Source organism: Eptesicus fuscus, chromosome 7, assembly GCF_027574615.1.
Source record: "Eptesicus fuscus isolate TK198812 chromosome 7, DD_ASM_mEF_20220401, whole genome shotgun sequence".
NCBI lineage: Eukaryota > Metazoa > Chordata > Mammalia > Chiroptera > Vespertilionidae > Eptesicus > Eptesicus fuscus.
In genome coordinates this window covers 10,412-147,248 of record NC_072479.1, presented here as the reverse complement: position 1 = coordinate 147,248, position 136,837 = coordinate 10,412, and the positions used below count along the sequence as shown (strand labels likewise).

Below are 136,837 nucleotides of genomic sequence, written 5' to 3'. Positions count from 1 at the left end.
GGCTCACCGGGCGCCTCGCCATCTTGCAAGGAAAGGAGGATTTTATTGGAAACCTGACTTTCCGCGACAACTGCAAATACAGAACAGCTGCAAGCACCAGAACACCGGTCCCCTATCAGCGCAAACATTCGGATTCAAAGGAACTCTTCACTGCACCACGGAAAGGTCAGATTTCGCCTGAAATAAGGTGTGGTTTCTAATACCCGCGGTGGGTGAGGGAAGCGCTGGGTGAGGGAAGCGCGAGCCACAGGACCGGCAGGAACAGGGAGGTGTGTGCCTAGAAAAATCGGCGGCAGTTGGAACTGCCGTGATCCGTGAATGTGGAAGGGGGTCCTCTGAGCTGCTAACAGAAGTGACCTCTTGAAAGCAACTCATTTTAATCTGACGAGGAGGGTCAGACTAAGAATTTTCAAAGGAGTGCAGGATCCTTAGTCTGGCGCACAGACCCACTGTCCGCACACTTGGGCTCTTTCCGACCCTGATTACTAAGCCCAATCCATAGGAAAACCCAGGTGGAAAAACCCTGAAAGACTGCAGGGGGGAGTTGTTTTTTCGGAACCTGGGGAGCAGAGCTGGGTGTGACCATCGGAGAGGCAGCTCTGAGGCACACACCTCCACAAACCGGTAGTGAGTGCCATAGAGGGGAAAAAAAAAGAAAGAAAAAAAAAAAGCTAGAGGCCCGGAAGTCAATTCAGAAACACTGCCACGCAGGGGCTGAAATGCTAATTGTCTCTGGTGTAATCAAAAATAAATACGAGAAATTAAGACACGGCCGGCTTAAAAAGCAGGACTGGCTTACAACACTGAGGAGCTGTGGAACGAAGCTGAACTGAAATACCGCCCAGACTGGGAAACAGGCGTACCAAACAGAATAATAGAGGGAGTGAATGACAGCCGCTACTGCACATTTTAGTCTCCCTATTTTTTAATTTTAAATTCTTTTTTCAATTTTTTTAAATTTTTTTATTCTCATTTTTTTATTTTCATTTTTTGCATCTTTTACTTTAGAAACTAAATTTTTTCTTTTTCCTCACTCGATTTTCACCTTTTCAATTATTACATTTTTATTTTCAATCAGCATTATCATTACTATTATTTTACTTTTTTTTTTAATGTCATTTGATTTTCTCTTTCTTTTATTTTGGGATTAGTGTCCTACATTCTATTTGCATCTTTCCCTTACAATCGTTTTACCCTATCTGAAAGCTAACATTATGCCATCACTCTCCTTTCCCCTTTTGGTCTCCTGTTTATCTTAACCCTTTCTGGCTTTAGATTCTCCCTACTTTCTCAGTTTACCCTCTGCTAAAAGTTCACCCTACTTATATATCTAATTCCCAACTCCCTGCTCCAAATCCATACAAACCTCTCTCTACGCTACCTTAAAAAAATTATTTTTCTCTCTGGCCTTTTGTTGTTGTTTGCTTGAATGTTGATTAGATTGAATTTTTATGCTTTTTTTATGAGATTGTTTTGATTATTCTTTTTGTTTGTTTGGTTGGTTCTTTTGTTTGCTTTGTTTTTGTTTGTTTTTTACTTTTGTTTTCCCTTGCCTCACTTGATATTAGCTGGTGTTGCAGTTTGTATTAATCTCCAGGCTCGTGTTGCTGGAATTTGCTTGGAATAGTGGTTGTTCTAGTGGAGTTTACTCCCCATGTATATAGTTTGTTCCCCTTTTCTCTCTTAGTATTGTTCTTGTCTCTCTTATTATTTTTCTTTTCTTTTTTTTTCCTTCTTTCTGCTCTTTTCCCAAGTTCAGATTCACACTCTTTTTGTTGTTGTTGTTGTTCTTTCTTTTCACTCTCCCTCTTCCACTCCTATTCCCTAACTTGTCTTTCTCTGGTGGTTACCTTTATTGGAGGTTATTAATATCGTGAATACAATTCTGTTCAGTGCCTTGTCTGTTGTGCCTGGTTGTGTTGTATTTTGTACCTTTAAATCAACGCCGGAGAGAGAGATCTATATAACCAGACATCCGGAGAAGAGAGACCATGAGGAGACAAAGAAATAGCCCCACAGGAAAGAGAAGCAGGCATCACCAGAAAAGGAAGTAAACGATTTAGAGGCAAACAACCTATCAGAGAAAGAATTCAGAGAAATGGTCATAAAGTGGCTGAAAAGGATGGAAGACAAATTCGACAATATGAGTAAGAACCAAGAGGAAATGAAGAAGAACCAAGAAGAAATGAAAAATGACATCGCTGCTGTAAAGAACTCAATAGAAAGCATCAAGAGTAGACTAGAAGAAGCAGAGGACCGCATAAGTGAGCTAGAAGACAAGATGGAAAAAAATACCCAAATAGAACAGCTTCTAGAAAAACAAATTAGAAAGCATAAGGAGAGCCTAAGGGAACTTCGGGACAACACAAACAAAACAACATCTGAATAATAGGGGTAACAGAAGGAATGGAAACTGAGCAAGGAATAGAAAACCTGTTTGAAGAAATAATAACAGAAAACTTCCCTGATATAGGGAAGAAAAATCCCACACAAATCCAAGAAGCTCACAGAGTTCCAAGCAAAATGAACCCCAAAAGACCAACGCCAAGGCACATTATAATTAAGTTGGCAAACACCAACAACAAAGTAAGAATCTTAAAAGCGGCCAGAGAGAGACAGACAGTTACATACAAAGGAACCCCCATCAGACTAGCAACTGATTTCTCAACAGAAACTCATCTGTCCAGAAGGGAATGGAATGAAATATACAAAGTCATGCAAAGGAAGGGTCTAAATCCAAGAATACTATACCCAGCAAGGCTATTAATCAAAATGGAAGGTGAAATCAGGAGCTTCACAGACAAAAAAGGACTAAGGGAGTTTATCACCACCAAACCAGCAATGAAAGAAATGCTAAAGGGTCTGCTGTAAAAAAAAAAGAAAGAAAGAAAGAAAGAAATAGGAAGCAAAGAAGGAACACAGGGGTATAGAATAAAAATGGCGACAAATAAGTACCTATCAATAATAACTTTAAATGTAAATGGATTGAATGCCCCAATCAAAAGACACAGGGTAACAGATTGGATAAGAAAACAAAACCCATATATCTGCTGTCTACAGGAAACCCACCTCAAAAAAAAGGACGCATACAGACTGAGAGTAAAGGGCTGGAAAAAGGTTTTCCAGGCGAATGGAAATGAAAAAAAAGCTGGGGTAGCAATACTTATATCTGACAAATTAGATCTCAAAGTGAAGGACATAACTAGAGATAATGCAGGCCACTTCATAATACTAAAGGGAGAAATCCAACAAGAAGAAATAACTCTGGTAAACATATATGCACCCAATACAGGAGCACCAAGATACATTAAAAAACTCCTGGAAGATATCAAAGGAGAGATTGACAGCGATACAATCATAGTAGGAGACTTCAATACCCCACTATCACCATTGGACAAATCCTCTAAACAAAAAATCAGCAAAGAAACTCACTAGAACAGATGGAATTAATCGACATCTTCAGAACATTTCACCCCAAAGCCACAGAATATACATTCTTCTCAAGTGCACATGGGTCATTTTCAAAGATAGACCATATGTTGGGACATAGGCAAAGTCTCTCCAAATTCAAGAAGATAGAAATCATATCAAGTATCTTCTCAGATCACAGTGGCATAAAACTGGAAATCAACTACAATAAAAACAACCCAAAGAAATCAAACACTTGGAGACTAAACAGCATGCTATTAAACCATGACTGGGTTACCAAAGACATCAAGGAAGAAATAAAAAAACATCATGGCAACAAATGACAATGAAAACACAACAATCCAAAATCTATGGGACACAGCGAAAGCAGTCCTGAGAGGGAAGTTCATAGCTCTACAAGCCTACTGCAAAAAACAAGAAACAATGGTAATAAATTACCTAACCCAACAACTCAAAGAGTTAGAAAGAGAGCAACAAGAAAAGCCCAGTGTAAGCAGAAGGAAGGAAATAATAAAGATCAGAGCAGAGATAAACGACATAGAGACCAAAGAAACAATACAGAAGATCAACAAAACCAAGAGCTGGTTCTTTGAAAGGATAAACAAGATTGATGAACCTCTAGCCAGGCTCACCAAGAAGCAAAGAGAGAGGACCCAAATAAACAAAATCAGAAATGAAAGAGGTGAAATAACAACAGACCCCGACGAAATACAAAGGATTGTTACAAAATACTACGAACAACTCTATTCCAACAAACTGGACAACCTGGAGGAAATCGACATATTCCTAGAAAAATACAACCTTCCAAAACTCAATCAGGAAGAATCTAAACAGTTCAACATGCCAGTAACTATGGAAGAAATTGAAGCAGTCATCAAAAAGCTTCCGGCAGGAGAGACGGCAAGATGGCAGCGGAGGTGAAAGGCTGATCTGTTGCCTCGCATGGCAGTTTCGGAAATACAACTGAAACATGGACTGGTGAGGGCGGTGACTGCTGCTCGCGTCTCCCCAGACCGGGCGGCTGCACCTCTCAGTCAGCACCGCAGCCAGGGCCATGGGCTCGTGGGCGCCGCGGCAGCTGCTGTGGCGGCGGCCGCGGACTCGGCGCAGCGGCTCTCGGTGAAGGAAGAGACCATCTTTCTGCAGGAGGGGCTCATCCGCGCCACCGACCTGGCCGAGCTGCCCAGGGAGATCCTCGGGGCCCCGGAGGCCGCCAACACCGATTTGGAGGATTCTTAGGATTTCCCATCTTACATTCAAGTCCTTTAGCTATTTTGACAGAGGAGAACCAAGAAGGCGGCAAAGTTAAACAAATGAACTGCGAACTGCGCCGCGCACAGCAATTTCAGGGGCACGACTGGAGGACAGAGCGTCTGCCACCCAGAACTACAGGAGAGATGGCTGAATGGTAGATTTACAGCTAAGAGGGAAGAGGAAACCAGCGAAATCGGAGGGGATGAGGTGCGGAGGCGCGTGGGTCGGGCTGGTGGCGGGGGAAGGTATGCGCGACTTTTGTTCCAACCCTAGGGGAGATTAGCTCTCCATCACCCTGAAATCCAGCTTCTGGGGACGCGCGGGAGACCCAGACGCCTGCGGGGAGAGGTGGGACTCTTGCGGAGGTGCGCCCACCAATCAGTGTTTGCTGCACTGAAGTGCGGAACGAGGGGGCTTAGAAACATGGAAGGCAGAAGGAGCAGACTTGCAGCCATTGCGGTTCGCCGTGCCATGGCCTGTTGGCGCCCTGAGACCTCGCCCCGCCCTGAGACCCGCCCCGCCCTGGGACCCGCCCCACACGTTTTGAAGACCCGCCCCGCAAGTCTTGCAGGCGCTCCAAGAAACGGCTTGTGCATGTGGGTGGCCTGCCCTGTGGCAGCTTGACCAGATGAACTGCGGTTCTAGTCGGACTGCTCCAGGGCCACTCAGACAGGAGGAGGAAACTACAGTTTTTGCTGTAATCCCTGCTGAGTGCCTCAGGCAGTAGCTGACCTACACTCCATTGGAGACCCAGAAACGAGGGCATCTAGTGGTCTGTGTGAGATGACACCAGATTTCAACCACTCGCATAAGGGACACATTCAAAAGGCAGATTCAGTGAGCGCCAAAGCCTTGCTGCACCAAGACCCGGCCCACAAACGTGTCTCCTGCACAGCAACTCTTCCTTTATAGACAAAGAGGGCCCTCACGGCCAATTGGCCTGGAGGACAATTCCTCCCAGTGACACCAACAACAATCAAGACTTAACTATACAAAGGAGGACCAAGATGGAGGCATAGGGCGGAAGCCTGATCATTGCCTACCACAACAACTTTGAGACTACGACGGGAGAGCAGAGCAGACACCATCCAGAACCACCAGAGAGCTGGCTGAGCGGATGCTCTACAACTAGAATAAAAGAGGGGTATGCGGGATGATGCTGATGCCGGTGACCCAAAGACCACACTTTAAGAACTACGGCTCAGGCGACACAATGGCGGCCTGGAACGTGCTCGGCGCAGTTCCCCTGGCGGTCTCCAGCTGAGGGGACGGCTCCACTGGCTGCCGAGCATGGTCAGACGAGCCCCTGGGAAACATGGGGTGAGAGACTCCGCGCTTGCTGACCTCCGAGTCCTTCAAGAATCTCAATGCCCCGGAAGCGGCCAGGTGCGCACGCTCGGCGACTGGCCACCGCTGCAGACCCAAGGGCCGACGCAGCGACACCGGACCAGCCCGCCGCCGCGCACCGGGCACATCGGAGCTTCGCCGAGCCCGCCGCCCAACGAGTTCTGCAGCAGCCGTCCTGGAGCTCTGGGAAAATGGCCGACGGAATTGCTGAGAGGGAATTGACCAACAGGAATTGGGATCAAGAAGACGAAACCCCGCTGGGACCCGGGTGCGGGCGAGGTTGCGCGCCTCTGGGCTCGGGTGTGGTCACACGCCTCTGGGTCTAGGTGAGGCCTCTCGTCCCTGGGTCTGGGTGAGGCCATGTGCCCCTGGGTCCAAGTGAAGCCGGATTCCGGGTCCGGGTGAGGCCATGTGCCCCTGGGTCCGGGTGAAGCTGGATGCCAGGTCTGGGTGAGGCCATGTGCCCCTGGACCCGGATGACGCTGGGTCCCGTACCCGGGTGAGGCCACGCGCCCCTGGGTCTGGGAGAGGCCACGCGCCCCTGGGTCCGTGTGAGGCCATGTGTCCCTGGATCCGGGTGAGGCCTCGCGCACCTAGGCCCGGGTGAGGCCACGTGCCCCTGGGTCTGGGAGAGGCCACGCGCCCCCGGGTCCGGGTGAGGCCATGTGTCCCGGGATCCAGGTGAGGCCTCGCGCACCTAGGTCCGGGTGAGGCCACACGCCCCTGGGTCTGGGAGAGGACACGCGCCCCTGGGTCCGGGCGAGGCCATGTAGTCCCTGGATCCGGGTGAGGCCTCGCGCACCTAGGTCCGGGTGAGGCCACGTGCCCCTGGGTCTGGGAGAGGCCATGCGCCCCTGGGTCCGGGTGAGGCCATGTGTCCCTGGATCCAGGTGAGGCCTCGCGCACCTAGGCCCGGGTGAGGCCACGCGCCCCTGGGTCTGGGAGAGGCCATGTGCCCCCGGGTCCGGGTGAGGCCATGTGTCCCTGGATCTGGGTGAGGCTGGGTCCCGGGTCCGGGTGAGGCCACGTGCCCCTGGGTTTGGGAGAGGCCACGCGCCCCTGGTTCCGGATGAGGCCATGTGTCCCTGGATCCGGGTGAGGCTGGGTCCCGGGTCCGGGTGAGGCCTCACGCACCTAGGTCCAGGTGAGGCCACGCGCCCCTGGGTCTGGGAGAGGCCACGCGCCCCTGGGTCCGGGTGAGGCCATGTGTCCCTGGATCCGGGTGAGGCCTCGCGCACCTAGACCCAGGTGAGGCCACGTACCCCTGGGTCTGGGAGAGGCCACGCGCCCCCGGGTCTGGGTGAGGCCATGTGTCCCTGGATCCGGGTGAGGGCCACGTGCCCCTGGGTCTGGGAGAGGCCACGCACCCCTGGGTCCGGGTGAGGCCACACGCCCCTGGACCCGGGTGTGGCTGGGTCCCTGGGCCCGGGTGAGGGCACGCGCCCCTGGGTCCAGGTGAGGCCTTGTGCCCCTGGACCTGGGTGAGGCGGGGTCCCTGGGCCCAGGTGAGGCCACGCGCCCCTGGGTCCGGGTGAGACCACGCGCCACTGGACCCGGATGAGGCTGGGTCTCTGGGCCCGGGTGAGGTCATGTGCCCCTGGGTCCGGGTGAGGCCTTGTGCCCCTGGGTACGGGTGAAGCCGGATCCTGGGTCCGGGTGAGGCCGTGTGCCCCTGGATCCATCCGGGTGAGGCGGGGTCCCGGGCCGGGGTGAGGCCACGCGCCCCTTGGGTCTGGGTGAGGCCACGTGCCCCTTAGTCCGGGTGAAGCCGTGCCCCTGGGTCCGGCCGAGACCAAACCAGAGGGAGTCGGACCTCCGTTACCACCATTTGTCCACCATCCAGAGCAGAGGGGTCAGTGCTGACATGTACACATAAGGAACTGGTGGACATTGAAATTGGGTCTCAAAAGAACTGTTGGTCCAGAAAGAAACTCACTACAGGCTGATTCATTAGCCTGTCAGCATAACTATTATTGCTCGTCTCACATTCAGTTCTTATAAGTATATCTCTAGTGACATATGATCTCGCTCATCTAGGGGAAATGATGAACAACATAGACTGAGGAACAAGAACAGAACCAGAAACAAGGAGGCATCGATCGGACTATTGGGCCTCAGAGGGAGGATAGGGGAGGTTGGGAGGAGGGGGGAGAGATCAACCAAAGGACTTGTGTGCATGCATATGAGCCTATCCAACGGTTAAGTTCAACAGGGGGTTGGCGCATCCATGGGGAGGGGTGTGGGATGGGAATGGGGGGATGAGGACAAATATGTGACACCTTAATCAATAAAGAAATTAAAAAAATAAATAAAATAAATTAAAAAAAAAGAAGAAAAAGGTAAAAACAAACAAACAAAAAAAAAAGCTTCCGGCAAACAAAAGCCCAGGGCTAGACGGCTTCACAGGAGAGTTTTACCAAACTTTCAAGGAAGAACTAAAACCTATCCTCTTCAGACTATTCCAAAAAATTCAAGAGGAAGGAACACTTCCAGGCTCCTTCTATGAAGCCAGCATCACCCTAATACCAAAACCAGATAAAGACAACACAATGAAAGAGAATTACAGGCCAATATCCCTCATGAACACAGATGCCAAAATCCTCAACAAAATTCTAGCAAATCGGCTCCAGCAGTACATCAGAAAGATCATACACCATGACCAAGTAGGATTTATCCCAGGAATGCAAGGATGGTACAATATCCGCAAATCAATAAACGTGATACATCACATAAACAAATTGAGAGATAAAAACCACATAGTCATATCAATAGATGCAGAAAAAGCATTTAACAAAATCCAACACCCTTTCTTGATAAAAACTCTCAACAAGGTGAGAATAGAAGGATCATACCTCAACATAATAAAAGCTATATATGATAAACCCACAGCAAACATCATACTCAATGGGCAAAAACTAAAACCATTTCCCCTAAGAACAGGAACAAGACAGGGATGCCCACTCTCACCACTCCTGTTTGACATAGTACTGGAAGTATTAGCTATCGCAATTAGGCAAGAAGAAGAAATAAGAGGCATCCAAATTGGAAAAGAAGAAGTGAAGCTGTCCTTATTTGCAGATGACATGATATTGTACATAAAAAAACCAAAAGATTCCATCAAAAAACTAATAGTCCTAATAAATGAATTCGGCAATGTAGCGGGATACAAAATTAACGCCAAGAAATCTATGGCATTTCTATACACCAATAGTGAACTTACAGAAAGAGAGACTAAAAAAGCAATCCCATTTACCCTCGCACCAAAAAAATTAAGATACCTAGGAATAAACTTATCTAAGGAGGTAAAAGACCTATACGCGGAAAACTACAGGACACTGAAAAAAGAGATAGAGGAAGACGTAAACAGATGGAAGAACATACCATGTTCATGGATTGGTAGAATCAACATGATTAAAATGTCCATACTACCCAAAGCAATCTATAGATTCAATGCACTCCCCATCAAAATACCAACAGCATATTTCACAGACCTAGAAAGAACTCTCCGAAAATTCATCTGGAATAAAAAAAGACCCCGAATAGCCACAGCAATCCTGAGAAAGAAGAATAAAGTAGGTGGGATTTCAATACCAGATTTCAAGCTGTATTACAAAGGCACTGTTCTCAAAACAGCCTGGTACTGGCACAAGAACAGACATATTGATCAATGGAACAGAATAGAGAATTCAGATATCGACCCAAACCACTATGCTCAATTAATATTTGACAAAGGAGGCATGAACATACAATGGAGTCAAGACAGTCTCTTCAATAAATGGTGTTGGGAAAATTGGACAGATACATGCAAAAAAATGAAACTAGATCACCAACTTACACCATACACAAAAATAAACTCAAAATGGATACAGGACTTAAACATAAGACGGGAAACCATAAAAATACTAGAGGAATCCACAGGCAACAAAATCTCAGACATATGCCAAAAGAACTTCTTCACTGACACTGCCCCTAGGGCAATGGAAGCTAAAGAGAAAATTAACAAATGGGACTACATCAAAATAAAAAGCTTTTTTACAGCAAAAGAAACAATCAACAAAACAACAAGAAAGCCCACTGCATGGGAGAACATATTTGCAAATGCTATCACTGATAAAGGTTTAATCTCCAACATCTACAGGCAGCTTATGCAACTTAATAAAAGGAAGATAAATGATCCAATAAAAAAATGGGCAACAGACCTGGACAGAATATTTTCAAAAGAAGACAGAAGGAAGGCCAAGAGACACATGAAAACATGCTCAAAGTCACTTATTATCCGAGAGATGCAAATCAAAACAACAATGAGGTACCATCTCACACCTGTCAGAATGGCTATCATCAACAAATCAACAAACGACAAGTGTTGGCGAGGATGCGGAGAAAAAGGAACCCTTGTGCACTGCTGGTGGGAATGCAGACTGGTGCAGCCACTGTGGAGAACAGTATGGAGCTTCCTCAAAAAACTGAAAATGGAACTCCCATTTGACTCAGTAATCCCACTCCTGGGAATATATCCGAAGAAACTAGAAACACCAATCAGAAAGGATATATGCACAACTATGTTCATAGCAGCACAATTTACAAAAGCTAAGATTTGGAAACAGCCTAGGTGCCCATCAGCAGATGACTGGATCAGAAAACTGTGGTACATCTACACAATGGAATACTATGCTGCCATAAAAAAGAAGGAATTCTCATAATTTGCAGTAACTGGGATGGAATTGGAGAATATTATGCTAAGTGAAATAAGCCAGTCAATGAAAGAAAAATACCACATGATCTCACTCATTTATGGATAGTAAAGAACATTATAAAGTGATGAACAAAAAGATAGATACAGAGACAGTAAAGCATCAAACAGACTTTCAAATTACAGGGGGAAAGTTAGGAAGAGGTGGGGGAGATATGAAATCAAACGAAGGACTTGTATGCATGCATATAAGCATAAACAATGGACGCAAAACTCTGGGGGGTGAGTTCATTATGGGGGGGGGGGGGGGGTAATGGTAAGATATGTACACATATAATACCTCAATAAAAAATGTAAAAAAAAAAGTAAAAAGGAATAAAGCAGGTTTGGCAAAACTTGAAAAAAAAAAAAAAAGAAAACTGTGGTACATCTACACAATGGAATACTATGCTGCCATAAAAAAGAAGGAATTCTCATCATTTGCAGCAACCTGGATGGAATTGGAGAACATTATGCTAAGTGAAATAAGCCAGTCAATGAAAGAAAAATACCACATGATCTCACTCATTTATGGATAGTAAAGAACATTATAAAGTGATGAACAAAAAGATAGATACAGAGACAGTAAAGCATCAAACAGACTTTCAAATTACAGGGGGAAAGTTAGGGAGAGGTGGGGGAGATATGAAATCAAACGAAGGACTTATATGCATGCATATAAGCATAAACAATGGATGCAAAACTCTGGGGGGTGAGTTCATTATGGGGGTGGGGTGGGGGGTAATGGTAAGATATGTACACATATAATACCTCAATAAAAAATGTAAAAAAAAAAGTAAAAAGGAATAAAGCAGGTTTGGCAAAACTTGAAAAAAAAAAAAAAGAAAACTGTGGTACATCTACACAATGGAATACTATGCTGCCATAAAAAAGAAGGAATTCTCATCATTTGCAGCAACCTGGATGGAATTGGAGAACATTATGCTAAGTGAAATAAGCCAGTCAATGAAAGAAAAATACCACATGATCTCACTCATTTATGGATAATAAAGAACATTATAAACTGATGAACAAAAAGATAGATACAGAGACAGTAAAGCATCAAACAGACTTTCAAATTACAGGGGGAAAGTTAGGGAGAGGTGGGGGAGATAAGAAATCAAACGAAGGACTTGTATGCATGCATATAAGCATAAACAATGGACGCAAAACTCTGGGGGGTGAGGGCATGTATGGGGGTGGGGTGGGGGGGTAATGGTAAGATATGTACACATATAATACCTCAATAAAAAAAAGTCAAAAAAAATTTGTGGGACATAGTTAAAGCAGTACTGTGAAAGAAATTTATAGCACTAAACATCTACATTAGAAAAGAAGTCTCAAATCAGTAATCTAAGCTCTAACCACAAGAAAATAGAAAAAAAGCAAAGTAAACCCAAAGCAAGCAGAAGGAAGGAATTAATAAAGTATAAAGCAATGAGATTGAAAACTGATACACAAAGAAGAAAAATCAATGAAATCGAAAGCTTATTCTTTGGAAAGATCAATAAAATTGACAAACTTCTAGCAAGACTGACAAAGAAAATACAAATAAACAAGTATCAGGAATTAAACAGGAATACTACTAGGACCCTGCAGACACAAAAGCATAATAAGAGAATACTATAAACTCTATACACATGTTTGATAATTTATTGCAACTGGACCAACTTCTTGAATAGCACAAACTGCCATAGCTCACCAATACGAAAGAGATCATTTACATAATACTATAACTTTTAAAGAAATTGAACTGTTAATTTGTAAAACTCCCAATAAAGAAGCATGCAGGCCCAGTTGGTTTCACTGTAGAATTCTGCCAAATGTTTTAAGAATTAACATTAATTGTATACTTTCAGAAATAGGAGAGAGAGCACTTCCCACCTCATTTTATAAGACCGGTATTATCTTTTTTTAAAATATATTTTTATTGATTTCAGAGAGGGAGAGGGAGAGATAGAAACATCAATGATGAGAGAGAATCACTGATTGGCTGCCTCCTGCATGACCCACACTGGGGATCAAGCCCGCAATCCAGGCACGTGTCCTTGGCCGGAATTGAACCCGAGACCCTTCAGTCCGCAGGCCGACGCTCTACTCACTGAGCCAAACTGGCAAGGGCAGACCGGTATTATCTTGATACCAAATCAGACACAGTACAAATAGGAGAAAACTGCAGACCAACATCCCTCATGAATGTAGATGCAAAAATCTTCACAAAATATTAGCAAATAGAATTCAGCAATGTATAAGACAAATTCTACACCTTGACCAAGTATGGTTTTATTCCAGGAATCAAAGACTGGTTCCCTTTCAAAAATCAATTTAATCCACCATTTCATTCTATTTTTCTCAGGGCTTCCAAAGAATATCGAATAGAAACATTTAGGAAAAGTTAACAATTAATAAGGTATCCATTTGATGGATATGGACCAACTATGGGCCCAACCCTGGATATCTTACCAGTAGTTTAGAGTCATCTTGATATTTTCTAAAATCCTGCTAGAGCTGCCAATTTCAGGGAAGAGATGCAATAACTTGTCCTCCCCTGTGTAAATGATACACACTTTTGCTTTTCTCCCATTCATCATTTTATGAAGCAGTAAGTGTAGGGTAGACAAGAGAATAGAATTGGTGATCCATTTCTTACACAAACTCTAAATCTCAGGTTCTTCATTTGTAAAATGAGAATATCCATTTGAGACTGTTGGGAGAATTAGAGATAAGGTATGTATATATATAAACTATAGTCGATATTCTACTTAAAACCTTTCAACGCTTCTGTGTATACTAGTACTTGTTCCACATATGTGTTTTTGCCCTATGGGCAGCATCCCCTGACTCCAGAACTCCCCATGATGGCTCTTTTCTTCATTCAGGTCTCGATGAGGCCCTTTCTGACAACCCAATATAAAAGAGTACAATGAACCTTGGTTCTGAAACTTAATTTGCTCCAGAAGGCTGTTGGAGAAGCAATTTGTTTGAAAACCAAATCATTTTTTTCCCATTAGAAATAATGTAAATTGAATTAATTTGTACCAGACCCCCAAATGATTCCTTCTTTTGATCTTTCTTATATACATGTCTAATGCACTGTTTAATCTATAAATAAACACTTTTTAAAAGGACATGAAATGTAAATGAACATTTAACAAAAAGGAAATGAAATGTACAGTAAAAGTTATTTAAAAGTAATAAGTAGCAACAAAAGCAAACTAACCTATGAAAATGCCCTAACTGGTTTGGCTCAGTGGATAGAGCATCAGCCTGCAAACTGAAGGGTCCCAGGTCCAATTCCGGTGAAGGGCATGTACCTTGGTTGCAGGCACATCCTCAGTAGGGAGCGTGCAGAAGGCAGCTGATAGATGTTTCTAACTCTATATTCCTCTCCCTTCTTCTGTAAATCAATAAAATATATTTAAAAAAATAATAACCCATGAAAATATTCACAGCACAATTTCCTGAGATGTTTATAACATGAGGTTTAGTGGTAAACTGACTCATACTCATGTATTCTCTCCTTTGTCACCTGAGAGACTTGTGACTAATCATTCAGGCATCAGCACAAAAGGGTTATCAGGTTGAGAAGCGAATTGTTCAAGATGAGAGATAGTCAGGAACTGAGGTTTGACTGTATTCCCCCAGGCACTTCTCACCACTGTTGGTTTACTTCATATCACTTAACACTATCTGAAATTATCTCATTCCTTCCTTTGTGTGATTATGCAGGCAGGAGATGTGTCTGTCTTGTTTCTCACTAATTCGCCAGTTCTTAAATAGTGTCACTCCCTTCCTAATGCCCAAATCTTTCCTTTTCCTAGTGTTTTACCATTCCCTAACCAACAGACTGTGTTTCAAGGTGAACATAGCCTGTGGGGAAGCTTGGGACTTGGTTAGAAAGTCTGTAAAGAGGAAACTCTGAAAGGTCAGAACCTCTTGGGGGAGTTGGCTGAAGGCAATCACCCCTGCCTTAATTTTTCTAAACAAGTCTGTATACATGGGAGCCCCCGGGTGTTTACTGGAATCTTTATGCTTAATCTTTAGACATCCTTGCTTAATCACTACAGATGCATATCTTCTCAAGGATACTTACATTGCTTATAGTATCTAATAGTTAATTTTAGTTCAAGCTATTATTACAATAAAAGCCTAAGGAGACAGGTGAATGGGGCTATTTGGTTTCTCTAGCCAGGCACTCCCTTAGCCCTCTCTTTCACAGAAACATGTGTCAGAGTAATCATTCATCTGTCACTCAGGGTCTGTTGGTCAGCCCTGGCAATAACCTAATCCAGAATTCAAAATCCTGATCAGACCTCACCACACGTGTAAGTGGGCTTCACCTTAACCCAGAGACAATGACTCTCATTTTCTGTAATGACACAAAGCTGCTTTTACCCAGGGGAGGATCTGATGGAGCATAGCATCCATTTTCAGCCCAGTCATCCCACATGTACTGGTGTCAGACAGAGATCAGGCTGGAGCTGGGAGTGTCATCTATGACTCTTAGAATAGTTACATGTGCTTGGAGTGGAGCAGCAAAAATAAAGAGGCACAGCCATGAGGAACATGTATATTTAAAATTCCTCCCCTTCATTTTCTTCTTCAAATGAATCAGTCCCCACTTCTTCATAATCCTTCTCTAGGGCAGCTAGGTCCTCCCTGGCTTCAGAAAATTCTCCTTCTTCCATTCCCTCTCCAACATACCAATGGACAAATGCCCGCTTGGCATACATCAGGTCAAACTTGTGGTCAAGGCGGGCCCAGGCCTCTGCAATCGCTGTGGTGTTGCTCAACATGCAGACAGCCCGCTGGACTTTGGCCAGGTCCCCTCCTGGCACCACAGTGGGTGGCTGGTAGTTGATGCCCACCTGGAGAACAGAGAAAGAGGAAGAACAACAAAAGAAGATGCAGGGTAGCCAAAGGGTGACTTGAGATGAGGCAACTTCATCACATGGTGTGGGAGTAGGACTCGGGCACAGGCATGAGAGTGGGACTACAAGTCTAGGGGTTAAAAGAGGGGGGCAGGAGGTTGGGAAGCAGGGAGGTAGAGAGAGAGGGAAATGCTGAGAAGAAAGTAAAAGTGAGTGGGATTGGGTACAGGCAAATTCAAGAAGAAGGACTAGAGAATCTAAAGACTGATAAAGACAAAAAGGAGAACAGGGCTGGTAATAGAGATGTTTGTGGAGAGATTCAAGTAGACAAATGAGGGTAATGAATGAGATTGTTAAGGGGGAGTATATAATACTAGCACATGTTTATCTTTAAAATGGAAATAGGTTCCCTTTTAGAGGCAAATTAATTTCTAGACTTGAAGTTATTATGAAGTTTATTCTTTCTCAAATGGTCATTTGAAGTTCCTCTTAGTTATGCTGTCAATAAATTTAGGGAAGTTTCTCTTCCAAGGGTGAAGTGTTGTTTAAAAGGTCATAGAGATATTCCAGAGCAATAAATAAAAAGATCCAAAAGGCCTGGCAATGAAGTTAGTGTTAATCAAGCCTTGTATCTCTAAGAAGTGGGACTTCTTAGAAGAAAAGCAAGGACTCCAAGCAAAGAAAATTAGTTAAAAACACTTGCCTGGACAAGTCTACTTCTCAATTCTGGTAGCATGGCAGGGTCCACCAACAAATCCAACTCAATCTTATGGTGGGACCACTATGCTAGAAATCTTTCTTTTCCTCACATACATATCAAACCAAAGCCAAGCCTAGGAACTGTAGAAACCTGGAAGAAATCTAAAGTGACAAACTGTGATAATACTTATGGACTGAGATTCATAGTGCCACCCGAAAAATACCTCTTCTACCCAGGCCACCATGCATTAATTGCCAATCTCTTCAATTCATAGCTTTAAAATAAATACATGGGAGTGGCAGCAGGCTATACAGGTAAGGTGGTTAAACCATTAAATGGATTCACAAAGGTCTACCATTCCTCTTAGATAAAAGTGGTATCTTGGTGATAAAGGTGATGCTAAGACAGGAGTAAATACCAAAAATAAGAATGGGAAGGGCAATGAATATGAACTCAGCCACATTACATAATTTGCTAGATCTGGCTCTGACCAGCAAAAACTTGTTGCCTAGAGCTAACTTTTTGTTTTGAACCATAGTATTCCTTAACCTAAACCAAGTGGAGACAAGCACCATTGAGAAGGATGAAAGAGGAGGAAGTTCAACAACAACTTCCCCACAGCCTGTGCTTTTCTGAAAAGCAAATCAAGTTGATGGCACTATTTTATCTTTCTGGACATGACCCCAAAGCTTCAGTTTAAAATAAAGTAGAGAATGGGAGGAGGTCTTCCTTTTGTTAATTTCCCCATCACCGTCACATCTCATTTTTTCTACCTTCTTCTTATTAGCATGTTTTATTTTTTCCATTTGAAATAGGAAAAAAAGAAGTGCAGTTTTTGAAGAGTGTGACTGTTTTCATAAGAATAACCAGAACTGACACACAAAATAGGCAGAATCTAGAAAAAAAAGATTATGTATGTAGCTATGAGTAGGGCAATGAGGAAGAATGTTACACAATTCCTTACTCAGCAGATCAGCTAGGTCAGTTTCATAGGCCAAATAGGTCAGCCAATAGGCTGGCACATGGTGCCTTGTTTTTGTAAGTCCCACCAGGGAACAACTGAGATATGTTCACCACTATCTCCAGTCTGGTGCTCAGTAAACCTCTGAATTATTAAAGGCCTGGGCAGTACTAATTAATATAAATGGTGGTAGTTATTTTGCTGGTGGAATCTCTTTAAAGACCATGGAACACAGGACAAAGTGATCAACCAGTTCACATGTTCAGAGCCAGCTGCATGCCCTGCTAGTGCAACTCAAATGGTGGTTTTATCACTATTCAGTGTTTAACTAGCACTTTATCCAGGGGTCTTCCCTGGATATTCCACATCTTCAAAAGAATATTTAATTTTTCACAATAAATTAGGAGAACACATCTTTTGTTAAGTGGAGGGAATTACACCTCTTTGGCAACTTTAATAATTTGGTTATCTCCATTTTCTAATATACTGTCAAATCACAACTACCTCTATTCTTTTATCCTGTTCATATCATTTGCCCACACATGTTCTTTCTAGCCTGTCTACTCCTCCCTATAAAAGAAACACCATTTTCTGCCTGACCTGTGAGATGCTTGTAGATATTAGGGTAGGAGCTGTAGAAGTCTTCTCCTTATTTCAATAGTGCCCCTCTCATTCTTTTACTAATCCTTTATAATAAATTCCCCCCTTACCTGTATAAATTAAATAAGTGAGTGAATGAGTGAATTTAATTAATGGTACAGTTGGCTTAAGCCCCTCTTCCCATATCATTCCAATAAAGCCTGAAGTGTCCATGGAATTGTGTATCTGTCCAAGACTCTGGAGTTTATACATCCTTCTCCCCCATCCTTGGTAATCTACCTCTGCTTCTCTAGTTGTCTAACTCCTCCCTGTGCCATCAGCTCTCACCTTGAAGCCAGTGGGACACCAGTCTACAAACTGGATGGTCCTCTTGGTTTTGATGGCGGCAATAGCGACATTCACATCCTTGGGCACCACATCCCCACGGTAGAGCATGCAGCAGGCCATGTACTTGCCATGTCTTGGGTCACACTTCACCATCTGGCTATTGGGCTCAAAGCAGGAGCTGGTTATCTCAGCCACAGAGAGTTGTTCATGATAGGCTTTCTCAGCAGAGATGATGGGTGCATAGGTGACCAGTGGGAAGTGGATGCGGGGGTAGGGCACCAGATTGGTCTGGAACTCGGTGAGGTCCACATTGAGGGCCCCGTCAAAGCGGAGAGAGGCAGTGATGGAGGATACAATCTGGCTGATAAGGCGGTTGAGGTTGGTATAGGTGGGACGCTCAATGTCTAGGTTCCTGCGGCAGATGTCATAGATGGCTTCATTATCTACCATGAAAGCACAATCTGAATGTTCCAGTGTGGTGTGGGTGGTTAAGATGGAGTTATAGGGCTCGACCACTGCAGTGGAGACCTGGGGGGCTGGGTAGATAGCAAACTCTAGCTTGGACTTCTTGCCATAATCCAGGGAGAGGCGTTCCATCAGTAGAGAAGTGAAGCCAGAGCCAGTGCCCCCACCAAAACTATGGAAGATCAGGAAGCCCTGCAAGCCAGAGCAGGCATCTGTCTTGAGAGAGTAAGACATGAGAAGAAACCATGAAGACAAGTTTCTAAGAATACCCTAATGCGGACAAAGGCAGGCAATCTTTCTGTCTGCCCCACTACATCCCTCAACATTTTTATGTGGGTGAAATCAAGCAGCCTTGAAGGAATAAGGAAACACAAAGGAGTTGGATTGACCTTGGGAGGGCTAGCTAAAATATGGGACAGCAAACCATACATGCATATGCCTCTAGGTACATGAGCATTTCAATCCAGTGGCTTTGTGGAACCAGGAATGAAAGTTTCAGAACAACAGTAGTTAATGACTATGCCCTTTGAGAGCCCCCAATTCCTCACCCACTTCCCCTGCCTTCATCATTTGATTTTATGGAAACTGCTGACCTATAGATTTCAGCCCAACCTGGGAAGGTAGCTCAGGAAACAATTTCAGAAATATAAATGGAGTCAGAGAACCTGAGTTTTAATATCCATTTGACATTTTCCAGTTGTACAAATTTAAGCAAGTTATGGAACCTCTCCAGACTTCTGTTGCTTCTTGGTTAAAGTGGGACAATAAAAAAATACATTCATATCATAAGGTTATTGTAATCATTAAGTGAAATAGCATAATATGCTGAACAAGGACTTGATATGCAGTAAGCACCCAAAGTCAGTGCCTAACAGAATGAAGAGATTTCATAGATTCACAGGGTGTAATCTATGATCATTCAATCCAGTGGTTATGAACTTTTGGGGATCAGACAGTTTTGAGACTAATGACCACTATAACCCCTTTTCTAAACTGAAAGGGTGAGCACATAAAAAACTTGGCATCCTTAGCTCTCGAGAACCCCTGATCAAGTTTCCCCTTTTTCATTAGGCAGATAAGGAAACGAGGGCTCAAGTAGATGTGACCACTCTACAACTAGAGCTTTCTAGTCAAACCAACCTGGTTTAAATCCTAAATCTGCCATTTTCTAGCTGTGTGACCTGAGCCATTTTTTTTAACCACTCTGGCCCTCATTTCTTCACTTGTAAAGTATAGGGAAGTGACCTCCTTCATATTATTATTAAGGGGATTAAATTAAGGAATATATTTAATAAACATTCATAATGGCATTTGTAAGTACTGAAATATATCAACAATCACTTCCTGTCCTCTCTTCCAAGTTTAATGCTTTGTTAACTTATGCTTCCAACAAGCAAAGAATTTAGCCTTCCTTATGCCTGGAGTTTTCCCCAGACACTACCACAGAGTATCAATAAATATTAAAAAGGCATCAGCTTGTAGGGTAGTCCATGAGGTTCAGGTAGAAGAAAGGGCACTATCCCTGTGAATGCTTCTTACAGAACATAAGCAGAAATTCCCAAATCTTAGGAGTTCTATCCTATAACTCTGGCCACATGCCTCTACCCATTCTGCTCAGAGAGGTATGAGTCTAAGCTTATCCACTTTAGCCTTCCCTTATTAACACTTACCAGCTTCCTTATGCGGTCCAGCACCAGGTCGATGCTCTCCTTGCCCACTGTGTAGTGGCCCCGGGCATAGTTGTTAGCTGCATCCTCTTTTCCTGTGATCAGCTGCTCTGGATGGAAGAGCTGGCGGTAGGTTCCTGCCCGAACCTCATCTACCAAGAGAGGGTGACCATTGGGTCTTACTATCTCCTTTCCCATTAGAATATCATATAACAGCCTTCTGAGTCTTCACTTCCCTACTGTAAAACTCTACAAAGGTGAATCCAGACTACCTTGCAACAAACGTGCAAAAGGCTAAGATAAGTCTAAAGTGGCATAGGCACTAAAAGAACCAGAAGCCAGTGACTCCAGCAGGTGATGAGAAGCCTGCTGTTCTCCTGGCTACAACTTAAAAAAGCCTTAACTACAAAGTTCACTGAACACTAAAGTTGATTGCCACTCCTTCCATCTACCTTGATCCCTCAAGGCTTCCCTCTTATTTTTTCTTTCATGCTACAAAGTTATCTCAAAACTTAACCTGATTTCACTTGCATTAAAATGTTCTAGAGACAGAGAAAGATTCAGGGTGATCTGCCCATTACCTAGTCTCTCCCAGGAATAGTTCCCTATCACCTCCACCTCAAGGTGGTAATAATATTTATCAGGCATTAGAGATACTTTAGAACAAAAGGTTCTAGAGGAGCATGAGCCCTGGAAAGGCTGTCAAGAGGACTCTGCTCACCTCTAAGGGTCCACACGAAATGGGCACATAGCCAATTAGAGGCACAACTGCACCCCTTCTTCTCTTCAGGGGTCTCCTACTCCCCTAGAGAAAGCATCCATTTGCATGGTGGCCTGTAAGGGTAATCTGCACTTTTTGTATTTGTACCAAGTTCTCAAGGGCAGAAGTACCTGGAGTCAGCTGTGCCTAGAAATTAGTGGTCAGGCCTTATAGACATTTGCCCAGACATCTTTGTGAAGCTTATCCATCCCTTGATTGTTGAGGAAATCCAGATCCAGGGAAATGGTGCTTGAATGGGTGAACTCAGGGAGAGACCTGAATCTGTTTTCTAAGATTTAAGTGAAGTTCATGCTTCTATAGCCACCTCTGGCTATAAGAAAAATGCCTGCTATTATTCCATTTTGTGTGCCAGACACTGCAAGCTTATATCAAACCCGTGAGAATAGGTTGAAATTATTATAGAACCAGAAACCTCGAGAAACTGGCTATTTGGGGCCTTCCTATAATACCTAAAATCCTTTGTATTTTTAAGCCTTAGTACATTGTAAACAATTTTGACAATTTAATCTGTCTCCACAGGTTTAAGCAGAGAGCATTTTATTTGCAGTTAAGTTAAACCTGTAATGGGAGAGCAAAGAATCCTGGTCCCTATTGTGAGTTCCCCAATTATGGACAATTCAAGGAGATGACAGACATCACAGGGAGCAAAAGGGCTCTAGCTGAGCCAGCCCCACCATCCAGTTGAAAATTCTGCTTCCTTAGACTCATGAACAAAGCTTCACAGTCTCATGTTGCTTTCTGTGGGGAGGGTCCTAGTCCATACTCACCTACGACAGTAGGCTCCAGGTCTACCATGACAGCCCGGGGCACATGCTTCCCATTGCCAGTCTCACTAAAAAAGGTGGTGAATGAGTCGTCGTCATTGATCTTGCTGGCCTGGGCACCAAAGGTGCCATCTGCCTGAATTCCGTGTTCCAGGCAGAAGAGTTCCCAGCAGGCATTGCCAATCTGAACTCCCGCTTGACCCACATGGACTGATATGCATTCCCTCTGTGGGGAGAGTGCAGAATCATGGTCAGAGAGCCCTAGGACCTAGCCATGTCTCTGTCCTATATCTCTCACATCTGAGGACTTGTCTCTCCTGGCATTCACCTCACAGGATGTCTATCCCCCAGCCATGCCATCCCACAACCAGGGTCTGAGGTCTCAGGTGACTGAGGGCCATTGCATGGGGACTAAGAATTAGCTCTTGAAGAACCACCATTTTGTGGTTTGCTCTAAAGGTTGCTTTCCGAGGTTAATTCTTTGTAGCAAGAAAAGGAAAAAGGGGGCAGCTGCACAAATGAAACAAGGGACTAATTCTAAACCATGAGACTTCTGTGCTGATGAAGGAGGTCAAAGATCAAATCAGTGATAACAGTAAAAATTACCCCTAAATTCACTACCATATACAGTGGTAGCATTCATATTTGTGCCCAGATCCTGACTTTCCTGGAGAGCAGGCACACACATGCATGCACACACAGAGTCTCAAAATATCATAGAGCAGATAAACATTCATGGAAGGAGTATACTTTGGATGTATGTATCATGGGTACAATTAGTATTCTGATCACAAACATAGGAATAAGAAAGGGTTGGTCCTTAAAGAGTCTGAACAGAAACTCTGGCACCAAAGACTCTAGGTCTGCACTGTCCACTGCAGTGGTTCCAGCCGCTGTGGCTACTGAGCACCTGAAATGCAGCTCATCCAAACTGACATGTTATAAATGTCAAACATACACTGGGTTTCAAAACTTATTATGAAAAAGAAGGCAAAATATCTCATTAATAATTTTATATTAATTTCATGTTAAAATCTGTTGGGTATTTTAATTCATTGTATTTTATTTTATTTTTAAATAAAGGGTTGGTATGGTACATCAGCAAGGGAAAATTGAGAGTATATAAATGAGACTCTTCCTGAACTCTGAGAAGTTAGAAAATTTCTTTGTAGCTACCACAACCTATTTCCTTGCCTATGTCTGGCCAAGTGTTAAATAAAGCTGATCTTTAGAGGGTCTTACCTCTTACCTCTGTGTTACTCTGATATGAAGCCACAATTACCTGATTGTCCTAGCACCAACAGCTTAGGAGGGTTATTTTGCGGGGAAGAAGGGGAGAATGAGTGTGTGAGTATGTGAATGTGTGTGAAAAGAAACCAACCATGGGGTTTTCTGGGAGAAGGGCTTCATTTCCCCTATCACAACCCACCCACTTGTGGGGAAGCAGTGACCAGTTAAAGATGACTGTGCCTAGGACTCCCGCCAGAGCCCAGCAGGAAATCATGTGCCTGATCTGTAAGTTTCTATTCTTATCCATGACCCTACCTAGTATTTTCCATCTCTGGGTAACCCAAGCCAGACACAGAGCCTCCAGAGCATGTGGTTGGACATGGAAACACATTGAGTACAGGTCAGAGTATAGGACTCCTGGAAACTTGGAATTTCTCCAGAGATGGGAGCAGAGCATCTACTCTGAGTGACATCTCAAAGTGTCAGAGATTATCAGGACCCATTGCTCCTTAATTAAATTTTCCAACTAAACACCAACTCTACACATGTCTCTGTGCTCTTGCCTTTGGGGAGGCTAGAGTACAGGTATTCACAGCAGCCAATAGATAACACAGCCAAGCTGGGACTACAACCCGGCTGCTTTTCCATGACCCTGGTGTCCAGGGTAAGGCTTCACTCACAAAGTTTCCCACACTCCTGGGTTTGAATATTGTTGTATTAATTATTTGCTATGTTGTGTGACCTTGGCTGAGTTACTTAACCTCCTCCCCTTGTCTGAAAATAATGTTAGCCATGGTTATTGTTGTCATCTTTACCAACATCAATATCATTATTCCACCTTATAACTTTATTTTCTACCTGGAAGAAATACAAGTAGAAAATTAGAGACTTCAGGTCCCCATTCCACTCACTTTTATTGGTAAGTCTATTTTTTGCCTTCATATTAGGACTCAATTCTGGCCTAAGAACAGCAGTGTACCACAACCCAGGAACTAACCACAACCAGCACATAATCGACCAAACTACATTTTCACATCTAGCATGCAGCCGTGGCTTCCTAAGGAGGTATCTAAAGCTGAGGGGATGTTGGAAAAGCGTAAAAGAAGCCTCATTCTTCATTCTAGGTGACCACATCCTCTGTGGTCCTGACCCTCCTCTTACGGAGCCTTGACCCATCACCATCATCACACTCCAATCATCCTCCAGGCCTGCCTTTGCAGCTGCTTAGTCTCTGGTCAGTCCTCCCTCCTGAACTCCCTGGGCCCATTTTGACAAGATGCAGGGATACTTAAAGAAGGTGAAAGGTCATAAGGGAAAGAGTGAAAAGTTCTTAGGGACTTGAAAACCACAAACATAGTGATATTAATGTTCTGGTCTTTTTTGATACACCGTTTAGTCTTATACTAATAAATATGCCAGTTGTCACTGACAAAATCTTTCTCTCTCTCTCTTCTCTCTCTCTCTCTCTCTCTCTCTCTCTCTCTCTCTCTCTCACACACACACACACACACACACACACACACACACACACACACGTCAGTTAATCAATGTAGAAGGAATAATATTAAGAAATATTGCCAGGCCCTGACTGGACAGCTCAGTTGGTTAAAGCATTGACCCAATATGCCAAGATTGTGGGTTCGATTCCCAGTCAGGGCACATACAAGAAGCAACCAATGAATGCATAAATGAGTAGAGCAGCCCAATTGGTATGGCTCAATGGTTGAACATTGAACCATGAACCTAGAAGTCACGGTTCAATTCCAGGTCAGGGCACATGCCTGGGTTTCAGGCTCAATCCCCAGTAGGGGACATGCAGGAGGCAGCCAAACGATGATTCTCTCTCATCATTGATGTTTCTATTCTCTATCCTTCTCCCTTCCTCTCTATGAAATCGATAAAAACATATCTTTTAAAAGTGGAACAACAAACCAATGTTTCTCTCTCCCTTCCTCTCTCTCTAAAATCAATCAGTAAACAAAAATTTTTAAATTAAAAAAGAAATATTGCCATATTACAAATGTTTCTAATTACATAATTGATTTGAACAAGGATGCCAACACCATAAAGTGAAAGGTTGATGGGGAGCTGGATATTCGTAGTGCTAAATAATCACTTTTATTTATAGGTCACAAGGGGTAAAAGAAACCACAATGGTCACCAGCCTAGTGCTGGGGTCAATATTAACACTACTAATAATGAGAAAACTAAACATGAAGTAACTCTTGAGGTGATACAACATGAAAAACACAGCACCTCCCACAAGTAATTCTTGTCAGAAATACTCAGTCTTTAATCCATTAAACCCTTGGATTTAGCTTCCATTTAATAGAAAATACAAGAATCAGAGCCATAAGTGACATTATGAGGAAACAATAAAATTAATCCAGAAGGTGGGACATTCTACAGGGCAATTGATCCAATCTTTTTAATTCAGAAAAATAAAGGTGATATCAAAAGAAACTTATGAAGCAAAATATCTATATCTACATGTATACAACCTTTGAATTCTGGTTTGAACAAATCAAAATATTTGGGAGACAAATAGAGAAATTGATTTTGTTAAGCATGACAATGAAAATACAGTTAAGTAAAATGTCCTTATTTTTTCTAGTCATTTTTTAAGCATTTGAGGTAAAATGTCATGATATCTATATTTTACTTTAAAATACTTCACAACAAACACAGCAGGTAAATATAGCAGAAATATAATTATTATTAAATATAGATAATATATGGGTGGCATTATACTACTATATTTTTCTGAAGTTTTCAAATTTTTCAAAAAGAAAAACATTAAAGAAAGGAAATAGAGGAGGAGCAGGGGTAGGGATCCTACTCATCATAATTACCTTATTCTTAAGGTTCTTCCTGTCCCATTTCACTTAGTCATTTATTCAAAAAACATTTGCCAGGGCAAATAAGAATTTTAAAGTTACACAAAGAAATCACAAATGACATTAAAACTTCCATGAGCCTGCATAGAGCACTAAGATCAGAGCACCTGCTCAGCATTCCAACTCGACACACACAAGGAGCAGTCCAAAGCTCCTCATGTCGCTCCTCCAGCTCAGGCACTGGGCTAGCCCTATTCAATCACTTAACCTCAACACCCTCACCATCCTCCTGTTACAGAGGATATATGACATCTTATGCTAACCAACAAAATAAACTTCTTGATTAAATAACATATAATGAACAATGCTTCTTCCCAAATTAGGGAATAAGATGTATGCCTTAAAACAAAGGCCCAGTTTGTCATATATCGCTAACAGGATTTTAAGCATATTACAGGAGTTAGCCTCAGTGAAAGAGGCTGATTCCAGCAACCGGACATTCTGGCTCCAGGAGACTTAGTGACTCTCAACCATAAAAACTGAACCTCCACTTGACCAGAGTCAATATAATAATTGGAATGGACTGTGCTGATTTAAGGGTAGAGAACTTTCAACCCCCCTTCCCCATTTCTTTGTTCTGCTTTCCCTCTCCCTCCTGATAAAAATCCCTGCCTGCACTAAGATGTTAAGATGGGCTTTGGGATGAGAGTCCCCCATCTTCTCAGATGGCCAGCACTTGAATAAACTACTTTCCTTCTCATAAGCACCTGTCTCATGAATTTGGCTTTCCTTGTGGCAAGCAGCCAAACCTGCATTCAGTTATACTCCTGCCTGGAAGTTCTACAGAGATAAGCACAGAGTAGACCCAAAGCTGGTGACTTTGGGAGGCAAGATGTCATGCCCAAGGAAGGTCATCCATCTTCCATAACCGGGAACATTGTGTTAGTTCAGAATGGTTGGGATACCTGTGCTGGACTGGCCTCCTGGGTCATGAATATGATTCCTTCCCCATCATTTTACAGATGAAGGAGCCAAGGCTCAGAAAGGCAAAGAAACAGATTCAAGATTTTACAACTCTGTAACAAAAGAGCCTAAACTGGAATCCAGGTCTTCTGATCTTGGCCTGAGTTCTTCACTTTATACTTCCTGCCTCACCCATACTCTGAACTTCCAGGGCCCTGGGCTGTGCTCATGCCTACATCAGTGCAAGGCCAAACCTGTATGGCAAAATTTCAAACAAGAAAAAGTTCCACAGAGAGAAACTGAGTGGCTTATGATAGTGCCTATTTGAAAATGAGTCATCCTTCTCTAATAGAAATAGAAATCTGTTTCTCAGGATGGGGGAGGGGGTGCAGAGAGTAAGCTGACCCAGCAGAGGATATGTAAGTCATACGTTTGCTCATATTTCAGATTCTCCTCTCTAACCAATCAGAGCTCCTGCTTTCTCTCTTACACTATTTCTGTCTCTCAATTCTATTTTGAATCTGGGCTTGTAGAGCTTAGACCAGAAAATTGAACGAGCAACTATTAAATGGTGTGATAAATGCAATGATAGAGGAGCTTGAATCTTGGGACTTTGTGAAGTGAAGTGCGTGCTGCTGGTGCCTTTTTGTCCAGCAATGCAGGGGCTGAAGATGGGAAGATAGAGAGACCCTAATAGAGGAGTTCCTTTCCTCAAGAAAACAGAGACATTCCTCCCACAGACCTAGTGCTGGGATAACTATGAAAGTTACCTACTTTGTCATTCCTACAACAAATATTTATTGTGCTATGATATACAAAATGGTATTGAAAAGTACTGAGCTAATTCCTTTTTAAAAAAATTTTTTTATTGATTAAGGTGTCACATATTTGTCCTCATCCCCCCATTCCCATCCCACACCCTTCCCCACAGATGCCCCAACCCCCTGTTGAACTTAACCATTGGTTAGGCTCATATGCATGCACACAAGTCCTTTGGTTGATCTCTCCCCCCTCCTCCCAACCTCCCCTATCCTCCCTCTGAGGCCCGATAGTCCGATCGATGCCTCCTTGTTTCTGGTTCTGTTCTTGTTCATCAGTCTATGTTGTTCATCATTTCCCCTAGATGAGCGAGATCATGTGTCACTAGAGATATACTTATAAGAACTGAATGTGAGACGAGCAATAATAGTTATGCTGACAGGCAAATGAATCAGTCTGTAGTGAGTTTCTTTCTGGACCAACAGTTCTTTTGAGACCCAATTTCAATGTCCACCAGTTCCTTATGTGTACATGTCGGCACTGACCCCTCAGCTCTGGATGGTGGACAAATGGTGGTAATGCAGGTCCGACTCCCTCTGGTTTGGTCTCGGCCGGACCCAGGGGCACAGCTTCACCCGGACTCAGGGGCACGTGGCCTCACCCGGACCCAGGGGGCACGTGGCCCCACCCGGACCCAGGTGCGCGCGGCCTCACCCGGACCCGGGACCCAGCCTCACCCAGATCCAGGGGCACACGGCCTCACCCGGACCCGGGATCCAGCTTCACCTGGACCCAGGAGCGCGTGGCTTCACCCGGACCCAGGGGCGCGTGGCCTCACCCGGACCCAGGTGCGCGCGGCCTCACCCGGACCCAGGACCCAGCCTCACCCAGATCCAGGGGCACACGGCCTCACCCGGACCCGGGACCCGGCCTCACCCGGATCCAGGGGCTCACGGCCTCACCCGGACCCAGGACCCAGCTTCACCCGGACCCAGGGGCGCGTGGCCTCACCCAGACCCAGGGGCGTGTGGCCTCTCCCAGACCCAGGGGCGCGTGGCCTCACCCGGGCCCGGGACCCAGCCTCATCCGGATCCAGGGGCACACGGCCTCACCCGGACCCGGGATCTAGCTTCACCCGGACCCAGGGGCGCGTGGCCTCACCTGGATCCAGGGGCGTGTGGCCTCCCCCAGACCCAGGGTCGCGTGGCCTCACCTGGATCCAGGGGTGCACGGCCTCACCCGGGCCCGGAACCCAGCCTCACCTAGCTCTGAGCTAATTCCTATTCATCCTCCAGGTCTCTCATTAAAAGCTACTTTCTACAGGAAATCTGGAAAACCACAAACCAACATAGGAGCCCTACTATGTGCTCCCACAAGTCCTTTCTTCCCTATCATTGCATTTATCACACCATTTAATAGTTGTTTGCTCAATTTTCTGAATTCCCTAGTAAAGGGAGTAAATTCTGTGAGGGCAAGGAACCCTTGTTTACTCACTGAATCTCCAGCATTGACCACAGTGCTTGAATATAGCAGGTGGTCAATAAACATATGGATGGTTAGTATGAAAACCCTGCCCTAAGGGGGCTCACATCTATTTAACAAGGAGGAGAGTGGCCAGTGCTTATGAGGCAATGGGAATTCAAAAAAGAAAGAAACAATTTCTGGCTTGGTTTCTTGGAGAAGGAATATCTGCAAAGACCTTGACAAACATGACCATTTTAGTTAAATTTAGGAGCAGTATGAACAAGAAGCAGGAAAAGTTAGGGCAGGTCTCACAAATTGCTGTTTGTCTGAGGCATAAGCTCATGAGGGGCAGAGCAGATGCTACATCTGTGCTACCTACGACCATTCTCCACAGGAAAAGGGGCCTATATTTTGTAGAACATCAAAAAAAGAAACTCAACAACCTTTTAATTGTACTGCAAGAAACCTTTCCCTATGTCAATCTTATATTATTTCTATTTTAATACTAGTTATTTCCTTTTGCTTTCTCTTCAAAGGACTAACATCAGCTAATCACAGTCCTCTATAGAAGGAGGCTTTGTAGATTTAATAATCATTTTTGAAGTATCACAAAACAGTAAAATTGGCACATTATCTAGGAAAGGAACTGACACAGGCCAATACTATATGCCATGTGAAAACCTGAGACGAGTCCGCATATCTTTGACCACCTGTGTGGCTTTCAGGAAGCATATTATTACAGCAAATTATTTCTAGTTGTCAGACTGGGATAATAAATCACCTAAACTTTAGGGTCTAGGTCAGAGATGGCAAGTAAAACATAGCTCCAACAGTGTCATAGAGGGATAATTAAAGTGAGAACAAATGTGACTCATTAAAAATTATTTGAATTATTTCTGCTCAAAACCCTTCAATTACAACCCCTTGGAATTAATCAGAACAAAGAATAGATAGCAAATCAGAAACAGCCACAACAAGGAGTCAGCCTAAATTCACATCAGTTGAGTGAAGGTAGCTCTGCAGTTACAGCAGTAGTAGGGATGATACAGACCAACATTAGGAATGGCAGGGGTAAGTAGACTCCCTGCAGGAGACCCAGTGATGTCAAAAGTCACTTGAGCTTTAACTGACATTGGGTACAAGTGTAGGAGATATTAAGGAGTGTGAATCTGATTTACACAGTGCCCACTTTGTTTTCCCATTCTCTTCCATAGCTCATTATCTGGGAGAAATTCTAACAGGAAGACACTGACAGGGGAAATGTCAAGGCTGCAGATAGGTGGCCAAAGAGAAAAGGAGCAGTTTGTCTACTTCCTCCCCGCAACAGTGCCACATACTCCTACTCCTCCCCTATCACTGGCCCTATATTCAACAGTTATTTGCTCCTTGAAAATTATTTTTAACTTTCATCTCCCCTTCAAGGTCACCAGGAGCCCCCTCCAAAAGGACCCTCAACATTAGCATTACCTCCCTGGTATCTTCCTATGAAAATGTACCCATGGCCTGAAAGAGCTCTGCTTATCAGGCTCCTCCACTGCTCAGAGGCATATAGCCAGTGAAATCTATAAGAACCTGTGTCATAGTAATATATAGAAATGTTTAAAAATTATTTAAAAATGCCAAATATGTATATATATGTGTGTGTGTGTATGTATACACACACACACACACACACACACACATATATATATATATATATATTAGAGGCCCGGTGCACAAAATTCGTGCATGGGGGGTGGTGTCCTCAGTCCAGCTTGCACCCTCTACAATCTGGGACCCCTTGAGATGTCTGACTGCCCGTTTAGGCCCGATCCCACCGGGCATCCTTCTCACAATCCAGGACTGCTGGCCCCCAACTGCTCTTCTGCCTACCTGCCTGATTGTCTCTAACCACTTCTGCCTGCCAGTCGGATCATCCCATAACCACTCCCCTGCCAGCCTGATTGCTCCTAACTGCCCTCCCCTGCAGGCCTGGTTGCCCCCAACTGCCCTCCCCTACAGGCCTGGTCCCCCCCCCCCCAACTTCCTTCCCCTGCAGGCCTGGTCCCCCCCAACTGCCCTCCCTTGCCAGCCTAGTCATCCATAACTGCCCTCCCCTGCTGGCCTGGTCAGTGCCAACTGCCCTCCCCTCCTGGCCAGGTCACCCCTAACTGCCCTTCCTTGCCAGCCTGGTCACCCCCAACTGCCCTCCCCTATAGGCCTGGTCCCTTTCACTGCCCTCCCCTGCAGGCCTGGCCCCCTCCAACTGCCCTCCCTTGAGGGCCTGGTCACCCCTAACTGCCCTCCCCTGCAGGCCTGGTCACCCCTAACTTCCTCCCCTGCAGGCCTGGTCCCCCCAACTGCCCTCCCCTGCAGGCCTGGGTCCCCCACAACTGCCCTCCCCTGCCGGTGGTCATCTTGTGTCCACATAGGGGCAGCCATCTTTGACCACATGGGGGCAGTCATCTTATGTGTTGGAGTTATGGTCACTTTGCATATTACCTCTTTATTATATAGGATAGAAGGTTTTAAAATGTTTAAATTAACTTTCCTTGAAACTTAAAGTGTGATTCCCCACTGCCTTGAAGCGTGTGTACCTCATAGATAAGGATTTGAATTTCAGTAAACAACTCAGAGTGACTTGTCAAGATAACACTTGAGTGAGTGATGTACTCTCCCTAGATAACCACATGTAGCCCCTCGCCCTGTTTGAGATAAACATGTGTGCATTGACGTAATTCATTGATAGCCACCTGGGCAGCTGCAAATGGGGTACAGGCTTTAAAACTGGGGTCCAGACCAAAGTGCTCGTCTGTCAAGACAGCCACAAAGGCACGTCCTTTTGACAGTCAGGCAAGCGACACCGCTCCACATTCCTCTCCCTGCCAGACCAACAGAAGAACTGCTAGCAAGCCCCGATCAAGACATGACTGAGCTCTCGGGTGAGAAATGCCAGCTCCCTGCATCAGGACCAGACCAGACCAGCTGCCAGACCCCAGAGGACAGCACCACTGGGGATCCCCAATAGGCCTGTACCCGCAGCACCAGGAATTGTGTGAGTAATAAAGTGCTGTGTGATTTGCAACTGCATATGTTTCATGTGGTGTAATTCCTCTGGCAGTTAATTGAATTATTTTGTGTACGCTTACAATTTAAATTAAAGCTTCTGGTCTTTTTGGTCCTAAGCCTGCCCTTCGGTCCTGCTTGTGTAGAGTAGCCTCTTTGCTAGCAACTACTTCAATGTCACACACCTGCATGGTTAAAGTTTATCTCAAGGAACACCTTAGATCAGTGGTTCTCAACCTTCCTAATGCTGCGACCCTTTAATACAGTTCCTCATGTTGTGGTGACCCCCAACCATAAAATTATTTTCGTTGCTACTTCATAACTGTAATTTTGCTACTGTTATGAATCGTAATGTAAATATCTGTGTTTTCCGATGGTCTTAGGCAACCTTGTTAGCGGTTCTCAACCTATGGGTTGCAACAACATGAAGAACTGTATTAAAGGGTTGTGGCATTAGAAAGGTTGTGGTCTAGGTTTATAGATGTATCATTTAAAAAGAGGTTTTGTGAGTGGGAAAAGTCAATAAAAAATATTTACCCATCAAGACAATGCTGCCACCAAAACCAGAAAAAGATAACACAATGAAAGAGAATTATAGGTCAATACGCTTCATGAACATAGATGCCAAAATCCTCAACAAAAATCTATCAAATTGAATCTAGCATTACAACAGAAAGATCATACACCATGACCAAGCAGGATTTATCCCGGGGATGTGAAGATGGTACAATATCCTCAAATTAATAAACATGATACATTGCATAAACAAAATGAGAGATAAAAATCACAGTCATATCAATTGATGCAGAAAAAGCATTTGAAAAAATCCAACACCCTTTCTTGATAAAAACCCTCAGGAAAATGAGAATAGAGGGATTATACCTCAACATAATAAAAGCCTTATATGACAAACCTACAGCCAACATCATAATCAATGAGCAAAAACTAAAACCATTTCTCCTAAGAACAGGAATGAGACAGGGATGCCCACTTTCACCATCCTTTTCAACATACTACTGGAAGTGCTAGCCATAGCAATTAGACAATAAGAAGAAATAAAAGGTATCCAAATTGGAAAAGAAGAAGTAAAACCGTCATTATTCAAAGATGACATGATACTGTACAGAGAAAACCCTGAAGACTCTATCAAAAATTATTAGACTTAATAAATGAATTTGGCAATGTAGCAGAATACAAAATTAACACCAAGAAATCTAAGGCATTTTTATACACCAAAAGTGAACTTACAGAAAGAGAGATTTTTTAAAAAAAATCCTATTTATCATCGCACCAAAAAAATTAAAATACCTAGGAATAAACTTAACTAAGGAGGTAAAAGACTCATACTCAGAAAACTACAGGACATTGAAAAAAGAGATAGAGGAAAACATAAACAGCTGGAAGAACATACCGTGTTCATGGTTTGGTAGAATCAACATCATTAAATGTCCATACTATCTAAAGCAGTCTATGGATTCAATGTACTGCCCATTAAAATACCAATGGCATATTTCACAGACCTAGAACAAACGCTCCAAAAATTCACCTGGAATAAAAAAAGACCCTGAATAGCTGCAGCAATTTGAGAAAGAAGAACAAAATAGGAAGGTTCGCAATACCAGCTATCAAGCTGTATTACAAAGGCACTGTTCTCAAAACTGCCTGGTACTGGCACAAGAACAGACATATAGACTAGTGGAATAGAATAGAGACCCCAGAAATTGACCCAAACCACTATGCTCAATTAATATTTGACAAAGGAGGCATGAACATACAATGGAGTCAAGACAGTCTCTTCAATAAATGGTGTTGGGAAAATTGGACAGATATATGCCAAAAAATGAAACTGGACCACCAACTTATACCATACACAAAAATAAACTCAAAATGGATAAAAGACTTAAACATAAGATTAGAAACCATAAAAATCTTAGAGGAATCCACAGGGAGCAAAATCTCAGACATATGCCGAAGCAATATTTTCACCGATACAGCTCCTAGGGCAATGGAAACTAAAGAGAAAATAAATAAATGGGACTACATCAAAATAAAAAGCTTCTGCACAGTAAAAGAAACCATCAACAAAACAAGAAAGCCCACTGCATGGGAGAACATATTTCCCAATGTTATAAGGGTTTAATCTCCAACATTTACAGAGAACTCATACAACTTAACAAAAGGAAGATAAACAACCCAATAAATAAATGGGCAACGGACCTAAATAGATACTTTTCAAAAGAGGACATAAGGAAGGCCAAGAGACATATGAAAACATGTTCAAAGTCACTAATCATCCGAGAGATGCAAATCAAAATGACAATGCAGTACCATCTCACACCCGTCAGAATGGCTATCATCAACAAATGAATAAAATGACAAGTGCTGGTGAGGATGCAGAGAAAAAGGAACCCTCGTGCACTGCTGGTGGGAATGCAAACTGGTGCAGCCACTGTGGAGAACAGTATGGAGTTTCCTCAAAAAAGCAAAAATGGAACTTCCATTGACCCAGTGATCCCACTTCTAGGAATATACCCCAAGAAACTAGAAACACCAATCAGAAAGGATATATGCACCCCTATGTTCATAGCAGCACAATTCACCATAGCTAAGATTTGGAAACAGCCTAAGTGCCCATCAGCAGATGAGTGGATTAGAAAACTGTGGTACATCTACACAATGAATACTATGCTGCGGTAAAAAAGGACTTCTTACCATTTGCAACAGCAAGATGGAACTGGAGAGCATTATGCTAAGCGAAATAAGTCAGTCAGAGAAAAATAAATATCACATGATCTCACTCATTTGTGGAATATAATGAACATAAACTGATGAACAAAAACAGATCCAGAGACAGAGAAGCATTGATCTGACCGTCAAACCTCAGAGGGAAGGTAGGGGAGGGTGGGGGTAAGGGGGAGAGATCAACCAAAGGACTTGTATGCATGAATATAAGCCTAACCAATGGGCACAGACACCAGGGGGATGAGGGCATGAGTGGGGGTGAGGGGGCAATGAGGGGAAAAGGACACACACATAATACCTTAACAATAAAGAAAAAAAAAGACAATGCTGCCCATGCAATTGAATATTCTAAATAGAACCTACTATATAGAAATCAATGTTTCAAAATAAATAAAAGATATATTCTCTTTTCAAAATATTCAAACATAGTTTTTAAACATGGAAATTCTTTAGCACATTTGGATAAAGTTTTACTGTTTAAATTTTTTATTTTCCAGGTGTTTTCAGAAACTTGCCTATTGAATACAATCAAAGTTTGCTCAGAGGGCTAGATTATGATCCTTGGCTCCCCTGAAAACCTACTTTAGGCTCCATTTTGAGAGTCACTATGATGTTCAGGTAAAAATTAAAATATGTAAAAGGAAGCACTTTGAAAATTCTAAAGCACTAGCTAATGCTAGATATTATAAATATTAAATATAAAATCTTGAGCATGGTGCCTATTTGCTTCAAAATAATGGGGAGAGAAAGGACGATAAATGAAGCAATACTTATAAGTAGGTAATATTTGAAATTGGATGGTTCATTACACCATTTTCCTCTTTTCAATATGTTTGAAATATTGTGTAATAAAAAGTTTAAAAGCAAACACTTGCAAATCTGAACCATAATCCTTCTTCATATTGTAGGTGAGAAAAAAACAGTCCAGAGAAGTTAAGTGACTTTCTTGAAACCAAACAGAGCCAGAAGCCAAAATTCTGAACTCCCAGTCTGGGTTCCTTCTATGGTTCCACATATGGGGCCTCAGGCAGAAATGGATTCCTCTAGCCACTTTCCTGAATATCCCTGAGTCCTTAAGTCTCTCAGGTGTATCCAGGAGCATGCTCAGAGAGGTAGGGTGCTGGACAGATCTGGAGCTAGAAACAGCAGAGCTGGGGCCAGAGACAGAAGGCTCTGGGCACTTTCCAAGTTGAGCAGAGGCCAGGTGAAGTGGGGAAGTTATCCCCTGGCCTGCTTTGTCACTGACACCTGAATCAAGAGTGCCAGAGAACCTGATCTTGGTCTCAGAGACGTGTTTATTCTGTCCTCCTCCACAACCCAACTTTTTCAAACTACCTCCCTACTGCTAAAATACCACAACTCTGGACAAGGAGATTCTGGGTTTCCAGGTGGTCATAGAAGTGGATTGGAGGTGGCTATTACCCACCCCAATTGTCGGGGGGAGGGGAGAGATTCTAGAGGGTGGAACTAGAAAGATGGAGAGGCCTCCTCCCCAGCAAGTAAGATACACAACTATGAAAGGAGACAGATGCAGTGTGGGGACCAGGCCTGTGCTAAGCCCCCTAAGCCAGGTAGAAAACAAAACAAGAAGTCTGAGGTTCCCTGGTGAGCCGGAGAGAGCTATCTGTGTGCCAAAGTCCTTCTGATTGATTGCTAGAAAAACTGGAGAGTTGGCCTGGGTTCCAAGTTCTGCGAAACTGAGCAAGCTCAAATTGTAAGTGGCCCAAACCCAAGCCAGATCGTGGGGACAAGAAAGGAGAAATACCCCAAGTTTGGAGCGACTGTGATGCACTAAGTCCCCTGTCACATTCTGGGACAATGACACTCGTGGTTGGTTGGGTGTAGTGAGCTGACTGCGCCCACTCCCCCAACCACAGGCCCACCCATCTGGAATCTTGGACTGCCCCTTCCCCCCTCATTCTGGTCCCTGAGCTGTCCATTCGGGGCTCCCTCAGAATTTCCTCTGTCCTGTACTGGGCTCCCTATGTACTCCCCCCACTTCTCTCATGTGCACAAAGCTCTATTGGTCCCACCACCCTGAAGTGACACCCCCCAGGAGACTTTGAACTCTACTGATCCAAAGTTATGGATCCGATAGCCCCCACATAGATGTGGCCCTAGGCTGGGTGCCTGCCCCTCCCCAACCCCTGCGCTGCAGGCTCACCATCTCAGCTGAGCACTTCTCCTCGCCTCCCAGCTGGCCTGCTCACCCCAACTGCTCCAGATACAGCCGTGTCCGCTGTTGTGATACACTGGGCAGGAGGGGGCTGGGGAGAGGCTTGCTTATCCAGCAGCTGCTCTTCCGCATCACAGTGCCCAGGGAGGGGAGGAACCCAGGCAGGTCACAGTGGCTCCTCCCCGCCCCCCCCTCCCACACACACATACGCACACGTACCCCCCTCCTCTCCCCTCCCACGAGGCCCCACCCAGCCTCTCCATGCAGCTTGTGCCTGCTGGGCGCTCTGGGAACTGCGCTGTTGGATTCCGTGCTGAGCAAGGGAGCAGTCCTATTACTAAAGAGCACTCCTCCGTAATGGGATATAGGCAATTATTATTCAAGCTTCTTAGGAAAGGAATGTGAAAACTCACTTCCCAAACTTTCATTCTCTTCCTGTTGCCACCAGGAAGGGCTGGCCCAGGCAGGAAAGGCACCTAGTTGAGGTTTAGTTGAGGGCATTTGCCCTCAAACCAGGCGAATAGAGAAATGATGGAGATGATTCAGAGCTCACTAATGAGGAGCAGGCTCCATGCTCAGCTCTGCTGCTGCTGCTGCTCAGGAGGGCTTGAGCAAGTTGCTGCACCTCTGCTCTGGAAACCTATTTCTACCCACATCAAGGTCTACCTGGTCACTGGAGAATTAAATGAGATAACATCTGTAATAATAAAAGCGTAATATGCTAATTAGACCGGACCGTTCCTCTGGATGTCCTTCCAGAAGACCTTCCGGATGAAGCTGGGGCTGCAAGGGAAGCCTCGGTCCCGGTTGCCTGCCAGCAGCCAGAGGGAAGTCTGGGTCCTGGGTTCCAGAGGTAGGCCCAGGTCTCAGGTGCCAGAGGGAAGCCAGTGCTGACAGCTGGGGGAAGGAAGGCTTACTTGTGCATGAATTTCGTGCATCAGGCCTCTAGTACTTTATAAAGCAGGTACTCAATACTTTAGTTGTTCCTGTTTCTACCATTCTATCAGGGTACATCACCTCACCACCACCACCACCATTATTTTCAAATCTGTTTCTTAATCCATTTATCATCACTCCCTCTTCTTACTTTTACACCCTGTAAGTATAGAATGATACCAGGGGTCCAGCTGCCTCTTTGCCTAGTAAAAGGAGTATCTCCCCTGGTCACAAATGACACTAAATAGAAAGGGATTTCCCCTACCCTCCCTCTAGTTGAGAGGGGTGGGAGAACAAGATCTGGCCTGGGTAAGAGCCCCTCTGTTTACACTTGTAATTTTGACCACTGTATTAAACCTCCCTCTTCTTTCCCTCTCCTTCCCCTAGTTTAGTCGTGGGCTGAATGATTATCAGTCCTTGGTCTCACTGCAAAATTGACCACCAATGTGTGCTGATATGTGTGACCCAGCTCCTATTTTCTCTCCCAACTTTATCAGGCACCTGACCACCAACCACCAAGTCACTCCAGGCAAATCTGTGGCTTTTCTGCAAGATACTACTACATAGAGCTTCTCTGACCCAACATGGTGACTCTCCAAGTTTCCAAGCACAGATACAGATTTATTTGCCCTGCCATTCCTAAGAGAATTCTCTGGCCCGTAGAGAATGAGGACTTCCTCTCTTCCTTCCTCCCTTCCTTCCTTCCTTCCTTCCTTCCTTCCTTTCCTTCCTTCCTTCCTTCCTTCCTTCCTTCCTTCCTTCCTTCCTTCCTTCCTTCCTTCCTTCCTTCCTTCCTTCCTTCCTTCCTTCCTCCTTCCTTCCTTCCTTCCTTCCTTCCTTCTTCCTTCCTCTTTCTTTCTGTTGCAATTTGTTCTGCTGACCATCCATTCGTATATTTTCCTATTTATACTACTAGAGGCCTGGTGCATGAAATGTTCACTTCTTTTTGGTTTTTAAGTCCTCTGCCTTATAATTATTTGACTGTGGCAACCCCGAACTCATTAATAACTTTCCCTATCACCTTCCATCCTATGTCTTTCTCCCTGAGTTGAAGTTTTGAAAGAAGGAAGAACATACTTTTTTTGGTCCCTATGATGGTTAATTTTATGTGTCAACTTTACTGAGCCATAGGATGCTCAGACATTTGGTCAAACATTATTCTGGGTGTGTCTGTGAGGGTGTTTATGGATGATATTAATATTTGAATCAATAAACTGAATAAAGCAGCTTGTCCTCCTCAGTGTGTGTGGGCTTTATCCAATTAACTGAAGATCTGAGTAGAACAAAAAGGCTGAGTAAGAGAAAAGGGCTGTCTGCTTGACTATTGAGCTGGGACATAAGTCTTCTCCTGCCCTTGGACTAGAACTTAACCATCCACTCTCCTGAGTTTCCAGCTTGCTGACTACAGATTTTAGGATGTTTCAGCCTCCATAATCATGTGAGCCAATTCCTTATAATAAATAATTATTTGTTATAGTTATAATAAATATTTATATAAAGAAAAATACTTATTATATAATATATATGTGTATATATACATATATGTATATGTATATATGTATATATATATGTATATATGTACATATATACATATGTACATATATATATACACATATATATATGTATCTATATATAACCAAAAGATTTGTATGGGATGGAGTAGCATCACAGGAAAGATAAGACAGTCTGGTCATTCCAGGGCTTTGGTATTGTACCAGAACTGTTCCATACTGGGGGCTGGCCCTGCACCAGGGTCCGGTATTTCCAGGCTCTTGACTTTCTCAGGAAAGAATTCAAGAACATGTCTGAGTGAGAGTAAAAAAAAATTATTCAGAGAGAGACATAGAGGCTAGGATGCACTGCTGAGAAAGAAGCAAAAGTACACGTCTAAGTGGATGCAGGCAAACTCGCCAGTGAGTTGCACACATGAACAGTCAGTTCTTGGGATTTCCTATTTCCAAGGGTAGATTTTTTCTGAACTTTGTGGCACAAAATTCTGATTCTGCCTTCTGGTTTGGAGGTATAGGTCTTGTTCCTACTATGGTTTGTTTGGGAAATGTCATAGCATTGGTCCCCTCACCCCTTTCTATTTATGGTATCAGTTTTAATTACAATGATAGTATAATGAGCTTTGGGATCAGTCTCTGGTCAATTTTCCCTCCATTGTGGGTGAAACTGATTTTAGCCAGTCCTTATTGTTGTTGACTTCTGTGACACCACATGAGTTTCCTGCCATAAACTATTTTCCATTTGATCGTAAGTGGATGTGGGGGCTCTGATTGGTTTATTGGTCTGTGATGTCTGATCCTTCTACCTCGTTCCAATTGTTAGGAGGTTTCCCTAATCTGCCTCAGTATTCTGTATATAGCTAATTTCTCAGTTGTATATTTCCCTCCTGTCAGACACTGAAACAATATATATATATATTCTATTTCTCTGGAGAGCCCAGACTAATACAGTCCCCTTTTTGCAGGTGAAGAACTGAAGTCAAATTCAGGCTATTTAGGGAAAAGCAACCTCCCACACAGTGTGATTTAGGCCTTGTAAAGCAATTACTTTCCCTTTACCACATCTCAGTTTACTACTGATCAGAAGCCAGTGCTGAAGCCCTTACCCTCATTGCATCAAAGGCTCTGCTACAGATCAGGTAAACACCTTCTTCAGCAGCCAGTCCCTGAAAATGCACCACAAGATCTGTGTGGGATAAAATGGCATAAGAAAGGTAAAACAGTCCGTTCTCTCTGAGGCCTTGGTGTTCTGCATATAATTCTTCACTTGTTATATATTCCCTCCTATCAGACACTGAAACAATTTACTGAATTCATTCATATTCTCTCTCTCTCTCTCTCTCTGTCTCTCTCTCTCTCAGTTATTTCACTTATTACTATGGGTATTGCAAAGTGTTCCAATCTTTCTGAACCACATCCATGCAGGATAGTAAAAGAGTTAGAAAACTATTCTCACCACTGATGAAAATAGCCTACAAGGAAAATACTAGTATGTTTCATAGCATTTTCATATACAATCTATTTAGAGCTGTTATTCATATTAGCAAAAAGTTGAAAAGAACTGGATTGGCCAACATATTTAATAGGAAGGAATACTACATAGCTACTAATATGTAGTAGTGGGTTGAATTGCTGCCCCCAAAAGATACATCCACTTGAGGCAGGTTAGTAAGAAGCTAGGAAATTTCCCTGGCAAGTGGAATGGGGAAACTGAGACAGCCAAACAAACAGTCAAGTAATATACAGCCAGATAATATATCACAAGGTCTTATCTTCCCTAACCAAGAACACTTAGGAGCAAATGGTTTACACATTCCAGACCATGCCAGTACAGACCTGTCTCTGTCCAGTCTCTCTTGGGTGACATTCTTTGAAGATGAAATTGACCATAGAATGACCCTGACCCCTCTATATGCTCATTTTGATGCATCAGCATATTAAAGGACACATCTGGAAAGCTGATGAATATTCTATTGAGATCCTTCCCTGAGACCTCCCCTAAAATTCCTGTCTTTAGAAAACAGATTAAAAACCCTTAAGACAAAGGACCCTGTTTGTGCTCTCCATGGAGCACACCTGCACCTTCCTCTTCCCCCTTTCTTCCTCAGACAGATATCTCTGCTTTCTTCTTCCTAAGCTCGAAGGGTCCCCATGAGACTTGCAACAAGAGGAGCAGTGGGTAGTGACAGCTCATCCTGGGCTAACCTCCTAAACCTGTCTCCAAAGGCCCTCCTTTTGCCTTTATAACTTATTTCCCGAGTCCACGCAGCCCATCTGGCTCACTTCTTCTGCCTCTGTAACTTTATTTCTAAAGGGCCAAGGCAGCCTCACCTCGGCTCACACCTGTTTCTGTGAGCATGCTTCTCCTATCCTAAGCTCTTATTTGGTTTACTGTCCCAGTTTTAATAAATGTACTCTCAAAATCAACTGGACAAAGCTGTGATATCTTTCCTGCACAAAGTCAAGAACCCATACAATTCCATACCATGTTGGGGCAGACATGCCTTGAGCCCAGTCCCTTTCCAGTGATACACTCAGAACCTCATACTGTCACCTTATTTGGAATAAGGGTCTTTGCAGATATAATTAAGGATCTCAAGATGAGATCTTCCTGGATCAGACTGAGTCCTAAATTCAAAGACAAGTGCCCTAATAAGAAAGAGAAAAGAAGATATAGATACAGAAGAGGCCAAGTAATGGAGACAGAGATTGGATTTATGCTGCTAAAGCCCAAACCACCTAGAGCCACAGGAAGCTGGAAGACACAAGGGAGGATTCTCCCCCAGAGACTCCAGAGAGAGAGACTGTTTGATCTTGAACTTCTGACCACCAGAGCTGTGAGAGAATAAAGTTCTGTTGTTTAAAGTCACCCAATTTGTGGTAATTTGTTGTAGTAGCCCTAGAAAACAAATATTGTAAGGAAGCAAATAATGTGGGAAACTGAATAGATGATAATATTAAATGGAAAAAAAAATACTGCAGAACTCAAAGTAGCAGGTATGTTATTATAATAAGCTAGTGGCCCAGCGCATGAAATTCATGCATGGGTATGGTCCCTAGGCCTGGCCTGCAATCAGGGCCATCTTCCCAGGCTGTCTGCAGCCAGTTCCGCTCCACCCTCCCACCCCCCACCACCACCCACCCTATGCTCCCCATTTGCCATCAGGTGATCGAAGCCTGACAGCTGGGGGAAAGGACTGAGAAGTTGGCCATTCCCACTCACTCGCTGGCCCCACCCCCACCACAGGTCACCCTCTGTGTGTGGGGCAACAGTGGGACGGGGGCCTTGGCCTGGCACCATCCACATCCCCTGCCACCCATCCCTGGTTCCCTGTTCACCATCGGGTGATCAGAGCCTGCTGGCCAGGAAAAGAGACCAAGAGGTGGTCAGTGTGCCTCATAGTGATCAGTCAGGTGGTTGTTCTGGTCATTCCACCATTAGGATCAATTTGCATATTACACTTTTATTATATAGGATTATCATATAGGATAGAGGCCTGGTGCACAGGTGGGGGCCGGCAGACCTGCCCTGATGGGAGTCCCAGGATCAGGGTGAGGGTTCCCGCTGGGGGAGGGGCTGGCCGGGGTGAGGGCCACGAGTTGTTTGCAGGCCGGCCATGCCCCCAATTGTGGTGGGGGTCCCGCTGGGGGGCAGGATCGGCCGGGGCAAGGGGCTGCAGTTGTTCTGGTCTCTGGTCATTCTGGTCATTCTGCCATTTCGGTAGCTGAGATTTTATTATATAGGATAAGTATAAATAATTTATAAAAAATATGTAACTTTATTTTCATGGGGTATTTTTTAGTAAGGTTAAATGAAGATATTTCATGTCTTACAAATATAAGTAACATGAAATATTAAACAAACCTGAAAATAAAGTCCAGTCATCCAGCAGAGCTAGGCTAGGATCAACACTATTTTTCCCTCTGGTCAGTTTGATGTTTTGGCTTTTGAACCTAACAATATTGTCTCATTAATTCATTTTTAAAATTCAAGTATCCACCAAAACCTTACCCAATTGCACCTGCTTCCTTATTATGGACTCCTGCTTATCTTTCAGGTCCCCAGCCTTTGTTTATAGACAAATAAAATACTCTCTCACAAACTCTACAACCTTCCATCTCATCAGCTCCAACCCTGCTCTTACTGTAAGCCCTAAGTAAAAGGTAAAGCAGAGAGCACGTTATTATTATTTATTTTTTGGCCTACTGCCTGATTATTTTAAACAGCTCAAAGAAAGTATTAATTTGAAGTTGCATATATAACTATACACTGATCTTCAATGGGCCATTTGAAACTTACTTGATCCAGCTGTTGATGGCAGCAGGAATGGCACCAGGTGTTAGAACAGTAGGGTCAAAATGAACCTGAGTTCAGGAACCTTGTACTTGAGTTCTGGCTAGGAAAGAATTCAGAGCCAAGAGTCCAACTGTTAGAGAACATTTATTTAGAAAAATCATAAAGGTAGAAGTAATTAATAGAAGAAATTGGCTTAGGAAACAAGTTGTAGAGGCAAAGGAAGGCCCTTGGAGCTTAGAAATGAGGGAAGTGAAGGTCTCACACCAGGGGAAATGGAAGCTGTGAGAGGAGAGGTGTAGGTGCACTCCCAGGAGAGAGAGAGTGTACTGGGTCCTTCTTCAATATTCTCAATAGAATATTTCCAGGTGTGTCCTTTCAGGGTCAGGGTCTCCACTGACTGGTTGCACCAGGCAGGGGGTCATTAGTCAATGTAACTGGTCCTGAGGTCAGCCTTGGTGTTCCTTGTCTGGTTTTACTGCTTTTCTGGGCCTGAAACTAAATACAACTGAGGCCTATATATTATCTCTAAGGAGGAAAGGTCAGGGAGTCTAAACTGCACAACCAGTGATATGCTAGGGGAGGAAAGATCACCCTGGGGCTGAGGTCCTCCCCTACAATTACCTGTTGATAGGCACCTGGAGCTTTCTACCCTGGTGACCTTCTGTTCCTAGTCCATCATCCTTGCTCTGGTCATATCTGTTTAACTGCCTACCGCACAACTAAATGTGTCTACATGGAAAACCAATATCTATTTAACCTTTCTATTCCATGTATCTATTTCAATTATTTTAAACCATTGCAATAAAAAGACTTAACATCCTGTTTTCTAATAGTAAATATTTCATCCCATAAGAGATTTGTGCAAAGTTATAGAGCAATTTAGTAGCAGAGCTAGGACCCAAAACCCTCCAGTTCTATTTCTAAAAGTCCACATTACATAATATATTTTCCTTTATCTTCCTCAAAATTATGGGTTTTTTAAAAAATAAAAAAGCAAGGAAAAAAAAGTATAATAAAGTACAATTGTGTGTTTTTTAAAAGGAGAAAATACAATCTCTATCAGTACTTTTAATATGTACAAAAAAACTCTAAAAGAAATATGAAATGAACAACAGTGGCTGCCTCTGGGGGGAGGGAAAAACTTGCTAGATGGAGGACAGGAATGGGATACTGTCCATATTAGGCCTTTTCATACTTTTTAAAAAACACCTATATGAATGTACTACATATTCAGAACATTAAATGTGTTCTTAAATGAACATATACAAAAGGCTTAGTGCTTCTTTAAGTCACTAGAGTCATCTTCAAAGCCTACTTCCTGTGCTAAGAACCAGAAATCAGGGAGGCACCTTTGTGGAGTGATGTATATGTGTGTGTGTATATATATATATATATATATATATATACACATACATATACACACACATACACATATGGTACTGGGTTCTAACACCCATGACTCTCCCCTCCCACATCTAATACTTAATCAACAGCAACAAAGTAATAAATAGCACCAGCTCACTATATGCCATGCACTTTTTAAGTGTTTATACATGTTAGCACCATTTAATTCTTACAACAAACCTATGAAGTAAAATAATCATTATCCTCACTTTAAGATAAAGAAGCTAAGGCACAAGAAAGATAACTTGTTCAAGGTCAAAGTTGGGGAGCTGAAGTCAGGCATTATGGTACCCACTCTTACTTATACTGCAAAATTACTCCATTAGAATTAGACCTTGTTTCTCAAAAAGAAAAAAAATACCTTGTAAATTCATGTGTTTCCTGAGAGGATTCACAGGGCACATCTTTTAGATATTGTCTTTAACTCCTCTGAAATGGCGAACTGTAACCTTAGAGACCATGAAATCCATGAATATGACATAATAGTAATAGTGCTAAGCAGGGAGGAATTAGGATGCTCAGGTGGTTCCAGAGCAGCAGGTACCTGTTAAGTGAAGGCTATCAGTGCCCAACTGCTCATGGAGACTTGGAATGGTTATGGTGACTTTTATAGAATAACAAGGCAATTTTACCAGCTCTCCATCTTGGCAATAGAAAAACTCTCAGACAATACTTGGGAGGGGATCAAAAACACAAAATGGTTTCCTTTCAGAGAAAGCAGCCCATTCCTTGGGATCTGACCAAAGGACTTGGCTTATGCATGTGAATTATCTGATGGAACCACCAGCTTGTATTTATAGCTACCCTGAGGGATGCCAGCCAGTCTTTGTCATCACTAGTACATTTGAGAAGGAACACCTCCTGCTCTTTCCCTCTGCAGTGAGCTGAGCAATGATACTGCTAAAACAGGGGCCAAAGCACTGCGACCTTCCTCCTTCCCCACCTCCATTTCCACTCTTTAGCCTGGCACTTGCCTTTAAGCTCACCAACTTTTTTTTTTTTTTTTTTTTTTTTTTTTTTTTTTTTTTTTTTTACGGTTTTTTTTTTTTTTTTTTTTTTTTTAAATTTCTTTATTGATTAAGGTGTCACATATTTGTCCTCATCCCCCCATTCCCATCCCACCCCTCTCCCCACGCATGCCCCAATCCCCTGTTGAACTTAACCGTTGGATAGGCTTATATGCATGCATACAGGTCCTTTGGTTGAACTCTCCCCCTCCCCCCACCCTCCCCCTACCCTCCCGTATCCTCCCTCTGAGGCCCGATAGTCCGATCGATGCCTCCTTGCTTCTGGTTCTGTTCTTGTTCCTCAGTCTATGTTGTTCATCATTTCCTCTAGATGAACGAGATCAAATGTCACTAGATATATACTAATAAGAACTGAATGTGAGACGAGCAATAATATTTATGCTGACAGGCAAATGAATCAATCTGTAGCGAGCTTCCCCCTGGACCAACAGTTCTTTTGAGACCCAATTTCGATGTCCAGTAGTTCCTTATGTGTACATGTCAGCACTGACCCCTCAGCTCTGGATGGTGGACAAATGGTGGTAATGGAGGTCTGACTCCCTCTGGTCTGGTCTTGGCCGATCCCAGGGGCACGGCGTCACCTGGACTAAGGGGCACGTGGCCTCACCCATATCCAAGGGGCGCGTGGTCTCACCCGGGCCTGGGACCCAGCCTCACCCGGATGGATCCAGGGGCGCACGGCCTCACCCGGACCCAGGATCTGGCTTCACCCGTACCCCAGGACACTTGGCCTCTCCCAGACCCAGGGGCACGTGGCCTCACCCGGGCTTAGTTGCACAAGGCCTCACCTGGATCCAGGGACACATGGTCTCTCCCGGACCCAGGGACGCTTGGCCTCTCCCAGACCCAGGGCCACTTGGGCTCACCCGGGCCTAGGTGCACGAGGCCTCATCCGGATCCAGGGACGCATGGTCTCACCCGGACCCAGGGACGCTTGGCCTCTCCCAGACCCAGGGGCACGTGGCCTCACCCGGGCCTAGGTTCACGAGGCCTCACTCGGATCCAGGGACACATGGTCACACCCAGACCCAGGAACGTTTGGCCACTCCCAGACCCAGGGCCACTTGGGCTCACCCGGGCCTAGGTGCACGAGGCCTCATCCGGATCCAGGGACACATGGTCTCACCCGGACCCAGGGACGCTTGGCAACTCCCAGACCCAGGGCCTCTTGGGCTCACCCGGGCCTAGGAGCACGAGGCCTCACCCGGATCCAGGGACACATGGTCTCACCCGGACCCAGGGACGCTTGGCCTCTCCCAGACCCAGGGCCACTTGGGCTCACCCGGGCCTAGGAGCACGAGGCCTCACCCGGATCCAGGGACACATGGTCTCACCCGGACCCAGGGACGCTTGGCCTCTCCCAGACCCAGGGCTACTTGGGCTCACCCGGGCCTAGGTGCACGAGGCCTCACCCGGATCCAGGGACACATGGTCTCACCCGGACCCAGGGACGCTTGGCCTCTCCCAGACCCAGGGCCACTTGGGCTCACCCGGGCCTAGGTTCATGAGGCCTCACCCGGATCCTGGGACACATGGTCTCACCCGGACCCAGGGATGCTTGGCCTCTCCCAGACCCAGGGCCACTTGGGCTCACCCGGGCCTAGGTGCACGAGGCCTCACCCGGATCCAGGGACACATGGTCTCACCCGGACCCAGGGACGCTTGGCCTCTCCCAGACCCAGGGCCACTTGGGCTCACCCGGGCCTAGGAGCACGAGGCCTCACCCGGATCCAGGGACACATGGTCTCACCCGGACCCAGGGACGCTTGGCCTCTCCCAGACCCAGGGCCACTTGGGCTCACCCGGGCCTAGGTGCACGAGGCCTCACCCGGATCCAGGGACACATGGTCTCACCCGGACCCAGGGACGCTTGGCCTCTCCCAGACCCAGGGCCACTTGGGCTCACCCGGGCCTAGGTGCACGAGGCCTCACCCGGATCCAGGGACGCATGGTCTCACCCGGACCCAGGGACGCTTGGCCTCTCCCAGACCCAGGGCCACTTGGGCTCACCCGGGCCTAGGAGCACGAGGCCTCACCCGGATCCAGGGACACATGGTCTCACCCGGACCCAGGGACGCTTGGCCTCTCCCAGACCCAGGGCCACTTGGGCTCACCCGGGCCTAGGTGCACGAGGCCTCACCCGGATCCAGGGACACATGGTCTCACCCGGACCCAGGGACGCTTGGCCTCTCCCAGACCCAGGGCCACTTGGGCTCACCCGGGCCTAGGTGCACGAGGCCTCACCCGGATCCAGGGACACATGGTCTCACCCGGACCCAGGGACGCTTGGCCTCTCCCAGACCCAGGGCCACTTGGGCTCACCCGGGCCTAGGTGCACGAGGCCTCATCCGGATCCAGGGACACATGGTCTCACCCGGACCCAGGGACGCTTGGCCTCTCCCAGACCCAGGGCCTCTTGGGCTCACCCGGGCCTAGGCGCACGAGGCCTCATCCGGATCCAGGGACGCATGGTCTCACCCGGACCCAGGGACGCTTGGCCTCTCCCAGACCCAGGGCCACTTGGGCTCACCCGGGCCTAGGTGCACGAGGCCTCACCCGGATCCAGGGACACATGGTCTCACCCGGACCCAGGGACGCTTGGCCTCTCCCCGACCCAGGGCCTCTTGGGCTCACCCGGGCCTAGGTGCACGAGGCCTCATCCGGATCCAGGGACGCATGGTCTCACCCGGACCCAGGGACGCTTGGCCTCTCCCAGACCCAGGGCCACTTGGGCTCACCCGGGCCTAGGTGCACGAGGCCTCACCCGGATCCTGGGACACATGGTCTCACCCGGACCCAGGGACGCTTGGCCTCTCCCAGACCCAGGGCCACTTGGGCTCACCCGGGCCTAGGTGCACGAGGCCTCACCCGGATCCAGGGACACATGGTCTCACCCGGACCCAGGGATGCTTGGCCTCTCCCAGACCCAGGGGCACGTGGCCTCACCCGGGCCTAGGTGCACGAGGCCTCACCCGGATCCAGGGACACATGGTCTCACCCGGACCCAGGGATGCTTGGCCTCTCCCCAACCCAGGGCCACTTGGGCTCACCCGGGCCTAGGTGCACTAGGCCTCATCCGGATCCAGGGACGCATGGTCTCACCCGGACCAGGGACGCTTGGCCTCTCCCAGACCCAGGGCCACTTGGGCTCACCCGGGCCTAGGTGCACGAGGCCTCACCCGGATCCAGGGACACATGGTCTCACCCGGACCCAGGGGCGCTTGGCCTCTCCCAGACCCAGGGCCACTTGGGCTCACCCGGGCCTAGGTGCACGAGGCCTCATCCGGATCCAGGGACGCATGGTCTCGCCCGGACCCAGGGACGCTTGGCCTCTCCCAGACCCAGGGGCACGTGGCCTCACCCGGGCCTAGGTGCACGAGGCCTCACCCGGATCCAGGGACACATGGTCTCACCCGCACCCAGGGACGCTTGGCCTCTCCCAGACCCAGGGCCACTTGGGCTCACCCGGGCCTAGGTGCACGCAGCCTCACCCGGATCCAGGGACACATGGTCTCGCCTGGACCCAGGGGTGTGTGGGCTCTCCCAGACCCAGGGGCGCTTGGCCTCGCCCGGGCATGGGGTCCAGCGTCATCCGGGTCCAGGGGCACTTGGCCTCACCCGGACCCGGAGTTCGGCCTCACCTGGACCCAGGGGCATGTGGCCTCACCTAGACCCAGGGACGTGAGGCCTCACTTATACCCAGAGGCGTGTGACCACACCCGAGTCCAGAGGCGCGCAACCCCGCCCGCACCCGGGTCTCAGCGGGGCCCCATCTTCCCGATCCCAATTCCTACCGGTCAATCCCCCCTCAGCAATTCCCCTGGCCATCCTTCCAGAGCTCCAGTATGGCTGCTGCAGAACTCGTCGGGCGGCGGCTCGGCGAAGTTCCGGTGCACCCGGTGCATGGCGGTGGGCCAGTCTGGCGTCGCTGCGTCGGCCCTTGGGTCTGCATAGGTGGCCAGTCGCCGAGCATGCGCACCTGGCCGCTTCCGGGGCGTTGAGATTCTTGACGGACTCAGAGGTCAGCAAGCGCGGAGTCTCCCACCCCATGTCTCATAGGGGCTCGTCTGTCCGTGCTTGGCTGCCAGTGGAGCCGTCCCCTCAGCCGGAGACCGCCGGGGGAACTGCGCCGAGCACGTTCCAGGCCGCTGTTGTATCGCCTGAGCCATAGTTCTTTTGTGTCGCCTGAGCTGTAGTTCTTAAAGTGTGGTCTTTGGGTCACCGGCATCAGCATCATCCCACATACCCCTCTTTTATTCTAGTTGTAGAGCATCTACTCAGCCAGCCCTATGGTGGTCTTGGATGGTGTCTGCTCTGCTCTCTTGTCGTAGTCTCAAAGTTGTTGTGGTAGGCAACAATCAGGCTTCCGCCCTATGCCTCCATCTTGGTCCTCCTTTGTATAGTTAAGTCTTGATTGTTGTTGGTGTCACTGGGGGGGCTCTCTTTGTCTATAAAGGAAGAGTTGCTGTGCAGGAGACACGTTTATGGGCCGGGTCTTGGTGCAGCAAAGCTTTGGCGCTCACTGAATATTCCCGTTGAATGTGTCCCTTATGCACGTGGTTGAAATCTGGTGTCATCTCCCACAGACCACTAGATGCCCTCGTTTCTGGGTCTCCAATGGGGTGTAGATCAGCTACTGCCTTAGGCACTCAGCAAGGATTACAGCAAAAACTGTAGTTTCTTCCTCCTGTCTGAGTGGCCCTGGAGCAGTCCGACTAGAACAGCAGATCATCTGGTCCGCTGCCAGAGGGCAGGCCACCCACATGCATAAGCCGTTGCTTGGGGCGCAGGTGTGCCTGCAAGACTTGCGGGGCAGGTCTTCAAAACATGCGGGGCGGGTCCCAGGGCAGGGCGGGGTCTCAGGGCGCCAACAGGCCATGGTGCGGCGAGCCTCGATGGCTGTGAGTCTGGTCCTTCTGCCTTCCACGTATCTAAGTCCCCTCGTTCCGCACTCCAGCGCAGCAAACACTGATTGCTGGGCGCACCTCTGCAAGAGTCCCGCCTCTCCCCGCAGGCATCTGGGTCTCCCGGGGTTCGCCAGAAGATGGGTTTCAGGGTGATGGAGAGCTAATCTCCCTTAGGTTTGGAACAAAAGCCCCTTTCCCCCGCCACCAGCCAGACCCACGCACCTCCACACCTCATCCCCTCCGATTTCGCTGGGTGCGAGGCAACAGAACAGCCTTTAACCTCCGCCGCCATCTTTTTCAAACTTCTCAATTTGTACTTCTTAATCCCTTCATTTCAGTCAACTCTACTGAAGTCTAGCGCCGCCGGGAGGTGCAGGGAAAGGGCGCCCGGGCCTCCGTCCGGTGCGCGGTGCGCGCGTCCCGCGGAACCAGGCGCGCGAGGGCTGCGCGGCTGGGACGGGCGCTGGGCGGCCGCCGAGCTCCAGGCACCGCCATCACCGTGTTCCGGACGTCGCCGCCGCGGCGTCCCCCCAATTTATACTTTTTAATCCCTTGAATTCAGTCAACTCTACTGAAGTCTAGCGCCGCCGGGAGGTGCACGGAGAGGGCGCCCGGGCCTCCGTCCGGTGTGCGGGGCGCGCGGCCCGCGGCACCAGGCGCGCGGGGGCTGCGCGGCGGGGACGGGTGCTGGGAGGCCGCCGGGCTCCGGGCGCCGCCGCTGCGGCGGCGTCCCCAGCGTCCCGGGCCAGGCGGCCTGCGGGGGCGGCGGAGTTGCGAAAGTGAGTGAGTTTCCCAGGGTTTCGCCCGGAATGGGGTTCAGTGCAATCGGAGCCGGGGCTCAGCGCACTCCGGAGCCTTTATCTCCTTCCTGCCAGTGAACTCCGGCCAGGTCATCAGCCGCCCCCTCCTCTCCGGTTCCATCCTCCCCGCAGGCGCGTGTGCTCGTGTCTCCGCCCGTTTCTCCATACCTCAGGCTTTTACGGCTTCCCCGACTGTCCCCGTGGCCTTCTCCTTCCCCCCAGCTGTGGGTATTTCAGTCCGCCAGCTCTCCTGTGGTTCTGGACGATGTCCGTTCTGACCTCTAGTTGTATTTTTGAAATTGTTGTGCCCGGCTGCAGGTTAGGTGTTTAACCTATGCCACCATCTTGGTTTCCTCCTACGGTGCGTTTTATTAATCAGATAGCCGGCATCTGGGCAGCAGGTGTAACACCCTGAAAAGACTGCTCTGACATTTCATTTCAAACCAGCTTTTACAGAGGCATAGTGAATGGGGAAAAAGCTAAAATCGGTGAGTTTCCAGGGTGTGCCTTTCTTCACTGTCCTTGCAGAGATTAGCCTCAGAAAAGATTAGCCGGGATGGCTGTCTCCCTTCAGAGAGGTCCTGTCCTTGATCTGGACTCTAGGCTGCCACCTCTCCAGGGCCTGTTCTTCCCTGCAACACATCCTCCAGTCCACCAGGGTCTTAAGGATACGAGCATTCCTCAGAACAGAAATTTGTAAATCCTGAAAAGGTGGGAGACCAGACAGCGCTGGGCTATAGGTTGGGGGTGGGAGTGCCGGGCCCAGCCCCAGGGGCAGGACTGTGGGGCGCTGGTGGCCCCAACCCCAGTGTGCAGCCCTGGCTGTGGCAGCCTCACCTCCATGGCTGCCGGTCAACCATGGCCACGCGGTGCGCAGCCAGGCAGCCCAGGGGACCCCAGCAACGCCCAGGCCCCGGGCTTGGCCACAGCATCCTCAGCTCCTCAGGTTGCACAGGCCTGTCTCACCAACTTTTGCTGCTTCTATTTTTTCCTTCTAATTCCCAAGGCCAAATTCAAGTTCACCCAACAAATCTTTATTACATGGCCTCTAACATTCTTGGCCTCATTTTAGGTGTTATAGGGGATATGAGAACATAACACTGGAGCCAGTCTGCTTAGGTTCAGATCCCAGTTCTACCACTTTATAGCTGTGGAATAATTGGGTAACTTAGCCCCTCTGTGTCTATTTTGTCCTCTCCAAAAGAGAAATAATAATACCTACCTTATTGGCTTGCTATGAATTAATTAGTTAATATATGTAAAGTACTTAGAACGATGCTGGCACATCATAAGTACCTTACAGAAGTTAGCTATTAGTATTAAAAAACATGGCGTACACCCCACACAAAAGGCTTTCATCCAATTAGAGACAATATACAAAACACCCCTAAAACAGTTAAAGAACAAACAAGTATTAACACAGTGAAATGAATGGTTCAGCTATTAAGTGCAAGAAACTAACTGAAAAAAGAAACATCATTATAATAGTAAGAGTGGCCAGCAAAGGCTGCATAGGACAAATCAGCTGAGCGGGAAGGGATAAATAGACAAATGAAATACAAGGGAGAACACAGGGCCTGAGAAGGTTTGGGGATAAAGCTGATCAGAAGTAACAACAGTCATGAGTCTAGATAGGAGACTGGAAAAGAGGGGAAGAAATGTAGATCTAGGTTTTCTCTGCAGTTGGAAATATAATTAGACAAACCTTTAGAGGTCAGAGCTGGAGCTGGAGATTGGAGGTCATTAAGTTAAAGATGACGATTGAATCCATGAGAGGAGAAAAATTCACATGTAGAAAGGGAAGACCTATGGACAGAGCCTTGAGAGTACAATTCCAGTCTGAGGCCAAAAGAAAAACCAGCTAAAGGAATAGAAAAGCAAGAGTTAGAGAGATTAGAGAGAGAGGAAGGTGCCAAAAAAAAAAAAAAAAAAAAAAGGATGATGCTGAACTGCATTTGGAAAATATGCCTTTTACCTAAAAGTATGATTTTTTTTTTTCTAGAACTTAATCTCTGAGGGTGAAAACCTATTGGTTACCTATATAAGGACTATATAATTTGGTTTTCTGCCTAAGGAACCTCTCTATATAAATAATTATATGTTATTTTTTAGGTAGTTTCCTGAACAAGATCACAGGGAAGAAAGTAATAATTCTTGGATGTTATTAGTAATAAAATTGTTCATAATATTCTCATGTCTTTTTAATCTATGCTATATCTGCAAATATGTCTCCATTTTAGTCATATTATTTTCTTCTTTTTCATGATTACTGTCACCAAAGCTTAATATAATTTGATTAAATTTTAATGACTTTTAATAGATAAATTATATATGAAAGTACATACTTGAAATAGTGTTTTTGTTAAATTTCCATCCCTCAATCCCCATCCCATTTGGCAACTATCAGCTTGTTTTCTATCTCTGAGTCTGTTGATGCTTTGCTCCATTTATTCAATTGTTTTCTACAGTAAAACCTCAATATAAGTGAATAATTCAGGTAAGGGGTATCCATTAAAGCTGAAAATCCTTTATATAATAAAGCAGGTTTGCCTAATTTTATGTTAAAAAATCAACAATTAGTTTACCTGCTTTTACTTATGTAGACACATTTAGGTAATTAAAATTAAGTATGTATGAAAAGGTTAATTTCACAGAAGTTTTCTATATGTATTATAGTAATTTAAATTTATACTGAATGGGTCTAGTAAATGCGTGCATTGGCTAGTCACCTCGAGTAAACAAATGCACAAGGCTGGGGAATGGCTTAGTAAATGTCAGAGCTTAAATGGCACATGTTAACACTGCGGCAAAAAGACACACCACACGACACAGAACCAATTACCACACGAGATTTAGTGTGACAATTTTCTAATCATTTGCTGAACACTGTTTACCAGTGGTGATTCCTGGATTTAAATATGTACACTTATAGATATGTAATATCTATTTATGTCAGCGAAATTACTACAGTGTTTTTTCCAACAAATAACAGTGAATTGAGGAACCAAGATGGCAGCATAGGTAAATGCCTGTACTCACTGCCTCCCACAACCACATCAAAATTACACCTAAAATACAAACAACCATCATAAAGAACTACCTGAAAGCTGGCTGAATGGAAGTCCTACAACTAGAGAAGTAAAGAAGAAAGTGCATTGAAATTGGTAGAAGGGGTGAAGGTGCAGAACAGGCTGGTCCAACACACATGTGCAACTTTTAATAAGGAGGGAGATTTCCAAGGCTTTCTGTAAGAAGAAGGGAGTCCCAGTCACATACTAGACCCCAAGCCTAGGGTTCCAGAGCTGTGAAGAGAAGTTCCTGTAACTTAAGGCTGTAAAAATCAGCAAGTATTATGGCTGAGTGACACAGCTGTTTCTGGAGTCTCAAGTGTTCCTCTTAAAGGGCCCATAGGTAAACTTACATGGTCCTGCTTTTTCTGAGTCCAGGGCTGGGCAGCAGCTTTGGAGGAACCCTGGGACTTACGGGAAAGAACTGGACTATCTGGCATTGGGGCAGGAATGCGGGGGATGGCTTTCTCCCAAACAGGGGTGATCGTAGGGGTCATTGTTCTTGTGCTGGGACCTCCACCATTGTAGAGCTGATTGGCAGCCATATCAGAGTTTCCGTCAGCATGGACTACACTGTTTGCTCCACCTTGGTAATTCCCTGAGATGCCACTCCATCTGATTTACAGCCCCTCCCAAGTTGTCTGCAGCTGTTTTTCCATATCAATGGCCTGTCCTGGCTCATGCTTCAGACTTTGGTAAAATCTCTTAAACAAGCAGCAGCTGGAGTCAGCATAACCCAAACCTATTACTAAAAGGCCCAAGACCCAGCACTAGCACCAGCCTGCTTTGCTTCATAGCTGAGCCTTGCCTGGGCACTTCCTAACCAAATACAAGTAGCAGCCATCTGAAGATCACTCTATAGCTCCTGCTGGGTGGCCCCAGGCTGTGGCTGACTTTGCACCTCCCAGGAGGCCCCAGAGCCAAAGCACCTGTTGGACATCTTCAGATCATAACAGATTATAATTTTATGCATCCATAAGTGACACACTCAGGAGGCAGACACAGTGAGCACCAAAGCCCCATTAAAGCAAGTCCTACTCAATAGAAGTTCACCCATTGCATACATAGATGGTTTTCACAGCCAATTAGCCTGGAGGTCAATTCCTCTCAGTGATAACAACAGCAATAAAAGCTCAACTATAACAAGACTATGCACATAGCCCACACAGGGGCATACCTAGAGTGCCCAGCTCAGGTGACTGGGGAGACTGAGTCACTGGGCCCTATTGAACACCTACTACACAAGGCTACTCTACCAATTCCAGGAGACATAGAAGCTCTACCTAATACATAGAAATAAACAAGGGGAAGCAGCCAAAATGCAGAGACAAAGAAACATGTTACAAATGAAAGAAATGGAAGTAAGCAAACTACTGGATACAGACTTCAAACAAAGATTACTCAAGGATCTTAATGAGAACTTCAAGGGAATTATTGAGAGTGTCAAAGGATATAGGGAGACTTTCAAGGATCTTAGTAAAATGTCAAAGGCATGAAAAAGAATCAGTCAGAAATTAAGCATACACTAACTGAAATAAAGAATAATTTACAGGCATTCAACAATAGAGTAGAGGATTCTGATAATCAAATTAATGATTTGGAATATAAGGAAGCAAAAAACAACTAATCAGAAGAGGAAAAAATGATCCAGAAATATGAAGATAGTGTAAGGAGTCTCTGGGACAATTTCAGGCATACCAACATTTGCATTATGGGGGTGCCAGAAAGAGAAGAGAGAGAGCAAGATATTGAAAACCTATTTGAAAAAATGACAGAAAACTTCCACTACCTGGTGAAAGAAATAGACTTACAAGTCAGGAAGCCCAGAGAGTTCCAAACAAGAGGAACCCAAAGAGGCCCACATGAAAACACATCATAATTAGAATGCCAAGGCTTAAAGACAAAGAGAGAATCTTACAACCAGCAAGAGAAAAGCAGTTAGTTGCCTAAAAAGAAGGATTCATATGACTATCAGCTGATTTATCAACAGAAACTTTGCAGGCCAGAAGGGAATGGCAAGAAATACTCCCAAGTGATGAACAGCAAGGACCTACAACCAAGATTACTCTACCAGGCAAAGCTATCATTTAGAATTGGAGGTCAGATAAAGAGCTTCACAGACAAGAAAAAGCTAAAGGAGTTCATCACACCAAACTGAAATGACATGAAATGTTGAAGGGTATCCTTTAAGTAGAGGAAGAAGAGGAGGAGAAGGAGGAAGGAAAAGAAGAAGAAGAGAATATGTACAATAAAATGGTAATAAATACATATCTATCAACAATTAAATCTGAAAATCAAAGTAGAGAGGAAGAGAAAATGGAAGCTGAATAGGCAGACCTATTGTGCACTTTGTCCCAGGGCCAGTCTGGAAATACAACTAAATTGGTGATCATTCAACTGGAATTACCAACTGAGATCCAGTTGAGGAGGAGACTTATATCAAAGAAGGACAGAAAACACCTGGAGATCAGTAGGAAGAGGAGCAAACCCAGCTCCCAGGACTGTGGGCCAAGAGAGAGGAGGGAACTCCCTGCTATGGGAGAGTCTGTTCCCTCAGAACATAGAGGCCCAGAGCCCAGACTAGGCTCCACAGAGCATGAAAGTCAAGATCTGCAACACATGTAACATCCAGCCATGAAAGGTGCAGGGCTGCTGGCTGTGGCTGAGTCTGAAGCCAGCAGACTAGAACCAGTGGGAAAGTAGCAGTTTCAGTTTTTTTTGTTTTGTTTGTTTGTTGTTTTTTCCCTTTCTTTATTGATTAAGGTATTACATATGTGTCCTCATCCCCCCATTACCTCCCAATTCCCCCCTCATGCCCTCACTCCCCTGTTGTCTGTGTCCATTGGTTTGGCTTATATGCAAGCATACAAGTCCTTTGGTTGAACTCTTTCCCTTACCCCCACCCTCCCCTACCTTCCCTCTGAGGTTTGACAGTATGATCAATACTTCTCTGTCTCTAGATCTGTTTTTGTTCATCAGTTTATGTTGTTCATTATATTCCATAGATGAGTGAGATCATGTGATATTTATCTTTCTCTGACTGGCTTATTTTACTTAGCGTAATGCTCTCCAGTTCCAACCATGCTGTTGCAAATGGTAGGAATTCCTTCTTTTTTACTACAGCGTAGTATTCCATTGTGTAGATGTACCACAGTTTTCTAATCCACTCATCTGCTGATGGGCACATAGGCTGTTTCCAAATCTTAGCTATAGTAAATTGCTGCTATGAACATAGGGGTGCATATATTCTTTCTGATGGGTGTTTCTGAGTTCTTGGAATATATATTCCCAGGAGTGGGATTACTGGGTCAAATGGAAGTTCCATTTTTAGTTTTTTGAGGAAACTCCATACTGTTCTCCACAGTGGCTGCACCAGTCTGCATTCCCACCAGCAGTGCACGAGGGTTCCTTTTACTCCGCATCCTCGCCGATACTTGTTTGTTGATTTCTTGATGATAGCCATTCTACAGGTATGAGATGGTACCGCATTGTCGAATTGATTTGCATCTATCAGATAATTAGTGACTTTGAGCATGTTTTCACATGTTTCTTGGCCTTCCTTCTGTCTTCTTTCAAAAAGTTTCTATTTAGGTCCGTTGCCAATTTTTTTATTGGATCATTTATCTTACTTTTGTTAAGTTGTATGAGTTCGCTGTAAATGTTGGAGATTAAACCCTTATCGATGGTAACATTCGGAAAAATGTTCTCCCATGCAGTGGATTTCTTGTTGTTTTGTTGATGGTTTCTTTTGCTGTGCAAAAGCTTTTTATTTTGCTGTAGTCCCATTTGTTTAGTTTCCATTGCTCTCGGAGCAGTATCAGTGAAGAAATTCCTTTGGCATATGTCTGAAATTTTGCTGCCTGTGGATTCCTCTAGTATTTTTATGGTTTCCTGTCTTATGTTTAAGTACTTGATCCATTTTGAGTTTATTTTTGTATTTGGTGTAAGTGGGTGATCTAGTTTCATTTTTTGGCATGTATCTGTCCAATTTTCCCAACATTTATTAGAGACTGTCTTGACTCCACTGTATATTCTTGCCTCCTTTGTCAAATATTAATTGAACATAGTGGTTTGGGTTGATATCTGGGTTCTCTATTCTATTCCATTGATCTATATGTGTCTGTTCTTGTGCCAGTACCAGGCTGTTTTGAGAACAGTGCCTTTGTAATACAGCTTGATATGTGGTATTGAGATTCCACCTACTTTGTTCTTTTTTATCAGGATTTCTGCAGCTATTCAAGGTTTTTTTTTATTCCAGATGAATTTTTGGAGAGTTCTTTCTAGGTCTGGGAAATATGCCATGGGTATTTTAATGGGGATTGCATTGAATCTATCGATTGCTTTGAGTAGTATGGACATTTTGATGATGTTGATTCTACCAATACATGAATATGGTATGTTCTTCCATCTATTTATGTCTTTCTTTATCTCTTTTTTCAGTGTCCTGTAGTTTTTTGCATATAGGTCTTTTACCTCCTTAGTTAAGTTTATTCCTAGGTATTTTAGTTTTTTGGTGCGATGGTAAATGGGGTTGCTTTTTTAGTCTCTCTTTCTCTAAGTTCACTATTGGTGTATAGAAATGTCATAGATTTCTTGGCCTCAATTTTGTATCCTGCTACATTGCCGAATTCATTTATTAAGTCTAATAGTTTTTGATGGAGTCTTTAGGGTTTTCTATGTACAGTATCATGTCATCTGCAAATAATGTCAGTTTTACTTCTTCTTTTCCAATTTGGATGCCTTTTATTTCTTCTTGTCTAATCGCAATGGCTAGTACCATATTTTCCGGCATATAAGATGACTGGGCATATAGAACATTTTCCTGGGTTAAAAAGTCGTCTTATACGCTGGAAAATATGGTATTTCCAGTACTATGTCAAACAGAGTGGTGAGAGTGGGCATCCCTGTCTTGTTCCTGTTCTTTGGGGAAATGGTTTTAGTTTTTGTCCATTGAGTGTTACGTTGGCTTTGGGTTTGTCATATATGGCTTTTATTATGTTGAAGCATGATCCTTCTATTCCCACTTTGCTGAGAGTTTTTATTAAGGGTGTTGGATTTTGTCAAATGCTTTTTTGCATCAGTTGATGAGACTGTGATTTTTATCTCTCAATTTGTTTATCACGTTTATTGATTTGCAGATATTGTACCATCCTTGCATCCCCAGGATAAATCCTGCTTGGTCATAGTGTATTATCTTTCTGGTGTACTGTTGGATCTGATTTGCTAGAATTTTGTTGAGGATTTTGGCATCTATGTACATGAGGGATATTGGCCTGTAATTCTTTTATTGTGTTGTCTTTACCTGGTTTTGGTATTAGGGTGATGCTGGCTTCATAGAATGAGCTTTCAAGTGTTCCTTCCTTTTGAATTTTTGGCATAGTCTGAGGAGGATAGGTTTTAGTTCTTCCTTGAATGTTTGGTATAACTCCCCTGTGAAGCCATTTGGCCCTGAGCTTTTGTTTGCTGGAAGCTCTTTGATGACTGCTTCAATTTCTTCCATAGATATCAGCCTATTGACATTTTTAGAATCTTCCTGATTGAGTTTTGGAAGGTGATATTTTTCTAGGAATATGTCCATTTCCTCCAGGTTGTCCAGTTTGTTGGAATAGAGTTGTTCATAGTATTTTGTAGCAATCCTTTGTATCTCAGCGGGGTCTGTTGTTATTTCACCTCTTTCATTTCTGATTTTGTTTATTTGAGTCCTCTCTCTTTGCTTCTTGGTGAGCCTGGCTAGAGGTTCATCAATCTTGTTTATCCTTTCAAAGAACCAGCTCTTGGTTTTGTTGTACTTTTGTATTGTTTCTTTGGTCTCTATGTCGTTTATCTCCGCTCTGATCTTTGTTATTTCCTTTCTTCTGGTTACACTGGGCTTTTCTTGCTACTCTTTTTCTAACTCTTTGAGTTGTAGGGTTAGGTAATTTATACCATTGTTTCTTGTTTTTTTTTTTTTGCAATAGGATTGTAGAGCTATGAACTTCCCTCTCAAGACTGCTTTCACTATGTCCCATAGATTTTTGGATTGTTGTGTTTTCATTGTCATTCGTTGCCATGATGTTTTTTATTTCTTCCTTGATTTCTCTGTTGACCCAGTCCTTGTTTAATAGCATGCTGTTTAGTCACCATGTGTTTGATTTCTTTGGATTGTATTTATTGTAGTTGATTTCCAGTTTTATGCCACTGTGATCTGAGAAGATGCTTGATATAATTTCTATCTTCTTGAATTTGAAGAGACTTTGCCTTTGACCCAGCATATGGTCTATCTTTGAAAATGACCCATGTACACTTGAGAAGAATGTATATTCTGTGGCTTTGGGGTGAAATGTTCTGAAGATGTCAATTAATTCCATCTGGTTTAGTGAGTCATTTAGGATTGATGTTTCTTTGCTGATTTTTTGTTTAGAGGATGTGTCCAATGGTGATAGTGGGGTATTAAAGTCTCCTACTATGATTGTATTGCTATTAATCTCTCCCTTGATATCCTCCAGTAGATTTTTTATGTATTTGGGTGCTCCTATGTTGGGTGAATATATGTTTATCAGAATTATTTCTTCTTGTTGGATTTCTCTCTTTAGTATTATGAAGTGGCCTTCCTTATCTCTTGTTATGGTATTTACTTTGAAGTCTATTTTGTCAGATATAAGTATTGCTACCCCAGCTTTTTTTTTTTTTCATTTCCATTTGCCTGAAAGATATTTTTCCATCCCTTCACTTTCAATCTGTGTGAGTCTCTTGTTCTGAGGTGGGTCTCTTGTAGACAGCATATATATGGGTCTTTTTTTTTATCCATTCACCCACTCGATGTCTTTTGATTGTAGCATTTACTCTGTTTACATTTAAAGTTATTACTGAAAGGTATTTTTTGTAGTCATATCTATTTTTGTGTCTGTGTTCCTTCCTACCTGTTTATTTCTTCTTTTTACAGTATTCAATTTAGCAATTCTTGCATTGCTGGTTTGGTGGTGATAAACTCCCTCAGCCTTTTTTTTTGTCTTCGAAGCACCTGATTTCCCCTTCAATTTTAATTGATAGCCTTGGTGGATATAGTATTCTTGGATTCAGTCCTTTGCTTTGCATCAGTTTGTATACCACCTTCCATTCTCTTCTAGCTTGTTGTGTTTCTGTTGAGTAATCATTTGACAATCTGATGGGTGTTCCTTTGTAGGTAACTCTCTGTCTCTCTCTTGCCGCCTTTAAGATTCTCTCTTTATCATTTATATTTGCCATTGAAATTATGACATGTCTTGGTGTGGGTCTTTTGGGGTTGATCCTGCTTGGGACTCTCTGTACTTGCGTAACTTTTATCTTTCCCATATCCGGGAAGTTTTCTGTCATTATTTCTTCAAATAGATTTTCTAATCCCTGCTGCTCTTCTTGTCCTTCTGGCAGCCCTATTATACGCATGTTACTTCGTTTCATGTTGTCCCGAAGCTTCCTTAGGCTTTCCTCCTGCTTTTTAATTTTTTTCTCCAATTGCTGTTGAGATTGAGCTTGTTTCTGTACCTGATCTTCTAACTCACTAATTCGGTCCTTTGCTTCTTCTAGCCTACTGTTGAAACTTTCCATGGTGTTTTTGATTGTAGCTATATCACTTTTCATTTCTTCCTGATTCTTGCATAAGTTGTTGATTTTCTCATCCATCCGATGTATAAATTCCACGACCATTACTCTGAACTCTTTTTCGGTCATGTTGCATGCTTCAGTTTCACTAATTTCCTTTCTTGGCAACTCCTCATTTTCTTTCCTCTGTGAATTGTTTCGTCTCCCCATTCTGACTATCATCAGAAAGCTCAAGCTTCACTTTGCGTGGACCTGGGCCGTGTGCTGTCGGGACTTCGCTCCACCCAAGTTTCACTGAGGTGCTGTGACACTAGGATGTGTGGCTGCCGTTGGTTGGTGGGAACCAGGCTTGCCCAGGGTCAGTGTCCCCGGTGTTCCGTGTGGTCTCATGTGCACACTTAGAGTCAGGGGCCCTGTCTGCACCACACTGTTGGTATGTGCCAAAAATGAGATCCTTAGCATGTGCCAAGAGTCAGAGTTTCCCTGTGTCTGCACCAAGAATCGAGTGTCAGAGTCTCTGACAGAGTCTCTGTTGCCTTGTGCGGTTTCTCGTTGAGAATCAGGGTCCCTGTGTGTGCACGCACCAACAATTGGCGTCGCTGGCTCTTAGTGTGAATGCGCTGTGAGTCAGGGATCCCAGGCAGCTGTGTCCAGCTTGCCAAAATCACTGAAGTGGAGCTGAGTCCTGTGTGTGCTCTCTCTACTGAGCCAAACCAGCTAGGGCTTCGCACACTCTCAAATTCTTGAAGGGGAGGTGCCTCCGTGCATTCTCCCAGATTACCCGAAGGGGAGCGGAGTCCATCCTGCACCCCAAATTCCCCAAAGGGGAGCCCCTCTGTGAACGCTCTAAGATTCCCTGAAGGGGAGCTGTGTCCCGCAAGCCAAATTCTCCCAAATTCCCTGAAGGGGAGCCCTCTGTGTGCACTGTCAGATTTCCCCGAAGGAGAGCTGCGTCTGTCCCGCGCGCCAAATTCCCTAAAGGGGAGCGCTTCGGTGCGCGGGCGCTCTGCAGCTTGGGCGAGGGGCAGGTCTATCAGTTACTATGGCACTATCCTCGAGCCTGTGGGGAGGAGGATAGGCTCTTTGACTCACAGAAATCTGCTGCCAGGAAGTCTGGATTCTTGTTGTCTGTTGGTCTGAAGCTGTGATAGTGGTTCTCTGTCCCCAGTGGCTGCAGGGTCCTGGTTTGTGTCTGAAACCAGGATCCTAGTCTCAGGCAGCTCTGTTTCTCAAGATGGCGTGGTCTCCGTGTCCGCACCAGCCGCCGAGAAGTGTCCGCTTTGTGCGCGGGGCTCTGCCGTCTAGGACTGCCCGGTTAGGCAGCCCCTTGGAAGACCTGCAGAATCTAACTGACCCTGGCTCATACACACACACACACCACAGACGTCTACACTCTCCTCTACGGGTTCCTCACTCACACTCTCTCTCTCCCTACCTTCCTGCTGGTCACCATCTTTTCTGTCTGTCAGCACAGAGGTTTTCATTTGCAACTACTCAGCTGAGACTTTGGTGCAGGGACAGAGGCGCTGACTTGAGGGGCCTGACGAGAAGCTGGTGTGGGAAGCAGGGCAGGGAAACATGGAAAAGCAGTAGCCAGGAGTCCTGCATTTGGTTGTTCATATAGCTCCAAACTAAAATGGCCATTTATCCTAAGAGGAGCTAGGGGCTCCTGGTCACCACAGGGCAGTTGATATAGTCTGTTCCACACTCAGAACACCTGCATGCCACACCCTGCATTTTGAGCTTTTCAAAGAAAACAAAGACAGAGGCCAAGCTTACAGGTCTGAACAGTCCCAAGGAGCCCTCAGTGACTGGATTGAATGAGGCACCATCCACTCCATTATTCTTGGAATCAGATTGATAAAAATTCTGGGTTCCCAACTGACTTCGTTGGTTTCCATACAAGGATCTCTGTCAAGCCAAGGGTAGAGTAATACTTTGGGCCACTTACAGAGCAGTAGCTCTGGGAAAGGAAAACACACCCACCTTATTCCATGAAATCTAAATAACACCTCCCCCACATAAAGCCCTTTCAGAAACAGACTTTTGAGTGATTAAGATCAATAGCTGGCTAGCAAGAAAATGCAGGCAGAGGCAAAGTCTGAGGAACCAGGGGAAGTTTGTTGACCCAGTTTTGGGCCCCATGCTGCTAACAATCCTACATTAGAAGGCAGATTGGCCTCTACTGCTTGCAGTCAAGGCCTATGGAGACAGTCACAACTGGTGGATGAGTGGATGGCTTGGAAATTCAAGCAGGTTGCTGGAAGCCAAAAGATAGTGCTTTACAGTGGTTAGCACCTAAGTATCTAACAGGAAGCCCAGAATTTGCAAACAGAAGAGTGGGACCCAAAGCAAGCTCCCATGGGGCATTAAACTAGACTGAAACAAACACTTCTCTTTCTTTTCTTCTTTTCCCCTCCCTTATTTCTTCTCTTTTCTTTTTTAGTCCCCCCACCTTTTTTAAATTTGTCTTCTTTATCTATTTGCATCATTGATTTGTTATTATTCTAGTCTGTTGTTTCATGCATATATCTGATGTTCCTCTTCTCTTTTCTTACTCATTTTTTCTTTTCTTCCCTATACAATCTTATCTTCCTCTTTCCTTTTTCTCCTGATTTCTCATCTTTTTTTCTTTTTCTTACTTTAGGTCTATCTGCTTTCTCTTCAATTTTCCTTTTTAAAAAAATATATTTTATTGATTTTTTTACCGAGAGGAAGGGAGAGAGATATCAATGAGAGAGAAACATTGATCAGCTGCCTCCTGCACGCCCCCTACTGGGGATGTGCCTGCAACCAAGGTACATGCCCTTGACTGGAATCGAACCTGGAACCTTTCAGTCTGCAGGCTGACACTCTATCCACTGAGCCAAACCGGTTTTGGTCAATTTTCCTTTTTAAACATGTTTCTTGTCTTTTCATTTCTTTTCTCCCCCCTTTATTCTAAAACATTTTACTTCCCTTATTCCTCTAATCATTTATTCTTATTTTCTTTATTTCAACCCTGTATCTACAATTTGTGTCCCTCATTTTCTTGTTATTTTTTTGTTTGTGCATTTTTTTTGTTCATTTGTTTGTTTTGTTTTCTCCTCACATTTTTTTCTTTCCTTTTTCTGTCATTCTTGCTCTCTTTTCTCTTTCCTACTTGTCTCCTCTCTAGTGGTTGCTTTTATTGGTACTATAGAGGTCTTGTTTACATTTTTAAAAATTTCTTTTGTTTTGTGTTTTGTCTTGTTGTATTTTGTTCTGTTCGATCAGCACCTCCACAATAGCTTACACAATGTGGTCAGGGGGTGAGCCACATTGTCAGCCAGCCTGAGAGGAGACTCCATCTATGAATGGGAGAATAACATTCTAGACCCAACTACAACAGGTAAATAACTCAGGTCAGGGGGCTTTCCTAGAGCACCCAGCTCAAGAGATCTAAGAGACTGCACCACTGGGCCCCATACAAAGCACCTACTGCCATCCCACAACATTTGGGAAGCATAGCAGTTTTGTCTAATACATAGAAACAAATACAAAGGGAGAGCAAAAATGGGGAGGAAAAGAAACAACCTGCACATGAAAAAGGAAGAATCACCAGAAAAGGAACTAAATGATATGGAGGCAAGTAATTTTTCCAATACATAATTCAAAGTAAGGGTTATAAAGATGCTCAAATATCTGAGTGAGAATTACAGGCAACTTAATGAGAATTATAAGGAGCTGAATGGAAACACAACATGAGTACGAATCAAGGGAAAATGAAGAACGACATAGCTGTAATAAAGAACATCCTGGAAGAATTAAACAGTAGATTAGAAGAAGCTGAGTACTGAATCAGCGAATTAGAAGACAAGGTACAAAAAACACCCAATCAGAACAGCAATTGGAAAAAAAATTAAAAAGCAGGAGGAGAGTTTAAGGGAGCTTTGGGACAACATGAAACAAAACAACATCCACATAATAATGGTGCCAGAAGGAGAACAAGCTGAGGAAGGAATAGAAAACCTGTTCGAAGGAAAAATGACAGAAAAATTCCCTGACCTGGGGAAGAAGAGAGTCCCACACAATATGAACCCAAAAAGACCCACACCAAGACACATCATAATGAAAATGGCAAACATTAAAGACAAAGAAAGAATCTTAATGGCTGCAAGAGAGAGACAGAATGTTACCTACAATGGAATTTCAATTATGCTGTCAACTAATTTCTCAATAGAAACACTTCAGGACAGAAGGAAGTGGCAGAAAGTATACAAAGTAATGAAAAACAATGAACTGAATCCAAGACTACTCTGTCCAGCAAGGTTATCATTCAAAATTGAAGGTGAAATTAGGAGCTTCACAGACAAAAATAGGCTAAAGGGGTTTAGTAATATCAAACTAGCAATACAAGAAATACTACAGGGATTGTTGTAAAAAGAAGAAATTGAAAGAGAGAGAGAAACTAAGGCATAAAGAATAAAATTGGCAACAAACAGGTACCTATCAATAATAACCTTAAATGTAAATGGATTAAATGCTCAAATAAAAAAACCATAGGGTAGCTGAATGGATAAGAAAACATGACCCATATATATGCTGTCTACAAGAGACATACATCAGAACAAAGGACTCACACAGACTGAAAGTGAAGGGATGAAAAAAAAAAAAATCTTCCAGGCAAATAGAAATGGAAAAAAAAAAAAAAAAGGCTGGAGTAGCAATTCTCATATCTGAAAAAACTGAATTCAAAATGGAGGACATAACAAGAGATAAGGAAAAAGGGATCAATACAAAAGATTATATGACTCTGGGAAACATAAACACACTCAATACTGGAGCATTCAAATACATTAAAAAAAAAACAAAAAAACTTCTGGAAGATACCAAGGAAGAGATCAACAGGAATACAATGATAGTAGGGGACTTTAACACCCCTGTGATATCACTGGATAGATCTTCTACACAAAAATCAACAAGGAAACAGTGCTCCTAAAGGACACACTAGATTAGATGGAATTAAAATTTTCAGAACATTTCATCCCAAAGCTACAGAATATACATTCTTCTCAAGTGCACATGGAACATTTTCAAAGACAGATCACATGTTAGGAAACAAACTAAGACTCTATAAGTTCAAGAAGATTGAAATCATATCAAGCATCTTCTCAGATCACAATGGAATGAAATTTGAAATCAAATACAATAAAAACAATCAAAAACATTCAAACATGTGGAGGCAAAATAGCATGCTATTAACCAAAGAATGGGTTACCAAAGAGATCAAAGAATAAATAAAAAAAAAAAAACATCCTGGAAACAAATTAAAATGAACACAAAACAACCCAAGTCTATGGGACACAGTTAAAGCAGTACTGAGAGGGAAATTCATAGGACTACAGGCCTAACTTAAAAAACAAGAAAAACTTTTGATAAATTTAACTAATCCTAGAAATTAAAGAATTAGAAAGAGAACAACGAGAAAAGCCCAGAGTGAGTAGAAGAAAGAAAATAATAAAGATCAGAGTGGAAATAAATGACATACAGGTGAGAAAAACAATATAAAAGAGCAATAAAACAAAAACTGGTTCTTTGAAAAGATAAATAAGATTAATGAACCTCTAGCCAGACTCATCAAGAAACAAAGAGAGAGGACCCAAATAAACAAAATCAGAAACAAACGAGGGGAATGTGAAAGATGAAACCAGCACGGATAGGGTTCAGGATCTGGAGAAGGAGCTGTGCACAAATGAAGACATTAGACAAGAAATGAATTTAGAAATTATGGGGAGCCAGGTGGAGAACCTTTCTCTAGGGGAAAGGCTTCACTGGGGCCCAGGCCCTGTTAGCTTTTATTCAGTTTTAGAATACACATCTTGCCCTTAGTCACTCAGGCAATCTGGTAGCAGACAGACTATCTTAACGGTCAGTAAATATTAGTAAAGATTTACTTTGAGACTATTAGTTCAGGAAATTGCTTGAGCCACCATTGTCTCGACAGAACAATCAGTGCATAGCTTTTAGCCTTTGCTAAACTCCAGGTCCATCAGCCTTCCAAGTTCCTTGTTGCACTTTCATGATAGTGTAGACAACAGATAGCTTCCAGCAGAGGAAGAAACAACTAACCCCACAGAAATAAAAAAGATGGTAAAAAATATTAAGAATGACTTCATGCCAACAAACTGGACAACCTGGACAAAATGTATGGTATTCCTAGAGAAATACAATCTTCCAACACTCAATCAGCAAGAATCAAAAGACCTGAATAGACTGATAACTACTGATTAAATTGAAGCAGTAATTGAAAAAAAAAAAAAAAACTTTCAGCAAACTACAGCCCTGGTCCAGACAGCTTCACAGGAGAGTTTTACCAAATATTCAAAGAAAAATTAACACTTATCCTCCTCAAATTATTTTAAAAAATTCCAGAATAATGACAGTTTTACTTCCTCCTGTCATTATTCGAAGTAACACTTTGAAGTTCTTTCTATCAGGTCAGAATTCCCCTACTTCCAAAACCAGTTAAAGACACTACAAAGAAAGAGAATTAAAAGCCAATATCCCTGATAAACATAGATGCTATAATGATCAAGAAAATATTAGCAAACAGAATCTAAAAATATATTAAAGAGATCACACACCATGACCAAGTGGGATTTATCTCAGGGATGCAAGGCTGGTACAATATTCCCAAATCAATAAATATGATACATCACATAAACAGATTGCAAGACAAAAATTACATGATCATATCAATTGATACAGAAAAAGCATTCGACAAAATCCAACAACCTTTTTTGATAAAAAACAAACAAAAACTCTCAGCAAAATGGAAATAGAGGGATCACACCTCAACATAATAAAAGTCATATATGAAGAAACCAAGATAGTGGCATAAGGTATACACTTGTATGTGCTGCCCTCTCACAACCACACCAAAACTACAACTAAAAGACAAAATGTCTATCACCCAGAACCACAGGAAGGCTGGCTGAGTAGAAGTTCTACAACTAGAAGAAAAGAGAAAAGTGCATTGAGACCGGGTAGGACGTGCACAGGCACGGAAAAGCAGAGGTATGGAGGCGCATGACTTGGGCTGGTGACTGGGTACACTGTTTTTTTTAATCCGAAGGAAGACACAAGCTCCCGACTGCTCTGAACTCCAGTTTCTGGCAAGACTCTGGGGACCCAGACTTCTATGGGGAGAAGCAGGACTGTCTACCATCGGGTAGAAAAGCGAGGGTGGCTCTCCTGCGTGCAGGAATCATTGTTTACTGCGCTGGGGCGCAGGATGTGGGGAAACGGAAACGCAGAGACACAGAGAGGGCTGACCTGCAGCCATCGCTGTTTGCCATGCCCTAGTGATTCCCTGAGACCCCGCCCCACCAAATTTACAAACCCAACCAAACTGTGCGCAGCAGCTTTTGCATATGAATGGCATGCCCTATCGCAGCTTAACCTAACAAACTGTAGCTGGGTCAGCTCCAAAACTACCAAAGCCCAAGCAAAGAGGATAAATCTGCAGATCTTGCTGTAACTCCTGCTGGGTGGCCTCAGAGCTGACCTTGCAACTCCTTGGAGATCCAGGAGCCAGTGTACCTAGTGGTCAGTGTGAGACGACACCAGATTTCAACTCCTCACATCCATAAGTGACACACTACAGAGGCAGACTCAGTAAGCACCAAAGCCCCACTGAAGGAAGTTCTGCCCCATAAGGGTGTCTCCAGCACAGCAGTTCTTCCATTATAGACACAGTGGGTCCTCACAGCCAATTGGCCTGGAGGTCAATTCCTCCCAGTGTACCAACAGCAATCAAGGCTTAACTACAACAAGACTGTGCACTCAGCCCACAAAGGGGTGCACCAAGAGTGTCCAACTCAGGTGATTGGGGAAGCTGAAACATTGGGCCCTATAGGTCACCTACCACACAAAGCCACTCCATCAACACAGGGAAGCAGCCAAAATGCGGAGACAAAGAAACATGTCACAAATGAAAGAAATGGAGGAAAGCAAACTACTGGATATAGAGTTCAAAACCACAGTTATAAGGTTACTCAAGAATCTTCTAGAAACCTTCAAGGAACTTAGTGAGACCTTTAAGATCTTAATGAGAATGCCAAAAAAATGGAAAAGGACCAGTCAGAAATTAGCATACACTGTCTGAAATAAAGAATAATGTACAGAAATTCAACAGTAGACCAAAGGACCCCAAGAATCAAACATAAGATTTGAAATATGAGGAAGCAAAAGACACCCAACTGGAAAAACAAAAAGAAAAAAGAATCCAAAAATATGAAGATAGTGTAAGGAGCCTCTGGGACAACTTCAAGCATACCAACATCCGAATTATAGGGGTGCCAGAAGAAGAGAGAGAGCAAAATATTGAAAACCTATTAGAAGAAATAATGACAGAAAACTTTCCCTACTTGGTGAAAGAAATAGACTTACAAGTCCAGGAAGTGCGCAGAACCCCAAACAAGAGGAATCCCAGATGTCAAGAGGAATCCTTGGTGTCAAGGACCATACCAAGACACATCATAATTAAAATGCTAAGGGTAAAATACAAAGAGAGAATCTTGAAAGCAAAAGAGAAAAATAGTTAGTTACCTACAAGGGAGTACCCATATGATTGTCAGCTGATTTCTCAACAGAAACTGTGCAGGCCAGAAGGGAGTGGCAAGAAATATTCAAAGTGATGAACAGCAAGAACCTACAACCAAGATTACTCTACCTAGCAAAGCTATCATTTAGAATTGAAGGTCAGATAAAGAGCTTCACAGACAAGAAAAAGCTAAAGGAGTTCATCACCACCAAACCAGGATTATATGAAATGCTGAAGGGTATTCTTTAAGAAGAGGAAGAAGAGGAAAAAGGTAAAGATAAAAATTATGAACAACAAATACATATCTATCAACAAGTGAATGTAAAAATCAAGTGAATAAAAACAATCTGATGAACAGAATAAACTGGTGAATATAATAAAATCAGGGGCATAGAAAGGAGTGGACTGACAATTCTCGGGGGGGAAAGAGGTGTGGGGGGTGTGGGAAGAGATTGGACAAAAATCTTACACTTATGGATGAGGACAGTGGCATGGGGTTGGGAGGAATCAGGTGTAGGGGAACTATGGGGGGTGGGAAGAGGAACATCTGTAAAAATCTGAACAATAAAGATTTATTTAAAAGAAAATAAAAAAAATAAAACCATATATGACAAACCCACAGCCAACATCATACTCAATAGGCAAAAATTAAAACCATTTCCCCTAAGAAGAGGAACAAGACAGGGATGCCCACTTTCACTACTTTTGTGGAACATAGTACTGGAAGCCCTAGCCATAGTTATCAGACAATAAGAAGAAATAGAAGGCATCCAAATTAGAAAGGAGGGAGTAAAACTGTCATTATTACAATATCTATGTTACAATATCATGTCACAAATGACATGATATTGTAACATAGAAAACCCTAAAGACTCCATAGAAAAACTACAAGATTTAATAAATGAATTCAGCAATGTAGCAGGATATAAAATTAACACCCAGAAATCTATGGCACCTTTATACACTAATAATGAACCCTCAGAAAGAAAAACTTAAAAAAATTCCATTTATCTTTGTAAAAAAAAAAGGAAGATACTTATGAATAAACTTAAACAAGGAGGTAAAATATCTGTGCTTGGAAAACTACAGGGCATTGAAAAAGGAGATAGAGGAAGATATAAACAACTGGAAGAATATACCGTATTCATGGATTGGTAGAATCAACATCATTAAAATGTCCATACTACCCAAAGCAATCTATACATTCAATGCAATCCCTATTGAAATACCAAGGGCATATTTCACAGATCTAGAACAAACACTCCAACAATTTATATGGAATCAAAAAAGATCCAGCATAGCCACAGCAATCTTGAGAAAAAATAACAAAGTTGGAGGGATCAAAATACCAGATATCAAGTTATACTACAAAGCCTCTGTACTCAAAACAGCCTGGTACTGGCACAAGAACAGGCATATAGAGCAATGGAACAGAACAGAGAACCCAGAAATCAACCCAAGCCATTATGCTCAATTAATATTTGACAAAGGAGGCAAATGCACACAATGTAGTCAAGATAGTTTCTTCAATAAATGGACTTGGGAAAATTGGAAAGGTACATGCAAAAAAATGAAACTAGACTGCCAACTTACACCACACACAAGAATAAACTCAAAATGGATAGAAGATTTAAATGCAAGACATGAAACCATAAAAATCTTAGAAGAAGCCATAGGCAGCAAAATCTCAGACATCTCATGTAGCAATATGTTTACGAATACATCTCCTAGGACAAAGGAAACTAAGGAGAAAATAAACAAATTGAACTACATCAAAATAAAAAGTTTCCACGCAGCAAAAGAAACCATCAACAAAATGACAAGAGAGCCCACTGCATGGGAGAACATATTTGCCAGTGATACATCTGATAAGTTGTATATACATCTGATAAGTTACTCTCCAAAATATATAGGAAACTCATACAGCTTAACAAAAGGAAGACAAACAATCCAATTAAAGGGTGGGCAAAAGACCTAAATAGACCCTCCTATAAAATAGACATACAGAAGGCCTAGAGAAATATGAAAAAAATGCTCAAAGTCACTAATCATCCGAGAGATGCAAATCAAAACAACAAGGTATCACCTCACACCTGTCGGAATGGCTATCTTCAACAAATCAACAAATGACAAGTGTTGGTGAGGATGTGGAGAAAAGTACACTGCTGGTGGGAATGCAGACTGGTGTAGCCACTGTGGAAAACAGGATGGAGTTTCCTCAGAAATTTAAAAATGCAACTCCCATTTGACCCAGTAATTTGACCTAGGAATATATCCCAAGACACCAGAAACACCAATCAGAAAAGATATATGCACCCCTAACTATGTTCATAGCAGCACAATTTACAATAGCTAAGATTGGGAAACAGCCCAAGTGCCCATCAGCAGATGAGTGGATAAAAATTTTACACAATGGAATACTATGCAGCTATGCAAAAGAAAGAACTCTTACCATTTGCAACAGCATGGATGGACTTGGAGAGTATTATGCTAAGAGAAATAAGCCAGTCAGAGAAAGACAAGTATCACATGATCTCACTCATAGGTGGAATATAATGAATAAAATAAACTGAAGAACAAAATAGATCCAGAGATAGAAGCATGGAACAGACTGTCAAACCTCAGAGGGAAGGCGGAGAGGAGGGGTGGTAAGAAAGAGATCAACCAAAGAAGTGTATGCATATATGCATAACTCACACAGACAATAGGGTGGTGAAGGCCTGGGGTGGGGGATGGGTTTGGGTAGAGGAGATCAATGGGGGGGCAGGATGGTGACATATGTAGTACTTTCAACAATAAAGGTATTTTCTAAATAAAAATAATAAAATTCAAAATAAACTATGGAAATCTAATGAACAAAATAAACTGAGAAATAAAATAGAATCAGAGGCATGGATACATGAAACAGACTGTTGAATCTCAGAGTGAAGGTATTAACCAAAGTTCTTATGTGCATATTTGCATTATCTATGGACGCAGACGCAGATGGCAGGGTGGTGAAGGCATGGAGCAGGGAGGGACCTGGGTGGAGGGGAGCAATGGGGAAAGAGAGGAAATCTGTAATACTCTCAACAATGAAAACTTTTTTAAAATAAAAATAATTAAAAAAAAAACAGTGAATTGCCGAAACTGGTTTGGCTCAGTGGATAGAGCATCGGCCTGCAGACTCAAGGGTCCCAGGTTCGATTCCGGTCAAGGGCATGTACCTTGGTTGCAGGCACATCCCCAGTGGGAGGTGTGCAGGAGGCAGCTGATCGATGTTTTTCTCTCATCGATGTTTCTAACTCTCTATCTCTCTGTAAAAACTCAATAAAATATATTTAAAAAAAACACAGTGAATTAATTTAAAAAATAACCTGTTGACTTAATTATAAGCAAATCTTGCTTAAAAGCATTTTAAAACTAATAGGGTGGCCGGGCTGGTGTGGCTCAATGGTTGAACATCGACCTATGAACTAGGAGATAATGGTTCAATTCCTGGTTAGGACACATGCCAGGGTTGTGGGCTCAATCCCCAGTGTGGGGCATGCAAGAAGCAGCCTATCAGGGATTCTCTCTCATCATTGATGTTTCTATATCTCTCTCCATTCCATATCCCCCAGTTTTCTACCCAGAGGCCTCCACTGTTGTCAGTTTGTTTACCCTTCCAGAGCTAATCTCTGATATTAAGCTTTTCTTTCTCTTACATAGATTATTGATACTACACACATTATGCACTCTCCCTTCCTCTCTGATATCAATAAAAATATTTTAAAATAAATTTAATTAATAGAGTGTTAATTTTCACATATGACATATGGGCCAGAAATTTTGTCCCATTAAATCCAAAGTCCATTAAATCAATGTCCACAAAATCAAGGGTTTACTGTATTTGTCTTTCTCGGTGTCACTTATTTCACTTAGTATAATGCCTTCTAGGTCCGTCCATGTTGTTGCAGGTGGCAAAATTTCATTCTTCTTTATTGCTGAATAATATTTATTGTGTGTGTATGTATTTATATCACACCTTCTTTACCTATTTGTCTATCAATGGACAACCAGATTTCTTTCATATCTTGGCTATTATAAATAACTAGAGGCCCGGTGCACGAAATTCATGCACCCCTAGGGTGGGGTTCCTAGGCCTGACAGGCTATCAGGGCCCAGAAGCCCTGGTGGTGTTGGGAGAGGAGGTGACAGTGGCCAGGCCAGGTGCAGAAAGAACAGACGCCAGATGCCCACACAGCCCTCGGCGCCCCGCCACACCAAGGTTCCCCGCCTCTCCCCTCTCCTTGGGTGCCTGCTAGCTGGGGGAGGGATGGGGGAAGGAGCCAGGGAAGGTTTCGATCCCCAGTTTGGAATGTGCAGGAGGCACCAATCAATGATTCTCTATCATCATTGATGTTTCTATCTCTATTTCCCTCTCTCGAAATCAATCAAATATATATTTTTAAAATGCAAGGTTTTTAGAGGAAGAAAGGTAGGGCAAGGGAGCTATTGACAAGGGGATATTTGAGATCTTGCTCACATTTCAGAAAGGATAACATAAGGTGGTCTTCAGTGGGTGACAGGTGAGGAGTGGCAGTGGGTGGAGCAGGGCACTGCGGGCTGAGGAACGTGCAATAATGACTGAGAATGTCTGTGACAGTGACACCAAGTATGTGTTGGGGCCATTGCTGGTATCATTCATCCCCAAGGGGTTTTGATTCCAGACCAGAGGAGAAACATGGAGATCAGCAGGTCTTTCTTAGCCTAGAACAGTGATGGGCAACCTTTTGAGCTTGGTGTGTCAAACTTCGCCAAAAAACTGAGCATAACTCGGGTAGTGTGTCACTTTGAGGAAAAAACATTATTTCGCAAATGTTTCATCCTCAGCATGCAGCCGCCTCAGCGGCCGCGTGTCATCAGAAATGGCTACGCGTGTCAGCACTACGCGTGTCATAGGTTCGCCATCACTGGCCTAGAAGGTGACGCTGGTGGCAGGAACAGGCTGCCCTGATTCCCTACAAATGTAAACATGCAGTTTAACTGCACATGGATGTCAGTCACAGGGCCAAATCAATGCCCAGTCAGCACTGGTGGCTGTGTCCTGCCACTCTTTGGCTGTGCTGTGGTGCTATTGACTGGGAGGGGGGGGCGAAAAGGGGGGGGGGGGAGAGACGAAGCCACACCCCCAAACAACCGTAGTATGCGAAGGGGTGGACAGGAAGCCAGTAGCTTAAAGTCCGAGCTAAGGTGGCCCAGCAGAGCTGCATCTGCCTTGGAGCTGGACATAGTGCAGCTGTTGGTGCGACAGGCTTTGGAGTAGGAGGGGCTGCGCTTCCTGCGTCACCGGTGAGTCCCTGCCAGCCGGCAGCACGTCAGCCAGGCAAGGCGGGGCCTTTTCCTCCTGGAGCCCTTCTTCCAAGGGTGGCAGCGTCAGCTGTGTTTTTTTCCCCCAATTTATTTTTTTATTGGAAAGCTCTGGGCTTGCGGTTCCTGGGATCCCTGGGCCATAGCATGCGCCTCCAGGCCTCACTGTGCCCCCCTCCCCCTCCTTCTGGGTTGAGCATCTAGCCCCTGGTTGTCATTCAGGTTGTTACACCCTTAGGGCTTTTATTATATAAGATGCTACATGAACATAGGAATCCATATATCTTTTCAAATTAGTGTTTTTGATTTCTTCAAATACTCAGAAGTGGGATTGCTGGGTCATAAGGTAGTTCTACTTTTAATTTTTTTGATGAACTTTCATAGTGTTTTCTATAGTGGCTATATAAGTTTATAGTTCCACCAAGAGTGCACAAGGGTTCCCTTTTCTCCACATCCCCGCCAGATGTTATTGTTAAAGTGGCTTTTTTTCTGTACTGACATACTTCTGCAAAAAATCCTTTTGTTTTTTAATCAAAAGCAAAGTGGGATCTCAATTACTAATCAAAATCATCAAGTCTCCAAATATTATCTTATGCTGTCAGTCCCCATCTCAGATAGTTCAAAAGTGACAAAGGAATGTTAAAAGTTTCAAAGAGGCTCTTAAAAATAGCAGCTGGGGAAGAGTGTTAAATATGAGCTTGGCAGTCAGAGAAAGATAAATATCACATCATCTCACTCATTTGTAGAATATAATGAACAACATAAGGTGATGAACAAAAATAGATCCAGAGACAGAGAAAGACCAAACAGACCATCAAACCTCAGAGGGAAGGCAGGGGGGGCGAGGTGGGGGAAGAGAGGGAGGCTGGGTAAGAGATCAACCAAAGGCCTTATATGCATGCATATTAGCATAACCAATGAATACAGACACTGGGACAGTGAGGGCTTCTCCTGGGGGGTAGAAGTGGCTGGGGAAGGGTCGATAGGGGAGAAAGGAGACATATGTAATACTTTAAACAAACAAACAAACAAAAACCACAAAAAAATTGTATTATAAAAAAATTAAATTTCAAAAAGCCCTCAACTATTAAATAACAAGACATAATCAATAATCCATTTTTACTAATGCAGATAATTCCTCTGGGTCATTTAAAATGCATATGGCAGTGCAGTAGAGTCAACATAAATTCGTTTTCTCAACTCAATCATTATTTTTCTAAGAATCTGGCTAGATGTAGGTAACCTGACATACTATGGAAGGAAAAGAAAAACAATGTTTCAGACAAAAAACACACACACACACAAATATGAGCTTGGGTCAGTATTAAAATTAGAAGTGGGTCATAAAATGTCACTATTGAGATCTGGCCCTGTTGGTAAAGTGAGCACTATGGGCTCCGCAGCGCTCACTGACACCTCAAGCTCTTCAGCCACCGCAGAAAATAATAACCTGCAGTCCCTGCTTTCCCCTCTCCTAGATCATCCCACTTTCCCTAGCAGAGGACTCCTCATGGAGCCAGCTAATTCATCTCATGCATATACCAGTCTGTCTGCAAACTGCTATTTTTTACAAGTTCTCAAACTCCTGGGCTTCCAAGAAGTTTTGATGTTTAAAAAAATTAAAACTGAAAGATAATCAACCATTATTAACAATGCTTATCTCTGAGGGGTAGGATCACAAGTCCCATATTTTAAAAATATTTTCTAAAATATATATGCATTGCTTTAAGATAAGAAAAATATATGTTGTTTTATCAAGAGACCTAGAGGTTGACAAACAATGTCTATATCCCTGTACAGAGATGGATTTCATAGATTGCTAGAGACAATATTCCCATTGTCTTTAATTTCACTTCTTCCCAGTCCATAGGGAGAAAAGGGCCCAACCTTTTTCTTTCAAACACTCCGTGAATTAAGTTCTATAGAAGTGCTACAGCAGGGTGGTGAGCAAGGCCTTGGCCAGCCTGCAGGAAGCTTGCCTAAGGAAGCCAGAGAATAAGAGCACCAGGTTATAAGGGGCCCTCCCTGTGGGTTTCGGTAATAAAAGTCCTTTAGCCCAGAGGTTTTCCTATGCAAGATAGGAAAAGAGGGTGAGGTAGTGGATAGTTGCCCAATTTGCAATTCACATCAGGCCTTCCTCTTCCTGCCATTTCTTTTGGCAGATTTAACCAGATAGCAGAGGATGCTTTAATGCCATTCTACATTTAGAAAATATTTAATGTCCAGAGTGTGAAAGGCCTGCTCTTATCTCTCCACTGTGGTATGGTAGTTACCAGGCAAGCTATACAGACTGCTCTATGTTTGCCAGAAAGTAAGAGGAAAGAGACATGACCATTACCTGTTACCTTAAACTCGGGGGTTATATGCTTCTAAGCTTAGGAAATGGTAGAGAAGTTTTAATATAGTAAAAAAGGGAATGGGCCTGGGGCTTATACACTGTGATCCAACCACACAATGGAATACCTCACAGCTAATAAGAATGAGACAATTTTACATGAGCTGATAAGAAACAGTTTATCCAAAATTAACGTTTTTTAAAGTGTGACAGAGTGCATAATGTGTGTAGTATCAATAATCTATGTAAGAGAAAGAAAAGCTTAATATCAGAGATTAGCTCTGGAAGGGTAAACAAACTGACAACAGTGGAGGCCTCTGGGTAGAAAACTGGGGGATATGGAATGGAGGTAGAAAAAAAAGACTTTCTTTCTATGAATACCCTTTTGAAACTTTTGAATTCTGTACCATATTTTTTTAAATATATGTTTATTGATTTTAGAGAGAGGAAGGGATAGGGAGAAAGAGAAACATCAATGATAAGAGAGAGAATCACTGATCAGCTGCTTCCTGCACGCCCCCCACTGGGTATCGAGTCTGCAACCCGGGCATGGGCCCCAACCGGGAATTGAACGGTGACCTCTTGGTTCAGAGGTCAACGTTCATCCACGGAGCCACGCCAGCAGGGCTGTACCATACATTTTTAAATATATTTTTAAACAGCCTATATGTACTTCATAAGTAGGATCTCAATTGCTAATCCAAAGTATGAAGTCACTCACAGATGAGAACACTGAGGCTGAGAGAGGTTTGATCACTTTTCAACAGTCACACAACCAGAGAGTGGTGGAATGAGGATCCAAACCTGACTCTTAAACATGGCATTGACCATACTTCCCAGCTTCAACGAACTCACTCCAACGGTTCCTGGAGGCAACAAAAATGTCACAACTATGAGGCCATGGAGTCACTACCACAGAAAGGACATGAAATAGGGGCTGGAAGCAGGGGCATTAACACATATATGCAATAGAATGGAGATCACCTGCACAAAGCTATAAAGTACTTCTTGGTCCCGTCTAACCCCTTTCTAGAAGCAGAACCCTACATCCTCCACTAGCACTATCTGTTTTACTGCCCCCCTACTTCCACCCATGATTGCCCACAGCAGCCTAATTTCTCCTCCCCACCCCATGCCATTTTCCCCAGCCTCCCATCTGACCACAGAAAAGTATTACCCATTCTGGCTCTCCTCAGCATACCTAAATTTTAAAATATCTGTTCTATGTTATATTCTCTCAGAACCATGTAGAACTAATCAACTAGCTCTAGCAGAAGTTACCCCTCCCAGGTACACCTGCATATTAATTAACAGTGAGCATCAGCCAAACAGCAAGTGAGGGAAAGTGAGGCAGTGAGGCAGAATCACGGTGCAGTGCAAGGAACACTAGGCTTGAGGGTCATGTGTCCTTGGTCTTATTCAGCCTAAGTGACTTGGGGCAAATCAATTCACCTCTCTGAGTCTCAACTTCCTTAACTTATATTAAAAAATGTGCTATAACAGTTGATCTTTCCATCCTGCAATATTCCACCATACAATGCTGCTTTTCTGATTTCCATCCCCTCGGAACTTGATGTACTAGGTGTGTTGAACTGTACTGTCTGAGAAAAATATAATATAAGCCACATGTAATTTTAAACATTCTAGTAGCCCCACAAAAAGTAAAAAGAAACAGTGAAAATAATTTTAATAATAGATTTTATTTAACCCAATATTTCCAAAACATTATCATTTCAACATGCAATCAATATAAAAATTGAGTTTCCATTCTTTTTTTAGTATTAAGTCTACAAAAGTTAGTGTGTATTGTACATTTAAAGAACATCTCAAGTTGGACCAGCCACATTTCAAATGCTCAAGAGCCACACATGGCTAATGGCTACTGTACTGGCAGCACAGGTGTAAGTGTAAGAGGAAATCCTCCTTTCACTCCTGACCTTGTTAAGCCCAGAGTTGAAGAATGACATGAGTGCTAGCCTTCATCCTGAGAAAAATCAAAATCATCAGAGAAGTTCTGGTCTGAATTCCTTCTCTGACTAGGAAAGTAGGAGGGCAGAGTGCAGGAAAAACACAAAATAGAGAACCTAGGAGGCTGCAAGAACAATAATGGGGAATTTCAGGGAGAGACAGTTGGGCATGGTAAGGTCTTCTTTATACTCAAGGTTTTCACAATACAAACCCCAAAAGCACACAGAGCTCCTATCATATCAGTTATATCAATTCATCCCTTTAAATATCTCTGAACATCTAACTCCTAGGCACTTGGCTGGGCAATGGAGATGCAGTTACCCTTCAGGAGAGCTCTCACTTGGGTCAGGATGACATGTTAAACACTTCATAAGTAGGATATCAATTATTCATGCAAAGTGAGATAAGAACTCACTTATAAATGAGAATACTGAGGCTGAGAGAGGTTCGATCACTTTTCAACAGTCACACAACCACAGAGTGGTGGAATGAGGATCCAAACCTGACTCTTAAACATGGCATTGAGCCATACTTCCCAGCTTTAAATATCTCATGGTCCTGGAGGCAACAAAAAATGTCACAACTATGAGGCCATGGAGTCACTACCACAGAAAGGACATGAAATAGGGGATGGAAGTAGGGGGCGTTAAGAAAAGATTCCCAGGGGTAACCTTGTGTGAGTCTGGAAGGTTGAGGAGCTCATCAGGCAAAAAGCGGGGAGGGAAATGGACCTTCCACAGAGAACAGCAGAAGTGTGAAAACTGGTTGGTGGGGCAGCTAGAGGGCAGTGTGCTTAAGAAATAGAGGCCCCACATGAGAGTGGAAGTGTGAGCCAAAACCAGTGCATAAGGGGCCTGAAATTCCATGAGGAAGAATATAGGTTTTATCCTATGGGTCATGGGAAGCCTTAAAAATTTTGTTTAGGGTAGTGAACAGGACCAGATTTTCATTTTAAGAAATCATTCTAAAGGAGAGATCTCAAAGCTTATCTGTCTCCCTTCCTCTCCTAGGGTTGTTAACTCTATTAAAAGTCCATGTGTAAAGGCTAAGATTTGTTTCCTAGAGTTGGATCATATCTTGGGACTTATCTCCCAATGGCCTGTGAAGTTTACTTACTCTACCCATGTTACTAAACAGAAATTGTTGACTTGCAATTCTTGAAAATCAACGCACGAAAAGCCAGAAGCACCTCCTTTATTCTTGGCATCAGCACTGACAGAGTTCCTGGCAGAGGATGGTTTGCTGGCTAGCTCCTGCTGGAAAACCCTGCATAATCTCGATGGCACAGTAGTATTTTACATTTACTTGCACAGAAACACCTAAGATTCTTGTGTCCAGTGACAGAAAATGCTGAAATATTTCAGGTGCTCAAATTCTTAGGCCCCATATCTCCTCTCCCTAACAAGGAATAAAATTGTTCACTGCCTGCAAAACCCATGTCTCCCCTCTCCCCAGCCCTCTATGCACATCCCTTCCAGCTCCCCTGATTACCCAATTCCATTTTCAGATCATCAACCTCTAAGGCTGGCCTACTTTTCAAGGCCACAACAAGCAGAAAAACATCTGCATTATACAAATAACAAATTATAATTACAATAGGATATAGAAAGGGGGAAACCAGCAAGTATCTACCAGAAAGCAAGGATTCAGGCAGAACTGGTGAAAAAGCCATTAGACAAAGCACAAAAATACTACTGCATGGCAGGGGAAGGGCTTGACAGGAGGGAAAGAGACACCGACTGTAACAAAACAGGGGCTGGTCACCGACCGCCTGGAAAACTGAGCTGAAGCCCAAGAAGCACCAAGCAAGATCACTTTACCCAGTGAGCAGAGCAAAGCAGACTCATTTTGTTTTCAGTAATCACCTGGGTGGTTCTGAAAGTCATGCCCTGGTCTGAATAGAGATTGGGCCCAGGCGGTTTCGAGCCAATTGCAAAACCATGGAAATTGTGTACAGATAAACAACCAGGCCAGATGCATGAAGAGGAGCATAAGAGAGAAAAGAAGAGGCCCTCGCAGGTGGCACTCTGTCTAAAGGCCTGGTCCAAGGGTAAGATGTTCAAAGGGCTTCATTCACACCATGACTAAATCAACCCCTTGCCTTTGCCAAGAAGATGGAATGGTTCATAGACACACTCTCCATTCCCAAACTCCTCCTTAACAAAGCATCTCTGGGTATAAGAGGGAACTGTTCTGGAGGGCTTGTGCCCTCTGACCCCACTTTGTTTCCATAAGACCTGACACCAGCCAAGACAGTTCATGTGATTGGATTAGCTCTTCCTAGAATTAAGCTGGCCCCACTCCCATAGGGGCCCAGCCAGCAACAGGAAATTGGTGCCATTGAGGAGTTATTCTGCTGTGGGAAGTGGAGAGGCTGAGGTGAATGGGAAAGACCACTCAGTCACGGATGGAGAGCTAGTAGACAGAAGAAAACATAGCCTCCCGGATCCAATGGAAGAGCTGAGCCAGCTTGCAGAGGAAGGGCAGGGAAGAAGGAGATGCTGCAGGGAAAAGAATATTATTGTCAATGTATCTTCCTTCACTCCCCTCCTCCTCACTTAGTCCCATTTCCCACCCTCAGGAACTCTACCAACTTGGGAACATAAGGATTCTTTTGGAAGCATATTTTGATGCTTAATGTTATTTCCTCAACAATAAAGAATTCCACTTTCTCTAGGACATATTCTCTGAAATATACTTTCTTCACTTGGATTATAATGATCTTAAATTTGCTGAGAAAAAGATTCAAATATATTATGTTTTACCTTTTTGATATACAAAAAACTGCTAATGTGACTGCTTCTGGTGAGTTGAATTTGGGAAGAGACTTTTTATTACAATTCATTTCTATATCTTTTAAATTTGGAGCCATGTGATAGTATTACCTATTTTTATCATATTTAAATATACTGAAATTAAAGCAAAATTCGCCTCTTTGGTCTTAAAGCTGAGTTGGTTTGTTTTTCATTATTTGAATTCCTGATTTGTTTTTAATTTTTTAATTTTATTTTAGAGAGAGGGAGGAAGAGAGAGAGAGAGAAAAAAACATTGATGTGAGAGAGAAACATTGATCAGTTGCCTCCTGAGCGTGCCTGGAACCTGGGTATGTATCCTGACCGACAATCAAACCTGCCACCTTTCAGTATACAGAACAATGCTCCAACCAACTGAGCCACACCAGCCAGGGCTGAATTCCTGATTTTTTAACTGATTTTTTTTTCTTTCTTAAAAAGGAAAATGTTATTTTTTAAGAAAGCTATTGACAGACTACCTTCTGTATATCCTTTCTATGGAGGTCAAATTGCAGCCCATTCATGAGTCCTCCTTTCCCATAACAACACCATTATAATGAGTCATGACTACCAATGAAGGCCAGGACCATCAGCCAGGGCACTTCTGAAGAAGTCTGAGCAGCTTTGCGAACAGCAAGCTCAAATGGCCTCTTGCCATCTGCACTTAGGAGACCAGCCTTTATGAAATGAAAGGGCTTAAAAAAACCATAAAAATTTTCCTAAATTTTTATCAAGTCTCTGGAACAATGGAGAAAGTCAGAGGATAGTGTCTTCCATGACGAAGTAATTGCTTGAGCTAAAGCCAACCCCTGGACAGGGTGAAGGCCTGGGGGGGGGGGGGGGGGGGTGCGGCGAGGAGCAGGACACAGTGGGTCAATAAAGATAAATTTTTAAAAAGTCAGAGGATAGATATGAATGAATACAAACTATCTTAGCTTACCTGAGGCTAACTAGTGATTCTTTCCCAAAGCATACAGAGCTATTCAGAGGGAATTCCTGCTCAGTGTTCAGCAAAGGGGTGAAAAAGACAACTTTGAGTAATACAAAAAAGAAAAAAAAAAAAGCTCACTGAATTAGAGAAAGGGAAATGGGGGAAATGGAAACCTAAAGATTAATAAATAAAAAACTACAGTTTGAAAGTTAAATTGTGTGTGATCCTGGGCTAGTCACTTTTCTCTGTGGTTCTCAAGTTTCTCAATCCGAAAAGAAAGAAAAAAGAAAGAAAAGTACTGGAATAAAGGTTTCCAGTTTTTCCTCCAGTTTTAAAAGTTATATAATTGTATTCTAAGTCTAAATTCATGAGAAGAGTAGAGATTAGACATAACTCACATAGAGGAAAAAAAAATCTAAAAGCGTGAACTCCTATCCTTTGCAAAGGAGGCCAGTGCTTACATGTCTGAGGAATTAATCCTCAGGAAATAACTAAGGTTGTTCCCAAATAGTACTTAGGGAGCTCAAGTCTGCTTTACAGCACTGCAGAAAACAGAATACGAAATAATCAAAATGTTCTGCAATGGGGAGTTGTTAAAATCAATTATTGGACTTACTGTAAATTGGAATAATATTTCGCCATTTAAGGCCATGTTTCAAAAAATACTTATCATATGCAAAATTTACTTATATCCATATATGTCTATACATAGAAAAAATGCTGAAAGTATAACCATTATAATAGCAGACTTACAGGTGATTTGTTCTCTTCTTTAAATTTTTCCTATTTTCCATAGTTTTTTAAATGTATAAGTATTTAATTTACAATTTAATATGTTTTAAATTAACACAGTTTTTTAAACATATGATGAGGAAGATTTTTTTTTAACTCTGAAGTTCTATTCAGAGTTCAATCTTGCATAAAGTACATGGTAAGTAGATGATAATGACTCAAACTCAATGTTCAAGAGTCAGCAGGGTAGATTTTTTCCAGACTGCTCTCATAGACACAGCACTAGTCTCTCCTAAGTGGGCTGGGCCAGCTCTTGTTCAGGTCCAGCATTTCCTCCTTATAGAAGAGACTCAAAGAAATGGCACAGGAGGTACCTCCATCCCCAAGAGGGCTCCTACAGGCCCAGCCCTTGTCAACTGCCCCTTCTCCAGGAAGGGCAGAAGGAGAGGTAGGCTTTATCACTTACCTGGATCAAACCTCACCACCAAGAGGCAGAGAATCAAGGTGGCCAGGAGGCTCTTTTTGAAGGGCAGGGAAAGGAGGTGGCTCACTGCAGAGTCCCAAAGCCGGCGAAGCAACATCAGTAGTGACAGAAACTTGTGGGAGGAGTCTGGTCAGGGAGACAGAGCATAACTGTAAGGTAAGTCACAGGAACCAGCTTCCCTAAATCTGAACTTTGAGCTTGATTATAAGAGTTGAAAAGGTAATTTTATAACTCATGTAATTCATAAAATGGTTCTAAAGGAGATTCCGAAGCTTCAACAATGTTTTAAGGACTATATCACCAGACTATCATTTCCTTAGGGGAGGACTTTGACACACCACATCTACTCAGCTAGGAAAATCTGGCATATTTGGTGTTTTTCTAAATATCCTATTTTATAACATTATTTATATTTTAGCCTAAGATATATGCATAGAGTTACACAGAACAATAGGTCTTGAGTATCACAATAATGCAGGAAAACAAAGGGCACTTACCACACATAGTGAAGAATTCAAAGGTCCTGGATTATGAATATAAAAATGAACACTACCAACCCAAGAACAAGTGGTGCCCAGTCCCGATAGAATACTCTGAATTTGCCATCAAACCCCTTTCTGCCCCTTCCTCCCCATGGGTGGAGGGGCAGAGGGCTTGGGGGGTCATAGGTAATCCCTGAAGCCAACATGTCCTGTTTGTAAAAAAGTGATCCTGTCACAGCAGGTTCATGTTCTTTAGAGCACGCGCGCGCGCGCGCGCACACACACACACACACACACACACACGCATACACAACAACAACACTTAAGACAACAGTATTACAGTCTCCTACAGCTCTTGTGGGGGGAAAAAAAGGGACTCAACCTATTCTATATATTATGACCAATACATCAGAAACCACCAAGATGGGGGAAGGGGGAACTGAAATTCATGATAAAGAACAATTTCCTTACAGAACTGCCATTGATAAAATGAGCTGCTTTAGAAGATAGTGAATTTCTGCACTTGAACGTATTTATATACAGTCTAGAAGTCTAGATCACTCAAGGAAAAGGAGATGAAAAGGATTAAAGAACCAGGGGAAGGGTCTGGAGTAGAGGAACCTTTAAGTCCCTCTGTAACAAATCAACACCCAAACCCACCCCTTTGCAGGTTCCCCTTGTATGATGCTAGCCAGGTGTGTGGTGTTGAGTCCTGAAGTGGTTTCTCTACAGAAGCCAGTTTATAAATCTGCACTCTAACGTGCAGAGGTGGGCTGTCCATGAAGGGGGTGGATATCAATCACTGGAAAAGACACCCAAGAGGTCTGGTGAGTGAGGCAGATGGGAGATTGAGCAGAGGCACTCAAACTGAAGATAAGTAATTTTTACCTCATAAGTCAAGTTACCAAGTTATCATGTTAGTTTCTCATTATCTTTTGGCTATCCCCAAGCATACCTCATTTGCACTAGCATTTAAAGGAATAACATCCTACCTAGCCCAGCATAGGACAGGCAAGAGATCTAATGAGAGGACCCCAAGGAGATGGTGACTTTTAGGAGAAAAGAATCAAGGTCCTGAGACCCAGCAACACATTCCCATATGAAGATTTTCTTTCCACTACCAACTTCAGCATGTCTGGACTTTCTAAGCAACTCAACCGGTTTCCGATTCTGTGATTTGGGAGATACTCATAGAAAGAATTGCTCCCAAGCTCCCAGGAATGTCATGATGGACCCCAAGGTCCAGAGGAAAGCCCACAACTACACTTTAAAGAAGCCACAGAAGGATAATATCCTACCTTCCTGGTTTAGCTTCTGGTCCTCCTCAGAGTGCTCATGTTTCTGCTGTTGCCTTGCTATGCTGATGACCTGGAGTACATCCAGCCGCTGCTCCTCACTGAAGGCTGCAGAGCCCACCACTAGCTTCTCAGCCTCCGACAAGCAGCCCAGAGGCAGTAGCACCTGCTGTAGGTAAAGTTCTACCAAGGCTGTGTATTCTGGAAGACCCTGATTGTCTGGGTCTTGGATCCAGGCACTGGCCGCTTCCAGCATGGCTCCAGGCTCTTGCATTTTGCTGTATAAAAGAACACTGCAGCCCCAAATAATCCAATCCCCCCACCCCCCAAAAAACACAACAGTCAGTGTTCCACAGTTGGTTCATTTCTCATAACCACTATACTCTCTTATCCAACTCCTTCCCTGTGTCCTCCAGCTCTCCCTTATGGAATGCTGACATTGAAAGAATTAAGAATTCCTAGAAAGTAGCAAAAAGTTCTCTTCCACTATGACACTCCACTCTGTCATCCCATTTTACATCTCCTATTCCCAGTATCCTCTACTCTTCCTCTTTCCTTTGACCCACTCTTAAATCCCTCCTTCCTCATCCTTTAGTGCTGTTTTGAGGTCTGAAAAAAAAATCAGATTTGGAGGAAAATGGAAGGGAATGTGGAAGAGGAGATATTAGGCACTGAAGAGAACAAAAGTCTTCATTTCTGGAATGATCCAATGAGTCAGTAACAAGGACCTACCACAGCTCCAGGACTTTGGGGGGTAGCTTTTCAGGGACCTGGTAATACTGAAGAACCCAGGAAATAACTTCTCGCCACCGATCCATTTCTGCCAGGGCCTGGATCCCCACAACACACAGGGAGCATTTCACCTCTAAGGAACTGTGAGCAGAAAAACCAACTCAGGTTTAGAAGCGGTCCCCCTCCATTTCCATTCACATCTCCACCCTGGGACTGTTCCTCCCCACCTTCCAATTTAGCAGCCATTACTTCCATCCTCCCCATTAGTATTCAAAATGTCCTCACAATTACAATTGGTCTAATGGGCCCCAATGTAGAGAAAACTGCCCATTCTCCTAGAAATTAAAAGTTCCTATAAACCTCCTAGAGGCAAATCAACTCTTACCCAACATCTTTTTAAAATATATATATTTTTATTGATTTCAGAGAGGAAGGAAGAGGGAGAGAGAGAGAGAAACATCAATGATGAAAGAGAATCATTGATTGGCTGCCTCCTGCATGCCCCCCACTGGAGATGAGCCCACAATCTGGGCATGTGCCCTTGACCAGAATCGAACCTGGGACCCTTCAGTCCACAGGCCGATGCTCTATCCACCGAGCCAAACCGGCTAGGGCCGTGGTCAGCAAACTGCGGCTCGCGAGCCACATGCGGCTCTTTGACCCCTTGAGTGTGGCTCTTCCACAAAATACCACGGCCTGGGCGAGTCTATTTTGAAGAAGTGGCGTTAGAAGAAGTTTAAGTTTAAAAAATGTGGCTCTCAAAAGAAATTTCAATCGTTGTGCTGGTGATATTTGGCTCTGTTGACTAATGAGTTTGCTGACCACTGGGCTTGCCCAACATCTTTGTATGCAGGTGTACTTTCCCCTTTGTATGCCAGAAAGAGAAAAGTACACCTGCAACACAGGTGTGTGGGTGGAAAGAGAGCTGGAACTAACAGTTTGTGTGAAGAAATGGGCATGGAGCCTGAGTGTGGTATAGGGAATCTACCGGCCTTAGTGCCAGCCAATGAAGTACCTCCAGGCACCAGGAATCCCAGTCTTCGTTTACTGTAACAAGCCCCCATACAACCCCTAAAATCACAACCAGGGCTCCTCAGCTTTGACTATTCTACCCACCATCTAATGTGTTATCTAATCCAATTTTACAACCCACAGAGAAATGATGTCCTCAAGTTCCAGAAGAGGCTAGCAGCATTAGAAAAGGCAGTGCAGGGCAAGGTTTTTCTTTCTCTAGGTTGATTCTTTAATCCAGCTATTCAGCAGGACCAGAACCCTATTCCCACTCATCAGCCAAGACCAGACGTGAACAACTTAGGGATGCGGAATGTACCTAGGAAAGGACAGAGCCTGCTTATGGAAATAATTTAATACAATACACATTCTATCTTCCCATCACGCCATCACATTGGAGCAGGGAGCGAAGAATTGGCTAAGCTCTGTTCAGGGGCACAGTTTTCTCTGTAGAATGGGCACATCAGCCTGTTAGAGGCTTCCTGTGTACGTTCTGGGAATGGCAGGTTCCCGAAATGCTGGTCCCTCCCCAGGCAAGCCCCGCACGTACGTGCCCGCAGGCCCGTCAGCCAGGGCGGAGTTGCTCAGGCTCTGGCCGGCTCGCTCGCAGGTGCGCAGCGCCTCCCGGAAGTCCAGGTGCACCACTAAGTGGTCGGCCGCCTCCTCCAGCAGAGCCCCGGCCGCCGCCGGCGACAGGACGACGCGCGCCGGTTCGCTGCTGCTTAGGGCACCCCCGACCCCCCTAAGTGGGGCTGCAGCTGTCGTCGACGGGTCACTCTTCATAGCAGCCTGGTTCGAGGCCTGTCTCCACAGACGTCCACGTGGCCCCGCCCCGGGGCTCCAGGAGAGCCCTATTCGGCCCGGGAGAAGTGGGCAGCCCTCACAGCCCGGTCCACCACCCTTCCCGAGGCCGAGTCCTGGACAGGAAAAGAAGGGGCTACATGCTAAGGCCACAGCTGGGCTCGCCCGGCACCTGGGGAACCAGTTTCCTTCGCTGTGCAGAACGGCTGCGCGCCTCAGTACCTGGCCTAGCTTCTCGGTCCCCACGACGTGTACGGATGCACCTAAGCCCCGGGAGAAGGCGAGTGTACGCTACTTCCGAAGACAGAGCCACTCACCCAAGGCATAAACGTTATCTTTCCTGTTCTCGCGGCTCTGCAGCATGGTTTTGGCGGAGCGCGGGCCTCTGGGAGTTGTAGTTTTCCGGCCCTCGGCTCTAGCTCTAGTAATGCAAATGGGCAGATTCGGACTACAACCACCAGCATGCCGCGCGCCCCCAAACTGGCTTTTTCCAGGAGAAAACAAACTGACAGCAGTGCTTTGAGGCCAGGAATATCAAAGGTGAGGTTATGTTCAGAGATGAGTTGGCCCTCTTACAGACCTAGAAGAGGCCAGACAGAAGACATTCCGGTATGGAAATAGAGCAAATGCACTCTTCTCAGCATCTGTAGGAATAGCAATTAGGGCAGACCAGGAAAGGCACTGAAAGGAAACAACAGCTTGTACCGCCTTTCCAGGCCCAGCTCACTTTTATCCAGTACTTGAGTGCCTGGCCCTATGCTAAGCGCTTTGCGTGCAAACTTATTTAGTTCTTCCCTCAGAACAATGGTTATCTCTACTTTACAGGAGATGAAATTGGAGCTTATTTAAATAATTTGCTCAAGTTACACAACTAGTGACAAAAATGTCATCAATCCATGGCTCTTTTGGCTTAAAGGCACATATTTAAGCACTAGTCTGTTCTGCAGGATGAATAAATCTATGCTTTCTATTTAGGGAATTCACGTTCATCACACAAGCAAGTTATACAAAGCTTGAGCCTTCATTGTGTCACATAAAATAAGAGATACTATGTGTAATGCAATTTATAATAAAGTTCCAGAGCAGAGCAAGTATTCAATAAATTATAGCTGTAATAATTATTATTAAACAATGTTACACAGATATGTAAAATCACACTTGTTTATATTCTGTACTTCACTCAAACTTTGCCCTGCCTCTAAACTTCATAATAAGCCCTCTCTGCTTTAATTTCTCCCGTTTCTTACCTTTTGAACTCTCTCCAAACTTCTCTGGAATTCTTTTGAAACAGGAATTTTAGAGGAATATAGGCAGGCTTAGGGAATTTTAGAATTGGGGTCCATGGAAAAAATCATAGGGCTACAGATTGGGAGAAGATATATCTCCATAACACAAGGAAGCCAGCTGCAGTTACATTTCCATAAGACAAGGAAGCAGCAGGTACATTTCCATAACACAAGAAAGCCAGGTGCAGGGAGCAGCAACAGTTGCATTTACATAAGACAAGGGAGCAGGAATTACCATATAAGACGACCCCAACTTTTCCAGTTAAAATATAGAGTTTGGGATATACCCACCCTATAAGATGACTTTTGAGAAGATTTTCCTGGGTTAAAAAGTCGTCTTATACGCCGGAAAATATGGTAGCCAAAAAAAAAAAAAGGTCTATATTTACAAAATAAAGAAGAAGGAAGAAAGCCCAGAAAGAAAAGAACAATGAGGAAGGAGGGCATCACATGTCCCATGTGGTTGACCTTTGAGTTCAGAAGTTGCTATAGTGACCAAATAAAAAAGGGGGATAGTGGCCAATCAGAGGGGATATCAGGACACAGGATCTACAGCCTTTATAAACTGTGGAAGAAGGGACGGGGTGGGACCCTTTTCCCCTCCCCACTTGGGAGTCTGTACTTGTTCTTCAATAAATCTCCACCTTTGCTATACTACCCTCTGTCCATGGATTCATTCTTTGACTCTGGTTCACAAAGAATTTGGGTTCCAATCCAAAAATTCCCTATCACTTTCCTCCCCTAGTGATTAGACAGGCCAGGCACAGGGTATCTTCTACATCATACATCTCCTTCCCTGGTCACCAGATTTAGACAGGCCCATTTGCTGGGCTTTCATGAAAAACTGAGGCAGAAACATCAAATCCATCAGACTCTAAGGAAAGAGAAGTAAGCACCCTATAACCATGTAAGATGATGAAGTTAGGACTGAATTTATTTCATCTACTGGGTGCTAGGCTCTATTCTAAGAACTGAGGATCCTTCAGTGAACAAATGAGACAAAAATGTCTGACTTTGTGAAATGTACATATAGTGAAAGGAAACAAAAAACAAGCAAGTAAAAATATGCAGTAGTATGTCAGATGATAATTGAAAGATCAGTCAGGAGCCGAAAACCAGGTATTATAGGCTGTCTCGCAAGAGGAAAGCAGCAATCCCTGCAGAGGTGAGCACTCCTTTTGAGGGAAGGAATGGTGGCTTAGGGTACTTGGCGCACGCTGATTGGTAGCTTAATGTATGGTCCATATAAGGTACACTAGAGGCCCGGTGCACGAAATTCGTGCACTGGGGAGGGTGTCCCTCAGCCCAGCTTTCACCCTCTCTAATATGGGACCCCTCGGGGGATGTCCAACTGCAGGTTTAGGCCAGATCAGGAATCAGGCCTAATCCTGCAGTTGGACATCCCTCTCACAATCTGGGACCGCTGGCTCCTAACCGCTCACCTACCTGCCTGATTGCCCCCTAACTGCTTCCTTGCTGGCCTGATTGCCCCCTAACTGCTCCTCTGCGGGCCTGATTGCCCCCAAATACCCATCCCTGCTGGCCTGATCACCCCCAAGGCTTTTATTACTATAGATATGACCCTGCACAGAAAATTTTACTAACCCTGCTTTACAATAAGGGCTTGACGATGGAATCATTAGGACCAGACACCAAGATTTCCTTTTTTTGAATAGTGGAGGGAATACTTATCTTGTCTTTAAGTTGCCTGGAAATTAAAATGAGATAATGACTTAGAAAAATATAAAAGCACCATATAAAGACAACTGTCTTTTTAATGAAGTGGCAAAATGAAAAACACTTTTTATTCTCCCCTTCCTTCCTTTACAGCTTTTATTTAAACTTTGAAATTTATAAAAATTTCACTCCAATTTTCATTTCTTTACATTCAACATTATTTTGTATTGGTTTCAGGTTTTATATTAGTTACAGAATAGTGGTTAGACAATCATATACTTTACAAAGTGTTCCCTGATATTTCTAGTACCCACCTGGCATCATACCATCATTACAACACTATTGACTATATTCCCTATTTAAGTGACAATGGGTTTACAGGTTCCTTTCAGTCTTTCTTGTGTTGCTCATCCTTCCTTTTCTTTCTCACTTCTTCCCTCGTTTTCTTTATATAGTATCTCAATTGGCCATCAAAGCTCAGTGAAGGCACTGGGACATGCTTAATCCATTTTATAGACCAGGAAACTGAGGCCAATTCCAGTTGGCTGTGGAACTTGACTCAGGAAGCCCTCAGAGCACACAGGAAGCCCTCAGAGCCATGCTCTTTGCGCTTCTTAAGGGGCAGCGGCCCAGCAAACAGAATAAACCTTCCAGTCAGGCTTCTGAGCCTCTTTCTCAAGCACCTCTTCATTGCGGATGCTCCACATTCTTTCCTCTCCCCCCATTCTTTACTGCCCCCGCTTCTCCGAAGCAGGTGGAAGGCTTCCCACTCACTGCCTAGGCATGCTCTGCTATGGGGCAGGGTGTCCCGAGCTTGCTTTTGGGTCAAGGCAGGAGCAGGAGTCACTGCCTCTGAAGTGTGAAGGCCGCCTGAGCGAGGCCCATTAGCACTGGGAGCTTCTCTGAATCACATCAGTCAGTCCAGTACCCTGCAGTGCAGCACCCCTCCACTGAGGTGGCACCACCCCTCAACCCCCGCCTCAGGGGTGAGGGTCCTTGCCCCTCTGCCAGGAGTCCTTCCATGCCCCTTGATCCTTGGCTGGGCCCACCCACGTCTTGGGGGCACTGCAGAACCTCTGTCTCTCTGCAGATGAGGCAGATCCCTGCCCTAGGTCTCCGCGAAGCTATGAATCTGTGGCCAGAGGCCTGGTCTGGGTCTCAGCAACCACATGCATGCAATGTTCCCAGGGACCTTGGGAGTGGCTGGGCGAGTCCCGCCTCACATCCCTGGGGTGCCAATCTCCCCAGGGACCCCTGGGAGCGGCTGGCTGGGCCCGGCCACGCCCCCCTGCCCCAGGGACCCCTGGGAGTGGCTGGCTCGGCCCGGCCATGCACCCCCAGGGTGGCGATTGCCCCCGGGACCCCCGGAAGCAGCTGGCTGGGCCTGGCCACACCCCCCCCGGGTGGCGATCGCCCCAGGGACCCCTGGTAGAGGCTGGCTGGGCCCGGCCACGCCCCCCCCCCAGGGTGGCGATCACCCGGGGACGCCCGGGAGCAGCTGGCTGGGCCCAGCCACGCCCCCCCGCCCCAGGTACCCCTGGGAGCGGCTGGCTCAGCCTGGCCATGCCCCCCCAGGGTGGCAATCGCCCCCGGGATCCCCGGGAGCAGCTGGCTGGGCCCGGCCACGCCCCCCCAGGGTGGCGTTCACCCCAGGGACCCCCGGGAGTGGCTGGCTGGGCCCGGCCACGACCCCCCAGGGTGGCGATCGCCCCCGGGACCCCCGAGAGTGGCTGGCTGGGCCCGGCCACACCCCCCCCCCAGGGTGGCGATCGCCCCAGGGACCCCCAGAACTAAGAGGATTGGGTGCCGCCATATTGGTCTTCTCAACGGCCGGATAGGCCACCCGGAGTCCCACCCCCAGCCTCTCACAGGCCCAATCATGGGCATAGCGGAGGTGCGGTCAATTTGCATGTTTCTCTATTATAAGGTAGGATAATTAGGCACTCAGGTGTTTAGGGACAAGGGATTAATGTATTTGGCAGGTGCTGATTGGTGGTTCAAGGTATAGTCCATATAAGGTACATGGTTAGGCACTTGGGTATTTCCAGTGTGGATGAAAGGGACCACATGCTGACCTGACAAGCTCAGGGGAGGCCTGCATGATAGTCTTGCAAACTCAGAGACCTAAAGTAACCACAAAGAATGGTCTGAAATTAAACTTTAACTAAACACAGTTATGGTGGGAAGTTATATCCTAGGCCAGTATCTTCCCTGACAAAGATCAACTTAGATCTTTACTGAGCCCATTTGCCTTTTGCCTCTAAGATAACATATCTGTGAGATGTCTGGTAACTTGTAACTTCCCTTTTTCTGGAGCCCCTGGGGCACAACCAAATGTGGTGGGTGCCAGGACAGATACCACAATTCCTTCATTATCATGTTAGTTGTTCCTGCACCCACCTAAGTATGTGTCCATCATTTTACTTTTTATCCAATCCCAGGTGTTTCCCACCACTTTGCTTTATCCCACCTCCTTAATCCATTACCAATGAATTTCATGTAACCCACCTATGTCCCCCCTTTGATTGCAATGTATAAATACAAATGTAACCCACAATTCTCCAGAGCATTATCTCAATTCGTTGAGGTTCTGCTTCCTGGCATATGTCGACAGTTTGGCTCAAATAAACTCACAAAAATTCTTTACAGGTTTCAATGGTTTTTTTACATTAACACCAGGCTGCAGGTTATGTCATACTCCACCCACCAGTTGGGGAAAGGGAGGAGGATCTATCATTCCAGGCTTTGGTAGTAGTAAAAAAAATTTGAGAGTCCGGGCAAGGTCAGGGGGGTGAAGGTCTGCTGAGAGGGGATGTCATCAGGGGCATCTACCCAGGGTCTCAAAGATTCTGGTGATATAGATGTCCCTGTTCAGAGTTCAAGGCCAGATAGACCTCTCCCACCTTCTGGTTGGCAAACACCTGCATTCTGTTCTGCAAAAAATTAGTGAAACAGTGCATGAAACAATGGCCAAAGAGCAAAATTAAAAGAATAAATACCAGTGGGCCTAATAGTCGGAGGGGTAAGTGAGCCAAAAATGGCATACCCCCCTTCTAGCTGGTTACATTGTCTTTGCTCAATCCTGTCCTGGAGGGATTAATGTGATCTTTGACAATTCCTGATTCATTTACAAAGTAGCAGCGTTCTTCTCCAAGAAAGACACAGGTACCCCCTTTTTCTGCTGTCAAGAGATCTAAAGCATGCCAGTTCTGTAGGGCTACCGCTGCTAAGGAGTCTACCTGCCTCTGAAGGGATTCAAGGGAATTGCTAATAATGGAGATATCTTCTGAAAATTCAGCAGACAATTTGTGGTAGAAATGAACAGAGGAGGAAATGCCTTGTACTCCTGTCCCTACTGCAGTGAGAACTCTCGTACCCACTAAGAGGGGAACAAGGGCTGCCCTTTTGTGGCGAGGTCTGAGAAGACCAAGAGAGGATTCGAGTTCTCACTCTGTTCTGATAGAAAGATTGGGGGTTAGGAAGACATAAAGGCAGAACGAGTGTGACAGGTCCTGGGGAACACAGGTGTAGACTGTAGTCCCACAGAGGAGAAAAATACCCGGTGGGGGGCAGGCTAAGGGAGGGAGTAAATTTATAGATTGTGCACAGTAGTAAGGTGTAGGGGTAGCTGAGGTTTCAGAGGTATTTGTTAAATAGGTAGTGCTTTCCGTATTAAAGAGAGAGATGTTGTATAGGGTGCGTTGAGGTTTGGGGTAGGTTAGAGGTCCAGTAGGTTGTGATTGGTGTAGCTATGATGAGAGTTCCAGCCAGGGACAGACAAATCCAGCAGGGTATAGAGAAGGAGGAATTGATGCTAGATAGTAGATGGGAGGTTGTGTTGATGAGGGTGGGTAAAGGAGTAGGCCCAGAGTTCATGGGGCAAGAAAGAATGTCCTTTAGTGGGGGAGGGATAGGTCGGGGATTAATATAGGTCTTGATAAAGACAATTATAACCCCAGGACCCCTGCCTCCTCCATCTATTCTAATTCCTACTGTCTGAGCCTGGTTCCAGAGTGGGTCTGCTGGGTTTGATATGGTAAAGCTGACAGGATTACACATAAGGGGATCACAGTCTGGAAGGGGTCTGAGGTTTACTAGTGGGCTACGTAAAGCACCAGAATGGTAGTGAGAAGACTGCCAATATGGACAGTAGAACTCCCCTACATTGTCACAGTGCCCCTGCTGGTGGTATTTCATACATAGATATTTGTGGTTGGTGGCATAGCTCCAATGCCACCCACCGCAGTTAGACCACCCCAGGGCCATGACCACATAGGCATCGAAATAGAGAGTGACAATAGAGGATTTCCCATCCCAGACAGTAGAATTGACGACTCCCTCATCATCCCAAGTCCATTTCACCTGAAAAGACAAAAAACCTTCATTGGTGCATTCATTGGTAGCTGCTGTTGGAGGCTTATGGTGAGGAGATAAGACATATAAAAAGGAATTCGAAAACCTGAGCTTCTTCCGGAGTAAAAAGTCGGAATGGGATGTGGACCTGCATCTATTTTTTGAAGTTTGCAGCGTATGTCCGGGGCTGATTGGGATATAAAATGGGTGTGTAGAAGAAGGGCTCCCTCTGGGGAAGTGGGGTCTAAGGTGGTAAATTTCTATAGAGGAGAACAGGGGACATAGATGTCATGGCACCAAATGTTAGGTCGTTGAAGGAGAAACGCACAAGGCCAGAGTGGTGAGGGATTACAAATTTATTTGATCATTCATACCAGGTGGCTGAGCCTGGGTGGTTCCAGCACCCAGTGAGGGGAGTCAGAGGCTTTTAACAGACTTTTTGTGGGATTTTTTTCTTGGTGGAGACTTCTTTATGCATACCCTGAGGGAAGAGAATGGAATGTGGTCACCTCTAGTGAAAAGTGGTCTTCAGCAAAAGGAATGTCCATAGTGAAATGTCTTGAAAAGCCAGTTCCTGGGGGAAGGTTATCAACTCAATTGCTCCAACAAACCTAACATTTAGGAATAAACTTAACCAAGGAGGTAAGAGACCTATTCTCAGAAAACTACAGGAGGATGAAAAGAGAGAGAAAAATATATAAGCAAGTGGAAGAATGTATACTATGTTCATGAATTGGTAGAATTAACATCATTAAAATATCCATACTATGCAAAGCAATCTATAGATTTAATGCAATCCCTATTAAAATACCAATGGCATATTTCACAGATCTAGACAAACACTCCAAAAATTTATATGGAACCAAAAAAGATCCTGAATAGCAGCAGCAAGCTTGAGAAAGAAAAGCAAACTTGGAGGGATCACAATACTGGATATCAAGTTATACTACAAAACCACTGTAATCAAAACAGCCTGGTACTGGCACAAGAACAGGTGCATGGATCAATGGAACAGAACAGAGAACCCAGATCAACCAAAGGACTTGAATGCATGCATATAAGCCTAACTAATGGACACAGACAACAGGGGGTGAAGGCATGAGTGGGGGGGTGGGAGGGCAATGGGGGATAAGGACACATATGTAATATCTTAATCAATAACAAAATTAAAAAAAAAGAACAGAACCCAGAAATTGACCCAAACCATTATGTTCAGTTAATATTTGATATTGGAGGCAAAAGCATACAATGGACTCAAGACAGTCTCTTCAATAAATGGTGTTGGGAAAATTGGACAGGTATATGTAAAAAAAAAGAAAGAAAGAAAGAAAGAAAGAAAGAAGCTAGACCATCGACTTATATTATACACAAAATAAATTCAAAATAGATAAAAGACTTAAATATAAGTTGTAAAACCATAAAAATCCTGGAAGAAAACTTAGGCAGCATACTATCAGACATCTCATATAGCAGAATTTTCACATATAGTTGCCTATGGGAAGAAAAACAAAGGAAAAATAAACAAATAAAAAGTTTCTGTACAACAAAGGAAACCAGCATCAAAATGAAAAGGGAACCCACTGTATGGGAGAATATTTTTGGCAATGATACATCTGATAAAGGGTTAATTTCCAAAATATATAAAGTACTCATACAACTCAACAAAAGAGACAAACAATACAATTAAAAAAGGGCAGAAGACCTGAATAGGAACTTCACCAAAGCAGACATAAAGATGACTAAAACACATATGAAAAATGTCAACATCACTAATCATCAGAGAGATGCAAATTAAAATGACAATGAGGTACCACTCCACACCTGTCAGAATGGCTACCATCAATAAGTCAACAAACAACAAGTGCTGGCAAGGATCTGGAGTAAAAGGAACCCTTGTAAACTGTTGGTGGGAATTCAGGCTATGGAAAACAGTATAAAAGTTCCTAAAAACAAACAAACAAACAAACAATGGGACTGCCATTTGACCCAGTGACCCCAGTTCTAGACATATATCCTAAGAATCCTGAAACACCAACCAGAAAGAATATATGCATCCCTATGTTCATATGAGCGTTATTTACAATAGCTAAGAGTTGGAAAAAGCCTAAGTGCCCATCAGCAGACAAGTGGATAAAAATACTGTGGTACATTTTCACCATAGAGTACTATTCAGCAGTAAAAAAGAAGGATCTCTTACCCTTGAGACAGCATAGAGGTACCTTGAGAGTATTATGCTAAGTTAAATAAGCCATTTAGAGAAATACAAGTACCACATTATCTCACTTATATGTGGAATCTAATGAACAAAATAAACTGATGAACAAAATAGACCTAGAGACATTGAAGCATGCAACAGACTGATGTATTTCAGAGGGCAAGAGATTAACCAAAAAACCTATATTCATACATTTATATATGTATAACCTATGGACACAGACAGTGTGGTGAAGGCCTGGAGAGAGGACGGATCAATGAGAGGAAAAAGGGGACATCTGTAATACTTCCTTTTTTAAAAATCAACACTTGTCGTTTGTTGATTTGTTGATGATAGCCATTCTGACAGGTTTGCGATGGTACTGCATTGTTTTGATTTGCATCTCTCGGATAATTAGTGACGTTGAGTATGTTTTCATGTGTCTCTTGGCCTTCCTTCTGTCTTCTTTTGAAAAGATTCTATTTAGGTCTGTTGCCCATTTTTTAATTGGATCATTTATCTTCCTTTTATTAAGTTGTATAAGCTGCCTGTAGATGTTGGAGATCAAACCTTTATCAGTGATGCCATTTGCAAATATGTTCTCCCATGCAGTAGGCCTTCTTGTTGTTTTATTGATGGTTTCTTTCGCTGTGAAAAAGCTTTTTATTTTGATGTAGTCCCATTTGTTAATTTTCTCTTTAGCTTCCATTGCCCTAGGGGCAATGTCAGTGAAGAATTTCTTTTGGCATATGTCTGAGATTTTGCTGCCTTGTGGATTGCTCTCGTATTTTTATGGTTTCCCGTCTTATGTTTAAGTCCTGTATCCATTTTGAGTTTATTTTTGTGTATGGCGTAAGTTGGTGTTCGAGCTTCATTTTTTTGCATGTATCTGTCCAATTTGCCCAACACCATTTATTGAAGAGACTGTCTTGACTCCATTGTATGTCATGCCTCCTTTGTCAAATATTAATTGAGCATAGTGGTTTGGGTCAATATGTGGATTCTCTATTCTGCTCCATTGATCTATATGTCTGTTCTTGTGCCAATACCAGGCAGTTTTGAGAACAGTGGCTTTGTAATACAGCTTGAAATCTGGTATTGAGATCCCACCTACTTTATTCTTCTTTCTCAGGATTGCTGTGGCTATTCGGGGTCTTGTTTTTATTCCAGATGAATTTTTGGAGAGTTCTTTCAAGGTCTTTGTAATATGCCATTGGTATTTTAATGGGGAGTGCATTGAAACTGTAGATTGCTTTGGGTAGTATGGACATTTTAATGATGTTGATTCTACCAATCCATGAACATGGTATGTTCTTCCATCTGTTTACGTCTTCCTCTATCTCTTTTTTCAGTGTCCTGTAGTTTTCTGTGTATAGGTCTTTTACCTCCTTAGTTAAGTTTATTCCTAGGTATCTTAATTTTTTTGGTGCGATGGTAAATGGGATTGCCTTTTTAGTCTCTCTGTCTGTAAGTTCACTATTGGTGTATAGAAATGCCATAGATTTCTTGGCGTTAATTTTGTATCCTGCTACATTGCGGAATTCATTTATTAAGTCTATTAGTTTTTTGACGGAGTCTTTCGGATTTTTTATGTACAATATCATGTCGTCTGCAAATAAAGACAGCTTTACTTGTTCTTTTCCAATTTGGATGCCTTTTATTTCTTCTTCTTGTCTAATTGCAATGGCTAATACTTCCAGTACTATGTCAAACAGGAGTGGTGAGAGTGGGCATCCCTGTCTTGTTCCTGTTCTTAGGGGAAATGTTTTTAGTTTTTGTCCATTGAGTATGATGTTTGCTGTGGGTTTATCATATATAGCTTTTATTATGTTGAGGTATGAGCCTTCTATTCCCACCTTGTTGAGAGTTTTTATCAAGAAATGGTGTTGGATTTTGTCAAATGCTTTTTCTGCATCAATTGATATGACTATGTGATTTTTATCTCTCAATTTGTTTATGTGATGTATCACGTTTATTGATTTGAGAATATTGTACCATCCTTGCATCCCTGGGATAAATCCTACTTGGTCATGATTTATGATCTTTCTGATGTACTGCTGGAGCAAATTCGCTAGAATTTTCTTGAGGATTTTGGCATCTATGTTCATGAGGGATATTGGTCTGTAATTCTCTTTCATTGTGTTGTCTTTATCTGGTTTTGGTATTAGGGTGATGCTGGCTTCATAGAAGGAGCTTAGAAGTGTTCCTTCTTCTTGAATTTTTTGGAATAGTCTGAGGAGGATAGGTTTTAGTTCTTCCTTGAATGTTTGGTAAAACTCTCCTGTGAAGCCATCAGGCCCCGGGCTTTTGTTTGTCAGAAGCTTTTTGATGACTGCTTCAATTTTGTCCATAGTTATTGGCCTATTGAGCTCTTTAGATTCTTCTTGATTGATTTTTGGAAGGTTATATTTTTCTAGGAATATGTCCATTTCCTCCAGGTTGTCCAGTTTGTTGGAATAGAGTTGTTCGTAGTATCTTTTAACAATCCTTTGTATCTCAGCGGGGTCTGTTGTTATTTCACCTATTTCATTTCTGATTTTGTTTATTTGAGTCCTCTCTCTTTGCTTCTTGGTGAGCTTGGCTAGAGGTCCATCAATCTTGTTTATCCTTTCAAAGAACCAGATCTTGGTTTTGTTGATCTTTTGTATTGTTTCTTTGGTCTCTATGTCATTTATCTCTGCTCTGATCTTTGTTATTTCCTTCCTTCTGGTTACACTGGGCTTTTCTTGCTGCTCTTTTTCTAGCTCTTTGAGTTGTAGGGTTAAGTAATTTATTACCATTGTTTCTTGTTTTTTGCAATAGGCTTGTAGAGCTATGAACTTCCCTCTCAAGACTGCTTTCGCTGTGTCCCATAGATTTTTGATTGTTGTGTTTTCATTGTCATTTGTTGCTATGATGTTTTTTATTTCTTCCTTGATCTCTCTGGTGACCCAGTCCTTGTTTAATAGCATGCTGTTTAGTCTCCATGTGTTTGATTTCTTTGGATTGTATTTATTGTAGTTGATTTCCAGTTTTATGCCACTGTGATCTGAGAAGACGCTTGATATAATTTCTGTCTTCTTGAATTTGAAGAGACTTTGCCTGTGACCCAGCATATGGTCTATCTTTGAAAATGACCCATGTGCACTTGAGAAGAATGTATATTCTGTGGCTTTGGGGTGAAATGTTCTGAAGATGTCAATTAATTCCATCTGGTCTAGTGAGTCATTTAGGATTGCTGTTTCTTTGCTGATTTTTTGTTTAGAGGATTTGTCCAGTGGTGATAGTGGGGTATTAAAGTCTCCTACTATGATTGTATTGCTATTAATCTCTCCCTTGAAATCCTCCAGGAGTTTTTTTATGTATTTGGGTGTTCCTATATTGGGAGCGTATATGTTTACCAGAGTTATTTCTTCTTGTTGGATTTCTCCCTTTAGTATTATGAAGTGGCCTTCTTTATCTCTTGTTATGGCATTTACTTTGAGGTCTATTTTGTCAGATATAAGTATTGCTACCCCAGCTTTTTTTTCATTTCCATTTGCCTGAAAGATATTTTTCCATCCCTTCACTTTCAATGTGTGTGATTCTCTTGTTCTGAGGTGGGTCTCTTGTAGACAGCATATATATGGGTCATGTTTTTTTATCCATTCAGCTACTCGATATCTTTTGATTGCAGCATTTAGTCCGTTTACATTTAAAGTTATTACTGAAAGGTATTTGTTTGTAATCATATCTATTTTTGTATCTGTATTCCTTCTTACCTGTTTATTTCTTCTTATTTCAGTATTCCCTTTAGCAATTCTTGCATTGCTGGTTTGGTGGTGATAAACTCCTTGAGCCTTTTTTTGTCTGCAAAGCTCTTGATTTCCCCTTCAATTTTGATTGATAGTCTTGCTGGATATAGTATTCTTGGATTCAGTCCTTTGCTTTGCAACACTTTGTATACCTCCTTCCATTCACTTCTAGCTTGTTGTGTTTCTGTTGAGTAATCATTTGACAATCTGATGGGTGTTCCTTTGTAGGTAACTCTCTGCCTCTCTCTTGCCGCCTTTAAGATTCTCTCTTTATCATTTATATTTGCCATTGAAATTATGACATGTCTTGGTGTGGGTCTTTTGGGGTTGATCCTGCTTGGGACTCTCTGTACTTGCGTAACTTTTACCTTTCCCATATCCGGGAAGTTTTCTGTCATTATTTCTTCAAATAGATTTTCTAATCCCTGCTGCTCTTCTTGTCCTTCTGGCAGCCCTATTATACGCATGTTGCTTCATTTCATGTTGTCCCGAAGCTCCCCTAGGCTTTCCTCCTGCTTTTTAATTTTTTTCTCCAATTGCTGTTCAGATTGAGCTTGTTTCTGTACCTGATCTTCTAACTCACTAATTCGGTCCTCTGCTTCTTGTAGTCTACTGTTGAAACTTTCCATGGTGTTTTTGATTGTAGCTATATCACTTTTCATTTCTTCCTGATTCTTGCATAAGTTGTTTATTTTCTCATCCATCCGATGTATAAATTCCACGACCATTACTCCAAACTCCTTTTGGGTCATGTTGCAAGCTTCAGTTTCACTGATTTCCTTTCTTGGTGACTCCACATTTTCTTTCCTCTGTGAGTTATTTCGTTTCCCCATTCTGGCTATCACCAGAAAGCTCAAGCTTCCATTTGCGTGGACCTGGGCTGTGTGCTGTGGGGACTTCGCTCCACCCAAGTTTCACTGAAGTGCTCTGACACTAGGACATGTGGCTGCCTTTGGTTGGTGGGAACCAGACTTGCCCAGGGTCAGTGTCCCCGGTGTTCCGTGTGGTCTCGTGTGCACACTTAGAATCAGGGACCCTGTCTGCACCACACTGTTGGTATATGCCGAAAATGAGATCCTTAGCATGTGCCAGGAGTCAGAGTTTCCCTGTGTCTGCACCAAGAATCGAGTGTCAGAGTCTCTGTTGCCTTGTGCGGTTTCTCATTGAGAATCAGGGTCCCTGTGTGTGCATGCACCAACAATTGGCATCGCTGGCTCTTAGTGTGAATGCGCTGTGAGTCAGGGATCCCAGGCAGCTGAGTCCGGCGTGCCAAATTCCCTGAAGTGGAGCTGAGTCCTGTGTGTGCTCTCTCTACTGAGCCAAACAGGCTAGGGCGCACACTCTTAATTTCCTGAAGGTGAGCTGGCTCTGTGCATTCCCCAAAGGGGAAGCCCCTCTGTGCAAGCACTAAGATTCCCCACCGAAGGGGGAGCTGTGACCCGCAAGCCAAATTCCCCCAAATTCTCCGAAATGGAGCCCTCTGTGAGCATTGAAAGATTTCCCCAACAGGGAGCTGCTTCTGTCCCGCATGCTCGCCAAATTCCCTAAGGGGGAGCGAGTCCCTGGGCAAAGCTCTGTGGCTTGGGCAAGAGGCGGCACTGTCTGTGTGCCTGTGGGGAGGAGGATAGGCTCTTTGACTCACGGTATTCTGCTGGGAAGTCTGGATTCTTGTTGTTTGTTGGTCTGAAGCTGTGATAGCAGTTCTCTGTCCCCAGTGGCTGCAGGGTCCTGGCTTGTGTCAGAAGCCAGGATCCAAGTCTCAGGCAGCTCTGTTTCTCAAGATGGCGTGGTCTCCGCGTCTGCACCAGCCGCGGAGATGTGTCCGCTTTGTACGCGGGGCTACGCCGTTTAGGACTGCCCGGTTAGACAGCCCCTTGGAAGACTTGCAGAATCTAACTGACCCTAGCTCATACATACACACACACCACACACGTCTACACTCTCCTCTATGGGTACCTCACTACACTCTCTCTCTCCCTACCTTCCTGTCAGTCGCCATCTTATTCTCCTCTGCCACATAGCTTTGAATACAAATTCTCAGTATTTCAAAACTCAATAGAGATGTTCGGGTTCTAAAACATATTCGCAGAATAATAGAGACACACTGACACATCCCCCTGCTGTGTTGTTTTGAGCTCTGAGAGTTTTCATTTTAACACGGGTGTCAAAGGGCCTTTTAAAGGCACAATAAACTCTACTTGGAACCCTAGTCTAACTAACATTTTGATTTCATAGTGTTCTCAATACTTTCATACCATTCTATAGCTCTAGGAAAATGAATTTTTCAGTCTTTCTCCAACTGCTTTTCTCAAAAACGCCAACGCCTTTTGAGGAAAAAAATAAATGTAAACAGTTTCACTTTCGGTTCTCAGCTGTTTGAACAAGTTTTCCCAGTGACAAAATTGTGCTGTTCAGATATTCAGTCTATTGGAATATGTATTCCTAGTGTGTGAACCACATTTCTAAATATTTCCCTAGTCTGGAGTTGTAAATTCTCAGTGCTACACTCCAATTTGTCCAGTGATGAAACCTCATTCATTGTGAATACCCACTGTTACTACACCATGACCCTAACCCTGTCCCTAACCTTCTAACCCTAACCCTAAACCTAGCCCTAACCTGAACCTGAACCCTAGCTAGCCCGAACCCTTATTCTAACCCTAACCCTAGTCCGAACCCCAATTCTCTAACCCTAACACCAGAACTAACCTCGATTACGTCATCACTCCCAGCTGGTCCCCTGGCCTAATCATTAACACCTGGGATCAATTAAGCCTGCCCACTTGGCTCCTCCCCCTTGGTGACGTCATCACTTCCGGTTTAATGGCCTAAGCAAGATTCTTTCAAAAACGCCAACTCATTGTGCCTTAATTATAAATGTAACCAGTATCCAACTCGGTTCTATGTTCTTTGAACACGATTTCCTGGTCAGGAAACAATGTGTTACAGATATTAAGCCCTTTATTCACATATTCATAGTGCTTGAAGCACTTTCTTAGACATGAACCTGGGTTATTATTGTGAATTTCCCGAGGTGGAGTCATTTTCTTCCAGTGTCTCAAGCTCCTTCATTGTGAATTCCGATTTGGTTAAACAGCGTTTTTAACAAATATACCAGCACGTTATCCATTATTACCACTTGAAAGTCTATCCTACCTTTCACAGCGCTTTGAATACAAATTCTCCGTATTTCAAAACTCAGTAGAGATGTTCGGGATCTAAAACGTATTCGCAGAGTAATAGAGACACTCTGACACATCCCCCTGCTCTGTTGTTTTGAGCTCTGAGAGATTTCATTTTAACACTGGGGTCATACGGGCCTTTTAAAGGCACACTGAACCCTACTTGGAACCCTAGCCTAACTCACATTTTGATTTCATAGTGTTCGCAGTACTTTCATACTATTCTATAGCTCTCAGGAAAATGAATGTTTCAGTGTTTCACCAACTGCTTTTCCCGAAAACGCCAACTCCTTTTGACGGGAAAAATAAATGTAAACAGTGTCAAACTCGGTTCTCACCTGTTTGAACAAGATTTCCCAGTGACAAAATTGTGCTGTTCAGATATTCAGTCTATTGGAATATGTATTCCTAGTGTGTGAACCACATTTCTAAATATTTCCCTAGTCTGGAGTTGTAAATTCTCAGTGCTACACTCCAATTTGTCCAGTGATGAAACCTCATTCATTGTGAATACCCACTGTTACTACACCATGACCCTAACCCTGTCCCTAACCTTCTAACCCTAACCCTAAACCTAGCCCTAACCTGAACCTGAACCCTAGCTAGCCCGAACCCTTATTCTAACCCTAACCCTAGTCCGAACCCCAATTCTCTAACCCTAACACCAGAACTAACCTCGATTACGTCATCACTCCCAGCTGGTCCCCTGGCCTAATCATTAACACCTGGGATCAATTAAGCCTGCCCACTTGGCTCCTCCCCCTTGGTGACGTCATCACTTCCGGTTTAATGGCCTAAGCAAGATTCTTTCAAAAACGCCAACTCATTGTGCCTTAATTATAAATGTAACCAGTATCCAACTCGGTTCTATGTTCTTTGAACACGATTTCCTGGTCAGGAAACAATGTGTTACAGATATTAAGCCCCTTTATTCACATATTCATAGTGCTTGAAGCACTTTCTTAGACATGAACCTGGGTTATTATTGTGAATTTCCCGAGGTGGAGTCATTTTCTTCCAGTGTCTCAAGCTCCTTCATTGTGAATTCCGATTTGGTTAAACAGCGTTTTTAACAAATATACCAGCACGTTATCCATTATTACCACTTGAAAGTCTATCCTACCTTTCACAGCGCTTTGAATACAAATTCTCCGTATTTCAAAACTCAGTAGAGATGTTCGGGATCTAAAACGTATTCGCAGAGTAATAGAGACACTCTGACACATCCCCCTGCTCTGTTGTTTTGAGCTCTGAGAGATTTCATTTTAACACTGGGGTCATACGGGCCTTTTAAAGGCACACTGAACCCTACTTGGAACCCTAGCCTAACTCACATTTTGATTTCATAGTGTTCGCAGTACTTTCATACTATTCTATAGCTCTCAGGAAAATGAATGTTTCAGTGTTTCACCAACTGCTTTTCCCGAAAACGCCAACTCCTTTTGACGGGAAAAATAAATGTAAACAGTGTCAAACTCGGTTCTCACCTGTTTGAACAAGATTTCCCAGTGACAAAATTGTGCTGTTCAGATATTCAGTCTATTGGAATATGTATTCCTAGTGTGTGAACCACATTTCTAAATATTTCCCTAGTCTGGAGTTGTAAATTCTCAGTGCTACACTCCAATTTGTCCAGTGATGAAACCTCATTCATTGTGAATACCCACTGTTACTACACCATGACCCTAACCCTGTCCCTAACCTTCTAACCCTAACCCTAAACCTAGCCCTAACCTGAACCTGAACCCTAGCTAGCCCGAACCCTTATTCTAACCCTAACCCTAGTCCGAACCCCAATTCTCTAACCCTAACACCAGAACTAACCTCGATTACGTCATCACTCCCAGCTGGTCCCCTGGCCTAATCATTAACACGTGGGATCAATTAAGCCTGCCCACTTGGCTCCTCCCCCTTGGTGACGTCATCACTTCCGGTTTAATGGCCTAAGCAGGATTCTTTCAAAAACGCCAACTCATTGTGCCTTAATTATAAATGTAACCAGTATCCAACTCGGTTCTATGTTCTTTGAACACGATTTCCTGGTCAGGAAACAATGTGTTACAGATATTAAGGCCCTTTATTCACATATTCATAGTGCTTGAAGCACTTTCTTAGACATGAACCTGGGTTATTATTGTGAATTTCCCGAGGTGGAGTCATTTTCTTCCAGTGTCTCAAGCTCCTTCATTGTGAATTCCGATTTGGTTAAACAGCGTTTTTAACAAATATACCAGCACGTTATCCATTATTACCACTTGAAAGTCTATCCTACCTTTCACAGCGCTTTGAATACAAATTCTCCGTATTTCAAAACTCAGTAGAGATGTTCGGGATCTAAAACGTATTCGCAGAGTAATAGAGACACTCTGACACATCCCCCTGCTCTGTTGTTTTGAGCTCTGAGAGATTTCATTTTAACACTGGGGTCATACGGGCCTTTTAAAGGCACACTGAACCCTACTTGGAACCCTAGCCTAACTCACATTTTGATTTCATAGTGTTCGCAGTACTTTCATACTATTCTATAGCTCTCGGAAAATGAATGTTTCAGTGTTTCACCAACTGCTTTTACCGAAAACGCCAACTCCTTTTGACGGGAAAAATAAATGTAAACAGTGTCAAACTCGGTTCTCACCTGTTTGAACAAGATTTCCCAGTGACAAAATTGTGCTGTTCAGATATTCAGTCTATTGGAATATGTATTCCTAGTGTGTGAACCACATTTCTAAATATTTCCCTAGTCTGGAGTTGTAAATTCTCAGTGCTACACTCCAATTTGTCCAGTGATGAAACCTCATTCATTGTGAATACCCACTGTTACTACACCATGACCCTAACCCTGTCCCTAACCTTCTAACCCTAACCCTAAACCTAGCCCTAACCTGAACCTGAACCCTAGCTAGCCCGAACCCTTATTCTAACCCTAACCCTAGTCCGAACCCCAATTCTCTAACCCTAACACCAGAACTAACCTCGATTACGTCATCACTCCCAGCTGGTCCCCTGGCCTAATCATTAACACCTGGGATCAATTAAGCCTGCCCACTTGGCTCCTCCCCCTTGGTGACGTCATCACTTCCGGTTTAATGGCCTAAGCAAGATTCTTTCAAAAACGCCAACTCATTGTGCCTTAATTATAAATGTAACCAGTATCCAACTCGGTTCTATGTTCTTTGAACACGATTTCCTGGTCAGGAAACAATGTGTTACAGATATTAAGGCCCTTTATTCACATATTCATAGTGCTTGAAGCACTTTCTTAGACATGAACCTGGGTTATTATTGTGAATTTCCCGAGGTGGAGTCATTTTCTTCCAGTGTCTCAAGCTCCTTCATTGTGAATTCCGATTTGGTTAAACAGCGTTTTTAACAAATATACCAGCACGTTATCCATTATTACCACTTGAAAGTCTATCCTACCTTTCACAGCGCTTTGAATACAAATTCTCCGTATTTCAAAACTCAGTAGAGATGTTCGGGATCTAAAACGTATTCGCAGAGTAATAGAGACACTCTGACACATCCCCCTGCTCTGTTGTTTTGAGCTCTGAGAGTTTTCATTTTAACACTGGGGTCATACGGGCCTTTTAAAGGCACACTGAACCCTACTTGGAACCCTAGCCTAACTCACATTTTGATTTCATAGTGTTCGCAGTACTTTCATACTATTCTATAGCTCTAGGAAAATGAATGTTTCAGTGTTTCACCAACTGCTTTTCCCGAAAACGCCAACTCCTTTTGACGGGAAAAATAAATGTAAACAGTGTCAAACTCGGTTCTCACCTGTTTGAACAAGATTTCCCAGTGACAAAATTGTGCTGTTCAGATATTCAGTCTATTGGAATATGTATTCCTAGTGTGTGAACCACATTTCTAAATATTTCCCTAGTCTGGAGTTGTAAATTCTCAGTGCTACACTCCAATTTGTCCAGTGATGAAACCTCATTCATTGTGAATACCCACTGTTACTACACCATGACCCTAACCCTGTCCCTAACCTTCTAACCCTAACCCTAAACCTAGCCCTAACCTGAACCTGAACCCTAGCTAGCCCGAACCCTTATTCTAACCCTAACCCTAGTCCGAACCCCAATTCTCTAACCCTAACACCAGAACTAACCTCGATTACGTCATCACTCCCAGCTGGTCCCCTGGCCTAATCATTAACACCTGGGATCAATTAAGCCTGCCCACTTGGCTCCTCCCCCTTGGTGACGTCATCACTTCCGGTTTAATGGCCTAAGCAAGATTCTTTCAAAAACGCCAACTCATTGTGCCTTAATTATAAATGTAACCAGTATCCAACTCGGTTCTATGTTCTTTGAACACGATTTCCTGGTCAGGAAACAATGTGTTACAGATATTAAGGCCCTTTATTCACATATTCATAGTGCTTGAAGCACTTTCTTAGACATGAACCTGGGTTATTATTGTGAATTTCCCGAGGTGGAGTCATTTTCTTCCAGTGTCTCAAGCTCCTTCATTGTGAATTCCGATTTGGTTAAACAGCGTTTTTAACAAATATACCAGCACGTTATCCATTATTACCACTTGAAAGTCTATCCTACCTTTCACAGCGCTTTGAATACAAATTCTCCGTATTTCAAAACTCAGTAGAGATGTTCGGGATCTAAAACGTATTCGCAGAGTAATAGAGACACTCTCACACATCCCCCTGCTCTGTTGTTTTGAGCTCTGAGAGATTTCATTTTAACACTGGGGTCATACGGGCCTTTTAAAGGCACACTTAACCCTACTTGGAACCCTAGCCTAACTCACATTTTGATTTCATAGTGTTCGCAATACTTTCATACTATTCTATAGCTCTAGGAAAATGAATGTTTCAGTGTTTCACCAACTGCTTTTCCCGAAAACGCCAACTCCTTTTGACGGGATAAATAAATGTAAACAGTTTCACATTCGGTTCTCACCTATTTGAACAAGTTTTCCCAGTGACAAAATTGTGCTGTTCAGATATTCAGTCTATTGGAACATGTATTCCTAGTGTGTGAACCACATTTCTACATATTTCCCTAGTCTGGAGTTGTAAATTCTCAGTGCTACACTCCAATTTGTCCAGTGATTAAACCTCATTCATTGTGAATACCCACTGTTAATACACCGAGACCCTAACCCTGTCCCTAATCTTCTAACCCTAACCCTAAACCTAGCCCTAACCTGAACCTGAACCCTAGCTAGCCCGAACCCTTATTCTAACCCTAACCCTAGTCCGAACCCCAATTCTCTAACCCTAACACCAGAACTAACCTCGATTACGTCATCACTCCCAGCTGGTCCCCTGGCCTAATCATTAACACCTGGGATCAATTAAGCCTGCCCACTTGGCTCCTCCCCCTTGGTGACGTCATCACTTCCGGTTTAATGGCCTAAGCAAGATTCTTTCAAAAACGCCAACTCATTGTGCCTTAATTATAAATGTAACCAGTATCCAACTCGGTTCTATGTTCTTTGAACACGATTTCCTGGTCAGGAAACAATGTGTTACAGATATTAAGGCCCTTTATTCACATATTCATAGTGCTTGAAGCACTTTCTTAGACATGAACCTGGGTTATTATTGTGAATTTCCCGAGGTGGAGTCATTTTCTTCCAGTGTCTCAAGCTCCTTCATTGTGAATTCCGATTTGGTTAAACAGCGTTTTTAACAAATATACCAGCACGTTATCCATTATTACCACTTGAAAGTCTATCCTACCTTTCACAGCGCTTTGAATACAAATTCTCCGTATTTCAAAACTCAGTAGAGATGTTCGGGATCTAAAACGTATTCGCAGAGTAATAGAGACACTCTGACACATCCCCCTGCTCTGTTGTTTTGAGCTCTGAGAGATTTCATTTTAACACTGGGGTCATACGGGCCTTTTAAAGGCACACTGAACCCTACTTGGAACCCTAGCCTAACTCACATTTTGATTTCATAGTGTTCGCAGTACTTTCATACTATTCTATAGCTCTCAGGAAAATGAATGTTTCAGTGTTTCACCAACTGCTTTTCCCGAAAACGCCAACTCCTTTTGACGGGAAAAATAAATGTAAACAGTGTCAAACTCGGTTCTCACCTGTTTGAACAAGATTTCCCAGTGACAAAATTGTGCTGTTCAGATATTCAGTCTATTGGAATATGTATTCCTAGTGTGTGAACCACATTTCTAAATATTTCCCTAGTCTGGAGTTGTAAATTCTCAGTGCTACACTCCAATTTGTCCAGTGATGAAACCTCATTCATTGTGAATACCCACTGTTACTACACCATGACCCTAACCCTGTCCCTAACCTTCTAACCCTAACCCTAAACCTAGCCCTAACCTGAACCTGAACCCTAGCTAGCCCGAACCCTTATTCTAACCCTAACCCTAGTCCGAACCCCAATTCTCTAACCCTAACACCAGAACTAACCTCGATTACGTCATCACTCCCAGCTGGTCCCCTGGCCTAATCATTAACACCTGGGATCAATTAAGCCTGCCCACTTGGCTCCTCCCCCTTGGTGACGTCATCACTTCCGGTTTAATGGCCTAAGCAAGATTCTTTCAAAAACGCCAACTCATTGTGCCTTAATTATAAATGTAACCAGTATCCAACTCGGTTCTATGTTCTTTGAACACGATTTCCTGGTCAGGAAACAATGTGTTACAGATATTAAGGCCCTTTATTCACATATTCATAGTGCTTGAAGCACTTTCTTAGACATGAACCTGGGTTATTATTGTGAATTTCCCGAGGTGGAGTCATTTTCTTCCAGTGTCTCAAGCTCCTTCATTGTGAATTCCGATTTGGTTAAACAGCGTTTTTAACAAATATACCAGCACGTTATCCATTATTACCACTTGAAAGTCTATCCTACCTTTCACAGCGCTTTGAATACAAATTCTCCGTATTTCAAAACTCAGTAGAGATGTTCGGGATCTAAAACGTATTCGCAGAGTAATAGAGACACTCTGACACATCCCCCTGCTCTGTTGTTTTGAGCTCTGAGAGATTTCATTTTAACACTGGGGTCATACGGGCCTTTTAAAGGCACACTGAACCCTACTTGGAACCCTAGCCTAACTCACATTTTGATTTCATAGTGTTCTCAGTACTTTCATACTATTCTATAGCTCTAGGAAAATGAATGTTTCAGTGTTTCACCAACTGCTTTTCCCGAAAACGCCAACTCCTTTTGACGGGAAAAATAAATGTAAACAGTGTCAAACTCGGTTCTCACCTGTTTGAACAAGATTTCCCAGTGACAAAATTGTGCTGTTCAGATATTCAGTCTATTGGAATATGTATTCCTAGTGTGTGAACCACATTTCTAAATATTTCCCTAGTCTGGAGTTGTAAATTCTCAGTGCTACACTCCAATTTGTCCAGTGATGAAACCTCATTCATTGTGAATACCCACTGTTACTACACCATGACCCTAACCCTGTCCCTAACCTTCTAACCCTAACCCTAAACCTAGCCCTAACCTGAACCTGAACCCTAGCTAGCCCGAACCCTTATTCTAACCCTAACCCTAGTCCGAACCCCAATTCTCTAACCCTAACACCAGAACTAACCTCGATTACGTCATCACTCCCAGCTGGTCCCCTGGCCTAATCATTAACACCTGGGATCAATTAAGCCTGCCCACTTGGCTCCTCCCCCTTGGTGACGTCATCACTTCCGGTTTAATGGCCTAAGCAAGATTCTTTCAAAAACGCCAACTCATTGTGCCTTAATTATAAATGTAACCAGTATCCAACTCGGTTCTATGTTCTTTGAACACGATTTCCTGGTCAGGAAACAATGTGTTACAGATATTAAGGCCCTTTATTCACATATTCATAGTGCTTGAAGCACTTTCTTAGACATGAACCTGGGTTATTATTGTGAATTTCCCGAGGTGGAGTCATTTTCTTCCAGTGTCTCAAGCTCCTTCATTGTGAATTCCGATTTGGTTAAACAGCGTTTTTAACAAATATACCAGCACGTTATCCATTATTACCACTTGAAAGTCTATCCTACCTTTCACAGCGCTTTGAATACAAATTCTCCGTATTTCAAAACTCAGTAGAGATGTTCGGGATCTAAAACGTATTCGCAGAGTAATAGAGACACTCTGACACATCCCCCTGCTCTGTTGTTTTGAGCTCTGAGAGATTTCATTTTAACACTGGGGTCATACGGGCCTTTTAAAGGCACACTGAACCCTACTTGGAACCCTAGCCTAACTCACATTTTGATTTCATAGTGTTCGCAGTACTTTCATACTATTCTATAGCTCTCAGAAAATGAATGTTTCAGTGTTTCACCAACTGCTTTTCCCGAAAACGCCAACTCCTTTTGACGGGAAAAATAAATGTAAACAGTGTCAAACTCGGTTCTCACCTGTTTGAACAAGATTTCCCAGTGACAAAATTGTGCTGTTCAGATATTCAGTCTATTGGAATATGTATTCCTAGTGTGTGAACCACATTTCTAAATATTTCCCTAGTCTGGAGTTGTAAATTCTCAGTGCTACACTCCAATTTGTCCAGTGATGAAACCTCATTCATTGTGAATACCCACTGTTACTACACCATGACCCTAACCCTGTCCCTAACCTTCTAACCCTAACCCTAAACCTAGCCCTAACCTGAACCTGAACCCTAGCTAGCCCGAACCCTTATTCTAACCCTAACCCTAGTCCGAACCCCAATTCTCTAACCCTAACACCAGAACTAACCTCGATTACGTCATCACTCCCAGCTGGTCCCCTGGCCTAATCATTAACACCTGGGATCAATTAAGCCTGCCCACTTGGCTCCTCCCCCTTGGTGACGTCATCACTTCCGGTTTAATGGCCTAAGCAAGATTCTTTCAAAAACGCCAACTCATTGTGCCTTAATTATAAATGTAACCAGTATCCAACTCGGTTCTATGTTCTTTGAACACGATTTCCTGGTCAGGAAACAATGTGTTACAGATATTAAGGCCCTTTATTCACATATTCATAGTGCTTGAAGCACTTTCTTAGACATGAACCTGGGTTATTATTGTGAATTTCCCGAGGTGGAGTCATTTTCTTCCAGTGTCTCAAGCTCCTTCATTGTGAATTCCGATTTGGTTAAACAGCGTTTTTAACAAATATACCAGCACGTTATCCATTATTACCACTTGAAAGTCTATCCTACCTTTCACAGCGCTTTGAATACAAATTCTCCGTATTTCAAAACTCAGTAGAGATGTTCGGGATCTAAAACGTATTCGCAGAGTAATAGAGACACTCTGACACATCCCCCTGCTCTGTTGTTTTGAGCTCTGAGAGATTTCATTTTAACACTGGGGTCATACGGGCCTTTTAAAGGCACACTGAACCCTACTTGGAACCCTAGCCTAACTCACATTTTGATTTCATAGTGTTCGCAGTACTTTCATACTATTCTATAGCTCTAGGAAAATGAATGTTTCAGTGTTTCACCAACTGCTTTTCCCGAAAACGCCAACTCCTTTTGACGGGAAAAATAAATGTAAACAGTGTCAAACTCGGTTCTCACCTGTTTGAACAAGATTTCCCAGTGACAAAATTGTGCTGTTCAGATATTCAGTCTATTGGAATATGTATTCCTAGTGTGTGAACCACATTTCTAAATATTTCCCTAGTCTGGAGTTGTAAATTCTCAGTGCTACACTCCAATTTGTCCAGTGATGAAACCTCATTCATTGTGAATACCCACTGTTACTACACCATGACCCTAACCCTGTCCCTAACCTTCTAACCCTAACCCTAAACCTAGCCCTAACCTGAACCTGAACCCTAGCTAGCCCGAACCCTTATTCTAACCCTAACCCTAGTCCGAACCCCAATTCTCTAACCCTAACACCAGAACTAACCTCGATTACGTCATCACTCCCAGCTGGTCCCCTGGCCTAATCATTAACACCTGGGATCAATTAAGCCTGCCCACTTGGCTCCTCCCCCTTGGTGACGTCATCACTTCCGGTTTAATGGCCTAAGCAAGATTCTTTCAAAAACGCCAACTCATTGTGCCTTAATTATAAATGTAACCAGTATCCAACTCGGTTCTATGTTCTTTGAACACGATTTCCTGGTCAGGAAACAATGTGTTACAGATATTAAGGCCCTTTATTCACATATTCATAGTGCTTGAAGCACTTTCTTAGACATGAACCTGGGTTATTATTGTGAATTTCCCGAGGTGGAGTCATTTTCTTCCAGTGTCTCAAGCTCCTTCATTGTGAATTCCGATTTGGTTAAACAGCGTTTTTAACAAATATACCAGCACGTTATCCATTATTACCACTTGAAAGTCTATCCTACCTTTCACAGCGCTTTGAATACAAATTCTCCGTATTTCAAAACTCAGTAGAGATGTTCGGGATCTAAAACGTATTCGCAGAGTAATAGAGACACTCTGACACATCCCCCTGCTCTGTTGTTTTGAGCTCTGAGAGATTTCATTTTAACACTGGGGTCATACGGGCCTTTTAAAGGCACACTGAACCCTACTTGGAACCCTAGCCTAACTCACATTTTGATTTCATAGTGTTCGCAGTACTTTCATACTATTCTATAGCTCTCAGGAAAATGAATGTTTCAGTGTTTCACCAACTGCTTTTCCCGAAAACGCCAACTCCTTTTGACGGGAAAAATAAATGTAAACAGTGTCAAACTCGGTTCTCACCTGTTTGAACAAGATTTCCCAGTGACAAAATTGTGCTGTTCAGATATTCAGTCTATTGGAATATGTATTCCTAGTGTGTGAACCACATTTCTAAATATTTCCCTAGTCTGGAGTTGTAAATTCTCAGTGCTACACTCCAATTTGTCCAGTGATGAAACCTCATTCATTGTGAATACCCACTGTTACTACACCATGACCCTAACCCTGTCCCTAACCTTCTAACCCTAACCCTAAACCTAGCCCTAACCTGAACCTGAACCCTAGCTAGCCCGAACCCTTATTCTAACCCTAACCCTAGTCCGAACCCCAATTCTCTAACCCTAACACCAGAACTAACCTCGATTACGTCATCACTCCCAGCTGGTCCCCTGGCCTAATCATTAACACCTGGGATCAATTAAGCCTGCCCACTTGGCTCCTCCCCCTTGGTGACGTCATCACTTCCGGTTTAATGGCCTAAGCAAGATTCTTTCAAAAACGCCAACTCATTGTGCCTTAATTATAAATGTAACCAGTATCCAACTCGGTTCTATGTTCTTTGAACACGATTTCCTGGTCAGGAAACAATGTGTTACAGATATTAAGGCCCTTTATTCACATATTCATAGTGCTTGAAGCACTTTCTTAGACATGAACCTGGGTTATTATTGTGAATTTCCCGAGGTGGAGTCATTTTCTTCCAGTGTCTCAAGCTCCTTCATTGTGAATTCCGATTTGGTTAAACAGCGTTTTTAACAAATATACCAGCACGTTATCCATTATTACCACTTGAAAGTCTATCCTACCTTTCACAGCGCTTTGAATACAAATTCTCCGTATTTCAAAACTCAGTAGAGATGTTCGGGATCTAAAACGTATTCGCAGAGTAATAGAGACACTCTGACACATCCCCCTGCTCTGTTGTTTTGAGCTCTGAGAGATTTCATTTTAACACTGGGGTCATACGGGCCTTTTAAAGGCACACTGAACCCTACTTGGAACCCTAGCCTAACTCACATTTTGATTTCATAGTGTTCGCAGTACTTTCATACTATTCTATAGCTCTCAGAAAATGAATGTTTCAGTGTTTCACCAACTGCTTTTCCCGAAAACGCCAACTCCTTTTGACGGGAAAAATAAATGTAAACAGTGTCAAACTCGGTTCTCACCTGTTTGAACAAGATTTCCCAGTGACAAAATTGTGCTGTTCAGATATTCAGTCTATTGGAATATGTATTCCTAGTGTGTGAACCACATTTCTAAATATTTCCCTAGTCTGGAGTTGTAAATTCTCAGTGCTACACTCCAATTTGTCCAGTGATGAAACCTCATTCATTGTGAATACCCACTGTTACTACACCATGACCCTAACCCTGTCCCTAACCTTCTAACCCTAACCCTAAACCTAGCCCTAACCTGAACCTGAACCCTAGCTAGCCCGAACCCTTATTCTAACCCTAACCCTAGTCCGAACCCCAATTCTCTAACCCTAACACCAGAACTAACCTCGATTACGTCATCACTCCCAGCTGGTCCCCTGGCCTAATCATTAACACCTGGGATCAATTAAGCCTGCCCACTTGGCTCCTCCCCCTTGGTGACGTCATCACTTCCGGTTTAATGGCCTAAGCAAGATTCTTTCAAAAACGCCAACTCATTGTGCCTTAATTATAAATGTAACCAGTATCCAACTCGGTTCTATGTTCTTTGAACACGATTTCCTGGTCAGGAAACAATGTGTTACAGATATTAAGGCCCTTTATTCACATATTCATAGTGCTTGAAGCACTTTCTTAGACATGAACCTGGGTTATTATTGTGAATTTCCCGAGGTGGAGTCATTTTCTTCCAGTGTCTCAAGCTCCTTCATTGTGAATTCCGATTTGGTTAAACAGCGTTTTTAACAAATATACCAGCACGTTATCCATTATTACCACTTGAAAGTCTATCCTACCTTTCACAGCGCTTTGAATACAAATTCTCCGTATTTCAAAACTCAGTAGAGATGTTCGGGATCTAAAACGTATTCGCAGAGTAATAGAGACACTCTGACACATCCCCCTGCTCTGTTGTTTTGAGCTCTGAGAGATTTCATTTTAACACTGGGGTCATACGGGCCTTTTAAAGGCACACTGAACCCTACTTGGAACCCTAGCCTAACTCACATTTTGATTTCATAGTGTTCGCAGTACTTTCATACTATTCTATAGCTCTCAGAAAATGAATGTTTCAGTGTTTCACCAACTGCTTTTCCCGAAAACGCCAACTCCTTTTGACGGGAAAAATAAATGTAAACAGTGTCAAACTCGGTTCTCACCTGTTTGAACAAGATTTCCCAGTGACAAAATTGTGCTGTTCAGATATTCAGTCTATTGGAATATGTATTCCTAGTGTGTGAACCACATTTCTAAATATTTCCCTAGTCTGGAGTTGTAAATTCTCAGTGCTACACTCCAATTTGTCCAGTGATGAAACCTCATTCATTGTGAATACCCACTGTTACTACACCATGACCCTAACCCTGTCCCTAACCTTCTAACCCTAACCCTAAACCTAGCCCTAACCTGAACCTGAACCCTAGCTAGCCCGAACCCTTATTCTAACCCTAACCCTAGTCCGAACCCCAATTCTCTAACCCTAACACCAGAACTAACCTCGATTACGTCATCACTCCCAGCTGGTCCCCTGGCCTAATCATTAACACCTGGGATCAATTAAGCCTGCCCACTTGGCTCCTCCCCCTTGGTGACGTCATCACTTCCGGTTTAATGGCCTAAGCAAGATTCTTTCAAAAACGCCAACTCATTGTGCCTTAATTATAAATGTAACCAGTATCCAACTCGGTTCTATGTTCTTTGAACACGATTTCCTGGTCAGGAAACAATGTGTTACAGATATTAAGGCCCTTTATTCACATATTCATAGTGCTTGAAGCACTTTCTTAGACATGAACCTGGGTTATTATTGTGAATTTCCCGAGGTGGAGTCATTTTCTTCCAGTGTCTCAAGCTCCTTCATTGTGAATTCCGATTTGGTTAAACAGCGTTTTTAACAAATATACCAGCACGTTATCCATTATTACCACTTGAAAGTCTATCCTACCTTTCACAGCGCTTTGAATACAAATTCTCCGTATTTCAAAACTCAGTAGAGATGTTCGGGATCTAAAACGTATTCGCAGAGTAATAGAGACACTCTGACACATCCCCCTGCTCTGTTGTTTTGAGCTCTGAGAGATTTCATTTTAACACTGGGGTCATACGGGCCTTTTAAAGGCACACTGAACCCTACTTGGAACCCTAGCCTAACTCACATTTTGATTTCATAGTGTTCGCAGTACTTTCATACTATTCTATAGCTCTCAGAAAATGAATGTTTCAGTGTTTCACCAACTGCTTTTCCCGAAAACGCCAACTCCTTTTGACGGGAAAAATAAATGTAAACAGTGTCAAACTCGGTTCTCACCTGTTTGAACAAGATTTCCCAGTGACAAAATTGTGCTGTTCAGATATTCAGTCTATTGGAATATGTATTCCTAGTGTGTGAACCACATTTCTAAATATTTCCCTAGTCTGGAGTTGTAAATTCTCAGTGCTACACTCCAATTTGTCCAGTGATGAAACCTCATTCATTGTGAATACCCACTGTTACTACACCATGACCCTAACCCTGTCCCTAACCTTCTAACCCTAACCCTAAACCTAGCCCTAACCTGAACCTGAACCCTAGCTAGCCCGAACCCTTATTCTAACCCTAACCCTAGTCCGAACCCCAATTCTCTAACCCTAACACCAGAACTAACCTCGATTACGTCATCACTCCCAGCTGGTCCCCTGGCCTAATCATTAACACCTGGGATCAATTAAGCCTGCCCACTTGGCTCCTCCCCCTTGGTGACGTCATCACTTCCGGTTTAATGGCCTAAGCAAGATTCTTTCAAAAACGCCAACTCATTGTGCCTTAATTATAAATGTAACCAGTATCCAACTCGGTTCTATGTTCTTTGAACACGATTTCCTGGTCAGGAAACAATGTGTTACAGATATTAAGGCCCTTTATTCACATATTCATAGTGCTTGAAGCACTTTCTTAGACATGAACCTGGGTTATTATTGTGAATTTCCCGAGGTGGAGTCATTTTCTTCCAGTGTCTCAAGCTCCTTCATTGTGAATTCCGATTTGGTTAAACAGCGTTTTTAACAAATATACCAGCACGTTATCCATTATTACCACTTGAAAGTCTATCCTACCTTTCACAGCGCTTTGAATACAAATTCTCCGTATTTCAAAACTCAGTAGAGATGTTCGGGATCTAAAACGTATTCGCAGAGTAATAGAGACACTCTGACACATCCCCCTGCTCTGTTGTTTTGAGCTCTGAGAGATTTCATTTTAACACTGGGGTCATACGGGCCTTTTAAAGGCACACTGAACCCTACTTGGAACCCTAGCCTAACTCACATTTTGATTTCATAGTGTTCGCAGTACTTTCATACTATTCTATAGCTCTCGGAAAATGAATGTTTCAGTGTTTCACCAACTGCTTTTCCCGAAAACGCCAACTCCTTTTGACGGGAAAAATAAATGTAAACAGTGTCAAACTCGGTTCTCACCTGTTTGAACAAGATTTCCCAGTGACAAAATTGTGCTGTTCAGATATTCAGTCTATTGGAATATGTATTCCTAGTGTGTGAACCACATTTCTAAATATTTCCCTAGTCTGGAGTTGTAAATTCTCAGTGCTACACTCCAATTTGTCCAGTGATGAAACCTCATTCATTGTGAATACCCACTGTTACTACACCATGACCCTAACCCTGTCCCTAACCTTCTAACCCTAACCCTAAACCTAGCCCTAACCTGAACCTGAACCCTAGCTAGCCCGAACCCTTATTCTAACCCTAACCCTAGTCCGAACCCCAATTCTCTAACCCTAACACCAGAACTAACCTCGATTACGTCATCACTCCCAGCTGGTCCCCTGGCCTAATCATTAACACCTGGGATCAATTAAGCCTGCCCACTTGGCTCCTCCCCCTTGGTGACGTCATCACTTCCGGTTTAATGGCCTAAGCAAGATTCTTTCAAAAACGCCAACTCATTGTGCCTTAATTATAAATGTAACCAGTATCCAACTCGGTTCTATGTTCTTTGAACACGATTTCCTGGTCAGGAAACAATGTGTTACAGATATTAAGGCCCTTTATTCACATATTCATAGTGCTTGAAGCACTTTCTTAGACATGAACCTGGGTTATTATTGTGAATTTCCCGAGGTGGAGTCATTTTCTTCCAGTGTCTCAAGCTCCTTCATTGTGAATTCCGATTTGGTTAAACAGCGTTTTTAACAAATATACCAGCACGTTATCCATTATTACCACTTGAAAGTCTATCCTACCTTTCACAGCGCTTTGAATACAAATTCTCCGTATTTCAAAACTCAGTAGAGATGTTCGGGATCTAAAACGTATTCGCAGAGTAATAGAGACACTCTGACACATCCCCCTGCTCTGTTGTTTTGAGCTCTGAGAGATTTCATTTTAACACTGGGGTCATACGGGCCTTTTAAAGGCACACTGAACCCTACTTGGAACCCTAGCCTAACTCACATTTTGATTTCATAGTGTTCGCAGTACTTTCATACTATTCTATAGCTCTCGGAAAATGAATGTTTCAGTGTTTCACCAACTGCTTTTCCCGAAAACGCCAACTCCTTTTGACGGGAAAAATAAATGTAAACAGTGTCAAACTCGGTTCTCACCTGTTTGAACAAGATTTCCCAGTGACAAAATTGTGCTGTTCAGATATTCAGTCTATTGGAATATGTATTCCTAGTGTGTGAAGCACATTTCTAAATATTTCCCTAGTCTGGAGTTGTAAATTCTCAGTGCTACACTCCAATTTGTCCAGTGATGAAACCTCATTCATTGTGAATACCCACTGTTACTACACCATGACCCTAACCCTGTCCCTAACCTTCTAACCCTAACCCTAAACCTAGCCCTAACCTGAACCTGAACCCTAGCTAGCCCGAACCCTTATTCTAACCCTAACCCTAGTCCGAACCCCAATTCTCTAACCCTAACACCAGAACTAACCTCGATTACGTCATCACTCCCAGCTGGTCCCCTGGCCTAATCATTAACACCTGGGATCAATTAAGCCTGCCCACTTGGCTCCTCCCCCTTGGTGACGTCATCACTTCCGGTTTAATGGCCTAAGCAAGATTCTTTCAAAAACGCCAACTCATTGTGCCTTAATTATAAATGTAACCAGTATCCAACTCGGTTCTATGTTCTTTGAACACGATTTCCTGGTCAGGAAACAATGTGTTACAGATATTAAGGCCCTTTATTCACATATTCATAGTGCTTGAAGCACTTTCTTAGACATGAACCTGGGTTATTATTGTGAATTTCCCGAGGTGGAGTCATTTTCTTCCAGTGTCTCAAGCTCCTTCATTGTGAATTCCGATTTGGTTAAACAGCGTTTTTAACAAATATACCAGCACGTTATCCATTATTACCACTTGAAAGTCTATCCTACCTTTCACAGCGCTTTGAATACAAATTCTCCGTATTTCAAAACTCAGTAGAGATGTTCGGGATCTAAAACGTATTCGCAGAGTAATAGAGACACTCTGACACATCCCCCTGCTCTGTTGTTTTGAGCTCTGAGAGATTTCATTTTAACACTGGGGTCATACGGGCCTTTTAAAGGCACACTGAACCCTACTTGGAACCCTAGCCTAACTCACATTTTGATTTCATAGTGTTCGCAGTACTTTCATACTATTCTATAGCTCTCGGAAAATGAATGTTTCAGTGTTTCACCAACTGCTTTTCCCGAAAACGCCAACTCCTTTTGACGGGAAAAATAAATGTAAACAGTGTCAAACTCGGTTCTCACCTGTTTGAACAAGATTTCCCAGTGACAAAATTGTGCTGTTCAGATATTCAGTCTATTGGAATATGTATTCCTAGTGTGTGAACCACATTTCTAAATATTTCCCTAGTCTGGAGTTGTAAATTCTCAGTGCTACACTCCAATTTGTCCAGTGATGAAACCTCATTCATTGTGAATACCCACTGTTACTACACCATGACCCTAACCCTGTCCCTAACCTTCTAACCCTAACCCTAAACCTAGCCCTAACCTGAACCTGAACCCTAGCTAGCCCGAACCCTTATTCTAACCCTAACCCTAGTCCGAACCCCAATTCTCTAACCCTAACACCAGAACTAACCTCGATTACGTCATCACTCCCAGCTGGTCCCCTGGCCTAATCATTAACACCTGGGATCAATTAAGCCTGCCCACTTGGCTCCTCCCCCTTGGTGACGTCATCACTTCCGGTTTAATGGCCTAAGCAAGATTCTTTCAAAAACGCCAACTCATTGTGCCTTAATTATAAATGTAACCAGTATCCAACACGGTTCTATGTTCTTTGAACACGATTTCCTGGTCAGGAAACAATGTGTTACAGATATTAAGGCCCTTTATTCACATATTCATAGTGCTTGAAGCACTTTCTTAGACATGAACCTGGGTTATTATTGTGAATTTCCCGAGGTGGAGTCATTTTCTTCCAGTGTCTCAAGCTCCTTCATTGTGAATTCCGATTTGGTTAAACAGCGTTTTTAACAAATATACCAGCACGTTATCCATTATTACCACTTGAAAGTCTATCCTACCTTTCACAGCGCTTTGAATACAAATTCTCCGTATTTCAAAACTCAGTAGAGATGTTCGGGATCTAAAACGTATTCGCAGAGTAATAGAGACACTCTGACACATCCCCCTGCTCTGTTGTTTTGAGCTCTGAGAGATTTCATTTTAACACTGGGGTCATACGGGCCTTTTAAAGGCACACTGAACCCTACTTGGAACCCTAGCCTAACTCACATTTTGATTTCATAGTGTTCGCAGTACTTTCATACTATTCTATAGCTCTCGGAAAATGAATGTTTCAGTGTTTCACCAACTGCTTTTCCCGAAAACGCCAACTCCTTTTGACGGGAAAAATAAATGTAAACAGTGTCAAACTCGGTTCTCACCTGTTTGAACAAGATTTCCCAGTGACAAAATTGTGCTGTTCAGATATTCAGTCTATTGGAATATGTATTCCTAGTGTGTGAACCACATTTCTAAATATTTCCCTAGTCTGGAGTTGTAAATTCTCAGTGCTACACTCCAATTTGTCCAGTGATGAAACCTCATTCATTGTGAATACCCACTGTTACTACACCATGACCCTAACCCTGTCCCTAACCTTCTAACCCTAACCCTAAACCTAGCCCTAACCTGAACCTGAACCCTAGCTAGCCCGAACCCTTATTCTAACCCTAACCCTAGTCCGAACCCCAATTCTCTAACCCTAACACCAGAACTAACCTCGATTACGTCATCACTCCCAGCTGGTCCCCTGGCCTAATCATTAACACCTGGGATCAATTAAGCCTGCCCACTTGGCTCCTCCCCCTTGGTGACGTCATCACTTCCGGTTTAATGGCCTAAGCAAGATTCTTTCAAAAACGCCAACTCATTGTGCCTTAATTATAAATGTAACCAGTATCCAACTCGGTTCTATGTTCTTTGAACACGATTTCCTGGTCAGGAAACAATGTGTTACAGATATTAAGGCCCTTTATTCACATATTCATAGTGCTTGAAGCACTTTCTTAGACATGAACCTGGGTTATTATTGTGAATTTCCCGAGGTGGAGTCATTTTCTTCCAGTGTCTCAAGCTCCTTCATTGTGAATTCCGATTTGGTTAAACAGCGTTTTTAACAAATATACCAGCACGTTATCCATTATTACCACTTGAAAGTCTATCCTACCTTTCACAGCGCTTTGAATACAAATTCTCCGTATTTCAAAACTCAGTAGAGATGTTCGGGATCTAAAACGTATTCGCAGAGTAATAGAGACACTCTGACACATCCCCCTGCTCTGTTGTTTTGAGCTCTGAGAGATTTCATTTTAACACTGGGGTCATACGGGCCTTTTAAAGGCACACTGAACCCTACTTGGAACCCTAGCCTAACTCACATTTTGATTTCATAGTGTTCGCAGTACTTTCATACTATTCTATAGCTCTCGGAAAATGAATGTTTCAGTGTTTCACCAACTGCTTTTCCCGAAAACGCCAACTCCTTTTGACGGGAAAAATAAATGTAAACAGTGTCAAACTCGGTTCTCACCTGTTTGAACAAGATTTCCCAGTGACAAAATTGTGCTGTTCAGATATTCAGTCTATTGGAATATGTATTCCTAGTGTGTGAACCACATTTCTAAATATTTCCCTAGTCTGGAGTTGTAAATTCTCAGTGCTACACTCCAATTTGTCCAGTGATGAAACCTCATTCATTGTGAATACCCACTGTTACTACACCATGACCCTAACCCTGTCCCTAACCTTCTAACCCTAACCCTAAACCTAGCCCTAACCTGAACCTGAACCCTAGCTAGCCCGAACCCTTATTCTAACCCTAACCCTAGTCCGAACCCCAATTCTCTAACCCTAACACCAGAACTAACCTCGATTACGTCATCACTCCCAGCTGGTCCCCTGGCCTAATCATTAACACCTGGGATCAATTAAGCCTGCCCACTTGGCTCCTCCCCCTTGGTGACGTCATCACTTCCGGTTTAATGGCCTAAGCAAGATTCTTTCAAAAACGCCAACTCATTGTGCCTTAATTATAAATGTAACCAGTATCCAACTCGGTTCTATGTTCTTTGAACACGATTTCCTGGTCAGGAAACAATGTGTTACAGATATTAAGGCCCTTTATTCACATATTCATAGTGCTTGAAGCACTTTCTTAGACATGAACCTGGGTTATTATTGTGAATTTCCCGAGGTGGAGTCATTTTCTTCCAGTGTCTCAAGCTCCTTCATTGTGAATTCCGATTTGGTTAAACAGCGTTTTTAACAAATATACCAGCACGTTATCCATTATTACCACTTGAAAGTCTATCCTACCTTTCACAGCGCTTTGAATACAAATTCTCCGTATTTCAAAACTCAGTAGAGATGTTCGGGATCTAAAACGTATTCGCAGAGTAATAGAGACACTCTGACACATCCCCCTGCTCTGTTGTTTTGAGCTCTGAGAGATTTCATTTTAACACTGGGGTCATACGGGCCTTTTAAAGGCACACTGAACCCTACTTGGAACCCTAGCCTAACTCACATTTTGATTTCATAGTGTTCGCAGTACTTTCATACTATTCTATAGCTCTCAGGAAAATGAATGTTTCAGTGTTTCACCAACTGCTTTTCCCGAAAACGCCAACTCCTTTTGACGGGAAAAATAAATGTAAACAGTGTCAAACTCGGTTCTCACCTGTTTGAACAAGATTTCCCAGTGACAAAATTGTGCTGTTCAGATATTCAGTCTATTGGAATATGTATTCCTAGTGTGTGAACCACATTTCTAAATATTTCCCTAGTCTGGAGTTGTAAATTCTCAGTGCTACACTCCAATTTGTCCAGTGATGAAACCTCATTCATTGTGAATACCCACTGTTACTACACCATGACCCTAACCCTGTCCCTAACCTTCTAACCCTAACCCTAAACCTAGCCCTAACCTGAACCTGAACCCTAGCTAGCCCGAACCCTTATTCTAACCCTAACCCTAGTCCGAACCCCAATTCTCTAACCCTAACACCAGAACTAACCTCGATTACGTCATCACTCCCAGCTGGTCCCCTGGCCTAATCATTAACACCTGGGATCAATTAAGCCTGCCCACTTGGCTCCTCCCCCTTGGTGACGTCATCACTTCCGGTTTAATGGCCTAAGCAAGATTCTTTCAAAAACGCCAACTCATTGTGCCTTAATTATAAATGTAACCAGTATCCAACTCGGTTCTATGTTCTTTGAACACGATTTCCTGGTCAGGAAACAATGTGTTACAGATATTAAGGCCCTTTATTCACATATTCATAGTGCTTGAAGCACTTTCTTAGACATGAACCTGGGTTATTATTGTGAATTTCCCGAGGTGGAGTCATTTTCTTCCAGTGTCTCAAGCTCCTTCATTGTGAATTCCGATTTGGTTAAACAGCGTTTTTAACAAATATACCAGCACGTTATCCATTATTACCACTTGAAAGTCTATCCTACCTTTCACAGCGCTTTGAATACAAATTCTCCGTATTTCAAAACTCAGTAGAGATGTTCGGGATCTAAAACGTATTCGCAGAGTAATAGAGACACTCTGACACATCCCCCTGCTCTGTTGTTTTGAGCTCTGAGAGATTTCATTTTAACACTGGGGTCATACGGGCCTTTTAAAGGCACACTGAACCCTACTTGGAACCCTAGCCTAACTCACATTTTGATTTCATAGTGTTCGCAGTACTTTCATACTATTCTATAGCTCTCGGAAAATGAATGTTTCAGTGTTTCACCAACTGCTTTTCCCGAAAACGCCAACTCCTTTTGACGGGAAAAATAAATGTAAACAGTGTCAAACTCGGTTCTCACCTGTTTGAACAAGATTTCCCAGTGACAAAATTGTGCTGTTCAGATATTCAGTCTATTGGAATATGTATTCCTAGTGTGTGAACCACATTTCTAAATATTTCCCTAGTCTGGAGTTGTAAATTCTCAGTGCTACACTCCAATTTGTCCAGTGATGAAACCTCATTCATTGTGAATACCCACTGTTACTACACCATGACCCTAACCCTGTCCCTAACCTTCTAACCCTAACCCTAAACCTAGCCCTAACCTGAACCTGAACCCTAGCTAGCCCGAACCCTTATTCTAACCCTAACCCTAGTCCGAACCCCAATTCTCTAACCCTAACACCAGAACTAACCTCGATTACGTCATCACTCCCAGCTGGTCCCCTGGCCTAATCATTAACACCTGGGATCAATTAAGCCTGCCCACTTGGCTCCTCCCCCTTGGTGACGTCATCACTTCCGGTTTAATGGCCTAAGCAAGATTCTTTCAAAAACGCCAACTCATTGTGCCTTAATTATAAATGTAACCAGTATCCAACTCGGTTCTATGTTCTTTGAACACGATTTCCTGGTCAGGAAACAATGTGTTACAGATATTAAGGCCCTTTATTCACATATTCATAGTGCTTGAAGCACTTTCTTAGACATGAACCTGGGTTATTATTGTGAATTTCCCGAGGTGGAGTCATTTTCTTCCAGTGTCTCAAGCTCCTTCATTGTGAATTCCGATTTGGTTAAACAGCGTTTTTAACAAATATACCAGCACGTTATCCATTATTACCACTTGAAAGTCTATCCTACCTTTCACAGCGCTTTGAATACAAATTCTCCGTATTTCAAAACTCAGTAGAGATGTTCGGGATCTAAAACGTATTCGCAGAGTAATAGAGACACTCTGACACATCCCCCTGCTCTGTTGTTTTGAGCTCTGAGAGATTTCATTTTAACACTGGGGTCATACGGGCCTTTTAAAGGCACACTGAACCCTACTTGGAACCCTAGCCTAACTCACATTTTGATTTCATAGTGTTCGCAGTACTTTCATACTATTCTATAGCTCTCAGAAAATGAATGTTTCAGTGTTTCACCAACTGCTTTTCCCGAAAACGCCAACTCCTTTTGACGGGAAAAATAAATGTAAACAGTGTCAAACTCGGTTCTCACCTGTTTGAACAAGATTTCCCAGTGACAAAATTGTGCTGTTCAGATATTCAGTCTATTGGAATATGTATTCCTAGTGTGTGAACCACATTTCTAAATATTTCCCTAGTCTGGAGTTGTAAATTCTCAGTGCTACACTCCAATTTGTCCAGTGATGAAACCTCATTCATTGTGAATACCCACTGTTACTACACCATGACCCTAACCCTGTCCCTAACCTTCTAACCCTAACCCTAAACCTAGCCCTAACCTGAACCTGAACCCTAGCTAGCCCGAACCCTTATTCTAACCCTAACCCTAGTCCGAACCCCAATTCTCTAACCCTAACACCAGAACTAACCTCGATTACGTCATCACTCCCAGCTGGTCCCCTGGCCTAATCATTAACACCTGGGATCAATTAAGCCTGCCCACTTGGCTCCTCCCCCTTGGTGACGTCATCACTTCCGGTTTAATGGCCTAAGCAAGATTCTTTCAAAAACGCCAACTCATTGTGCCTTAATTATAAATGTAACCAGTATCCAACTCGGTTCTATGTTCTTTGAACACGATTTCCTGGTCAGGAAACAATGTGTTACAGATATTAAGGCCCTTTATTCACATATTCATAGTGCTTGAAGCACTTTCTTAGACATGAACCTGGGTTATTATTGTGAATTTCCCGAGGTGGAGTCATTTTCTTCCAGTGTCTCAAGCTCCTTCATTGTGAATTCCGATTTGGTTAAACAGCGTTTTTAACAAATATACCAGCACGTTATCCATTATTACCACTTGAAAGTCTATCCTACCTTTCACAGCGCTTTGAATACAAATTCTCCGTATTTCAAAACTCAGTAGAGATGTTCGGGATCTAAAACGTATTCGCAGAGTAATAGAGACACTCTGACACATCCCCCTGCTCTGTTGTTTTGAGCTCTGAGAGATTTCATTTTAACACTGGGGTCATACGGGCCTTTTAAAGGCACACTGAACCCTACTTGGAACCCTAGCCTAACTCACATTTTGATTTCATAGTGTTCGCAGTACTTTCATACTATTCTATAGCTCTCAGAAAATGAATGTTTCAGTGTTTCACCAACTGCTTTTCCCGAAAACGCCAACTCCTTTTGACGGGAAAAATAAATGTAAACAGTGTCAAACTCGGTTCTCACCTGTTTGAACAAGATTTCCCAGTGACAAAATTGTGCTGTTCAGATATTCAGTCTATTGGAATATGTATTCCTAGTGTGTGAACCACATTTCTAAATATTTCCCTAGTCTGGAGTTGTAAATTCTCAGTGCTACACTCCAATTTGTCCAGTGATGAAACCTCATTCATTGTGAATACCCACTGTTACTACACCATGACCCTAACCCTGTCCCTAACCTTCTAACCCTAACCCTAAACCTAGCCCTAACCTGAACCTGAACCCTAGCTAGCCCGAACCCTTATTCTAACCCTAACCCTAGTCCGAACCCCAATTCTCTAACCCTAACACCAGAACTAACCTCGATTACGTCATCACTCCCAGCTGGTCCCCTGGCCTAATCATTAACACCTGGGATCAATTAAGCCTGCCCACTTGGCTCCTCCCCCTTGGTGACGTCATCACTTCCGGTTTAATGGCCTAAGCAAGATTCTTTCAAAAACGCCAACTCATTGTGCCTTAATTATAAATGTAACCAGTATCCAACTCGGTTCTATGTTCTTTGAACACGATTTCCTGGTCAGGAAACCATGTGTTACAGATATTAAGGCCCTTTATTCACATATTCATAGTGCTTGAAGCACTTTCTTAGACATGAACCTGGGTTATTATTGTGAATTTCCCGAGGTGGAGTCATTTTCTTCCAGTGTCTCAAGCTCCTTCATTGTGAATTCCGATTTGGTTAAACAGCGTTTTTAACAAATATACCAGCACGTTATCCATTATTACCACTTGAAAGTCTATCCTACCTTTCACAGCGCTTTGAATACAAATTCTCCGTATTTCAAAACTCAGTAGAGATGTTCGGGATCTAAAACGTATTCGCAGAGTAATAGAGACACTCTGACACATCCCCCTGCTCTGTTGTTTTGAGCTCTGAGAGATTTCATTTTAACACTGGGGTCATACGGGCCTTTTAAAGGCACACTGAACCCTACTTGGAACCCTAGCCTAACTCACATTTTGATTTCATAGTGTTCGCAGTACTTTCATACTATTCTATAGCTCTCAGAAAATGAATGTTTCAGTGTTTCACCAACTGCTTTTCCCGAAAACGCCAACTCCTTTTGACGGGAAAAATAAATGTAAACAGTGTCAAACTCGGTTCTCACCTGTTTGAACAAGATTTCCCAGTGACAAAATTGTGCTGTTCAGATATTCAGTCTATTGGAATATGTATTCCTAGTGTGTGAAGCACATTTCTAAATATTTCCCTAGTCTGGAGTTGTAAATTCTCAGTGCTACACTCCAATTTGTCCAGTGATGAAACCTCATTCATTGTGAATACCCACTGTTACTACACCATGACCCTAACCCTGTCCCTAACCTTCTAACCCTAACCCTAAACCTAGCCCTAACCTGAACCTGAACCCTAGCTAGCCCGAACCCTTATTCTAACCCTAACCCTAGTCCGAACCCCAATTCTCTAACCCTAACACCAGAACTAACCTCGATTACGTCATCACTCCCAGCTGGTCCCCTGGCCTAATCATTAACACCTGGGATCAATTAAGCCTGCCCACTTGGCTCCTCCCCCTTGGTGACGTCATCACTTCCGGTTTAATGGCCTAAGCAAGATTCTTTCAAAAACGCCAACTCATTGTGCCTTAATTATAAATGTAACCAGTATCCAACTCGGTTCTATGTTCTTTGAACACGATTTCCTGGTCAGGAAACAATGTGTTACAGATATTAAGGCCCTTTATTCACATATTCATAGTGCTTGAAGCACTTTCTTAGACATGAACCTGGGTTATTATTGTGAATTTCCCGAGGTGGAGTCATTTTCTTCCAGTGTCTCAAGCTCCTTCATTGTGAATTCCGATTTGGTTAAACAGCGTTTTTAACAAATATACCAGCACGTTATCCATTATTACCACTTGAAAGTCTATCCTACCTTTCACAGCGCTTTGAATACAAATTCTCCGTATTTCAAAACTCAGTAGAGATGTTCGGGATCTAAAACGTATTCGCAGAGTAATAGAGACACTCTGACACATCCCCCTGCTCTGTTGTTTTGAGCTCTGAGAGATTTCATTTTAACACTGGGGTCATACGGGCCTTTTAAAGGCACACTGAACCCTACTTGGAACCCTAGCCTAACTCACATTTTGATTTCATAGTGTTCGCAGTACTTTCATACTATTCTATAGCTCTCGGAAAATGAATGTTTCAGTGTTTCACCAACTGCTTTTCCCGAAAACGCCAACTCCTTTTGACGGGAAAAATAAATGTAAACAGTGTCAAACTCGGTTCTCACCTGTTTGAACAAGATTTCCCAGTGACAAAATTGTGCTGTTCAGATATTCAGTCTATTGGAATATGTATTCCTAGTGTGTGAACCACATTTCTAAATATTTCCCTAGTCTGGAGTTGTAAATTCTCAGTGCTACACTCCAATTTGTCCAGTGATGAAACCTCATTCATTGTGAATACCCACTGTTACTACACCATGACCCTAACCCTGTCCCTAACCTTCTAACCCTAACCCTAAACCTAGCCCTAACCTGAACCTGAACCCTAGCTAGCCCGAACCCTTATTCTAACCCTAACCCTAGTCCGAACCCCAATTCTCTAACCCTAACACCAGAACTAACCTCGATTACGTCATCACTCCCAGCTGGTCCCCTGGCCTAATCATTAACACCTGGGATCAATTAAGCCTGCCCACTTGGCTCCTCCCCCTTGGTGACGTCATCACTTCCGGTTTAATGGCCTAAGCAAGATTCTTTCAAAAACGCCAACTCATTGTGCCTTAATTATAAATGTAACCAGTATCCAACTCGGTTCTATGTTCTTTGAACACGATTTCCTGGTCAGGAAACAATGTGTTACAGATATTAAGGCCCTTTATTCACATATTCATAGTGCTTGAAGCACTTTCTTAGACATGAACCTGGGTTATTATTGTGAATTTCCCGAGGTGGAGTCATTTTCTTCCAGTGTCTCAAGCTCCTTCATTGTGAATTCCGATTTGGTTAAACAGCGTTTTTAACAAATATACCAGCACGTTATCCATTATTACCACTTGAAAGTCTATCCTACCTTTCACAGCGCTTTGAATACAAATTCTCCGTATTTCAAAACTCAGTAGAGATGTTCGGGATCTAAAACGTATTCGCAGAGTAATAGAGACACTCTGACACATCCCCCTGCTCTGTTGTTTTGAGCTCTGAGAGATTTCATTTTAACACTGGGGTCATACGGGCCTTTTAAAGGCACACTGAACCCTACTTGGAACCCTAGCCTAACTCACATTTTGATTTCATAGTGTTCGCAGTACTTTCATACTATTCTATAGCTCTCGGAAAATGAATGTTTCAGTGTTTCACCAACTGCTTTTCCCGAAAACGCCAACTCCTTTTGACGGGAAAAATAAATGTAAACAGTGTCAAACTCGGTTCTCACCTGTTTGAACAAGATTTCCCAGTGACAAAATTGTGCTGTTCAGATATTCAGTCTATTGGAATATGTATTCCTAGTGTGTGAACCACATTTCTAAATATTTCCCTAGTCTGGAGTTGTAAATTCTCAGTGCTACACTCCAATTTGTCCAGTGATGAAACCTCATTCATTGTGAATACCCACTGTTACTACACCATGACCCTAACCCTGTCCCTAACCTTCTAACCCTAACCCTAAACCTAGCCCTAACCTGAACCTGAACCCTAGCTAGCCCGAACCCTTATTCTAACCCTAACCCTAGTCCGAACCCCAATTCTCTAACCCTAACACCAGAACTAACCTCGATTACGTCATCACTCCCAGCTGGTCCCCTGGCCTAATCATTAACACCTGGGATCAATTAAGCCTGCCCACTTGGCTCCTCCCCCTTGGTGACGTCATCACTTCCGGTTTAATGGCCTAAGCAAGATTCTTTCAAAAACGCCAACTCATTGTGCCTTAATTATAAATGTAACCAGTATCCAACTCGGTTCTATGTTCTTTGAACACGATTTCCTGGTCAGGAAACAATGTGTTACAGATATTAAGGCCCTTTATTCACATATTCATAGTGCTTGAAGCACTTTCTTAGACATGAACCTGGGTTATTATTGTGAATTTCCCGAGGTGGAGTCATTTTCTTCCAGTGTCTCAAGCTCCTTCATTGTGAATTCCGATTTGGTTAAACAGCGTTTTTAACAAATATACCAGCACGTTATCCATTATTACCACTTGAAAGTCTATCCTACCTTTCACAGCGCTTTGAATACAAATTCTCCGTATTTCAAAACTCAGTAGAGATGTTCGGGATCTAAAACGTATTCGCAGAGTAATAGAGACACTCTGACACATCCCCCTGCTCTGTTGTTTTGAGCTCTGAGAGATTTCATTTTAACACTGGGGTCATACGGGCCTTTTAAAGGCACACTGAACCCTACTTGGAACCCTAGCCTAACTCACATTTTGATTTCATAGTGTTCGCAGTACTTTCATACTATTCTATAGCTCTCGGAAAATGAATGTTTCAGTGTTTCACCAACTGCTTTTCCCGAAAACGCCAACTCCTTTTGACGGGAAAAATAAATGTAAACAGTGTCAAACTCGGTTCTCACCTGTTTGAACAAGATTTCCCAGTGACAAAATTGTGCTGTTCAGATATTCAGTCTATTGGAATATGTATTCCTAGTGTGTGAACCACATTTCTAAATATTTCCCTAGTCTGGAGTTGTAAATTCTCAGTGCTACACTCCAATTTGTCCAGTGATGAAACCTCATTCATTGTGAATACCCACTGTTACTACACCATGACCCTAACCCTGTCCCTAACCTTCTAACCCTAACCCTAAACCTAGCCCTAACCTGAACCTGAACCCTAGCTAGCCCGAACCCTTATTCTAACCCTAACCCTAGTCCGAACCCCAATTCTCTAACCCTAACACCAGAACTAACCTCGATTACGTCATCACTCCCAGCTGGTCCCCTGGCCTAATCATTAACACCTGGGATCAATTAAGCCTGCCCACTTGGCTCCTCCCCCTTGGTGACGTCATCACTTCCGGTTTAATGGCCTAAGCAAGATTCTTTCAAAAACGCCAACTCATTGTGCCTTAATTATAAATGTAACCAGTATCCAACTCGGTTCTATGTTCTTTGAACACGATTTCCTGGTCAGGAAACAATGTGTTACAGATATTAAGGCCCTTTATTCACATATTCATAGTGCTTGAAGCACTTTCTTAGACATGAACCTGGGTTATTATTGTGAATTTCCCGAGGTGGAGTCATTTTCTTCCAGTGTCTCAAGCTCCTTCATTGTGAATTCCGATTTGGTTAAACAGCGTTTTTAACAAATATACCAGCACGTTATCCATTATTACCACTTGAAAGTCTATCCTACCTTTCACAGCGCTTTGAATACAAATTCTCCGTATTTCAAAACTCAGTAGAGATGTTCGGGATCTAAAACGTATTCGCAGAGTAATAGAGACACTCTGACACATCCCCCTGCTCTGTTGTTTTGAGCTCTGAGAGATTTCATTTTAACACTGGGGTCATACGGGCCTTTTAAAGGCACACTGAACCCTACTTGGAACCCTAGCCTAACTCACATTTTGATTTCATAGTGTTCGCAGTACTTTCATACTATTCTATAGCTCTCGGAAAATGAATGTTTCAGTGTTTCACCAACTGCTTTTCCCGAAAACGCCAACTCCTTTTGACGGGAAAAATAAATGTAAACAGTGTCAAACTCGGTTCTCACCTGTTTGAACAAGATTTCCCAGTGACAAAATTGTGCTGTTCAGATATTCAGTCTATTGGAATATGTATTCCTAGTGTGTGAACCACATTTCTAAATATTTCCCTAG

At 43.4% G+C, this 136,837-nt stretch overlaps 1 protein-coding gene across 4 annotated transcripts; it reads right to left on the bottom strand.

The window, feature by feature from the left end:
* Positions 1–15,315: 15,315 nt before the first annotated feature.
* On the bottom strand, positions 15,316–90,413 carry LOC114229382 (tubulin alpha-8 chain). Of its 4 annotated transcripts, XM_054718654.1 has the most exons (9): positions 89,826–90,408; positions 88,265–88,405; positions 87,536–87,810; positions 85,738–85,881; positions 40,662–40,741; positions 21,899–22,121; positions 20,354–20,502; positions 18,219–18,899; positions 15,316–15,627 (listed from the first exon to the last, which is right to left on the bottom strand). In XM_054718654.1, the coding sequence occupies exons 1-9, from the start codon at positions 90,056–90,058 to the stop codon at positions 15,334–15,336; spliced, it is 2,220 nt and encodes a 739-aa protein (XP_054574629.1). In that variant the 5' UTR covers positions 90,059–90,408; the 3' UTR covers positions 15,316–15,333. The 4 variants fall into 4 exon arrangements, with proteins under 4 accessions (XP_054574629.1, XP_054574630.1, XP_054574631.1 ...); XM_054718655.1 differs by lacking the exons at positions 40,662–40,741; positions 85,738–85,881; positions 87,536–87,810; positions 88,265–88,405; positions 89,826–90,408 and adding an exon at positions 37,100–37,222; XM_054718656.1 differs by lacking the exons at positions 40,662–40,741; positions 85,738–85,881; positions 87,536–87,810; positions 88,265–88,405; positions 89,826–90,408 and adding an exon at positions 37,100–37,222 and having other exon boundaries at positions 21,899–21,963.
* Positions 90,414–136,837: the final 46,424 nt, after the last annotated feature.

Bases quoted from the DNA above. Each gene is read 5' to 3' on its own strand.
- LOC114229382 (XM_054718654.1), bottom strand. From the start codon at position 90,058: ATGAAGAGTGACCCGTCGACGACAGCTGCAGCCCCACTTAGGGGGGTC. The intron at 87,811-88,264 runs GTAGGTCCTTGT...TCTTTTATACAG, and splicing joins CCCAAAGTCCTGGAGCTGTG to CAAAATGCAAGAGCCTGGAG. The intron at 20,503-21,898 runs GTGAGTATGGAC...CTCTCTTGGTAG, and splicing joins CCTGGAGCCTACTGTCGTAG to ATGAGGTTCGGGCAGGAACC.